Source organism: Zophobas morio, unplaced genomic scaffold, assembly GCF_036711695.1.
Source record: "Zophobas morio isolate AGI-343-1 ecotype UQ-CSIRO unplaced genomic scaffold, CSIRO_AGI_Zmor_V1 ptg000004l, whole genome shotgun sequence".
Classification (NCBI taxonomy): domain Eukaryota; kingdom Metazoa; phylum Arthropoda; class Insecta; order Coleoptera; family Tenebrionidae; genus Zophobas; species Zophobas morio.
Window position 1 is genome coordinate 6,481,822 of NW_026972109.1, and position 126,046 is coordinate 6,607,867.

Sequence of the window (126,046 nt, forward strand, 5' to 3'; positions counted from 1 at the left end):
AGAAAGAACGGACTCGAGGGAGGACCTTTTTTCTTCATGAATATTGAGCGGTGAAGAGACATTCGGAGAACTTAAAGCGATTCGTTGACCCTCGAATTTCGAGCATATGCCACAACGGATGAGCTTCACATCGCGCCAATCACCACAAAATTCAAGCTTTCAGACTATTTTGACACTGAAGGCCGACCGTGTTAACTTGTAACTCACATTTTTTACATAAAGCACGTTTTTCGCGTTGGAACCTGCCTGATCTATGAAATCCTGCTTTCAGCAAAAAACACAAAAGCTGCTTCTCATGCAAATATGACAAGCCACTTCAGCCCGGTTCGTCCGTAATTGGCATCAAACCGTCGCTAGATGCAATCACTTAAATTACAATCCGGCCGAAGCCATCGAAATTATCGATTCCAATCAATATTGTAATTACAAGTTCGCGTGCAGAAATGCGACTTGTGCGTTTTCAGCACCAATTAAACCTCTTAAAAATCCCAAAACCTCCGTCCAATTACGAAAAACGTCGGATATTTTCGGTACGGATTGGTGAAACAAAGAGGACCTAATTAATTCACTCTATTCACGGCGTTAATGACGTTCTGCAGTATTAAGAGGTTCACTGACACCCAAGACCATTTTTTCCACATCATCTGTTTCCCACGTAAAAGTTCGATCGATCAGGTAAGCAGTAAAAAAGTAAAAGGGTTCATAGAAAAACTGTTAGGGTTTGGCTTTTTTGTTGGAAGATAATTGGAGCTAAAGGGTTAGGAAACCCTTCGTTTCACGCAAAAAATAAAATGATTATTTCCGTCCTTTTGGGAGATGATGGGGCTTCGAGCGGACACTGTCGCCTATACAGGATGCGCCAAAAATTATATTCATTAAGGGGCTGCAGATGCACGCAGATGGACAGGTGGGCCGCCAATGCAAGCGCTGAAAGGGATAAATTGCACTTATTTTATGTACACCTGTAGGTCCAATTAAAATTTTAAATCTTATTTATTTCATATTTTTAAGTCCCGGAAACGTAGTCGATTCAGTTTTGCGTCTTCTGACATTTTTTTTTTTTTCATATTAAAAGACCACTGAATTATGAGAAACATCAAATTACCAGATATATTTCCTTTAATAATTTGTTGAGAAGACGTCATCAGTTTTTTAGAGAGGATGATGAAACCAATTTTGATTAATGTTTTGCCTCACTAAGCTTCAAAGAAGTCCGTTACGTAATTTCTGAAATTACTTGTCAAATTTATTTCCACAAACTATTTTTTGTGACGCTCTCTATTAAAAGCGCTAAAAAATAGTAAGAATTACTCAACCGCAAATAAAGGTTATGTATGATGCAACTTTGACCACATTATACGTTTCAGGTGCAATTTATTATTTTGAGACGTCATCAGTGTGTGGGAAGGGATGACTAAACACATTTGGTTATCATTGGCAGTAATTTTAATTTTTATGATCAGAATGACAATAAATAAGTGAAAAAATCTAGTAGTCGCTTAAATAGGGTTTTTTAGGTTATGTATGAATGTTTTATTTTTAAATTGTATTTTTTTCCAAACAAATTATGTACTGATAAAAAAATTAATGTGCACCTCGCCATTGAAGTTTTTTTTTAGACACGTGTCACTTGCTTAGGCGTCACCTAACAAAATCTATAAAAAACTGACCTCCACTGTCTTGATACAACAGATTAACAATTAATTTGTTTATGTTTTCGTTTTTTTAATTTTTTAATGTCAAATTTCAATTTTTTTTATGTATGAAAAAAGTTAGCCCCAAAAAATAATTTAACCGGGACGCTGTTTCTGGTGCATTGATCAGAATTTGCGGACACACCCCGTATACTTCGTAGACATTTCTGCGAGCATAAGATTTGCTGCAAGGTCACTTTGAGCGACAACAAAACCAACCGTTTTTACAATTTACAAAATGCTAAGCAAAAATGGTTCGAATTGGAGCGTTTGCTCAAAGTTGCAGCGTTACATTTTGACATTGAGAATAAATTAAGCCGACTTTGCTTAATGTAAGCAATTTTCTAATTGCTCGAATAGTAAATTGTGATTGTTATCACTCAACTAAATAAATCGTCGACTGCCGGCGTCACTGCCCCTCCATCCAATCTATTCCACTTTACACTAGGTCAGTCCAACAACGCAGCAAACAATCCCCGATAAATTCCCAAGTCAATTTTAACAATCCCCCGCAATAAACCCTGTTTGAGGTCGCCGCCGATTTAATAAAATGCAAATTCCGAGAAAAGCGCCCTCGCTTCGACGTATTTTATGCAAATGTCGGTCCTCTCTCAACAAAAATAACTTTGCGGCAGGCATCACGCCCAATCATGGAATGTCCTGACACAAATGACGCAAGTAATTGTTGCTGTTTGGTTATCCTTGACCATTTAATAACCGAGTGCATTGCAGGAACAGGATTTCGATTTAAATCAAGGGAGCAATGCGGTACTATCCTTGCGGTTGAAATGCAATAGAAGTGTGGCCTTGAATTGATTGCATTAGTTTTTATCGTTTTATATATTTATTTTTTTCTTATTATTTGCAATGGTTGTCACGTATATAAAGTAATCTTATTATCGCCTTGAACTTTATTAAGTGATTCATTTCCTATCGGATTTTAATATTCTCTCCTCTGGAATAATGTGGAAGACTTTTGATTCGATTTTTTTATTGAACTTTTCGCATGTATAATTTATCCTGTGGTTGTTCGTGGAAGAACTTGACATTTTGGTTGTTTTTTTTAACACAATAAGTGTAATTAATATGGGGAATTTGTGAGCACTGATATTTCAAATTTTATTTGCACGTCTGGGTACTGGGTAGGGTCCCGGATGGGCTAATTAGTGTAAAATTTTTATCTTGTGAAACATTCCGGATTTTAATAATAGGGTTATCGAAACAAACTCCATTCTGATAAAGATATGTTAAGTCACTAGAAACCGGACTGCAGTGCGAGTTCGGGTCAATCGATGTGAAGGGGAATAAGAAAAAAAATTCAGGAAGACAAAAGTGGTTTATTTTTATTTTTTCCCCTTCACCTGGCTTATTAAAATCTATTTAAGAAAATTGTTCGTGTTTCTTTTTACACTTTTGTTTGTAATAAACACAGCATTCTCTCACCCTGAAATTGTTTCAGATGGCAAACTTCAAAAAAAATTGGGCGAAAATACCACAATAAACGCCATAGACGTGTTCAATGTCATTTATATTTTCGACTTTATTAATTCGATCGAAACAAGAATTGATTGAGGAATGCATTCCAAAGTTGACATCACTAATTTTGAAACGACATTGTTGTAACCTTTACGTTTTTTACCAGGCGCCAGGATTTAATTGACAGTTAAATGCCAATGTCGCTGCTGGTTCAAACATGAAACGATTAATCGGAGCCAACTTTGAGCCAAAAGGTTTTTGATAACATTTGTTGCTGAGGATTTGTAGAGTTTCTTTTTAATTTAGTTCGTTTATTTTATCACACGATTTTAGTAGTAGTACTGCAGGTAAAATTGTTGTTGGTTCATTAACGCGGGTTTTTGCATACCAGTTTGGACTAGCACGACAAGTGGATTTATAAATTTTAGATGTTATTAATAGATTTAGTCCAATGATAATAATTCATATAGATTTAATTTTAAATAACAAGATAATATTTCTGACTCAGACATAAAATAACTGGTTCGATGAGATATTTCACTGTTAGATCTTGCATTAGATAGAGTCACTTTCAGATAAAAAGATATTACTTTAAAAAGGTGATTAAAGATTATTTTCCACAAGATTGCTTTTCTTCTTGTATCTTGTATCGAGAATCTAAATGGACGCTTGAATCTATGTGTAATGTGTATAAAGTCTATGAGTTTATATAAATACTTGACCCTCCTACGCTGTGTGTTGAAAGAATTGGTCGAAAGTTATTGCGACTGAACTTCCCTCGCCTCTGAAGTACAGCCCAACAAATCCTGCAACTGAAAAATTATAAAATTTGATTTTGAGAAATTTTACTTTTTTGTGATAACCTCTATAGACTAAAGACAATATAAAAAGTACTAGTTACAGTGTCAGAGAAAAAAATAAAGATTTACCTTCTTAAAAACAAAAGACAGTTGGTGCCTCGAGAACGTTTCACATTCTTTAAAAAAAATACAGTTAGGGCATCCGAGAAGGCTTTATATTCTTAAAAAAAGCAGTTGGGACCTCCGAGAAGGTGTCATCTTCTTCAAAAAATAGGGAGTTGGGACCCCTGGGAAGATTTCACATTCTTGCAAAATACAGTTGGTGCACCCGAGAAGGTTTCGTCCTCTTTAAAAAAAAAAGAGAGTTGGGAACCCTGAGAAGGTATCTCAACCTTGCAAAAGAGAGTTGGTGTCTTCGAGAAGATTTCACCTTCTTCAAAAAATAGAGAGTTGGGTCCCCTGAGAAGGTTTGATATTCTTAAAAAAGGCAGTTGGAGGCCCTGAGAAGGTTTCACCTTTAAAGAAAAAATACAGTAGGTGCCCCCGAGAAGGTTTCAATTTCTTAAAAAAAGAGACAGTTGGAGCCCCCGACAAGGTTTCACCTTCTTCAAAGAAAAAAGATTTGGGACCCTTGAGAAGGTTTCACATGAGAAAAAAACAGTTGGAGTCCCCGAGAAGGTTTCATCCTCTTAAAAAAAACAGATTTGGGAACCTTGAGAAGGTTTCACATCCTTGCAGAAGACAGTAGGTGTTTTCGAGAAGATTTCACCTTCTTCGAAAAAAAGAGTTTTGGAACTCCTGAGAAGGTTTCATCTTCTACAAAAAATAGAGAGTTGGGACCCCTGAGAAGGTTTGATATTCTTAAAAAAGGCAGTTGGAGCCCCCGAGAAGGTTTCACCTTCTTCAAAAGGTAGAGAATTGAAACCTCTGAGAAGGTTTCAATTTCTTAAAAAAAGAGACAGTTGGAGCCCCCGACAAGGTTTCACCTTCTTCAAAGAAAAAGATTTGGGACCCCTGAGAAGGTTTCACATTCTTAAAAAAAACAGTTGGTACCCCCGAGAAGGTTTCACCTTTAAAGAAAAAAGACAATAGGGGGCCCAGAGAAGGTTTCACTTCCTTAAAAAAGAAAAAAAGGACTGGAACCCCCGAGAAAGTTTCATCTTCTTCAAAAAGTAGAGAGTTGGGACCCCTGAGAAGATTTCACATTCTTGCAAAATACAGTTGGGGCTCCCGAGGTTTCCTCCTCTTAAAAAAAAGAGATTTGGGAACCCTGAGAAGGTTTCACATTCTTGCAAAAGAAGTTAGTGTCTCCGAGAAAATGTCACCTTCTTAAAAAAAAAAAAGAGATTTGGAACTCCTGAGAAGGTTTCATCTTCTTCAAAAAATAGAGAGTTGGGACCCCTGAGAAGGTTTGAAATTAAAAAAAAGGCAGTTGGGCCCCAGAGAAGGTTTCACCTTTAAAGAAAAAAGACAGTAGGTGCCCCCGAGAAGGTTTCAATCTCTTAAGAAAAGAGACAGTTGGAACCCCCGACAAGGTTTCACCTTCTTCAAAAAAAAAAGATTAGGGACCCCTGAGAAAGTTTCACTTAAAAAGAAGACACTTGGGGCCTCGAAAAGGTTTCACATGAAAAAAAAATAGACAATTGCAGTCCCCGAGAAGGTTTCACCTTCTTCGGAAGAAAGAGATTTGGGACCCCTGAGAAGGTTTCACATTCTTAAAAAAAAACAGTTGGTGCCCCCGAGAAGGTTTCACCTTTAAAAAAAAGACTTTAAGGTCCCCATAGAAGGTTTCACTTCCTGAAAAAAGTAAAAAACAATTGGAACCCCCGAGAAGGTTTCATTTTCTTCAAAAAATAAAGAGTTGGGACCCCTGAGAAGATTTCACGTTCTTGCAAAATGCAGTTGGTGTCTCCGAGAAGATTTCACCTTGTTAAAAAAAGCGATTTGGAACCCCTGAGAAGGTTTCATCTTCTTCAAAAAATAAAGAGTTGTGACCCCTGAGAAGGTTTGATATTCTTAAAAAAGGCAGTTGGAGCCCCCGAGAAGGTTTCACCTTTAAAGAAAAAAGACAGTAGGGGCCCCCGAGAAGGTTTCAATCTCTTAAAAAAAAAGACAGTTGGAGTCCCCGAGAAGGTTTCATCTTCTTCAGAAGAAAGAAATTTGGGGCCCCTGAGAATGTTTCACATTGTTAAAAAAATTGATAAAAAGTTGTTTCGACACAGCTTCCCTCGCTCCTGAAGTACAATGAAACGTATCCAGCATTTTCGAGTTGAGTTTTTTCTTTACACAATTTTGTGATGAAGTCATCAACATTTTTGCAAGGACATGTACGAGTATATCAACATTGGTGCAGTGTAATGCTAAAAATAATGGGAGTAGTATTGTAGTCCAAAAATTTTCTGGAAAAATGGAGTGAGGCGTTCCTGATTTAATCAATAGAATAAATTGACTTATTCATTAATTTTTTTGTATAACCAAATCAAAAAAATATGAATACAATGGAAAATCACAAGTAAAAACTCATCATATTTTGCACGTGTTGGGTAGAATTTATTCGGCAAAATTTTGAGATAACGTCATCAATTTTTGGGGGTTGGTAAACACATACCTTCAAAAATTTACCATGCTTATGATAGCTTTAGAACACATCCAAATTTCAAAGCATTCGGTTTTGTAGTTCCCTATTAAATGAAAAAAATAAATTCACGCATTCATTAATTTTTTTTGAGTCACCCTGTACATGTAAATTCACAAAAATTTTGGAGGGGTAAGTAAATAGATTTTGATTAAAAGTTGATCATGCTAATTTATCATAACTTTAAAACATCTGCAAGATTTCAATGTATTTGCAGATTCAAAATTAAATTGCAAAATGTTGTTTTATAATTTTGATTTTTTTCCAAAAATCTGGACTTGGGGCCTCGCGCCCCGAGAAGGTTTCACCTTTAAAAACAAGTCAGTTGGAACCCCAGAGAAGGTTTCAGCTTCTTAAAAAAAAGACAGTTGGGGCCCCCAGGAAAGTTTCACATTAAAAAAAAAAAGACAGTTTGAACTTTGAAGCCCTCGAAAACATTTCACCTTCTTTAAAAAAAATGGTCGAAGGTTATTTCAACAGAACTTTTCTCATACTGAAATAAAACATATCTAGCTTTTTCGAAAATATAGAAAATTAGATTGTGACAATATAAAATAGATTTGAAGCAGATAACCAACGGGAAAAATGTAAACATTCTCAATTTCTCAGTACATGCTTAACTTCGACTGTTTCCGTTTATACTTCAGAAAAATTCGACTATTACCACATTCAGATTACAAGCATCAGCAGTGTCGGATTGAAGACATGGGCGTTTACCGGGACATTAACAAAGTGAGGCCTTGTGGTATTGTATGCAGATGTTGAAAAAATTATGTTGTTTAAAAAAATTATAAAATTAGATTTTACGATTTTCTTTTTGTGGTAATTCTATAAAATGGCGTAGTTAACATCCTTGCAACTCGTCCGTCTTTAAAAATGAAATATATTTAAAGCAGTTAACTAACGGGAAAAATAAGACATTCTCAATTTCTCAATACATGCTTAACTTCGGCTGTTTATGTTTATACTTCGACCGAATTCGAATTTTAGCACGTTCAGATTACAAGCATCAGCGGTTAAAAGAAAATGAAATTTGGTTGATTTTGTATTCTCAACGCAGAGGAAAGGACACAAAACAATCTTAAAATATCTTCATCACTTCACAGCATTCAGTTTTTGCATTTTCACAGTTAAATTGTAAAATATTGTCATACAATGATTTTTTTTTCCAAAAATTTGGATGCAAAGGTAACAATTCAACACGGATTCATAAGTCACACATCCAGGACTATATTATTTTATAAAATTTAAAGAATATTTGGTCGGTAGAATTCTAAGATGTCATAATTTTTTGGGAAGGTCTTAATCGAACGAATTTTGATTAACGATTTATTATCTTTCCTCTATCCTTAAAACATTTGGAATATTTCAGTACATTTGCTTTTGCAATTTTAATGTTAAATTGTAAAATACAATTTTGAATTTTTTCCAAAAAATCTCGACGTCTAGGGGAAAACTCAACACAACACAAAAATTACACATACATGGAGTTGGTAATTCTATAAAATTTAAGGAACATTTGTTGTGCAAAATTATAAAATGACGTAATAATTTTTTAGAGGACTATAAACGAACAAATTTTAATTAACGATTTACCATACATGATAATCATAAAAAGCTTGCACATTTTCAAAGCATTCGGTTTTACAATTTCAAAGTTAAATTGTAAAATGTTATACAGTTTTGATATTTTTCTCAAAAAGCTGGATATCATGTAGGGTGAAAAGTCGGCACGGATTCATGAATCACATATCCAGGAGTATGAAATCTTATAAAATTAAATAATATATCTAATACTAAAAAATGGGGTTAGTTAGTAGTAAGTAAAATTTTCACCCCACATTTTGTTTTTTAATTTATTACAAGATGCTTTATCTTTTTTTTAAGAAAACAGGCCAATTTTGAAGTTGAAGAGGTTTTTTTTTATTTTTTGTAAAAATCTCAAAGTTAGTGGTTTCTATATGGATCTCCTGGAATCTCATGGTCAAACTGTTAGCAATCCACAACTTATTAAAAAATAACCTTAAAAATGGGGTGAAATGTTAAGAAATGCATTAAAAAAAGCTTCACGGCTAAAAATGATAAACACCAATAAAAAAACTTAAAAATTGGCGTACTTGCTTCAAGAAAATGATACAGTGCATTAAAATAGATGAAAAAACAAGTAAAAAAATTGCTTAAATAGATGAAAAAAAAATGTGGGATGAAACGTACCATTTTACTTTCTACTGATTTCAATTTAGAAATTTCATCTAAAACGTCCAATAATAATCCTTAAACCCGAGTCATTCAGATGAGAGTTGGATTTGAAACAACAAACAATGCTTTTGGAATCACCAAAATTTATATGTGATAAATATAGATTAAAGAAAAAAAAATTAGTACTTACTGAGATAAGACTCATTTCGTAGTTTCAGAGATTATCTGGCTAATAAAAATCCGGACAGACGGTAGACAAACAGACAAACAGACGGAAACGGGAGACCTACTTTTTCGTACTCTAGAGCTCGCTTACAATTAGCTCACGCTCAGGAATAAAAATATGTCATTCTTGCGTCCACGTTACCACTTTGCCCCTCCTTCCCCCACGACAGCGACATTTTCCCAAAAAATCCCATGTTTGCCCATTTCGCTGCCGTCGTTCCCACTCATGGTAAACTTGACCATCCTCCGACCTCTCCGATGTCCCATTAGATTTCGCACACAACGCCATTTGTGTACAGCCGCAAAGTGCGTGATGCATTCAAGAAATGAAAGTGCGGACATGCACTGCAATGTCATTACTTTCCTAGAAACGACATACAGACTGCATATAAACACAATTCGAACTATGGCAGTAACTCAGTAATGCGAAAGGACTATCGAGGAGGATGCACGTATACGTTATTTTTAGAATTTGCCTAGTCGGTACGTTTCCTGGTGATGTTGCCAATTAGACCAGTATCACGCTCACGCATACATTACGCGCCTACGGCACGTAGGACCCCTCCAGGACCGGATTTGGAGACCCGAAATAGCGAGAAAGCTCCAAAAGCTGCACCAACTGAAAAATCGAAAGAAATTTTGTTTACAAAATAATAATAATTGAATATTTTACTAGCAACGTGATTGAATTATTTAATTATTATAAAATATTTGAACAGAGTGTGAGGCCTGGTTCCCACTGACTTTTCTCAGTGGGGTTCAAGCCCCCATCCTTCCCACGGAGCCCAGGCTTTCAAAACTCTAATGTGTTTTAATTCATAATCATTAAGGTGATGGTTTTTTCGAAATATTTGAACGTTAAGTGCTGACAATAGATGAGGAAGGATGCGGTAAAAACCCTTGCCATTTCTTCGAGGATAACGCGCTTCGCTTTAGACATCACCATATAAAGAAGAATTGTTGCGCTTCTTAATTTCAACATTACAAAATTTAATACACAAAAATCCCCTTACAGAAAAAAAATCCGTCCTCTTTATTGCAAAAAAAATCTAAGTGGTTAAGAATATATTTTTCTGTAAACATTAATTTGAAGGTTACGTGTTTACACACGCATTCAATTAACGTTGAATTTTATTACTATTATTTTTTTAATTGCTTCAGTAGTATTCATCAAATTCCGAAATAATTTCGAAAAGTCCATTTTCCTTCTAAATAAACAATGACTAAACTTTTGAAAATTGTTCATAATTATATACTGAAGATGTTATGTAGACTTGACAAGATAGAAATTCCTGGTATAATATGGAACATTTTCAATGCAACGGTAACCTGGGTTTTCAAAAGTTCAAGGCTATAAAATAATAATATAAGTAGTTCCAAGAAATGAAAAACGTATTACCGAATATCACATCTCAAGGTCAATTTTTCAATAAAGACGCACTGAATATTTTTTTGATGATGTCATTAAATTTTTGGTGTTACTAAACACAGTTTATTCGACGTTTTAGAAATAATGGATGAAATTATTGTCACATGTAAGGTTATAAAATAAAAACTATAAGCAGTTCCAAGAAATGAAACAAGGAATATCATAATTCAGGGCCAACTTTTCAATGCAGCTTCATTAAATATTTTTTTAGATGATGTCATCAACTTTTGGTATTGTGATAAATGGGTACACTAATTTTGATACCTACATAAACAACAGTAATCATAATATAACTGTTTTGGAAACTGATTATAGCATCATGTTTACTTATTGGTCTTAGTAGAGGATGTGGGTTTTAACCTCCTGTCCTAATATAACAATTTCCTGTGTAGATTTTGCAAAAATTATCACTGAAGATTGCTTGATACGTCAAAAAGCAGCTGAAAAAACGAACAATGGTTATGAAACAATGTGAGATGCACTTTGTGGGTCAAAAGCGCGCAGTCCAGGCCTGCACTTATGCACTGCACGCATTTAACCTGGCCATTGTGACCAGACAATGCCGCGAAATATCCTCTCGGCATATGAATAGTGCAAATGCGTTTGACAACGTATTCCTCTAACCTACATCGTGTCAATGTTCTATTAACATACAGTTCTTGCAGGAAGTTTACAATGCGATGTACACCCAATAACGCCGACTTTGATCGACCGATCGACCTTTATACGTTCCAGTTTGGCCCCTCTAACAGAAAATTTTTGCCAGAGAAAGTCTCGCTTTTTACGCGTTCGTGAAAGTTCATTTTTCTAATGTTCTTTTTTCGGTGAAATTCGTTCCATATTCAGGCCGTGTATTTTATACCTGCTAAGTTGTAAATTTTTGGCAAAAAATCAACGGAGATTTATTGCAGTAGCTGCTTTTTAGGGCGCCCTTTAGTAGTTTACAGTTATTTCATAGTTGGAAAGCTTCTGGGAATTTGCGGGGCTTGCAAAAATTTGACTGGCGAGTGCGGGAGTCGTAAAAAATGCTGGGTTATTGAGGGTTGTAAATGTTTTAGATTGTAATAAAAAGTGGCTGGGTGCGTACCTGGGGGTGGCGGTGCCGACAAAGGGCTTGCGTAATTGCGTTTTATAATGCTGTAAAAATTTGTTGTTACCCAAATATAAAGTAGAAGATTGGACTAAAAGTGTCTTATATGACGGTATTACCATAAAAATATAGGTAGTTGATTTTTTTGTATAAATGTAGACCAGTCTTTTAGTAAATAGTGTGATGCTGTTGTCAGGTGAGGTGTCGGAAGTTAACACAAATATTTAGATACCTGGACACATTTTTTACACGAAATTTACGACAGAAATGACCCATTTTAAAATACATTTCCGTTATGTTAAACTTTAAGTGTTTTCAGTGAAAACAAAAACCGATTTTCTAGTAATAGTATATATTTTTTTACATTAAAAACCTCAAGATTATTTAAAATTTTTTCAATTCTTTTAAATCCTTAAAAAAAACTGCACTAGTACCACCAAGATTCTTTCGAACTTTTTCAAAAATAATATTAAACGGGGACTCCCAACATTTTTTCCAATTTTCTTTTTTTTTTTTTAATGAAACATAAGGAGCCACCAAGTTTCTTTTAACTTCTTTAAAAAAAAAACTACCCTCCTAACCCATAGGTTTTTCTTTTTTCTTTCAAAAATAAAGCACCACAACCTCCAAGACAGTATTCACGATTCTTTAATTTTTTCCAAAAATGAAGTGTCAGGGGCTCAATTTTTTTTTTAACTTAAACACAGCCTTTTTTCTAGAACAAAATGCCATAAGCCCTCAAGATTCTTTTGAACCTTTTCAAGAACAAAACATTCTGAGCCCCTAAGCTTGTTTAAAAAATAAAACTCCAAATATTCTCAATAATCTTACAAAAATAACACCAGCAGTCCATAAGATTCTTTTAAATTCTTAAAAAAAATTACACCAGTAAAAAAAAAGATTCTACAGACAATTAAAATCCCCCAAAATTCTTTTAAATTTAGCAACTCCTCACATAATTTCGACATTTTCAAGAATAAAACACCATTGGCCCCACGAGGAATCCCAAGATTTTTCCAATTTTTTTCAAAAATAAAACATAGTAGCCCACGAAGGTTTTGTAAACTTAAAAAAAAAAAACGACAGCAGAAACCTCAAGATTCTTTAAAATTAAAAAAGGACACAAAAGCCCCTAAGATTCTTTTAAAAAAGACATGGGAGCTCCCAAAATTTTTTCAAATTTTTGTCAAAAATGAAACACCAGGAGCCCCCAAGATTTTTGTAACTTCTAAAAAAAAACTACACTTGTAACCTTAGAATTATTTCGAATTGTAAAAAAGACCCTAGGATTCCAGGATTCTTCAAAAATTTTCAAAAATAAAATACCAGGAGTTCCCAATTTTTTTTTTAATTTAGTAACCCTCATATTTTTTTCGAACTTTTGAAGAACAAACAAAGCCCCCAAGATTTTTTGAAATTTTTTCAAAAATAAAACAGCAGAAGGCCGAAGATTCTTTTAAATTCTTAAAAACAAATGACACTAGTAACCCCTAGATTATTTCAAATTAAAAATAAAAGATTCTACAGACATAATTAAAATCCCCCTAAAATTCTTTTAAATTTAGTAACTCCTCACATTATTTCGACCTTTTCAAGAATAAAACACCATTGGCCCCACGAGGAATCCCAAGATTTTTCCAATTTTTTTCAAAAATAAAACATAGTAGCCCACGAAGGTTTTGTAAACTTAAAAAAAAAACGACAGCCGAAACCTCAAGATTCTTTAAAATTAAAAAAAAAAGACACAAAAGCCCCTAAGATTCTTTTAAAAAAGACATGGGAGCTCCCAAAATTTTTTCAAATTTTTGTCAAAAATGAAACACCAGGAGCCCCCAAGATTTTTGTAACTTCTAAAAAAAAAACTACACTTGTAACCTTAGAATTATTTCGAATTGTAAAAAAGACCCTAGGATTCCAGGATTCTTCAAAAATTTTCAAAAATAAAATACCAGGAGTTCCCAATTTTTTTTCTAATTTAGTAACCTCATATTTTTTTCGAACTTTTGAAGAACAAACAAAGCCCCCAAGATTTTTTGAATTTTTTTCAAAAATAAAACTGCAGAAGGCCGAAGATTCTTTTAAATTATTAAAAACAAATGATACTAGTAACCCCAAGATTACTTCAAATTAAAAAAAAAAAGATTCTACAGACATAATTAAAATTCCCAAAATTCCTTTAAATTTAGTAACTTCTCACATTATTTCGACCTTTTCAAGAATAAAACACCATTGGTCCCACGAGGGATCCCAAGATTTTTCCAAATTTTTTCAAAAATAAAACACACGAAGATTCTGTAAACTTAAAAAAAAACGACAACAGAAACCTCAAGATACTTTAGAATCCTAAAAAACACAAGAGCCCCTAAGATTCTTTTAGAAAAGACATGGGGGCTCTCAAAATATTTTTTAATTTTTTCAAAAATAAAACACCAGGAACCTCCAAGATTATTGCAACTTCTAAAAAAAAAAAACTACACTAGTAACCTTAAAATTATATAAAAATAAAAGACCAGGAGTTCCCAATTTTTTTTTTTATTTAGTAACCCTCAGAGGCCTCAAGGGTCTTTGAAATCTCTAAAAAAAGCTCTATAACTTTTTTAAAAATGGACACCAGGAACCTCAAGATCCTTTCAAATTCTGAAAAAAAAAACACAAGATTCTTTAAATTTTTCTCAAAAATAAAATACCGGGAATCCCCAAATCTTTTAAATTCTGAGGGTTACAGATTTTTTCGATCTTTTTCAAAAATAAAACAATGACCCACCAACATTCTTCTTCTTCTTCTTCTTAAAAAAAGAACACCAGCAACCTGAAGATCATTACCAATTCTAAAAAAAAACACACAAAATTTTTAATTTTTTTAAATAAAAGAGGAGGAGCCCCCAAAATTATTTCAATTTTAGTAACCTCCAGATTCTTTCAAATTCTTAAAAAAAAACGACATCATTGACCAAGATACATTTGATTTATTAAAAAAATTACGCTAGTAACACCAAGATTTTTTCGAATTTTTTGAAAAACGAAAGATTATAAGCCCTAATTTTTTTTTATTGTTAAAACAAGTCATGGGGACCCCAACATTCTTTCAAATTTTTTAAAAAAAGACATCAGAGATCTGAAGATCCCTTTAACTTTTTTGAAAAGGTGTTAGAGATTCTCCAAAATTTTTTCAAAAATAAAACACCTGGAATAGAGTCCCCAAGATTCTTTTAAGTCTACTAGTACACCAGAAGTCATCAAAATTCATTTAAATTTAGTAACCCAAAAATGTTCAAAGCGATAACAGTTGTTCCTTTTTATAAAGAAAAGAAGTGATGATCGCTCAGACAATTACGTAATGTAAAGTCGCATTTACACACCTGCAATTTGGGCAAGTCAAGCTTGGCGAAAAATATATCGAAAACACCCCGATTCAGTTTGTTATGTGTTGTCAACCATAAATGTAAAAATTTGAATCCCGCCATGTTTTTAGCTCATTTCTCATGCTGAAACGTGTTTGTTTTACAATGCTGATGATGGTGACGCAATTACAGAATTAATCTGACTTATCTAGCTTGCTAATTTGCAGCTTTGTGAACGTTCCGTACAAAATTATAGGCAAATACAGTTTATTACGACGAGGTAGACAATATATTCTCAATTTTTTTCTACGATTGTTCAGAAAAATCCTCATTATATTACGTGTGTTGAAATAGTCGAACTTTTAAACTCTTCAATTTAAAAACATGTATTTATGACCGCGTTTTATTCTACACACTTCCCTATTTTTGTTTACGAACATTTTTTTTTTCCACACGAAACAAATCCTTATCAAGCGGATTGTTTTTCCATTCCGTGATCATAGATCGCAACAATAAAGAAGGTCAATCTCTCAGTCAAAAATAACAACAACACCACACACAAAAAAAAAAACATTAATTAGTCGAGTACCGAAATCCTAAAAATAGATCCGCCAACACCACACCCAAAACACGACTAAAGACCTATTTTAAAAACCGTCATTTATTGAAAGAAATTACAACAAACTCCAGAAAACAGTGTCAATAAATACAAGTTTAACCCAGCAAGTACGCCTTGGCCAAGGCCAGGACCGGAGCTCCGGTGGCCGGTTTAGGGTACTCTCCGGCCGATGCGGCAATATCAAGATGGCTGTATTTCAGCGGCCTGTCATTTCCGGATCCGTGCTTGTCCAATCCCGAGGCGAGGATGAGGAATGCGGCAGGTCCTGCAATTGTTTTTGATTTTTTGTACGCTGTTTACACGCTAAATGGCGGATAATAAGATCAATAACATTGAAAGTTTTTTACTCGGCCTCTTTCTAATTTATTCAATATAATGCACTAGATTATGCAATAATATGTAACAGGTACCTAATGACATAACAATCGAACGATTATAGAGTGGACGAATGGCGCCTGGCTCTCGGAATCTCAAACAACCCGCCAAAATTCGAAAAAAAAACAAAACTATAGTGCACGAGACGCCAGTGTCCGTATTTCTTACCCTGGTGTCCCCTAGGTGTCCTCGACGAGGGCTGATTGTTGCCCTGGCGCACGTCGTCCCCGACGCACTCTCCCCTATGCATCTGGAAGTCCTCTTGGCGCACTCTCGAAATTTCGAAAATGTCGCCGATGGCGTCCCCGGCTCGCTGCACTCGCCCGGAATTTCCGGATTTGTGTGCCGGCCCGTTGTCCATCACTGTGACATCACCGGATTAAATATAGAGACAATAATTATATACACACAAAACTGTTATATGTTTACTATGATGTACTTGCATGCAACATCGCAATTTGACCTTTTCGAAAGAATGAATTGAAACAAAAGTCAAGGTTGGCGCAGTATTTAGAAAGAATTATTGCTGGCATGTTCAGATGCAGCACGTGTTTCTGGCTTGACGTAACATTGAAGTCTTTCGCGAGACATCGACGGATTGATGGTTTTAATGGATGGGGTAATTTGGGGGAAATGCATAGTTGATAAATGTGTGTGTGTGTGTTTAGAGGGGGAATATGGTAGTGATAACGAACGAATTGTTTATAATAATTTTTTGTTGTTACGTTGGCTAAGAATTAATTTTATGTCATCTACGTAATTGTGTTATACATATGCAGGTGCTTGTAAAACTAAAAAAATACAGTTGCTACATTCACGTAATACTGGGCTTCCTTTATGTAACTGAAGGATAATTGTGATTTCCTTCATCACAGATACAGACACCTTTGAATGTTTATCGAGGGTATAGGCAATTGAAAAATAGGTAAATAAATATAATTTTTGAGTTTCTTTTTTGGATTTTGGTCCTCCGGTATAACATTTCACGTTGCTTGTGGTCTGATAATCCAGCTTTATTTTACTTTCGGAGGTTATCCTGAAAAAATTAGCCACATCAAATTTTAGGATTTATATAAGAAACTGTACAGGGATTTTACGGGCCCACAATTTAAAAACGGTTTAAGTATACGACTTGCCGTTTATGCCATTATAAAAAAAAAAAAAACATTCAAGGACCTCAGTAGGTCAATTCTGAACACCATTTCTAAGTACAGTAAATTTCAGGAGTCTTTGTTATCAAATAAGGAAATTAGTACCATCACCTCCGTATGTCAACCGAGGTATTAAAAAAAAACATTTTTCGAGTTTGCTCACGATTTAAAAACCGTTCAAGTTCAAGTACTCTACAACTTTTGGTTTAAATCGTTCAACTCCTTGGCTTTTCATGGTCCCAAAAAATTATTTTCAGAGCGGATAAGTTAGCCGTTCGGATTTGAGAGATCCATAAATCGAATGTCATTCTTCTATAGATAACAAAACATAAAAAAAATTAATAAAATGTGGAAGTTCTGTAAGTTAATTCTGGACTCGGGTTCAGATTCAAGAGGACGAAACTAGTTAGTACGGTAAATTTCAGGACTCTCCTTTACAGAATAAGGAAATTAGTGCCACATTCCCCGTATCTCAAAAAAAAAAACATTTTTCGAGTTTACGGGCTCACCATTTAACAACGGTCCAAGTGTCAAACTTCTGGTTTACATCATTGAATTCCTTAGTATTTTATAGCCCAGCAAACATATTTTTGTAACTTGTAAGTTAATCGTTTACGTTTAAGAAACCGAGAAATCCTACCATGTCATTTTTCTATAGATAACAAAATATCAAAAAATCAAAAAAATTCAGCGAACTCCGTGGGTCAATTCTGAACTCGGATTCGGATCCAAACGATCGAAATTAGTTAGTACAGTAAATTTCAGGAGTCTCCGTTATCGAATAAGGAAATTATTACCACAATCTCCGCATGTCAGCTGAGATATTGAAAAAAGGAAAAACATTTTTAGAATTTATGAGCTCACCATTTAAAAACGGTCCAAGTGTCAAACTTCTGGTTTATATCATTCGACTCCTTGGTGTTTTGTGGCCCAGCGAACTTATTTTTGTAACTGGTAAGTTAGTCGTTCGCGTTTGAGAAACCGAGAAATCCTACCATGTCATTTTTTTATAGATAACAAAATATCAAAAAATCAAAAAAATTCAGCGAACTCCGTGGGACAATTCTGAACTCGGATTCGGATTCAAACGATCGAAATTAGTTAGTACAGTAAATTTCAGGAGTCTCCGTTATCGAATAAAGAAATTATTACCAGAATCTCCGTATGTCAGCTGAGATATTGAAAAAAGGAAAAAATTTTTAGAATTTACGGGGTCACCATTTAAAAACGGACCAAGTGTCAAGCTTCTGGTTTATATCATTCGATTCCTTGGTGTTTTGTGGCCCAGCGAACTTATTTTTGTAGCTGGTAAGTTAGTCGTTCGCGTTTGAGAAACCGAGAATTCCTACCATGTCATTTTTCTATAGATAACAAAATATCAAAAAATCAAAAAAATTCAGCGAACCCCGTGGGTCAATTCTGAACTCGGATTCGGATTCAAACGATCGAAATTAGTTAGTATAGTAAATTTCAGGAGTCTCCGTTATCGAACAAGGAAATTATTACCACAATCTCCGTATGTCAGCTGAGATATTGAAAAAAGGAAAAACATTTTTAGAATTTAGGGGTTCACCATTTAAAAACGGTCCAAGTGTAAAACATCTGGTTCATATCATTCGATTGCTTGGTGTTTTGTGGCCCAGCGAACTTATTTTTGTAACTGGTAAGTTAGTCGTTTACGTTTGAGAAACCGAGAAATCCTACCATGTCATTTTTTTATTGATAACAAAATATCAAAAAATCAAAAAAATTCAGCGAACTCCGTGGGTCAATTCTGAACTCGGATTCGGATTCAAACGATCGAAATTAGTTAGTACACTAAATTTCAGGAGTCTCCGTTATCGAATAAAGAAATTATTACCACAATCTCCGTATGTCAGCTGAGATATTGAAAAAAGGAAAAACATTTTTAGAATTTACGGGCTCACCTTTTAAAAATGGTCCAAGTGTCCAACTTCTGGTTTATATCATTCGATTTCTTGGTGTTTTGTGGCCCAGCGAACTTATTTTTGTAACTGGTAAGTTAGTCGTTCGCGTTTGAGAAACCGAGAAACACTACCATGTCATTTTTCTATATACAACAAAATATCAAAAAATCAAAAAAATTCAGCGAACTCCGTGGGTCAATTCTGAGCTCGGATTCGGATTCAAACGATCAAAAGTAGTTAATACAGTAAATTTCAGGAGTCTCCGTTATCGAATAAAGAAATTATTACCACAATCTCCGTATGTCAGCTGAGACATTGAAAAAAGGAAAAACATTTTTAGAATTTACGGGCTCACCATTGAAAAACGGTCCAAGTGTCAAACTTCTGGTTTATATCATTCGATTCCTTGGTATTTTGTGGCCCAGCGAACTTATTTTTGTAACTGATAAGTTAGTCGTTCGCGTTTGAGAAACCGACAAATCCTACCATGTCATTTTTCTATAGATAAGAAAATATCAGAAAATCAAAAAAAATCAGCGAATTCCGTGGGTCAATTCTGAATTCGGATTCGGATTCAAACGATCGAAATTAGTTAATACAGTAAATTTCAGGAGTCTCCGTTATCGAATAAGGAAATTATTACCACAATCTCCGTATGTCAGCTGACATATTGAAAAAAGGAAAAATATTTTTTGAATTACGGGCTCACCATTTAAAAACGGTCCAAGTGTCAAACTTCTGGTTTATATCATTCGATTCCGTGGTGTTTTGTGGCCCAGCTAACTTATTTTTGTAACTGGTAAGTTAGTCGTTCGCGTTTGAGAAACCGAGAAATCCTACCATGTCATTTTTCTATAGATAACAAAATATCAAAAAATCAAAAAAATTCAGCCAACTCCGTGGGTCAATTCTGAACACGGATTCGGATTCAAACGATCGAAATTAGTTAGTACAGTAAATTTCAGGAGTCTCTGTTATAGAATAAGGAAATTATTACCACAATCTCCGAATGTCAGCTGAGATATTGAAAAAAGGAAAAACATTTTTAGAATTTACGGGCTCATCATTTAAAAACGGCCCAAGTGTCAAACTTCTGGTTTATATCATTCGATTCCTTGGTGTTTTGTGGCCCAGCGAACTTATTTTTGTAACTGGTAAGTTAGTCATTCGCGTTTGAGAAACCGAGAAATCCTACCATGTCATTTTTCTATATATAACAAAATATCAAAAAATCAAAAAAATTCAGCGAACTCCGTGGGTCAATTCTGAACTCGGATTCGGATTCAAACGATCGAAATTAGTTAGTACAGTAAATTTCAGGAGTCTCCGTTATCGAATAAGGAAATTATTACCACAATCTCCGTATGTAAGCTGAGATGTTGAAAAAAGGAAAAACATTTTTAGAATTTACGGGCTCACCATTTAAAAACGGGCCAAGTGCCAAACTTCTGGTTTATATCATTCGATTCCTTGGTATTTTGTAGCCCAGCGAACTTATTTTTCTAACTGGTAAGTTAGTCGTTCGCGTTTGAGAAACCGAGAAATCCTACCATGTCATTTTTCTATAGATAACAAAATATCAAAAAATCAAAAAAATTCAGCGAACCCCGTGGGTCAATTCTGAACTCGGATTCGGATTCAAACGATCGAAATTAGTTAGTATAGTAAATTTCAGGAGTCTCCGTTATCGAACAAGGAAATTATTACCACAATCTCCGTATGTCAGCTGAGATATTGAAAAAAGGAAAAACATTTTTAGAATTTAGGGGTTCACCATTTAAAAACGGTCCAAGTGTAAAACATCTGGTTCATATCATTCGATTGCTTGGTGTTTTGTGGCCCAGCGAACTTATTTTTGTAACTGGTAAGTTAGTCGTTTACGTTTGAGAAACCGAGAAATCCTACCATGTCATTTTTTTATTGATAACAAAATATCAAAAAATCAAAAAAATTCAGCGAACTCCGTGGGTCAATTCTGAACTCGGATTCGGATTCAAACGATCGAAATTAGTTAGTACACTAAATTTCAGGAGTCTCCGTTATCGAATAAAGAAATTATTACCACAATCTCCGTATGTCAGCTGAGATATTGAAAAAAGGAAAAACATTTTTAGAATTTACGGGCTCACCATTTAAAAATGGTCCAAGTGTCCAACTTCTGGTTTATATCATTCGATTTCTTGGTGTTTTGTGGCCCAGCGAACTTATTTTTGTAACTGGTAAGTTAGTCGTTCGCGTTTGAGTAACCGAGAAACACTACCATGTCATTTTTCTATATACAACAAAATATCAAAAAATCAAAAAAATTCAGCGAACTCCGTGGGTCAATTCTGAGCTCGGATTCGGATTCAAACGATCAAAAGTAGTTAATACAGTAAATTTCAGGAGTCTCCGTTATCGAATAAAGAAATTATTACCACAATCTCCGTATGTCAGCTGAGACATTGAAAAAAGGAAAAACATTTTTAGAATTTACGGGCTCACCATTGAAAAACGGTCCAAGTGTCAAAATTCTGGTTCATATCATTCGATTCCTTGGTGTTTTGTGGCCCAGCAAACTTAATTTTGTAACTGGTAAGTTAGTTGTTCGTTTTTGAGAAACCGAGAAATCCTACCATGTCATTTTTCTATAGATTAGAAAATATCAAAAATTCAAAAAAATTCAGGGAGCTCCGTACGTCAATGCTGAGCTCGGATTCGGTTTCAAGCGGATCAATTCACCGGATTTTTTTGGAATTTAGAGGTTATAAAATTAGCCGTTCAGGTTTGAGAGACCGATAAATTGAGCGATGTCTTTTACTATTGGTAGTAACATATAAAAAAATATTAAAAAAAACTCTAAAACATTATACATATTAAAATTTTTTTGAAATGAGAGCTCCTCAAAATATTCGCTGTTTCCTTCGTAACAATAATATAAACACGTATTTTTGGAAATTTTAATTACAATTCAACTGTGTTATGAAAAAGTTGCGTTGACTCTTTGTTTGAAATTTGTCTTTGGGTGGAAATTTACGCAAAAGTACCGTTTGAACTCCGTATTTACATTTTTTAATAATGTCAAATACCAAATTCCGTCACTTTGCATAAAAATAAAAACAAAAACGTGACATTTCGACTAAAAGAAAAAATAAAACAAGTCAAGGAAGTAAAAAATTTGTTGCCAGCCTTTCCAAGCACTGCGTTTTGCGTTACATAACCGCCAACAAAACCTCCTCCCACACGTCTGCTCCTTTTTTAACTTAACCGTTAAAGTCCCCGCAAAAAATTTCCCCCCCTCGACACCGATGACACAAATACTGTTAAAGATCAACCGTATTGTTTTTTTTCCTCCTGATATTTTTACAAATCATGTCTTGACTCGAACGGTCGTTACTAAGCGGTAATTTAAACGCGAAATGGGGACAGATAGCGGATCTTCAACCAATAATTTTGATTGCACAGGTCAGCTGTGCGTTTTTTTACAGTTATGTGGGTACATTTAGCATAATGAGAATGATACAATAAAAATTCGTGCCTGTTATTTTCGGTTCACGAAATTTACGAAGGCGATGTTCCGTTACCGACACGATTTTTTTCGGAGAGGTTAAGATTCCGGTCACGGCGCAGCTTCCGGGGTCCGGGCGAATCCGGGATTCGGCCGGCAACGGCTGGCGGTTGTGCAAAAATGCATTCCGGGAAAGTGATTAACCGGATTTTATAAGGAAGTGGAGGAGTGCGTAGGTGACGCACTTAATCCGGGTCACGGAATCTATAACAAACAATGGAGGAGGGATTGTGCGGAGAATGTGCAAGATGAAATATATTGGAAGTCAGGATTCAAATTTCCTGGTTGTTCTCTGAGAAATTAATGTGGCACGCTCGTACCGGACAGTTTCGCGTTTTTTTTTCGATCTATTTAATTATGTATCAGAGCAATTAAACTTGCTTACAGCTAAGAAAAACAGACTTTGCTCCACATAACGATGGTAATGTTTGTTATTAGCTGGCGACTAGAAAAAAACTGCCCGGGGCGTCGAAGGAACACCAGGAATTTTATTTTATTTGGTGAAAATTCATCTAGAATTGAATAAACGCAACAAAAACACGCTTTCCTTTAAGATGAGTCTGCTTTTAGGTAAAAACGAGTGACATTCTTATCTAACATAAGACGCAGCGTAAGAAAAGCAAACCTGTTGTGGAATGCTTGTTAAACTATGAGAAACTTGCATTACTAAAATGAAATTCAAAATGCACAAAATTGTCTAAGGTTAAAAAATTTTGAAATGATAAGTTGATTACACTCTAACATGAATTTTTGAATTAGGCTTGGTGTTAATTTTATAGTCATATAAGGCGGGAAGCGCTGTTGATGGAAAATTAATATTTATGATGTGCACTTCATTTATATTAAAGAATCATAATATTTTTAGGAACAAGAAACAAGTCTTATGAAATAATTATTATGATTACTATTATTATCTATAGTCGTACACTGCATGTCTTCATCAGAAGATTGACATAATAATTTACTTGTTCCACTATAATATCGCATTTATTTGAAACAATAAAATCTTGGTGCGGAATCAAAAAACCCGGCATATTTTTCGATTCATCTGGTCGCAGTTTGCGAAAAACTCAACTTTTCAAATCTCCAAAACGAAATATGGCAATTTTTGAGATATTTAAAAAAATTTAATTTCAAACCTAATATTTCAAAAACCAGTTGTCCTATCGATTTGGGATTTCTTTCGCTGATAGACCGATCATTACTGGCTAAACATGTTTTTTTTTCAAAATTTTAGGCCTCCTAGTTTTTCCGGAATTGCGCTAAATACGTCCTTAACAAAAGTGCTACGATAATCTTGGAATTTTCGATGATAGCTCTCAATCTTGGACCCGGACCATCAATATGTCACATTTGTGAATTCACCTTGTTCAAATTTGTTTCCTAGAATTTTTTGTGGAATTTTAAGCAATATGGCGACAGGCCCAACTTTTCAATGATCTCAACTTTGAAAATTTTGACTTTTTCTCCATCGCTCTCGAAATTTAGTAAAGTAGATTTTTTTGTTGATTTCGATCCTCTGAAGTTTTAGGCGGTTTCAGTTCTTTCAAAATTCCCATCACTTTTACAAAATCGCCAATATAAAATATTGCAATTTTTGAGACATTTTCAAAATTTGACTTTGAAACTGAATATTTCGAAAACCAGTTGTCCTTTCGATTTGAGATTTTTTTCACTAATAGACCGATCATTATTGCCTAAACATGATTTTTCTCATAATTTTTGGCTTCCTAGTTTTTCCGGAAATGCGCTAAATACGTCCTTAACAGAAGTGCCACGATAATTTCGGAATTTTCCGTGATAGCTCTCAATCTTGGATCCGGACCATCAATAGGCCACATTTGTCAATTCACCTCGTCGAAATCTCTCTCCTAGAATTTTTTGTGGAATTTTAGGCAAAATTGTGACAAGCTCAAATTTTCAAACTTCGAAACTTTTTACTTTTTCATGATCGCTTTCGAAATTTATTAAAGCAGATTTTTTTTGTTGATTTCGATCCCCTGAAGTTTTTTGCGGTTTTAGTTCTTTTAAAATTTCCATCACTTTTCCACAATCGCCAATATAAATTAGAGCAATTTTTGAGACATTTTCAAAATTTGATTTTGAAACCGAATATTTCTAAAACTAGTTTTCGTATTAATTTGGAACTTTTTTCGCTGATAGACCAATCATTTTTGCACAAATACCATTTTTTTCATAATTTTTGGCTTTCTAGTTTTTCTAGAATTGGGCTAAATACGTCCTTGGCACAAATGTTACGATAGTCTCGAAATTTTCGATGATAGTTCTCAATCTTGGACCAAGTCCATCAATATGCCAGATTTGTGAATTCAGCTAGTTAAAATCTATTGCTCAGAATTTTTTGTGAATATTTAAGGAAAATCGACAAACTCAACTTTTTGAACACTGAAAATTTTGATCTTTTCTCTGACACTTTCAAAATTTAGCAAAGATTTGTTTGTTGATTTCGATCTCCTGCAGTTTTTTACGGCTCCAGTTCTTCGAAAATTGCTAGCATTTTTCCAAAATCTCCAAAACTAAATATGGCAATTTTTGAGATATTTTAAAAATTTCATTTTGAAACCGAAAATTTCGAAAATCAGTTTTCGTATTAATTTGGAACTTTTTTTGCTGATAGGCCGATCATTATTGCACAAACATGATTGTTTCTCATTATTTTTGCTCTCGTAATTTTTCTAGAATTGAGCTAAATACATCCTTGTGAAAAATGCCACCATAGTCTCGGAATTTTCGATGATAGTTCTCAATCTTGGACCAGGTCCATCAACATGCCATATTTATGAATTCAGCTCGATAAAATATATTTCTCAGAATTTTTTGTGGGTTTCTAGGTAAAATCACCAAAGCTAACTTTTCGAACACTTTGAAAATTTTGACCTTTTCTCGAGCACTTTCGAAATTTAGTACAGATTGTTTTGTTGATTTCGATCCCCTGAAGTTTTTTACGGTTCCAGTTCTTCGAAAATTCCTACCATTTTTCCAAACTTTCTAAAACTAGATTTGGCATTTTTTGTGATATTTTAAAAATTTGATTTTGAAACCGAATATTTCGAAAACTAGTTTTCGTATTGATTTGTAAATTTTTTCGCTGATAAACCGATCATTATTGCACAAACATGATTTTTCTCATATTAATTTTCGGCGTTCTAGTTTTTCTGGAATTGGGCTAAATACATCCTTGGCAAAAATGCTACGATAGTCTCGGAATTTTCGATTATCGATCTCAATCTTGGACCAGGTCCATCAACATGCCATATTTGTGAATTCAGCTCGATAAAATCTATTTCTCAGAATTTTTTGTGGGTTTTAGGCAAAATCACCAAAGCCAACTTTTCTAACACTTTGAAAATTTTGACCTTTTCTCCAGCACTTTCGAAATTTAGTAAAGATTGTTTTGTTGATTTCGATCCCCTGAAGTTTTTTACGGTTCCAGTCCTTCGAAAATTCCTACCATTTTTCCAAACTCTCTAAAACTAAATTTGGCATTTTTTGTGATATTTTAAAAATTTTATTTTGAAAACGAATATTTCGAAAACTAGTTTTCGTATTGATTTGTAAATTTTTTCGCTGATAAACCGATCATTATTGCACAAACATGATTTTTCTCATATTAATTTTCGGCGTTCTAGTTTTTCTGGAATTGGGCTAAATACATCCTTGGCAAAAATGCTACGATAGTCTCGGAATTTTCGATTATCGATCTCAATCTTGGACCAGGTCCATCAACATGCCATATTTGTGAATTCAGCTCGATAAAATCTATTTCTCAGAATTTTTTGTGGGTTTTAGGCAAAATCACCAAAGCCAACTTTTCTAACACTTTGAAAATTTTGACCTTTTCTCCAGCACTTTCGAAATTTAGTAAAGATTGTTTTGTTGATTTCGATCCCCTGAAGTTTTTTACGGTTCCAGTCCTTCGAAAATTCCTACCATTTTTCCAAACTCTCTAAAACTAAATTTGGCATTTTTTGTGATATTTTAAAAATTTTATTTTGAAAACGAATATTTCGAAAACTAGTTTTCGTATTGATTTGTAAATTTTTTCGCTGATAAACCGATCATTATTGCACAAACATGATTTTTCTCATATTAATTTTCGGCGTTCTAATTTTTCTGGAATTGGGCTAAATACATCCTTGGCAAAAATGCTACGATAGTCTCGGAATTTTCGATTATCGATCTCAATCTTGGACCAGGTCCATCAACATGCCATATTTGTGAATTCAGCTCGATAAAATCTATTTCTCAGAATTTTTTGTGGGTTTTAGGCAAAATCTCCAAAGCCAACTTTTCTAACACTTTGAAAATTTTGACTTATTCTCGAGCACTTTCGAAATTTAGTACAGATTGTTTTGTTGATTTCGATCCCCTGAAGTTTTTTACGGTTCCAGTTCTTCGAAAATTCCTACCATTTTTCCAAACTCTCTAAATCTAAATTTGGCAATTTTTGTGATATTTTAAAAATTTTATTTTGAAACCGAATATTTCGAAAACTAGTTTTCGTATTGCTTTGTAAATTTTTTCGCTGATAAACCGATCATTATTGCACAAACATGATTTTTGTCATAATTTTCGGCGTTCTAGTTTTTCTGAAATTGGGCTAAATACACCCTTTGCACAAATGCTACGATAGTCTCGGAATTTTCGATTATAGATCTCAATCTTAGACCAGGTCCATCAACATGCGATATTTGTGAATTCAGTTGGTTAAAATCTATTGCTCAGAATTTTTTGTGAATTTTTAGGCAAAATCGACACACTCAACTTTTTGAACACTGAAAATTTTGATCTTTTATCTGGCACTTTCAAAATGTAGCAAAGATTTGTTTGTTGATTTCAATCCCATGAAGTTTTTTACGGTTCGAGTTCTTCGAAAATTACTACCATTTTTCCAAAATCTCCAAAACTAAAAATGGCAATTTTTGAGATATTTTAAAAATTTTATTTTGAAACCGAATATATCGAAAACCACTTATTGTATTGATTTGGAACTTTTGTCGCTGATAGACCGATCATTATTGCACAAACATGATTTTTTCTCATAATTTTTGGTCTCGTAGTTTTTCAAGAATTGGGTTAAATACGTCCTTGGCAAAATGCTACAATGCTCTCGGAATTTTCGATAATAGTTCTCAATCTTGGACCAGGCTATATTTGTGAATTCAGATCGATAAAATCAATTACTCAGAATTTTTTGTGCATTTTTGGGCAAAATGGAGAAACTCAACTTTTTGAACACTGAAAATTTTGATCATTTCTCGAGCACTTTCAAAATTTAGCAAAGATTTGTTTGTTGATTCGATGCTCTGAAATTTGATAGGGTTCCAGTTCTTCGAAAGTTCATACCATTTTTCCAAAGTCTCTAAAACGTAACATGACAGTTTTTGAGATATTTTAAAAATTTAACTTTGAAACCGAATATTTCGAAAACCAGTTTCCGTGTTAATTTGCGACTTTTTTCGCTGGTAAATCGATCATTATTGCACAAACATGATTTTTTTCATAATTTTTGGCCTTCTAGTTTTTCTAGAATTGGGCTAAACACGTCCTTGGCAAAAATGCTACAATAGTCGCGGAATTTTCAATGATAGTTCTCAATGTTGGACCAGGCTGTATTTGTGAATTCAGCTCGTTAAAATCTGTTGCTCAAAATTTTGTATGGATTTTTAGGAAAAATCGGCAAACTCAACATTTTGAACTCTTTGAAAATTTTGACTTTTTTTGAGCGCTTTGAAAATTTAGCATACATTTTTTTGCTGATTTCGATCCCCTGAAATTTTTTACGACCCCAGTTCTTCGAAAATTCCTACTATTTTTCCATAATCTCCAAAACGAAATATGGCAATTTTTGAGATATTTTCAAATTTTAACTTTGAAACCGGATATTTCTAAAACCAGTTTTCGTATTAATTTAGGAGTCTTTTCGCTAATAGATCGATCATTATTGTACAACCACGATTTTTTTCATAATTTTTGACCTTCTAGTTTTTCTAGAATTGGGCTAAATACGTCCTTGGCTGAAATACTACAATAGTCTTGGAATTTTCGATGATAATTCTCCATCTTGGACCAGGTCCATCAGCATCCTATATTTGTGAATTCAGCTTGTGAAAATCTATTGCTCTGAATTTTTTATGGGTTTTTAGGCAAAATCGCCAAGCTCAACTTTTTGAGCACTTTGAAAATTTTGACCTATTCTCCAGCACTTTCGAAATTTAGCTAAGATTATTTTGTTGATTTCGATCTCCTGAAGTTGTTTACGGCTCCCGTTCTTCGAAAATTCCTTCCATTTTTCCAAAATCTCGAAAACGAAATATGGCAATTTTTGAGGTATTTTAAAAATTTGAATTTGAAACCGAATATTTCTAAAACCAGTTTTCGTTTTAATTTGGGACTTTTTTCGCTGACAGACCGATCATTATTGCACAAACATGATTTTTTGGCTTCCTAGTTTTTCTAGAATTGGGCTAAACACGTCCTTGCTAAAAATGCTACGATAGTCCCGAAATTTTCGATGATAATTCTCAATCTTGGACAAGGTTCATCAACATGCCATATTTGTGAATTCAGCTCGTTAAAATCTATTGCTCAAAATTTTTTGTGGGTTTTTAGGCAAAATCGGCAAACTTAACATTTCGAACTCTTTGAAAATTTTGACCTTTTTTGAGCACTTTCGAAATTTAGCATAGATTTTTTTGCTCATTTCGATCCCCTGAAATTTTTTACGTCTCCAGTTCTTCGAAAATTCCTACCATTTTTCCATAATCTCCAAAACTAAATATGGCAATTTTTGAGATATTTTAAAAATTTTATTTTGAAACCGAATATTTCGAAAACTAGTTTTCGTATTGCTTTGTAAATTTTTTCGCTGATAAAACGATCATTATTGCAGAAACATGATTTTTCTCATAATTTTCGGCGTTCTAGTTTTTCTGGAATTGGGCTAAATACATCCTTTGCAAAAATGCTACGATAGTCTCGGAATTTTCGATTATAGATCTCAATCTTGGACCAGGTCCATCAACATGCCATATTTGTGAATTCAGCTGGTTAAAATCTATTGCTTAGAATTTTTTGTGAATTTTTAGGCAAAATCGACAAATTGAACATTTTGAGCACTGAAAATTTTGATCATTTCTCGAGCACTTTCAAAATTTAGCAAAGATTTGTTTGTTGATTTCGATCCCCTGGAGTTTTTTACGGTTCCAGTTCTTGGAAAATTCCTACCATTTTTCCAAAATCTCCAAAACTAAATATGGCAATTTTTGAGATATTTTAAAAATTTTATTTTGAAACCGAATATTTCGAAAACTAGTTTTCGTATTGCTTTGTAAATTCTTTCGCTGATAAACCGATAATTATTGCACAAACATGATTTTTCTAATAATTTTCGGCGTTCTAGTTTTTCTGGAATTGGGCTAAATACATCCTTGGCAAAAATGCTAGGATAGTCTCGGAATTTTCGATTATAGATCTCAATCTTGGACCAGGTCCATCAACATGCCATATTTGTGAATTCACCTGGTTAAAATCTATTGCTCAGAACTTTTTGTGAATTTTTGGGCAAAATCAATACACTCAACTTTTTGAACACTGAAAATTTTTATCTTTTCTCTGACACTTTCAAAATGTAGCAAAGATTTGTTTGTTGATTTCGATCCTCTGAAGTTTTTTACGGCTCCAGTTCTTCGAAAATTCCTACCACTTTTCCAAAATCTCCAAAACTAAATATGGCAATTTTTGAGATATTTTAAAATTTTGATTTTGAAACCGAATATTTCGAAAATCAGTTTTCGTATTAATTTGGAACTTTTTTCGCAGATAAACTGATCGTTATTGCACAAACATGATTTTTCTCATAATTTTTCGCCTTCTAGTTTTTCTAAAATTGGGCCAAATACGTCCTTGGGAAAAATGCTACAATAGTCTCGGAATTTTCGATAATAGTTTTCAATATTGGACCAACATGCCATATTTATGAATTCAGCTCGATAAAATCTATTGCTCAGAATTTTTTGTGGATTTTTAGTCAAAATCGACAAACTCAACTTTTTGAGCACTGAAAATTTTAATCATTTCTCGAGCACTTTCAAAATTTAGCAAATATTTGTTTGTCGATTTCGATCCATTGAAATTTTTTACGGCTCCAGTTCTTCGAAAATTCCTACCACTTTTCCAAAATTTCCAAAACTAAATATGGCAATTTTTGAGATATTTTAAAAATTTTATTTTGAAACCGAATATTTCGAAAACTAGTTTTCGTATTGCTTTGTAAATTTTTTCGCTGATAAAACGATCATTATTGCACAAACATGATTGTTCTCATAATTTTCGGCCTTCTAGTTTTTCTGGAATTGGGCTAAATACATCCTTTGCAAAAATGCTACGATAGTCTCGAAATTTTCGATTATAGATCTCAATCTTGGACCAGGTCCCTGAACATGCCATATTTGTGAATTCAGCTGGTTAAAATCTATTGCTTAGAATTTTTTGTGAATTTTTAGGCAAAATCGACAAATTGAACATTTTGAGCACTGAAAATTTTGATCATTTCTCGAGCACTTTCAAAATTTAGCAAAGATTTGTTTGTTGATTTCGATCCCCTGGAGTTTTTTACGGTTCCAGTTCTTGGAAAATTCCTACCATTTTTCCAAAATCTCCAAAACTAAATTTTTGAGATATTTTAAAAATTTTATTTTGAAACCGAATATTTCGAAAACTAGCTTTCGTATTGCTTTGTAAATTTTTTCGCTGATAAACCGATCATTATTGCACAAACATGATTTTTGTCATAATTTTCGGCGTTCTAGTTTTTCTGGAATTGGGCTAAATACATCCTTGGCAAAAATGCTACGATAGTCTCGGAATTTTCGATTATAGATCTCAATCTTGGACCAGGTCCATCAACATGCCATATTTGTGAATTCAGCTGGTTAAAATCTATTGCTCAGAATTTTTTGTGAATTTTTAGACAAAATCGACACACTCAACTTTTTGAACACTGAAAATTTTGATCTTTTCTCATGCACTTTCAAAATATAGCAAAGATTTGTTTGTTGATTTCAATCCCATGAAGTTTTTTACGGTTCCAGTTCTTTGAAAATTCCTACCATTTTTCCAAAACCTCCAAAACTAAATATGGCAATTTTTGAGATATTTCAAAATTTTTATTTTGAAACCGAATATTTCGAAAATCAGTTTTCGTATTAATTTGGAACTTTTTTCGCTGACAGACCGATCATTATTGCACAAACATGATTTTTCTCATTATTTTTGGCCTCCTAGTTTTTCTAGAATTGGGCTAAATACGTCCTTGGCAAAAATGCCACAATAGTCTCAGAATTTTCGATAATAGTTCTCAATATTGGACCAACATGCCATATTTATGAATTCAGCTCGATAAAATGTATTGCTCAGATTTTTTTGTGGATTTTTAGGCAAAATCGACAAACTCAACTTTTTGAGCACTCAAAATTTTGATCATTTCTCGAGCACTTTCAGAATTTAGCAGAGATTTGTGTGTTGGTTCGATCCTTTGAAATTTGTTAGGGTTCCAGTTCTTCGAAAGTTCGTACCATTTTTCCGAAGTCTCTAAAACGAAATATGGCAATTTTTGAGATATTTTAAAAATATAACTTTGAAACCGAATATTTCGAAAACCAGTTTCCTTATTAATTTGGGACTTTTTTCGCAGATCAATCGATCATTATTGCACAAACATGATTTTTTTCATAATTTTTGGCCTTCTAGTTTTTCTAGAATTGGGCTAAATACTTCCTTGGCAAAAATGCTACAATAGTCGCGGAATTTTCGATGATAGTTCTCAGTCTTGGACCAGGCTATATTTGTGAATTCAGCTCGATAAAATCTATTGCTCAGAATTTTTTGTGCATTTTTGGGCAAAATCGACAAACTCAACTTTTTGAACACTGAAAATTTTGATCATTTCTCGAGCACTTTCAGAATTTAGCAGAGATTTGTGTGTTGGTTCGATCCTCTGAAATTTGTTAGAGTTCCAATTCTTCGAAAGTTCGTACCATTTTTCCAAAGTCTCTAAAACGAAATATGGCAATTTTTGAGATGTTTTAAAAATTTAACTTTGAAACCGAATATTTCGAAAACCAGTTTCCGTATTAGTTTGGGAGTTTTTTCGTTGATCAATCGATCATTATTGCACAAACACGATTTTTTTCATAATTTTTGGCCTTCTAGTTTTTCTAGAATTGGGCTAAATACGTCCTTGGCAAAAATGCTACAATAGTCGCGGAATTTTCGATGATAGTTCTCAATCTTGGACCAGGCTGTATTTATGAATTCAGCTCAATAAAATCTATTGCTCAGAATTTTTTTTGCATTTTTGGGCAAAATCGACAAACTCAACTTTTTGAACACTGAAAATTTTGATCATTTCTCGAGCACTTTCAAAATTTACCAAAGATTTGTTTGTTGATTCGATCCTCGGAAATTTGTTAGGGTTCCAGTTCTTCGAAAGTTCGTACCATTTTTCCAAAGTCTCTAAAACGAAATAGGGCAATTTTTGAGATATTTTAAAAATTTAACTTTGAAACCGAATATTTCGAAAACCAGTTTCCGTATTAATTGGGAATTTTTTCGCTAATAGATCGATCATTATTGTACAAACACGATTTTTTTCATAATTTTTGACCTTCTAGTTTTTCTAGAATTGGGCTAAATACGTCCTTGGCAAAAATACTACAATAGTCTCGGAATTTTCCATGATAGTTCTCCATCTTGGACCAGGTCCATCAACATGCCACATTTGTGAATCAGCTTGTGAAAATCTATTGCTCAGAATTTTTTGTGGCTTTTTAGGCAAAATCGCCAAACTCAATTTTTTGAGCACTTTGAAAATTTTGACCTTTTGTGGAGCACTTTCGAAATTTACCAAAGATTTTTTTGTTGATTTCGATCTCCTGAAGTTGTTTACGGCTCCCGTTCTTCGAAAATTCCTTCCATTTTTCCAAAATCTCGAAAACCAAATATGGCAATTTTTGAGGTATTTTAAAAATTTGAATTTGAAACCGAATATTTCTAAAACCAGTTTTCGTTTTAATTTGGGACTTTTTTCGATGACAGACCGATCATTATTGCACAAACATGATTTTTTGGCCTCCTAGTTTTTTTAGAATTGGGCTAAATACGTCCTTGCCAAAAATGTTACGATAGTCCCGAAATTTTCGATGATAATTCTCAATCTTGGACAAGGTTCCTCAACATGCCATATTTGTGAATTCAGCTCGTTAAAATCTATTGCTCAAAATTTTTTGTGGGTTTTTAGGCAAAATCGGCAAACTCAACATTTCGAACTCTTTGAAAACGTTGATTTTTTTTGAGCACTTTCGAAATTTAGCATAGATTTTTTGTTCATTTCGATCCCCTGAAATTTTTTACTACTCCAGTTCTTCGAAAATTCCTACCATTTTTCCATAATCTCCAAAACGAAATATGGCAATTTTTGAGATATTTTCAAATTTTAACTTTGAAACCGGATATTTCTAAAACCAGTTTTCGTATTAATTTGGGACTCTTTTCGCTAATAGATCGATCATTATTGTACAAACACCATTTTTTTTCATAATTTTTGATATTCTAGTTTTTCTAGAATTGGCAAAAATACTACAATAGTCTCGGAATTTTCGATGATAGTTCTCCATCTTGGACCAGGTCCATCAGCATGCCATATTCGTAAATTCAGCTTGTGAAAATCTATTGCTGAGAATTTTTTGTGGATTTTTAGGCAAAATCGCCAAACTCAACTTTTCGAACACAGAAAATTTTGACCTTTTCTCGAACATTAACAATATTATCAAAGTTTACAATAAATTTTTATTAGAGTTTAATTCGAGTTCTTCCATCAATTGTTTTAGGAAAAAAATTAAAAAATGCTTGATTAATACTTAGGTTTAAGTTTATTATTGTGGTTCTCTTGCTTGTTGTTAACTTTTTGTTATTATTATTATTATTTGTATAAATTTAGTTTCTAATTATGGATTATTATTAAATTTAATTTAATTTAATTTAGTTTTAATTAGTTTAAATTGTTTAATTTGATCATTACCTAGCTAACTCCTGTCTAGATATTTAATCCGTTTTTCTGTACAAACTGTTTGGTTAGTTTTATTTTGTTGTAAATCTAAGGTTAAGTGGAATAGCCTATGGCTAGACTTCGCCTATTATTATTTAATAAAGTCCTATTATTATTATTATTATTATTATTATTATTTTCGAAATTTAGCAAAAGAGATGTTTTTGTTGATTTCGGTCCCCTGAAGTTATCTTTGAAAACACCTATCATTTTTCCAAAATCTCCAAAACGAAATATGGCAATTTTTGAGCTATTTTAAAAATTCGATTTTGAAACCGGATATTTCTAAAACCATGATAGACCGATTTTTAATGAAAAAACACAAATATAATTAAAATATTTTCATTAAACCATACAATATACGATTTAAATGATTTTTCTCCTGTATTGCACAATGAATTTTATTTTACTGATTGTCATGCTTACGCATTATTGATGTTTTTCCACATCCGGATATGTATATGGCCTTAGGAAATAAACTTATTATAGGATGAACCTTATATGGTGTTTCCCTTAAGTATCTCTTGATAAGTGAAAGGTAATGAGTAACTTTAGAATTGTTTGTTCACTGAATATGGTTATTTCGAATAGCTTGAAATTAAAAAACACAGAAAAATCTAACAATTTGATTGAAACTAGTAAATAACCGGTAATAAATTTAAAAAACCAATACTTTATTCATGTTAATGTTAATCTTTACCCCAGCGATGTACGCTGGATTCTGCATATAGTCTGCTGTTAGGAACGATGGGACAAGAACCGTGTCGAAAAGCGGCAAAATATTTAATTTAAAGTTTTCAGGCACTTTTCTATCGATTTTTTAATTCAAATAAAGACGTTTCGTCACTTAGATACAACTGATAATGTTAGTCTCTGCGTGTGCGCTTCCGTCGAAGCCTCTCCGACTGCCACCTCCAACTTTATTTTATCTTTTGCCCATTCTTAATCGCTCCTCGCTTATTAATCGCGCCGTCCCATCGCCTCGCCGCCATCACATTTTCATTTTCATTCAAATCCTTCAATCAAAAACCAGTTCGTTATCACTCCCGCCGAAACCGGTCGCTGGCCTCTTTTCATTTTCGTCATAATTGTTTACGTTTCCTTACCGATGGAGTATCCCTCGCCGACCGCCAAAAATGCGTGTCCCGTCAGCGTCGCGACAGTGAAGAGATGCGGGTTGACAGCCTCCAAGGCGGCTTCCTTCATCTGGAAACAAACGCGTGTCTTAACAAATGTCCAATTAAAGCGGAGTTGCCGCTTATTATCCGCCTGAACATGGTTCGATCGCGGATGGCACGCATCATTATTAGCAACGTTGTTGCTGTTGTTGTGGCGACCGAAATCGTGAGGTCATCCACGTTCTCGGCTCACCTCCGCCGTAAGTTTACTCAAATCAAGACAAATCGGCGCGATCCGGACCCGGGGCGCCGCCGAAGACGGCGTCGGTTTTGGGCTCTGGAGTGCCGGGTTGCCAGGAACGGAGTAAGCGGGTATCGGAAATCGATTCAATCGTTTAAGGCGTGGTTAAAATATTACGAAGGTTGGTCGTGGGGTATGTGGATGTATTGAACATTAATTATGCCCTCGAGAAACTATTGCAGTTTTGAATTTGTTACATTGCTTAGGAACTGATGTCTTCCTGGTCTTCAAATGTGGCCGGAGTTGTGGTTTTAACTTACGTTTAGGTTTTTCTGGTTGTTGGATTTAATTGACGATTAAAGATCCATCAAGATTAAATTAAGAACTGAGGTGAAGAAGTTGTCATGGATGTGATGGGCGGCAAAAAGCTAAAGCGTTCAAGTATGTAATGTGGAAACCACTTAGGGAACGATTTTCATAATTTAAAAAGCAGTAGGACGGTTTTGGCGGGATTTAGTTCTTCGCGAGTGATACCTTTATCGCCCACTGGGATAACATTTTTTTTATTTTTAATAATAAATTCTTTGTCCACACTTTTAAAACCTCTTAAAAAATTGGTACAAGGTTATTTAGGTAGGACTTCCCTCGTCCCTAGAGTACACAGGTCTGATAAGTTTGATTTTTTTTTTAATCTGGATACCTATAGTAAAAATCGACACAGATTCATAAACCACAAGTATAGAAGTATCAAATTTAAATAAAATTTACTATACCGGAAGTCTGGAAAAGTCTTGAGTACCGCGGTGTTTTTGTTTTTTTTTAATCCGGGAGACCCTTGTATTATTTTGGAAGCCCATGGTAATTTTTGTTTTGTAAATTATTTAAAACAATTTTGGGGACTGTTTTTGAGTTAATTTTGGGACCCCGTTTTTTTTGGAAAATTTAAAACAATCTTGAAGTTCTGGGTATTCCTGCTTGAGAAGAATTTGAGAGATCTTTGGAGCCTCTAGTGTCTTTTCTTATAAAAATTTAATTAAATATCTTAGAGGATACGTCATTTGCTAAAATCAGTCTTATCTCGGCAGGCACTAGGCCCGCCCACCCACCCTGTCTTTTTTTAGGGGATATGTCATTTGCCAAAATCACTTTTATCTTAGCAGCTATTATCTCCACCCACCCACCCGCCCTTCTCTTAGAGGGTATCTCATTTGCCAAAATTAGTCTTATCCTGACAGCTATCGGCCCCACCCACCCACCTTCTCCTTTCTTAAGTGGTATGTCATCGAAAAATTAAAAATTGAGAAATTTAAAAATCGAAATATTGAACATTAAAGACAACGGGAAAGCAGATAAATGAGAAATTCAAAAATTTGAAAATTTTAACAAATTGGAAAATCTAGGAAGTGAAAAATCAAAACTTCAAAATTTGAAGAACTATAATAATCGAAAAATTATAAAATCGAAAAAACATTGATGAAATAAAGGGAAAGGAAAAACGAACTCGCCCACCCACCCTCTCTTGTCTTAGAGCATCTGTCATTGCCAAAATCAGTTTTATCTTAGCAAATACTGACAACTAACTTTTACAAAAAATGATTAAAACTTAGGAACATTACGAGCTTACTTATATGCACAAGGCAGGAATTAGTGTTTAGTTAGTTATGCTTTAATGGACTTGCTAGTACTTGCCCAAATAAGACTAATTTTGGCAAATGACGTACTCTCTAAGAAAATAATGAGCGGGTTGGCGGGGCCAGTACTTACTACGATAAGACGAATATTGCCAAATGGCATACCCTCGAAGAAAATAAAGGGTGGGTGGGCGGGGCCAATACTTGCCAAAATAAGACTGATTTTGCCAAATGATGTACCTTCTGCCCTTCATTTTCTTAGAGGGTATGGCATTTGGCAAAATTAGTCTCATTTTAGTAAGTACCAGCCCCGTCCACTCACCCTTCATTGTCCTAGAGAGTAGGTCATTTGCCAATATCAGCTACTAGCTCCGCCCACCCACCATCTATTTTCTTAGAGGGTATGTCATTTGCCAAAATCAGTCATATCTTGACAGTTACCAGCCCCACCCACCCACCCTCTCTTGTCTTAGAGCATCTGTCATTGCCAAAATCAGTTTTATTTTAGTAAATACTGATGACTAACTTTTACAAAAAATGATTCTCGAATTCTCGATTTTTCAGTTTCTCTATTCTTAAATTTTTCTTCCATTTTTCAATTTTTCGATTTTTATATAATTATTATTTAAAAAAAATCACTTTTTCATTTTTTCAATTTTTTTGATTTTCCAGTTTTTCGATTCGATTCATTTTTTCTTCTTTCCAATTTTTGAAATCATTAATTATTTTCGAATTTTAAGTTTCTCGTTTTTTAGTTTTTCATTGTTTCAATTTTTCGTTTCTTCAGTTCCTCGATTTGCAATTTTTCGATTTTGCAATTTTTCATTTTTTCAGTTTTTAAATTTTTCTTATTTTTCCGATCTTTTAGTTTTCCATTATTAATTTTTCGAATTTTCAATTTTTTGATTTTCAACTTTTTGAATCATAAAATTAGAAAAATTGCAAAACTAAAACCGAAAATTCAAAAAGGAAAAATCGAAAAAGTATAAAATGAAACCTTCAAAAAATCTAAAAACTGAAAAATCGTAAAATTAAAAACTGAGAAATTTAAAAATCGAAAAAACTAAATATTCAACTAACTAAAAATTCACAATTTGAAGAACTGAATAATCGAAAAATTATAAAATCGAAAAAACACTTATAAAATAAAGGGAAAGGAAAAACGAACCCGCCCACCCACCCTCTCTTCTCTTAGAGCATCTGTCATTGCCAAAATCAGTTTTATTTTAGTAAATACATTTTTAAATTTTTCGATTTTTCAATTTCTAGATTTCCAATTTTTAGGTATTTCAGTGTTGGCATTTTTCGATTTTTTTATTCTTCAGTGTCTCGATTCTTCTTATTTTCGATTTCTGGATTTTTTCATTTTGCGATTTCTCAAGTTTCCGACGTTTTAGTTTTACGATCTTTCAATTTTTCGACTTTTCAATTTTTTTATTTTAAAAATTTTCAATTCTTCAACTTTTGACGTTTCTAAATTTTCAATTTTTCGATTTCTCAAATTCTAAATTAAATGTTTTCTTGATTTTCATATTTGTCGATTTCCTAACTTTTCAATATTTCGATTTCTCAGTTTTTGAATTCTTCAATGTCTTAATTTTTTGATTTTTAAAATTTTTGAGTTTTCGATTTTCAATTTTTGAATCTTGAACTTTTTTCTATTTTTCAATTTTTCGATTTTTTTGTTTTGGGCTATTTCAGGATATTTATTATTCAATTTCTCGATTTTTCAATTTCTCAATTTTACAATTTCTAAATTTTCAATTTTTCGGTATTTCTGTGTTGGGGTTTCCCGATTTTTTGATTCTTCTCTTTCCCGATTCTTCATATTTTACATTTCTCGATTTCTTCATTTTGCGATTTCTCAATTTTCACTTTTTAGATTTTGCAATTTTTCTTTATATTTTTTGATGTTCCGATTTTATATTTTTTGTTTTTCTATTTCCAGTTTTTTTCAATTTTTCTTCCTTAAATTTTCCGATTTGCAATTTTACGATTTTTTTTTTGTTTTTTCAATTTATCGGTTTTCCAATTTGTTTCAATTTTTAGATTTCGTAATTTTCCGAATTGTAATATTCAGTTTTAATTTTTCGATTTTTAGATTTATCAATTTTTCATTTCTTCAAATTTTCGATTTGCAATTTTTCGTTTCGGCTTTTGTTTTCTTAATTGTTACGATTTATCGGTTTTTCAGTGTACTGATTTTATAATGTTTCTTTTTTCAATGTGAAATTTTTTATTGTTTGGATTTTACAATTTCTCGTTTAGCAATTTTTGGGTTTTGAATTTTACGACTTTCCAACTTTCAGATTTTTGAATTTTTCGTTTCTTCAATTTTTGATCTGCATATGTTTCTAGTTTTGATTTGAAATATGTATTATTAGATCTAATAATACTTATTATTTAAAAAAATCACTTTTTCAATTTTACGATTGCCCATTTTTCAATTACCTGACTTTAAAACTTTTTCATTTATTCGATTTTTCAATTTTTGGATTTTTAAATTTATGGATTTTCTAGTTTTTCGATTCGATTCGTTTTTTCTTCTTTCCAATTTTTCGAATCATTAATTATTTTCGAATTTTAACTTTCTCGTTTTTTAGTTTTACATTGTTTCAATTTTTCGTTTCTTCAGTTCTTCAGAACTTTCAATTTTTTCATTTTTCGGTTTTCCAGTTTGTTTCAATTCTTAGATTTTGTAATTTTCCGAATTTAAATATCGTGAGTTTCCAGTTTTTAATTTTTCGATTTTTAGATTTAACAATTTTTCATTTCTTCAAATTTTCGATTTGCAATTTTTCGATTCGGCTTTTGTTTTCTTAATTTTTACGATTTATCGGTTTTTCAGTGTACTGATTTTATAATTTTTCTTTTTTCACTGTGAAATTTTTTATTGTTTGGATTTTACAACTTCTCGTTTAGCAATTTTTAGGTTTTGAATTTTACGACTTTCCAACTTTCAGATTTTTGAATTTTTCGTTTCTTCAATTTTTGGTCTGCATATGTTTCTAGTTTTGATTTGAAATATGTATTATTAGATCCAATAATACTTATTATAAAAAAAAATCACTTTTTCAATTATACGATTTTAGAATTTTCCATTTTTCAATTACCCGACTTTAAAACTTTCTCATTTATTCGATTTTCAATTTTTGGATTTTTAATTTTTTGGATTTTCTAGTTTTTCGATTCGATTCGTTTTTTCTTTTTTCCAATTTTTCGAATCATTAATTATTTTCGAATTTTAACTTTCTCGTTTTTTAGTTTTTCATTGTTTCAATTTTTCGTTTCTTCAGTTCTTCAGAATTTTCAATTTTTTCATTTTTCGGTTTTCCAGTTTGTTTCAATTCTTAGATTTCGTAATTTTCCGAACTGTAATATCGCGAGTTTCCAATTTTTAATTTTTCGATTTTTAGATTTAACAATTTTTCATTTCTTCAAATTTTTGATTTGCAATTTTTCGTTTCGGCTTTTGTTTTCTTAATTTTTTACGATTTATCGGTTTTTCAGTGTACTGATTTTATAATTTCTCTTTTTTCAATGTGAAATTTTTTATTGTTTGGATTTTACAATTTTTCGTTTAGCAATTTTTGGGTTTTGAATTTTACGACTTTCCAACTTTCAGATTTTTGAATTTTCCGTTTCTTCAATTTTTGATGTGCATATGTTTCTAGTTTTGATTTGAAACATGTATTATCAGATCTAATAATACTTATTATTTAAAAAAAAAATCACTTTTTCAATTTTACGATTTCAGAATTGTCCATTTTTCAATTACCCGACTTTAAAACTTTCTCATTTATTCGATTTTTCAATTTTTGGATTTTAAATTTTTTGAATTTTCTAGTTTTTCGATTCGATTCATATTTTCTTCTTTCCAATTTTTCAAATCATTAATTATTTTCGAATTTTAACTTTCTCTTTCATTGTTTCAATTTTTGATTTTTCAACTTTTTCAATCATAAAATTAGAAAAATTGCAAAACTATAAAACCGAAAAATCAAAAATGAAAAATCGAAAAAGTATAAAATGAAACCTTCAAAAAATTAAAAAATTGAAAAATCGAAACCGAAAAATTGAAAATTAAAGAAATCGGGAAAGCAGATAACTGAGAAATTCAAAAACTGTAAAATTAAAAATTTTTAAAATTGGAAAATTTGGGAATTGAAAAATCAAAAATTCAAAATTTGAAGAATTGATTAATCGAAAAATTATAAAATCCAAAAAACATTGATAAAATAAAGGAAAAGGAAAAACGCAACATTGTAAAATAAAATCAAGAAAATGAAAGTTAAAAAGTCGGAAAAATGAAAAATAAAAGTGAGGAACTTGAAGTGGGACACCCTGTAAAATATTTTGCAAAATGCCTCTAAATTTAAAATTATACTAAACGTAAACAAACTCCAACAAACCTGGTATTAAACCCTGACTTGAGAGATGTAAAATACCTAATGCCCCATTTAAAATAAGATGAGAAAACTCACAATTTATAAAATTAATTACACTGTATAAACAGTTGTCTATCTGTCTGTCTGCTTATCGTCTATGGTCTGTAATCTCAGGAACTGATTGTTGTAAGCTTTTACATGTAATTTAGGAATATCATGTAAATGGTCAAAACCAAAATTTGTCTGATCATCCCCACCAAAAATTTGATGACATCATCTCAAAATTTTGCAAAGGTAAATCCTACTTCAATTTCATTACATAAACACCTTTATTTTTTACCTTCGACATGTGGAGTTTTACAAAAAAAAAATCATAAATTTATAACAACGGCAAAGACGAATGGTAAACGACTCACAGAGAGACAGAAACGGGAGACCTATTGTTGTATACTTTAGAACTTTAGGGTTAGATAAGAATTTTTATCTCTTTCAAAAATAAAATACCAGGAACCCTGAGATTTTTCAAATATCTTCAAAAATACGAAAAGGCTCTAAGACTTTTTCACAACCTTTAAAAATATTTGGTCATGTGGTTTTCTAAGGTGACTTATGTTAAGTTAAAATAAAAATACGTGTGATTTATTAAACTTAATTCGCTTACACTCAGAGGTATTGTGATAGTGTCCATCGGGCGACTGATTACTTTAACGTTTTCTCGACGTTTTATGACCCCTAAAGTACGAAAAAATTGGCATTCCGTGTTCATTGGTCTGTCGTCTGTGCTCTGTGTCGATTTTTATTAGACAGTTAATCTTCGAAACTACTGACCCGATTGTTCTCAAATATATATTAGGGATATCATGTACCAACAATTTGATGACGTCATCTAAGAAGTTTCTACACTAAAATTATTAAAATGTTGTACAGTAATATACTCCGAAACTTGTGGTGTATGAATCCGATTTGAGTTTTCCCTTGGGCATACGAATTTTTGCAAAAAAATTCACTGAATGTAATAACCTTCTACAAGCTGTATTATTATTACTTAATTTTTTTGAGATATTTTTAATCAATTCCAAAATATACATATATCGACTCAAAAACCACAACTGAAGACCATATTATACAGTGACCAAGTTGGCAATATACTTAAATTTTTATGGTGGCATACCTGATTCTCAGGTTGACATTGATGACATCAAGTTAGTAGTCATGTTTGAAACAAAATTGACAACTGTGAACTGAGATGTTAACACTGCTGCCAATAATTCAGAATTGCCAACATACAAATTTGCGGTTTTTACTACAACAGCAATTATGAATTATGGTTAACCTACAAAAAGAAATAATTCTTGTTTGTGGAGTTTTAATCAAATGTCAACTTTGATGACAATTAGCCGGCTGACAAGAAAGGTGAAATTACAGGTATTCCGTTAGCAACATATTTTTTTCCTGTTTTTTTCATTGTGCATCGACTTTAGCTGCGTTACCAAGTATATTCCGAGCCGCAGGCGAGACTTACATTACAGCTATAGTGCACCCAGGCTCTGGTATGTACATTACCAGTTAAAAAAACCTAAAAAAAGACAAAGTCGCCCTTCGTTGAATTCAAAAGTGCATTTTTGTACTAAACTGAAACTTATTTTAATTTCAATTAAAGCGTGCCATTTTAAGTCACTTATTTTGCCGCTTTCAGTGCAACAAGTTACAAAATTACCGACCTTATCACCAGGTGCTAAGCACGGCCAACATAAGATATGATTGAAGGTTAAGTTAAGTAGGTGGAGTCTGATGCGAGGAATTTAAAATAAAATTTGATTTAAGGTAATTTTCCATAGGTGCAGCTGTGATTTCTGCCTTAAGATTCGACGAGTCAAGAGGCACTAAATGGGTTTAGTAAATTTTATGACTTTAAGAGGGCTTAATTCTTAATTGTGAGCGATGAGTGTGTCCAAAAAACCAAATAAAAATACATCCAGGTTTAAAAAAATTAGTACTACAGGGGGAAAAAACGAAATTCGGATCAAATGTTTGAAAAAATCTCAAAAATATCCGGAATAACTAATAAATATTTAAAACTAGGTGTACAGTTCTAAGCCAAACTAGTGCCAAAATTTGTAATTTTTAAAATTGTGGGATTAATGTAACGCGTAGAATTCGCTTGACGCCAGTGCGCCGCAAACAACTTAATGTTTAAATTAAAAAAATAAGTAAATAAAACTGCATAAAAATAGCATGTCATCACATTGTGCGTGCACATTCATCCTCGATGACCAAAGGCGACATCATCACCGTTCGATTCAACTGTAATTTTTAACTGTTCACTATTACTATAATCACAACATTTCCAAGTCTGCGGCATAAAAATGTAAATAAACAGTGAATAATGAATTTAAAAATCGATAATGATTATTTATAGTTGTTAAGCATTTCCAACGGTTCGATTTAATTAGTATAAAAAAAAGTAATAACCAATAGAAAAAGCAAAAATGCATAACTTCTCTCTTTAATGCTTATTCGATTATGCATTTATTTGTATTTTTACCGGTTAAATGTCACACGTGTTTGTTCAAATCATCGATACAATATAATTACGTAACGAAAAACGTGAGTGGCACTTGTAGTGTAATGTGTCCAGCACGTGCTTTGGATAATGCACATTTTTCAGTAATTTTATGCTCGGAGCGAACAGTAATTAATAAATAATTTGTCAAGGCGGGGATATAAATAGCTTTCATTGTCTGGTTTGTGGAAAATGGATTTTATTTGTTTGTTTTTCCGGACGCTGACTAGTGCCGCGGCTGCCTCTGATAACAAAAGGTAATTGTTGTGCGCCAAAAACAAAGAATTATGATAATGAGGACTTTCCTACTTTTATTATTTTCCGGACAGCGAAGCTTAATTACGCGATCCGCAGTCATTTAAAGTTCAATGATTTGGGTAAAAGTTTTCGACCATAAAATTTTGCAACTGCACAACTACGAATCTGCCAAATTATGTCTATAAACAATAAAAAAGTATCGATTATTATCTATTTAACTAAAATGTTGTGGTTTCTTAACATAAATATAGGCAACCCATAATGCAGACATGAAACATTCAAAAGTAATAACCGCAACCCAAAATACACTAACAAAATTTACTAAAAAGTACTCTACATAGACAACCCAATATACTCCGACTCACCTTGCATAACACATCCGCCATGATCATCCTGCCTTCCGCATCCGTGTTGACCACTCTAACCCTGACTCCAGCCCTGGACGTCAGCACCTCATCGGCCACATACCCATTAGCCCCTATGCTATTCCTCACCAGCCCTACGCCCACCACCACCTTCACGTCCTCCGGTTGCAACAATTTCACGATCTGCATGAAACCCAGCACCGCCGCCGCCCCACACTTATCCCTCGACATTCCCACCATGGCCCCGTTGATTTTCACATCGGTGCCGCCGGTGTCGTACGTCACCCCCTTGCCCACCAAGTACAAAGTTTCTTTGATTTTGGACGGATCCGGGGGCGCGTACTCCAGGAAAACGATGCGGCCGTGGTGGCGCTTGACCACGGAGGCGGCGCGGTTGACGGCGTCGAAGAGGGGGTATTCTTTGGCGAGCTGCTGGGGGCTGTTGATCACCTGCAAATTGTTGTGTAGGCAACATGTAATACACAAGGTTGAATTATTGTACGTGGATTTTGATGTTGCTGTTGGCGAAGACCTCCTGGATGTACTCTTCGACTCTCGGGGGCGCCATGCGTTCAGGGTCGGCGTCGCCCACGTCGCAGGCGACGCGACGCCCGCTTTCAAGGGTGACAGCGAGGTCGACGATTTTTTTGGTTTTGTCGGGGTTGGAGCTGTAAACGCCGAGGTGTGTGATGAGGGACTTCTTCGAAGGGTCGAATTCTCGGACTTGAATTGGCTGTAAAAAAGTAATAACGCTTTTTTCAACAATTATAAACTACTTAAGTAGTTGTATGACGTGAACTACTTCAGTAACTTGATGGAATCTACTTTAGGTATTTTCGACAATTTTTCAACCATTTTCTAAATATAGATTTCGACATCCAAAAATTCGAAAATTTCTATCGCTTTTCCAAAATCGCCAATTGGAATATAGCAATTTTTACAATTCCATTAGCAAATAGTATAACAAAAAAATTACGATTAGGTTTTTTTTTTACTTTTTTCACATCCTAGATTCTATTAGTTTCCACTTCCACTCCGTAGCAGAACACAATTAGCCCCGCACACCCACCCTCCAAGAAAACAAAGGGCCTAGTACTTGATAAGACCAGACTGTTTTTGGCAAATGACATATTTTCCAAGAAAATAGAGGGCGGGTGGGTGGGGCTAGTACTTGACAAGACAAGACAAGACTGTTTTTAGCAAATGACCTATCTTCCAAGAAAATAGAGGGCGCGTGGGCGGGGCTAGCATTTTATAAGATATGACTAATTTAGACACTTTTGGCATGTTTGACCATTTTTCAACCATTTTCGAAAACTAGCTAGACATTTTCTTGTAGCTTTCGACGACCAGAAGTCATTTTAGGTTTCGTTTTTTCAAAAATTTCTATCTTCCAAAATCGCCAGATGAAATATATCAATTTTTACGGTTCCATTAGCAAATAATATAACAAAAAATTTACGATGAGCCCTTTTTTTAAATTTTTTCACATACTAGATTCTATTAGTTTCCACTTCCACTTCATTGGAGAAGATAATTAGCTTCGCCCACCCACCCGATCTTCATTTCAGTGATTAATTTTATCTGGTCTGAATGAAATGAATGATCTTATATTTAACAAAAATAAAATTAATCTTTAGAATGAGAACACTGAGGGTGGGTGGGGCTAATACTTGCTAAGACAAAACTGTTTTTGGCAAATGACATATCTTCCAAGAAAATAGAGGGCGGGTGGACGGAGCTAGCATTTTGATTTTGACACTCTTCGAAAATTTCTATCGTTTTTCCAAAATCGCCAGTTGAAATACATATACCAATTTTTACAGTTCCATTAGTAAATAGTATTACAAAAAAATTACAGTTACGCTTTTTTTTACTTTTTTCACATCCTAGATTATATTAGTTTCCACATAATAACATAATAACGTAATAACATAATTAGCCCCGCCCACCCACCCGGTTTTCATTTCAGTGATTAATTTTATCCGGTCTGAATGAAATGAATGATCTTATACTTAACAAAAATAAAATTAATCTTTAGAATGAGAAGACTAAGGATGGGTGGGGCTAATACTTGCTACGATAAAACTGATCTTGGCAAATGACATACCCTCTAAGGAAATAGAGGGCGGGTGGGCGGGGCTAGTACTTGATAAGACAAGACTGTTTTTGGCAAATGACATATCTTCCAAGAAAATAGAGGGCGGGTGGGCGGGGCTAGCATTTTGATTTTGACACTTTTGACATTTTTGACCATTTTTCAAGCATTTTCGAAAATTAGCTAGACATTTTTTTGTAGTTTTCGACAACCAGAAGTCATTGTAGGCTTCATTTCTTAGAAAATTTCTATCGTTTTTCCAAAATCGCCAGTTGAAATATATCAATTTTTACAGTTCCATTAGCAAATAGTATAACAAAATATTTACGGTGAGCGCTTTTTTTTACTTTTTTGACATCCTAAATTCTATTAGTTTCCACTTCCACTCCATAGGAGAACATAATTAGCCCCGCCCACCCACCCGACTTTCGTTTCAGTGATTAATTTTATCCGGTCCGAATGAAATGAATGATCTTATACTTAACAAAAATAAAATTAATCTTTAGAATGAGAACACTGAGGGTGGGTGGGGCTAATACTTGCTAAGACAAAACTGTTTGTGGCAAATGACATATCTTCTAAGAAAACAGAGGGCGGGTGGGCGGTGCTAGCACTTGATAAGATAAGACTGTTTTTGGCAAATGACATATCTTCCAAGAAAATAGAGGGCGGGTGGGCGCGGCTAGCATTTTGATTTTGACACTTTTGACATTTTTGACCATTTTTCAACCATTTTAGAAAATTAGCTAGATATTTTATTGCAGCTTTCGACAAGCAGAAGTCATTTTAGGCTTCGTTTCTTCGAAAATTTCTATCGTTTTTCCAAAATCGCCAGTTGAATTACATATATCAATTTTTACAGTTCCATTAGCAAATAGTATAACAAAATATTTACGGTTACGCTTTTTTTTACTTTTTTTCACATCCTAGATTCTATTAGTATCCACATAATATCATAATAACATAATTAGCCCCGCCCACCCACCCGGCCTTCATTTCAGTGATTAATTTTATCCGGTCTGAATGAAATCAGTGATCTAATACTTAACAAAAGTAAAATTAATCTTTAGACTGAGAAGACTGGGGGTGGGCGGGGCTAGTAGTTGCTAAGATAAAACTGATTTTTGCAAATGACATAGCCCCTAAGAAAACACAGGGAGGGTGGGCGGGGCTACTACTTGATAAGATAAGACTCTTTGTGGCAAATGACATATTTTCCAAAAAAATAGAGGGCGGGTGGGCGGGGCTAGCATTTTGATTTTGACACTTTTGACATTTTTGACCATTTTTCAAAGATTTTCGAAAATTAGCTAGACATTTTCTTGTAGTTTTCGACAACCAGAAGTCATTTTAGGCTTCGTTTCTTCGAAAATTTCTATCGTTTTTCCAAAATCGCTAGTTGAAACATATTAATTTTTACAGTTCCATTAGCAAATAGTATAACAAAACATTTACGGTGAGCGCTTTTTTTACTTTTTTGACATCCTAGATTCTATTAGTTTCCACTTCCACTCAATAGACGAACATAATTAGCCCCGCCCACCCACCCGACCTTCATTTCAGTGATTAATTTTATCCGATCTGAATGAAATAAATGATCTTATACTTAACAGAAATAAAATTAATCTTTAGAATGAGAAGACTGGGGGTGGGCGGGGCTAGTACTTGCTAAGATAAAACTGATTTTGGCAAATGACATACTTAAGAAAACAGAGGGCGGGTGGGCGGGGCTAGTACTTGATAAGACGAGATTGTTTTTGGCAAATGTCATATCTTCCAAGAAAACAGAGGGTGGGTGGGCGGGGCTAGCATTTTGATTTTTACACTTTTGACATTTTTGACCATTTTTCAACCATTTTCCAAAATTAGCTAGACATTTTCTTGTAGCTTTCGACAACCAGAAGTCATTTTAAGCTTCGTTTCTTTGAAAATTTCTATCGCTTTTCCAAAATCGCCAGAATAGTCTTACAAACAATTTATGGTGAGCGCTTTTTTTTACTTTTTTCACATCCTATATTCTATTAGTTTCCGATTCCACTCCATAGGACAACATAAGTAGCCCCACCCATCCACCCGGCTTTCATTTCAGTGATTAATTTTATCCGGTCTGAATAAATAAATGATCTTATACTTTACAGAAATAAAATTAATCTTTAGAATGAGAAGACTGGGGGTGGGCGGGGCTAGTACTTGCTAAGATAAAACTGATTTTGGCAAATGACATACACTTTAAGAAAACAGAGGACGGGTGGGCGGGGCTAGTACTTGATAAGACAAAACTGTTTTCGGCAAATGTCATATCTTCCAAGAAAATAGAGGGTGGGTGGGCGGGGCTATTATTTTGATTTTGACACTTTTGACATTTTTGACCATTTTTCAACCATTTTCCAAAATTAGCTAGACATTTTCTTGTAGCTTTCGACAACCAGAAGTCATTTTAAGCTTCGTTTCTTTGAAAATTTCTTTCGTTTTTCCAAAATCGCGATATGAAATATATCAATTTCTACAGTTCCATGAAGAAATAGTGTAACAAAAATTATATTAAAACGTTAACAGGTTCGTTAACCAAAATTTGTTTATCAGTGGAATCTTACTGGACGTGACACCACTAATTAGAAATTGTACATGCCAACATACCCTACTGATAAAACTGATATTTTTTCCGAGATAAGTCGGTGAGTATAATGCTCATGCAACGTTAGTTTTTGTAATTTTGTTTAATGTTATACCGTATGATTTTTTTAAGTTTCTACCCTAGTGGGCCATGACATATCTGTTTGTATGTCTGTCTGTCTGCCGTCTGTCCGAATTTTTATTAGACAGATAATCTCCGAAACTACTGAACCAGTTGTTAAATTTTATATGTGTATTACGAATATCGTATAGATGATCAAAATTTGGCTAATCATCCCTACCAATAATTTGTCACGTCATCTCCAAAATTTACAATAGTAAATAATAGTTAAATTTTACAAAAACACATGTGGTTTATGAATCCCTGTTAAGTTTTTATCCTAGACATGGCCCTTAAAAACAAAAATGACTATTAACCCCTATTTTCATGGACGATATGCCATTTTCCAAAATCAGTCGTATCTTAAGAAGAACTAGCCCCGCCCACCCACCCTCTATTTTCTCAGAGAGTATATCATTTTCCAAAATCAGTCTTATCTTAAGTATGTACTAATTTTTTCGGACGTTTTATTAGATGAAATTTCTAAATTGAAATCAGTAGAAAGTAAAATGCTACGTTTCACCCCACATTGTTTTTTTTTTCATCTATTGAAGCTTTTTTTTCTTCTTTTTTTCATCTATTTTAATGTACTGCATCATTTTTTATAAGCACGCAGGCCAATTTTGACGTTGAAGTTCTTTATTGATTTAAATAAAAGTCAATTTTTGTCGTGAAGTTTTTTTTAAATGCATTTTTTACATTTCACGCGATTTTTATGGTTATTTTTTAAAAGGTTATAGATTTATAGAGACCGCTGCCTTTGAGGTTTTTACAAAAAATAAAATAAACCTCTTCAACGTCAAAAGTGGCCTGTTTTCTTAAAAAAAAAAAATAAAATGATAAAGCACCTTATAATAAATTCAAAAACAAAATGTGGGGTGAAACGTACCTTTTGAGTTACTACTGATTGGCCCTTTTTTAATATTAGATATCTGAACGTGCTCAAAGTCGAATTCGGTCGAAATATAAACATAAACAGTCGAAGTTAAGCATGTCTTACTTTTTCCTGTTAATTATCTGCTTTAAATATAGCCGGAGTTGCAAGGATATTAATTACCACAGAATCCCCGTTTGTAAATTTCCCAGTGGACCCCCATGTTCTTAATCCGACACAGCATACGTCAGCGGCTAACGTAAACACCATGGCCAACTAGATCGGAAATTTAAAAATCACCGATATTATAGACGGCATTAAAACTTTTTGTTAACAATTCTTTATTTCCTAGCATATTTGCATATCATATTGTCAAATTTGCAACCAAAACTGTTTCTAACGGTCAGTTTAATACTTTCAGGGTCATTGAAACAGGAAACTAAAAATAAGTATAAGCATAAATTTAACAGGAAATTCATTAAAAATTTAGATTTTTTTATGAATTGATACCAGTCCTTATTTACATGATTTTATCACAACGGTTTCATTAATCATTTTTCACTCGTTTTCAGTTTGAAATTCTGTGAACGCCAATGTTTTTAACTTGAACAGCAACCACATGTTTAAATGAAGAAACATTTAAGTGAATTTAATCCTACACTCCAGCCACCTAGTTAAGATAACATTTGACCTCTAAAATCTATTTATTCTAAGCTAAATATTTACTATGCTGTTCAGGCTATATTTAACACAGTTTGTAGACTCGGATTACCATTGATAACTAATCCAACATTGAGTTATCAGAAAATGTTGTACCAAGCTCTTTATGACACGTTATATATTTTATCTTTGATAAATATTTTTGGAAATATACCATTGTATATTGCGACGTTCCAGTCCTGCTGGTCGTAACAGCAACATTTTTTTAACGTTATAGTAAAACATTAATTAACAATGATCACTGAAAACATTATTGATTGTTAAAAAAAAATACACACAGATATGAAATAAATTATTAAAAGCTTGGCAGCTGCTAACATTCAAGAAAGGAAACCACAAAGAATGCATTTTTGCATTTACGGTTATAGAAGAATCTTCTGTTAAGTGCGGCAGAGAAAGTTTATTATGAAACAGGCTTTGAAAAGAGGTTAAGGAAAGTGACAAAATTAGCAAGTAATTTTTGAAGAGGAGTTAGTATCCGAGATATATCTTCTCTATGCCCAAAAGTGCTTTTAAAACATCATGATTCTAAAAATGTTTAACTAAATTTCAAAAATACTTGTGAGTTCTTAGGAGTTTATCTATTTAGTTCTACGTTTGAACGTTTAGTTATTATACAGTTTCATATCCGGTCCGATACAAGGTTTGTTGCCCCGAGCAACGAATTAATTTTATTGACAATGGTAAGCGCCTACTACGATTTCTGAATTTTTCGACGTCATTTAAACGTCATCATTACCTCTGCAGGGATTTAAAATACCTGAAAAGACTTGTTTTGAAATATCACTTTAAACTGAAAAAACAGCTGAAATTTAGCTAAAAAATATATACTCTTGTAACAATAAATAGCATACTCGAGGCTCCCACTATTTTAATGTATCGTCAATGCCATGCGTCATCTTGCACCATATCTTTCAGGAAGGATGACGCATTCAACAAAATTGATTTTTAATTAGAATATTGTGAGGAAATTTAGAGCTATACGTTTTGGAAATTGATTGTTTTGTAATGTAGACCCAAAACGAGATATAGAATTTCTTGCAAAAATTAGAAACCACCTCCGGAAAAATAACCACACAGACAACCAACGACAAAAATGCAAATGTCTAAAAAAAAAAACCCAAGAACTCCTCTAAACAATACATCATTAGGAAAACGACCCGCCAAGGTTATACATTAATTATGCATTAAACTAAACTCCATAATGCAATTCCCACTAGCTTTGCTCCCCACAGCCTGCAAAACTGCGATAAAACAAACACTTGAACCTTTGATAAGTGTCATAACCCAGAAACAACTAATAATTTTATCATTAAGTAAATACAAATCCGCCTACTTCACATTTTAACCTTAAAACAAACTCCTCTCCGCCGGAAAACCCTTACCACATAAACCGCCTGGAGCGCTCCGAGCAGCGTGACCAGCTCGGAGTTTTCGAACGCCGGGTCCTCCTCGAGCACCAGAAGCGGCCTTGTGATGCCCGCCTTCAGCGCCCTCTGCATCCCCTTGACGGCGGCGTCCCGGAACACCCTGACGTCGTGGTAGTCCGGGTCGATTTTTCCGGTTGGCGCGTGAACGAGGCGCTTGGCGGGCAGGTCCGGGAGGGGCAGCACGGCGACTTCCGATTCCAGGGCCGGGTCTAGGGCGATCGCCGCTTTCAGCGTTTTGGCCAAGGCGGCGGCTTTTAGCGCCAGGGGTGGCGAAGAGACGAGGAGGAGGCCGTCGTAGTCGGGGGACTGGAGGGAGGTCTCCACTACTACTTTGGTTTGCGGTGGTCTGAAAAAAAATTGTTAGGGGAGCGGTGGGAAAGGCTGAGGGGTTACCCTTTGTCCGACATGGCGCCTGCTGTGCTTAGTACTGGTGTACTGGTTGTTTTTATGCGGCGGATTTCAGCATTTTAAGAAATAGCAGATGCATTGAAGAGTGGGAGGAAATTTTTAGGTGATAATATTAGTTGTGCGGTGCGAGAGAGAGGAGTAGGGGTCTGTAGGGAAAGTGGGACGGTTGGGACGCTGGGCGGTAGATGGCGGCGTATGCTATGAGTGTAGAATTACATTCCTGCGAATAGAATTCCTACAATGTGAAAAAATATTCAAGTTGTCACTACTGGTTAAAGAACTAGTAATTTTTTAATTACTGAATTGGTACTACGTCACCTTAAAAGAGGTTAATGTTCTGTGGAGATATTCAAACACGTCGATAAATTCTTTCAGTTCAATCACTGCGACTACAAAAATTTACACAGATGCTGAATTAACCAAAAAATTACCACTTAGCACTCGAAAATCTAGAATGACACAGCACACCTTTCTAACTCTATTAGTAACTACACGTTAGTGTACAAAAAATCTGGCGGTACAATCGAATTTTATTTTTGAAACTTTGACAGTAAAATTTGGGCAGTTTTTAAGTTTTTAAGTGAGTTTTTCATAATAAAATTTTGTGATCAACTTTTGACAAGGATCGGTATCGTATAAATTTGACTGTATATTCAAAATTTCGACGAAATGAGGTAAGCGCTCTTAATTTAAGCAGTAAGATCATTGGTTCATTCATTAAATTTTTGAGTCACTCTTTATTACAAACATTTCTGAAAAATTGGTCGACGGTTATTTCGACAGAACTTCCCTCGCCCCCGAAGTGCAACTCAACAAATTCCGCTTCTTTGAAAAATTATACTTCTACAATTTTTTTGCGATTTTTGATTTTTGGTACCTCTATTATAAAGTAAAAACCAATAGCGTAAACAACACTCCCGCAATTGTTTTTTTTCGTTTCGTCAGTTTTTCGATTTGCACTTTTTCCAGTTTTAAGCTTAAATTTTTCACTTTTTCAGTTTTCCGAATTTTGAATTTTTCAGTTTTTACAATTTTTGATTTGAGTTTTCGAGTTTTCAGCTTTTAACTTCTCAATTGTTTGATCTGCAATTTTTCTATTTTTCATTTTTTTTTGTTTCTTCAATTTTAAGGTTTTAGCGTTATTCGATATTTTGTAATTTTTCGATTGGCAGTTCCACGAGTTTTCAACTTTTCAGTTTTTCGATTTGAGTGTCTCGAGTTTTCAGTTTTTAATGTTTCAAGTTTTCCATTTGCAATTTTTAAGTTTTTTATTTTTTTTTTGTTTCTTTAATTTTACGGTATTCGAGTTTTCATTTTTAAATTTTTCGGTTTTTCGATTTTCCAAATTTTGGATGTTTTATTTTTTGCCATTTTTAGATTGGCAATTCCACGAGTTTTCAATTTTTCAATTTTCCAAATGTTGAATTTTTCAGTTTTCCGATTTGAGTTTCTCGAGTTTTCAATTTTCAGTTTTACAATTTTCCATTTTTGAATTTTTTGTGTCTTCAATTTTTCGGTTCCTTTTTTTATTTTCTTAATTTTTTCATTTTTTCGTTTTTTAAATGTTCGTATTATGTTCCAATGTAAAATTTTTCAATTTTTCGATTTTCCAATTTTTGAATTTTTCAGTTTTTATATTTCGCAATTTTTCGATTTGATTTTCTCGAATTTTCAGTTGTTAATTTTTCACGTTTTTAATCTGCAATTTTTCAGGTTTACATTTTTTTGTTTCTTTTGTATTCGAGTTTTCATTTTCAAATTCTTCAGTTTTTTGATTTTCCAACTTTTGGATGTTTCACTTTTTTTAAATTTTGCAATTTTTGTATTTGCAGTTTGACGAGTTTTCAATTTTTAATTTTTTTATTTTTTTATTTTTCAATTCTTCGTGACTTCAGATTTTCGATTTGCAATTTTTTGTTCCTGTTATTTGTTTTTTATAATTTCGTTTTTTAAGTGTTTGTTTTTATATATTTTTTTTTCAATGTGAAATTTTTCATATTTTCAATTTTCCAAATTTTGAATTTTTTAGTTTTTCGATTTGAGTTTCTCAGGTCTTCAGTTTTTAATTTTTCAAATTTTGGATTTGCAATTTTTGAGTTTTTAATTTTTTTTCTTTCTTTAATTTTACAGTATTCCAGTTTTCATTTTTAAATGTTTCAGTTTTTCGATTTTCCAACTTTTAAATTATTCAATTTTGGATTTTACAATTTTTCGATATGCAATTTGTTGTTTCCGTTTTTTATTTTTTTTATTTTTTCAATTTTATCGTTTTTTAAACGTTCTGATTTTATACTTTTTCTTATTTTCAATGTGAAATTTTTAAATTTTTTGATTTTCCAACTTTTGAATTTTTCAGTTTTTAGATTTTGCAATTTTTCGATTTTAGTTTCTTGAGTTTTCAGTTCTTAATTTTTCAAGTTTTCGATCTGAAATTTTTCGGTTTTTCATTTTTTTTGTTTCTTCAATTTCCCGTTATTCGGGTTTTCATTTTTGAATATCTCGGTTTTTCGATTTTCGAACTTTTGGATGTTTAATTTTTTAGATTTTAGAATTTTTTGATTTGCAGTTTTTCAGGAGTTTTCAATTTTTAATTTTTTCATTTTTTCCATTTTTCAATTTTTCGTGTCTTTAATTTTTCGATTTGCAATTTTTCGTTTCCGTATTTTGTTTTCTTTATTTTTTTCAAGTTTTCGTTTTTTAGATGTTCTGTTTTTATAATTTTTCTCTTTTTCAATGTGAAATTTTTCAATTTTTTGATTTTCCAACTTTTGGATGTTTAATTTTTTAGATTTTGCAATTTTTCAATTTGCGATTTTTCAATTTTTCGCTTTCCCAATTTTCGTCGTCAATGTTTCGTCGTCAATTTTTCGATTTGCAATTTTTCGTTTCCGTATTTTATTTTCTGTATTTTCTTTATTTTTTCCAGTTTTTCCAGTTTTTCGTTTTTTAAATGTGGTGATTTTATAATTTTTTTTACAAGGTAAAATTTTTCAATTTTTCGATTTTCCAACTTTTGAATATTTCAGTTTTTAGATTTCGCAATTTTTTGAATTGAGTTTTTCGAGTTTTTAATTTTTTATGTTTTCGATATGAAATTTTTCGGTTTTTCATTGTTTTTGGTTCTTCACTTTTACGGTACATATTCGAGTTCTCATTTTTAAATTTTTCAGTTTTTCGATTTTCCAACTTTTGCAGTTTCTTTCTATTTTTCATTTTTCAATTTTTCGTGTCTTCAATTTTTCGATTCCGTTTTTTCTTTTCCTTATTTTTTCAATTTTTCTTTTTTTAAATGTTCGGATTTTGTAATTTCTCTTTTTTCAACATGAAATTTTTCAATTTTTCGATTTTTCACATTTCAGCTTTTTTAATTTTTCGTTTTTTCAATTTCAGATTTTTTCGGTTCTCGATTTTTCAATTTTTCGTTATTTCAATTTATGATTAGCAATTTTTCTCGTTTTAATTTTAAATTTGTATTATGTACATAATTATAATTTTAAAAATTTTTCACTTTTCAATTTTACAATTTTAAAATTTTTCAATTGTTGGATTTTTTTGTCCTTTAATTGGATTTTCTAATCTGTTGGGTAAATAAAGATTATTATTATTATTATTATTATTGATATTATTATTTTAAAACTTTTTCATTTATTCCATATTTCAGTTTTTAGATTTTTGGTTTTTCAATTTCTCGATCTTTCATTTTTACAATTTTTCGATTTTGTAACTTTTCGGTCTTGCAGTTTATCAATTTGGGTTTCCAATTTTTACATTCGATTCGTTTTTTCTTTCTAATTTGTCGATTCCTAAAATTTTTTCGATTTTTCGCTTTTTCGGTTTACTGATGGTTCATTTTTTCCGATTTTTCAACTTTTCGATAAAAAAATGGAGTAATTCCAAAATTGTAAAGTTGAAAAGTCAAAAATGAAATTAAGAAAAAATATAAAATGTAAACTTTGAAAAATTTAAAAATTGGAAAACGAAAAATTGCAAAATTGAAAGAAACATTGAAAAATAAGGGAAATGAAACAACCAAAAATTAAAATCTGAGAAACTGAAAAATCGAAAAATAAAAAATTGTACTATCGAAAAATTGAAGAAACGAAAAATGAAAAATTTTAAAACCGAAAAATTGAAAAACTGGAAAAATTAAAGTTGAAAAACGATAAATTATGAAAGCGAAACACTGAGAAATGATAAAAAGGACAAATGAAAGAAGGAAAAATTATGGTATAAAAAAATTAGTGGATGGTAAATAACTCCAGATTTTTGGAAAAATTATAAGATTTGATTCTGCGACTTTTATTTTTAATGATGACCATTGTAAGTTAAGATATAGATATATGTAATATTAAAGTAACTTAAACAAATATGCGTTTGTTTCAAGTGAGTTTTTCCATTACAAAATTTCGTGATGACGTCATCAACATTTTTGCGAGTATACTTGTATCAATTTGGATAGCTGCGGTATAATACTAATAATAACAGTGCTGTATTCCCAAATTTTCCAGAAAATGAAATGAGTCGTTCCTGATTTAATTAATAAAATAAATTACCTCGTTTGTTAATTTTTTTGAGCCACTCTGTATAAGTACTTTTAAAAACTGTGTATTTTATAAGATTTTGTGATGACGTCATCGAATTTTTGAAGAAGATTAAAGATTTCTGGGCAGTCGATTTCGCAGTTCTTGCGTTAATTTTGATTTTTTTTGTCAAAAATCTGGACGCCAAGGTTATAGGTACGTTATTTTACAAAATTTAACTATATTTTCAACACTATGTACAAAATAATTTATTAACCAACAGTGCAACAATAAATAAATTAATTTCATCAACAATTAAGGACGAGTGGTGGAGGAACTAGACGCTCCAGGAAAATACGCCGAATAAGCCAAGTTCTGGGCGGAATTATCGTTTGACCAGACTCTGGAATAAGGCCCTCCAGTATTGGGTTCCCATCCTGGTTCGTACGAACTGGGTGGAGGAGTAGACGGAGGCCCATACATGGGTGCTGGAGGCTCAGCAGGCGTCATCTGTAGAGGCATCGGCATACCACTTTTACCAATAAACTGGTAAACAATAAAACCAAGAACGATCAGAATGGCCAGTTTGCTCAAAATTAAAGCTTTCAGAGCTTTCACACCGATAATAGCAACCAAGATAGGCATGAGAGCTTTCATTTTCAGTTTCAAGAGGAGAAGGAATGGAAGGAGGAGCTTCTTCTTGAGGAGACCTCGAGCTGAAACACAATTTCAAATTTTAAAAAAAGCGTGAAAAACAAAAAAAAATGAACTTACATTCTGAGTCAGTTGAAGCTACATCCAGTCCAGTCCTCGGGTTGTACACTAGCTCGGTTTTATCGAAAAGCATCTCGGGAAGCTTCAGCCTAAACTCCTGCGATCTCAGCACTTTGGCGGCTCTTTTGAAAATCGCAGCGTCGATATTCTGAAAACTAATTTTCAAACAGCGTCAACAATTTTCATTGTGTCACCTTGGCCTTTCTGGCATCACTTTCTATCTTCAGGAGGTTGTCCAAGTACGCCAGGACGCTGCTTTTCACACAGTCCATTTCACTGCAGTTTTCCAAAACTGTGGACACTAATTCGTCGCCCGTTTTTGGGCTAGCTTTTTGGGCACTAGCACCCAAGGCCAAGACAACTAGTACCAACCGCCACATTTCGCTAATGAATGCTGATGATGGTTGTGGGCGCGGTTATATAGCGGACAATGGCGGTCAGGGGATCGCTTGTGTTTTGATTTTTAATTCGTACCTAAATAGTAAGAGCTTTTATGGCTCGGTTCCGCTAGTGAATCCGTGTCTCGATAGGGAAGGCAGTCTAGAGGAAGTTGTTGAAATTTTTTCAGGATGTGGAGCGGAGTTTCATTTCATTGGAATGCTTTCAGTTTTGAGATCTGAGGGGTTATCTATTGGGAATATCGGGATTTTTGTATGCGGAATGGGCTGGTGTTTAAGTAAATTGGAAACATGTTTGGAGAGTAAAGAGTTGGTTTATTCAAATCGCGTGGTTTTGTGAACGGAGGAATTTTTAGGTGATTGAAAGCGTGTTGTGTTTGTTTTGAGTTGGTTTCACTGGGATTTAAAGTCCGCAAGAATGCCATTGAACTTGAAGTTTATTTTTACTTAAAAAACTAAAAAAAGCATTGTAATCGAGTCCATTGGACGACTGTCTACTTTTATGTTTTCTCCGTCTGTCTGTCTGTCTGCCGTCTGTGCGAATTTTTGTTAGACAGATAATTTCGAAACTACTGGACCGATTGTTGTCAAATTTTATACGTCTATTAATGAATATCGCGTTGATTGTAAAACTTTCACCAAAATTTGAATAAAATAAAAAAGAATAAATAATAGCATGACGTCATCTCCAAACTTTACTTTAGTGAATACTATTTCAATTTTATAAAATAAGATAATCCTTCATATGTAGTGCATGAATCGGTGTTCAGTTTTTACCTTAGGAATCCAGATTTTTTGAAAAAAATCAAAATTGTACAACAACATTTTGCAATTTAACTTTGAAACTGCAACACTGAATTCTCTGAAATCTTGCAAACCTTTTGAGGTTATCGTAATCATGATAAGTCAATGCGCTTATAGATTTTAGAATTACTTATACAGTGACTCAAAGAATTTAAATAAACGATTCAGTTTCTTACATTGATTGAAATCAAGAACGACTCCTTTGATTGACTTTAATGTTACATACTGGATTTACATTTTTTCAAATTTTCTTCCAAATTTATAAATTTTTCGTTTCTCCAATTTTTCGATTTTCAGTTTTTCATTTTTCGATATCACAATTTTTCAAGTTCTTGATTTTAATTTTTTGTTTTCGCGATTTTTTAATTTCCATTTTTTCGATTTTATATCGCATTTTTCGTTTCTTCATTCTCTTTACTTTTTCAATGTTTCTTTCGATTTTATAATTCTTCGTTCAGTCAATTTTTCAAGTTTTCAGTCTATGATTTTCCAGTTTCTCTACTTTCCAATATTAAAATTTTTCTATTTTGCACTTTTTTAGTTTCTAAGTTTCTCAATTTTTCGTTTTTCCTATTTTTCAAGGTCTTGATTTCCAGTTTTTAGATTTTTAAAAAGTCTTCGTTTCATAGTTTTTCGTAATTTAATTTTTGATTTTACGGTTTTATAATTTAGCAATTTTTCATCATTCTTTTTTTATTCGAAAAGTTGAAAAAACGAATAACTGAAAAAAAGTGGAAAATCGAAAAATTGGAAATCAAAGAACTAAAGAAATGAAAAACTTAAACATTGAAAAACTCAAAACTGAGAAACTTAAATATCGAAAAAAAAAAATGAATAAAAAAACTGGAAAGAAGAAAAAACGATTTGAGTGGAAAAAGTGGAAAATCCAAAAACTGTAAGATCGAAAAATTGAAAAATCGAATAAATGAAAAAATTTTGAAATACAACAATAATTCCAAAATCGTAAAATTCGACAAGTGAAAATTTTTAAAAATTATAGTTACATATTATTGGTATTACATATTTAAAATAAAAATTTGCAAATCCTAAATTGAAGAAACGAAAAAACGAAAAATCGAAAAATTGGAAAATATAAAATTGAAAAAAAAGAAAAACTAAGAACTCTAAAAATCTTAAAAATTCACATTGAAAAAAGGAAAAATTATAAAATCAGAACATTTAAAAAACGAAAAATTGAAAAATTAAGAAAATAAAAAACGGAGCCGAAAAATTGCAAATCGAAAAATTGAAGATACAAAAAAATGAAAAATTAAAAATTGAAAACTCGTGGAACTGCAAATCGAAAAAATGCAAAATTTAAAAAGTGAAACATCCAAAAGTTGGAATGTTGGACCAAAAGGACGAAGGACGAAACGGACGAAAGACGAAAAGGACGAAGGACGAAAAGAACGAAGGACGAAAGACGAAATGGACGAAAAACGAAAATGACGAAAAACGAAAAGGACGAAAAGGACGAAAAAGACGAAAGACGAAAAGGACGAAGGACGAAAGACGAAAGGAACGAAAGAGGAAAAGGACGAAGGACGAAAAGGACGAAGGACGAAAAGGACAAAGGACGAAAAGGACGAAGAACGAAGGACGGAAAAGACGAAGGACGATAAGGACGAAGGACGAAAAGGATGAAGGAAGCAAAAGGACGAAAAGGACGAAAGACGAAAGGAACGAAAGATGAAAGTGACGAAGGGTGATATGGATGAAGGACGACATGGACGAAGGACGATATGGACGGAGGACGATATGGACGAAGGACGATATGGGCGAAAGGCGAAAAGGACGAAGTACGGAAAAACGAAGGACGAATAGGACGAAAAGTACGAAGGACGCAAAAAGACGAAGGACGAAAAGGACGAAAGACGAAAGACGAAATGGACGAAAGACAAAAAGGACGAAAGACGAAAAGGACGAAGTACAATATGGACGAAAAACGATATGGACGAAAGACGAAAAGGACGAAAAGCACGAAAAGGACGAATCGGACGAAAAGGACGAAAAGGACGAACAGGACGAAGGACAAAAAGGACCAAGGATAATATGGATGAAAGACGAAAAGGATGAAGTACGAAAAGGACGAAAGACGAAAAAGACGAAGGATGAAAAGGACGAAAAGGACGAATAGGACTAAAAGGACGAAGAACGGAAAGGACGAAGGACGAAAGACGAAATGGACGAAAGACGAAAAGGACGAAGTACGATATGGACTAAGGACGATATCGACGAAAGACGAAAAGGACGAAGGACGAAGGACGAGAGGGACGAAGGACGGAAAAGACGAAAAGGACGAATAAGACGAAATAGACAAAGGACGAAAAGGACGAAGGACGATATGGACGAAGGAAATTCACATTGAAAAAAGGAAAAATTATAAAATCAGAACATTTAAAAAACGAAAAATTGAAAAATTAAGAAAATAAAAAACGGAGACGAAAATTGCAAATCGAAAAATTGAAGACACAAAATATTGAAAAATTAAAAATTGAAAACTCGTGGAACTGCAAAAGTTGGAATGCTGGACCAAAAGTTCGAAGGACGAAAAGGACGAAAGACGAAAAGGACGAAAAACGAAAAGGACGAAAGGCGAAATGGACGAAAGACGAAAAGGACGAAAGACGAAAAGCACGAAAGACGAAAAGGACGAAGTACGATATAGACGAAGGACGATATGGACAAAAGACGAAAAGGACGAAGGACGATATGGACGAAGGACGATATGGGCGAAAGACGAAAAGGACGAAGGACGAAAAAACGAAGGACGAATAGGACGAAAACGACGAAGGACGCAAAAAGACGAACGACGAAAAGGACGAATTACGAAAAGGACGAAGGACAAAAAGGACGAAGGACGAAAGACGAAAAGGACGAATCGGACGAAAAGGACGAAGGACAAAAAGGACGAAGGACGATATAGACGAAAGACGAAAAGGACGAAGGACGAAGGACGAAAAGGACGAAGGACGAAAAGGACGAAAGACGAAAAAGACGAAAAACGAAAAGGAAGAAGGACGAAAGACGAAAAGGACGATATGGACGAAGGACGATATGGATGAAAGACGAAAAGGACGAAGGCCGAAAACGACGAAGGATGAAAAGAACGAAAGACAAAAGGACGAAGGACGAAAGATACGAAAAGGACGAAAAGGACGAGGGACGAAGGATGAAGGACGAAAAGGACGAACGACGAAAAGGACGAAGAACGATATGGACAAAGGAAATTCACATTGAAAAAAGGAAACATTATAAAATGAGAACATCTAAAAAAAACGAAAAATTGAAAAATTAAGAAAATATAAAACGGGAACGAAAAATTGCAAATCGAAAAATTGAAGACACAAAAAATTGAAAAATTAAAAATTGAAAACTCGTGGAACTGCAAATCGAAAAAATGCAAAATCTAAAAAGTGAAACATCCAAAAGTTGGAAAATCGAAAAACTGAAAAATTTAAAAATGAAAACTCGAATACCGTAAAATAGAAGAAACAAAAAAAAAAAAAACTATCAAATTTTCAATCTTTAATTTTTCAATTCCTCGATTTTTCAATTTTGAAATTTTTGAATTTCTCGATTATTCTATTTTCCGATTTCTTTAGTTTTCAATATTTCGCTTTTACAATACATATTTCTTTTTTTGAATTTTGCACCTTTTCGACTTCCAAATTTCTCAATTTTTAACCTTTCGATTTTTCGATTTTCCGATGCTTGGATTTTTCAAGCTTTTGATTTTCATTTTTAGTTTTCAGAATTTTCATTTTATACTTTTTAATTTTTTCAATTTCACAATTTTGCAATTTATCAATCTTTTTTATTCAAAAAGTTGAAAAATCCAATAACTGAAGAAATGAGAAATTGCAAAATCGAAAAATTGCAATTCGAAAAACTGAAGAAGTGAAAAATTGAAACAGAAAACTAAGAATCGAAAAATTGAAAAGAAGAATAAACGAATCAAATCGAAAAATTGGGAAATAGTAAAATCGAAAAATTACAGAAACGTCAAAATTTTAAAGTCGAGGAAATGTAACATTGATGGGTCGAAAATTTTCAATTTTTCAATTAGGTATTCCTTGATTTCCTAATTTTTATTTTTTTTAACTTTGCAATTTTTGGATTTCTCCATAATTCGATTTTCCGATTTCTTTAATTTTCACTATTTCGCTTGTGCAATGTTTTGTTTTCTCGATTTTGAACTTTTCCAATCTTTCATCTTTCGATTTTCCAATTTTTCGTTTCTTCAATTTGGCAACTTCTTGAATTCCATTTTTTAGACTCTTCCAAGTTTTCGTTTTATACTTTTTCGTAATTTCATTTTTGAATTTCAAGATTTCGCAATTTTTTTGTTTCGAAAAGTTGAAAAATCCAAAAACTGAAGACACAAGAAATTGCAAAATCGAAAAAGTGGTAATTCGAAAAATTGTAAATCGAAAAATTGGAAAACCAAAAAATTGGAATACAAAAAATTGCAAAATCTAAAAATTATAAAAGCGTCAAAATTTTAAAGCCGAAGAAAAATTTTAGAAATTTTAAATCGAAAAATTGCTAAATTCAAAAGTTGGAAAATGGAAAAATTGGGAAATTTAAACTTGTTTTACAATTTTTATATTAAAAAAAAAGGATTTGGATTGGTTCGGCTGTACTTCAGGGGAGGAATGTTCTGAAATAACCTTCGACTATTTTTTTATAAAATAACAATATTTTCTTGAATACAGAATACACTTTTCTCTAAAAATTTTCAAATTAGTTGTCTGCTATTATATTCTTTTTCTTTGTCGAAGAATTCGTATTATTTATTTTTTATGTGCATTGTTTCCATTTTTTTCTTTTTATTGACTATTTCTTAGTAATAAATTTAATGTAAAATTTGTTGCCAAAGTTAAAAATAGACAGTAAACATTTTTTTTTTTAATTTGATTTGTTTTTATATGAAAAGATTTTATCGTCATCTGCTGTTTGTTGCACATTTTATTGGCCAGATAATTTTTGATTATGTATATTTTAGATTCTTGTAAATACATCTTCTGCTTTTTTTGTTGTCAAACAAAATTCCTCCAAAACCTTTTTGAATTCATGACAAGTACTTATTTCTTTAAGTGTTATTTCGAACGGAAGTCGAAATTTATAACTTTCTATTTTCCCCTTAGAAGCCTTTTAGAATTGTTTCTGGGTCACGTTGGTTACTACTACCTCAATTTTGCACTGAAAATAAATTTGTCCATTCCACGTGTCCTACCCTTGATAATAAATTAAATTTGTCATTTATTTAATTAAAGCTATAGATAAAATTTTGTAGGTTAATTGTTGGCTAATGCCGTATTATCACACCCTATTTTTTTTTTTTAATTATTACATGTTTTTGACTTTTTTCTATCTGTAGCTAAACACTATCAATAAAAAAATACTGTTTGTTAAAAAATATTATCTTATTAAAATACTGTATTTTTTAGTTTTGCAAATAGGAGGAAGAAATCACCAAGCAATTTTTTTTTTCCGAAACTTTTTTATTTTCCAATCTTTTTGAGCAACTTCAACAATAAATAAATACATTCAACAAAAATATCACACGTTGGGCGCATACGCCGAATACGCCATCCTCTGCACTTCGTCTCCCGAAGACCTGGCCACCACATGGTGCGGATCCTCCCAGGGGGCATGGGCAGCCACAATGTGTGGGTGAATATGGTCACCAGCCACCTTCTTACACAACTGCCACACCGCCAACGCCAAAGCCACCACAAACGAGCCGAACGACAATTGCAATGCGTTCCACGTCTTGATGGCAAGAATACCAAGAGCTAACGGAATCATAACCATGGCCTTGATTAAAATGAAAACGAAGATCGGAACGAAGATTTTCTTCAGTTTGGATTTCTTCTTGCGAGCTAGGGGTTAAAACAGTTAGATAAAGATAAGACAAAAAAGCGGTAGGTGTGAGTACCGTCGACTTGACCGTCTTCGAAGCGCAGCTTCACATCGACTTCATCTTGGTCCAGATTTCGCCCAGCGAAAGTCAGGGTGGAACCGATGTATGGTAGTTTGAAGGTGAAATCGTGGGTTTTCATGTAGTCCTCGACTGTGTCTTCCAGCGAGTTGCTTCTGGCTTCTCGACTAACCGCATCGTTGCGTTTGATCTCTACAAAGTCTGAAATCTGAAGAAATTGGGTTTTTGAAATGGTACTAAAGTGGTTGGTTACTTGAAAGTCGTTTGGTGTTTCGGCGCTTCCAAAAGCTGCGACACTGGCAACTACTACACAAACTACTAACAACCTCATGGTTATAGCACCTAACGCAAGTGTTGAATGGCAAATTAATGATACACCCTAAGTATTTATACTGCTTAGTTCGCACTAGCGGTACCGATAGAAAGTAAGTGTGCTGGTTTCTTGATGCCAAAATTGTATATGCCGACGAAGCCTTATTTAAATTATTATTAGCAGGGCCTACCAGAGTGACATGATTTCGATTGAAGAATTCCGATCGGTTTCTGTTGGACTCGAATCCGGAGGTTTCGAGGGTCGCATTTTAAAAATGTTGGAAACGTGGGCTTTGTTTTGGTGGAAAAATGTAGGTGACGGAAATGCTGGATTGAATGTAATGAGAAAATGTGTACGGGTTGTGCATAGATTTAGTAGAAGCGTGAAATAAAAGATCACAAACTTTGTTGTCAAAATTTAGGACATGTTGTTTCTAGCTGGATCAACGAAAGTTAGGGTCTTTACATATTTATTAATTCTCAGAAAGTGTCGTCATTGACAGTGACGCCAGATTAATTCATTTTTAATGTCACATTGACACGTATATAAAGATCAATAACTTCATCTTAGTCCAACACACTATCGGTTTCAATACCTATCCGAACACTCAAAGCATCTTTTTTCTTGTATTGTTTAATTATTTATCAACTTTTACTCATTTAACTAACCTTCGATCGAAGGTAATCAACTTCACATACATCAGACCATCCTCCCTTGTACAATCAATCATCGATTTTCAAACTCATCAAAAATTCATCCCCATTGACGTGACACTATTTTAGACTCAGTTGTCCTCATCTTATAGCAGTATAGTTAAAACTATGACCAACTCCACCACCATGGCTCACGCCCCTCGCGAAGTTCTGTCCCTAAAAAACCCATCCTTTTGCGCCTACATGGTATGTTCCTGTATTCTGGTGATAAAAATGATCGCAGTTGCTCTACTAACCGCCTACAAACGCAAAGTCCACAAAGTAAGTACTTCAAAAAATTGAAAAAATATGACGCCATTTTGCTAGGTATATCTTTCGCCGGAGGACGTCAAAACCAACAAGGGGCAAATCGACACCCACGACGACGTCGAAAGAGTTAGAAGGTGAGTGACGATTTTTCGTTTTAAGAAACTAATCGTGGAATTTATAGAGCGCATTTGAATGATTTGGAGAACATTCCGCTGTTCTGGACCACTGCGTTTGTTTTTCTTTTTGCTAAACCGCCGGTGTGGTTGGCCTGTCTTATGTTCTTTACTTTTGTGATTGCCAGGATTGGCCATACTATTGTGTATGCGGTATATGTTGTTCGCCAGCCTGCTAGAGCTGTTTGTTTTCTTACTGGGTTAGTGATTACCCTGTATATGGCGTTGCATGCAATGATTGTGGGGTTTGCACATATATAGGTATCCTACTATGAAATCAGTATATAGATATCAGTGAATAAATAGTTTACATCTAAATTTCAGTTCTAGTTTTTCAGATTTTTTTTTTCGTACAACACGACGTAATTTTTTACATTTTGCTTTTGTTGACTTCTCAGGCGCCAAGATTCTCCTTTCTGGTTGGAATTAGTTTCATTACATTGTTATAAAAATGTAAAAACGGTAATACTTAATAAACATTGAACATGTATCTGAATTTTTTCTTGTAAGGTTATCTTAAATTTATTTTGACTTTGGTATTCATTTAATCAATTAGGTATACACAATCCCGATATCTGAAATTTGAAAAATAATGCAAATTGCAGTTTTTTGCATTTGTAGATTTGGGGGTATGCGACGTGACGTCAGAGGAATAATCTGCCGATTCGGGATGATAGTTTCCACACAACGATTTACTTCAAAGTGGTCCATTTCATTCTAAATCTCTACTCAAGTCGTGAAACAAAATCCTCAGGACACCATAATCCTCAAATGCTCAGCACACCATAATCCTTAAATCCTCAGAACAACATACTCCTCAGAACACCATAATCCTCAAATTCTCAGAACACCACAAACCTTAGGTTCTCAGAACACCACCATCCTCAAATCCCCAAAACACCATACCTCTCAAATTATCAGAACAGTGTGACACTCAGATCCTCAGAATACCATAATACTCAAATCCTCAGAACACCAAAATCCTCAAATCTTCAAAAGACCAAAACCCTCAAATCCTCAGAACACCATAATACTCCAATCCTCAAAACACCATAATCCTCAAATCCTTAGAACTCCACAATACTCAAATCCTCAGAATACCATAATCCTCAAATCCACAAATTTCAAAATCCTCAAATTTTCAATAGACCAAAATCCTCAAATACTCAGAACACCAAAAACCTCAGATCCTCAGAACACACAATCCCCAAATCCTCCAAACAGCATAATGCTCAAATCCCCAGAACAGTACAATCCTCAAATGCTCAGAACAGCATAATACTCAAATCCTCAGAACACCACTATCTTTAAATCCTCAGAAAATCATAATCCTCAAATCTTTAGAACACCATAATCCAATATCCTTAGGCCCTCAAAATACCAAAATCCTCAAATCCCCAAAATTCTGAAATCCTCATATCCTGAAGACACCAAAATTCTCAAATTCTCAAACCATCAAAATCCTCGGGTTCTCAAAATACCGAAATCCTCAAATCCTCAGAACACCATAACCTTCAAATCCTCAAAACACAAAAATACTCAAATCCTCAAATCCTCAAAGCTCTAAAATCCTCAAATCCTCAAAACACCAAAATTCTCAAATCCTCAAAACACAAAAATCTCCAAGTTCTCAAATACCACAATCCTCAAATCCTCAGAACACTATAATCCTCAAATCCCCAGAACAACATAACCTTCAAATCCTCAGAACACCATAATCCTCAAAACTTCAGAACATCATAATCCTCAGTTCCTCAGAACACTATATTCCTCAAATCCTCTGAACACCATAATCCTCAAATCCTTAGAATTCCACAATACTCAAATCCTCAGAACACCATAATCCTCAAATCCTCAGAACACCATAACCTTCAACTCCTCAGAACACGATAATACTCAAATCCTCAGTACACTATAATACTCAAATCCCCAGAACACCATAATACTCAAAGCCTCAGAACACCAAAATCCTCAAAACATCAAAATTCGCAAATCCTCAAAATAACAAAATCCTCAAATCCTCAAAACGCCAGAATCCTCAAATAGTCAAATCTTCAAAATCCTCAAATTCTAAATCGACTAAAATCCTCAAATTCTCAATAGATTAAAACCATCAAATCCTCAGAACACCACAATCCCGTATCCTCAGAACACCACAATCCTCAAATCCTCAGAACACAATAATTCTCGAATCCTCAGAGCAGCAAAATCCTCAAATCTTCAAAACACCAAAATCCTCAATTCCTCAGAACACAATAATGCTCATATCCTCAGAACCCCATAATCCTCAAAATTTTAAAATTCTCAAAATATCAAAATCTTCAAATCCTCAGAACACCATAATTCTTAAATCCTCAGAACACCATAATCCTCAAATCCGCAGAACACCAAAATCCTCAAATCCTCAGAACACCATAATCTTCAAATCTTCAGAATACCATAATCCTCAAATCTTCAAATCTCCAAAAGCCTAAATTCTGAAAACAGCAAAATCCTCAAATCCTCAAAACAGCAAAATTCTCAAAACATCAAAATTCTCAAATCCCCAAAACACCACTATCCTCAGGTTCTCAAAATACCAAAATATTCAAATCCTCAAATGTCTAAAATCCTCAAATCTTCAAATTTTCAATACACCAAAATCTTCAAATCCGCAGAATACCAAAATCCTCAAATCCTCAGAACACCATAATCTTCAAATCCCCAGGATACCATAATACTCAAATTCTCAAATTATTAAAATGCTCAATTCCTCAGAACATCAAAATCCTAAAATTCTCAAAACACCAAAATTCTCAAATCCTCAAAACATCAAAATTCTAAAATCCTCATATCCTCAAAACATTAAAATTCTCAAAATATCAAAATCCTCAAATCGTCGAAACATCAAAACCCTCAGTTTCTCTAAATACCGAAATCCTCAAATCCTCAGAACACCATAACCTTCAAATCCTCAAAACACAAAAATGCTCAAATCCCCAAATCCCCAAATCAAATTTTTAAAATGCTCAACTCCTCAGAACCGCAAAATCCTCAAATCCTCAAAACACCAAAATTCTCAAATCCTCAAAACATCAAAATTTTAAAATCCTCAAGGTATCAATATCCTTAGGCCCTCAAAATAACAAAATCCTCAAATCCTCAAAACATCAAAATCCTCAGATTCTCAAAATCCCGAAATCCTCAAAACACAAAGGTACTCAAATCCTCAAAGCTCTAAAATTCTCAAATCCTCAAAACACAAAAATTCCCAGGTTCTCAAAATACCATAATCCTCAAATCCTCAAATGACTAAAATCCTCAAATTCTCAATAAAACAAAATCTTCAAATCCGCAGAACACCAAAATCCTCAAATCCTCAGAACACCATAATCTTCAAATCCCCAGGATACCATAATACTCAAATCCTCAGAACATCAAAATCCTAAAATTCTCAAAACACCAAAATTCTCAAATCCTCAAAACATCAAAATTCTAAAATCCTCATATCCTCAAAACATTAAAATTCTCAAAATATCAAAATCCCCAAATCCTCAAAACATCAAAACCCTCAGTTTCTCAAAATACCGAAATCCTCAAATCCTTAGAACACCGTAACCTTCAAATCCTCAGAACACAAAAATACCCAAATCCTCAAATCAAATTTTTAAAATGCTCAAATCCTCAGAACCGCAAAATCCTGAAATCCTCAATACACCAAAATTCTCAAATCCTCAAAACATCAAAATTTTAAAATCCTCAAGGTATCAGTATCCTTAGGCCCTCAAAATACCAAAATCCTCAAATCCCCGAAATTCGAAAATCCTCATATCCTCAAAACCAAAATTCTCAAATCTTCAAAACATCAAAATCCTCAGGTTCTCAAAATCCCGAAATCCTCAAATCCTCAGAACACCATAAGCTTCAAATCCTCAAAACACAAAGGTACTCAAATCCTCAAAGCTCTAAAATTCTCAAATCCTCAAAATACCAAAATTCTCAAATTCTCAAAACACAAAAATTCCCAGGTTCATAAAATACCAAAATCCTCAAATCCTCAGAACACCATAATCCTCGTAACCCCAGAACACCAAAATTCTCAAATCCTCAAAACACCACAATCCTCAAAAGCCCAGAACACCAAATCCTCAGAACGCTATCATCCTCAAATCCTTTGAACACCACAATACTCAAATCCTCAGGATACTATAATACCCAAATCTTCAAATTTTCAAAATGCCCAAATCCTCAGAACACCAAAATCCTAAAATCCTCAAAACACCAAAATTCTCAGATCCTCAAAACATCAAAATTCTAACATCCACATATTCTCAAAACATTAAAATTCTCAAAATATCGAAATCCTCAAATCCTCAAAATACTAAAATCCTCAGTTTCTCAAAATACCGAAATCCTCAAATCCTCAGAACACCATAACCTTCAAATCCTCAAAACATCAAAATTCCAAAATCCTCAAGGCATCAATATCCTTAGGCCCTCAAAATACCAAACTCCTCAAATCCCCAGATTTATTTTCTAAACTGTGTAAAAGAAGTGATTCCCATAGTAGAGAGCTTAGATTTGTTGAAAAACAATTGACTATACCCACTCATATGACTGCTCGTTTTGAATCATCTTTCTCATATCTAGCTCCCTATATTGTGAATCACTTAGATCAATTTCTTGATATGTCGAGCCAAGTCATTAAAAAGCAGCTAATTTTTGATATTTTACGAGGCACCGACTTAGACATTTCTTTTAATAAATTTTAAATTTGTGTTCTTTTTTATTGTGTTTGATGTATGATTTTATTTGTTTTATTCTTAGGTTAGTTAAGTTAATTATCAGTAGGTATACACTGTTAACTAACCGTTTGTACTGTTGTGCAATAAACTTATCTATCTATCTATCTATCTATCTATCCCAGAATTCTAAAATCCTCATATCCTCAAAACACCAAAATTCTCAAATCCTCAAAACATCAAAATCCTCAGGTTCTCAAAATCCCGAAATCCTCAAATCCTCAGAACACCAGAACCTTCAAATCCTCAAAACACAAAAGTACTCAAATCCTCAAATCCTCAAATTCTCAAAGCTCTAAAATCCTCAAATCCTCAAAACAGGAAAATTCTCAAATCCTCAAAACACAAAAATCCCCAGGTTCTCAAATTCTCAAAACACCACAATGCTCAAATGCCCAGAACACCAAAATCCTCAAATCCTCAGAACGCCATAATCCTCAAATCCTTTGAACACCACGATATTCAAATCCTCAAATCTTCAAAAAGCTCAGATCCTCTAAATACCAAAATTCTCAAATTCTCAAAATATCAAAATCCTCAAAACAACAGATTCCTCATATCGTCAAATCTTCAAACTCCAATTCTCAACACACCAAAATCCTCAATTACTCGAGACACCAAGATCTTGCCCGCAACTGTCCGGTGGTATTAGGACTACTTGCAGATTTTCTGACCGTGGCGCGCAACTGACCGATGTCCCCATCCAGCGAATGGACACTTTCATGTTTTTTCTTTAAGACATGACCCGAAAGGATTACGATTCAGACCTTATTTTTGCAGTATCTCTATTTTATGTCGAATTTTAGACAGATAATCTCCGAAACTACCGGACAGTTTGTTGTCAAATTTTAGGAACATCGTGAAGATAGTAAAACGCTAACTAAAAAGTTGTCTAATCGTCCCTACCGATAATTTGATGCTGGTACCTCAAATTTTTTTATAATAAATAACATTTAAATTGTGTAAAATATCATACTCCTGTATTTGTGGGCTATCAATTCGCCTTAAATTTTTCCCTTAGGCAAGCAAATTTTCACAAAAACAACCGGTGTTTATCAGTTATGGGGGATTTTTTTTTACACTTCAGAAAATTTTAGAATTTTTCCAAGAATCGGGATTTGTTGTATATTTTGTTCGCGAATCTGGTCTTTAAACGTTTGAATTTGTATGAATTATCTAAGCTGCCAGCTATTTTTTTTTACAATTTCCTGTTTGTTTTTAGTTCTTTAGCGACCAGTAGAGTATCATAAGAGATATTTTGACGTATTTTTGATTTTATATTTACTTGTTTTTTTTTATAGTTAGAAGAACATAAAAATACAGGTTTTCCATTTCCATTTCTGTTGCCTGTCAATCAAAATTTTACTACGATTTTTTTAAATTATTGTAAAGATAGTAATACGTTAAACGAAATTTGGAATGCGAGTCAAAAAAAATTAAAAATTTTAATTTTTTTTCCATAGCATTGTATCATTGTTGAACAAGTTGACTTTGGAGATTTTATTGCCGAAACACACGTTATTTTTGAGTCAAAATTTCCGGGACTACTTTGGATACATTGACGATTTAATAAGCGATATGTAAAATTTGATGTGAACCCAAAATTCCGCTTTGGTTGTACAAAAAACCCATACAAACTTACTCTGTTAAAAATAAAAAAGAAATTGCTACCACTTTAACCAACGATCTACGGGAAATAAATAAACCTGTAATCAAATCAACTTTATTTCCAAATAAATAAAAAATAAATTAACTCATTCTTGCACATGCGCCTTATACGCCAACTTTTGCGCTTCATCTCCCAACGACCTCGCTGCGTAATGATTATACGCCGCCTCCCATGGAGGATGTGCCGAAATTTGTGGAGGAGCGTGTTCAGACGCTATCTTCTTACAAAGCTGGAAAATAGCCAACCCCACGGACACAATGAACGACAAGAACGACAACTGAAGGGCATTCCAAGCCTTCAAGCCCAAAATACCTAACGCTAGTGGTACCAAAGTGATGGCCTTCAGCAACACGAAGACCAAAATTGGAACGATGACTTTCTTCAGTTTGGATTTGCGTGCTACAAAAACTCGTTTCAAAATCGTCTTCCAAAACTTGAACACTCACCTTCAACTTCACCCCCGAAGTTGACTTTAAAGTCAAGTTCTTCGCTGTCTAAGTTGCGAGCACCAACCGTGACCTTGGTTCCTGGTAAGTTGAAAGTGACGTCGTGACTCTTCATGTACTCCTCCACCGTGTCTTCGATGGAGTTCTCGCTCCTGCTCGTGATTTCGTTGGGTTGGTAGGAGTTCCTTGACACTTCAACATCGTCACCAATCTAAAACAAAATCGTCACTTTTTGGTAGACTTTTTTTTGAAACCACAGTACTAGGAAGTTGTCTTTCTGCAAGATCGAATTTAAGAACGAGATGGCCTTAAATTTGAGACACGCAATTGGGTCGTCTTCAGCGCATAGCGCCCTCATTTGCTCGACGCTCGAGTCGAACGCGGTACCCTTCCAGAAGGCGGGTTTGGCGGGTGAAGCACTAGCCAAAGTCACTACTGCCAAAAGCACGCACACTCTTGGGGACGTCATTTTGCGGCTGAAGACTACCGAGCAATGGCGACATCGAACACACCCTGGCTATTTATAAGAGTGTGTGTTTGGGTTTGGAAAAGTAGTCGATCGGAACTGAACCGGACGTTTTTTGTTCTTGGAGGACGGTGCTGTGCATAGTAATTGTGTTTGTGTTGGATGGTCGGATTCTTCACGTATTTTGGTTCAGGAGGCAACAAGGACGGGATTGATATTCAGGACGAGGAGGTCGAGGAATTCGGGGCGATGTTGCTTTTGTTGGTGTTTTGATTTCTATGAACTTGCTAATTAGGAGAGCGGCGATTTGGAGGTTTTGGGGTAAGGTGCAGATGAGGTTTTGAATTTGAGTTTTGGGTTACTGGTTTATGATTTATATTGAATTGTTTGATTTAAACTTGGTGTTAAGAAAATACGGTTATTTAAATGAAAATCGAGCACTTGAAAAATTTGAAACTAGACCAAATTCTTCTGGTTTTTGGTCATTTAATGGAACTAAAGCTGCTGAAACGCGCCTCCATTTTATGAAACATGAAAGATATACGTCATATATCATCTTACTGTATATTGTATATATTTAAGAATAAAAATATTCCAGTATTATTGTACCGAGAGAGCAATTAAAGACACGATCAAAAACATCCATGGATTTTTGAAGATTTATCTTTTCGTCTAGTCCGATTACCGTTAATTTGAAGTTTGAGCTGAAAATACAACGATCAAACACAAACTTTCAAAAATCCTTGGCAGTATTTGATCGTGTTTTTATTGCTGTTTCAGTAGTTTTAGGAAAAGTACATAAGACGTTCTTATGTTAATAATCTTTTTCCTACGCAGGGATTTGTTTATTTTAGGGCTTTTTTTTGAGGTGACATCATCAATTTTTCGGAGGGGTGAGTAATTAGATTTTAATTTAAACTTGATAACTTTTGAGTATCTTCAAGTAGCTAGCCGAAAATTATGTTATCTAAAATCGGAGATAAATCGGAAAGAAATTTACTTTACTATATCTTCGGATGACGTCATAACTTTTTAAAAGGAATTAAAAGACAAATTTCGATTTGATTTCTCGAGCGTAAGCTAAGAACGGAAGAATATTCTGTATATTTTATGAATATTATATACACGATAAAACGCTAACTAAAATTTGTCTGATTATCCCCCCCAATAATTTGATTAGGTCACCTAAAATTTTTACATGGCAAATGCTGTTTAAATTTTATAAAATAACGTAATCCTGTACTTATGGTTTATTATTATTCGTCCTTTCCATCCTTTTTCGTCCTATTTCATCCTTTTCGTCCTTTTCGTCCTTTTCGTCCTTTTCGTCCTTTTTCGTCCTTATTATCCTTTTTCGTCCTTTTCGTCCTTTTTCGTTCTATTTCGTCCTTTTCGCCCTTTTTCGTCCTTTTCGTCCTTTTCCTCCTTTTTCGTCCTTTCTCGTCCTTTCTCGTCCTTTCTCGACCTTTTTCGTCCTTTCCGTCTTGTTTCTTCCTTAGTACTCTTTTTCGTCCTTTTTCGTCCTTTTCGTCCTTTATCGTGCTTTTTCGTCCTTTTCGTCCTTTTTTGTCCTTATTATCCCTTTTCGTCCCTATTATCCTTTTTCGTCCTGATTATCCTTTTTCGTCCTTTTCGCCCTTTTTCGTCTTATTTCGTCCTTTTTCGCCCTTTCTCGTCCTTTCTCGACCTTTTTCGTTCTTTTCGTCCTTTTTCGTTCTTATCACCCTTTTTCGTCGTTTTTCGTCATTTTCGTCCTTTTTCGTTTAGTTTCGTCATTTTCGTAATTTTTCGTTCTTGTCGTTCTTTTCGTCCTTTCTGTCCTTTTTCGTCCTTTTTCATCATTTTCGTCCTTTTTCCTCCTTTTCGTGCTTCTCGTCCTTATTCGTCCTTTTTCGTCATTTCAGACACAATCTCCAAAACTACTGGATCGATTGTTGTTAAAATTTATATGTACAGGAAATATCATGTAGATGGTAAAACACTAAACGAAATTTGTTAAACATTCCCACTAACAAAAGGATGCGCCATCTCGAAATTTACATTAGTACATATTATTTCAATTTTCCAAAATAAGATACTTCTTCACATGTGATTTGTGAATCTGTGTTTATGGTAAAAAAATCAAAATAGTATTGAAAAATTTTGCAATTTAACTTAGAAACTGGGAAAACGAATGTTCTGAAATCTTGAAAACCGTCACGTTACAATTTTGCTGAAAAATTTTCAAAAATAATTTTGGAAACAATTGAGTTTGGTTAATTAACTCTCTTCTGCGTTGAAGAGCCAAAATCAAATTTAATTTCTTTTTACTCGCTGATGCTTGTAGTCTACACGAGGATTTGCGGGCTATGGCGTTCTGAGGATTTGAGGATTGTGATGTTCTGAAGATTTGAGGATTTTGGTGTTCTGAGGATTTCAGGATTTTGGTGTTCTGAGGACTTAAGGATTATGCCGTTTCGAGGATTTGAAGATTATAGTGTTTTGACGAATTGAAGATTATGATGTTCTGAGGATTTGAGGATTAAGGTGTTTTGAAGATTGAAGGGTTATGGTGTCCTTAGGTTTTGAGGATTGCGGTAAACTGAGAATTATTTGATGATTTTGGTGTTCTGAGAATTTGAGGATTGTGTTTTGATGATTTGAGAATTTTGATGTTTCGAGGATTATGGTGTTTTTAGCATTTGAGGATTTGAGGATTTTGGTGTTTTGAGGATTTGAGGATTATAGTGTTTTGACGATTTGAAGATTATAGTGTTCTGAGGATTTGAAGATTTTGATGTTTTGAGAATTTGAGGATTGTGGTGTTATGACGATTTAAGATAATGGTGTCCTGAGGAGTTGAGGATTATGGCGTTGTGAGGATTTGAGGATTATGGTGTTCCGAAGATTTGAGGATTGTGTTTTGATGATTTGAAAATTTTGATGTTTCGAGGATTATGGTGTTTTGAGCATTTGAGGATTTGAGGAATTTAGTGATTTGAGGATTTGAGGATTGTAGTGTTCTGGGGATTTGAAGATTTTGATATTTTGAGAATTTGAGGATAGGATTGTGGTGTTTTGACGATTTAAGATTATGGTGTTCTGAGGATTTGACGATTACGGTCATCTGGGGATTTGAGGATTATGGTGTTTTGAAAGTTTGAGGATTATGGTGTTTTGAAGATATGAGGATTATGGTGTTCTGAAGATTTGAGAATTGCTGTATTCTGAGAATTTGGGGATTTTGGTGTTCTGAGGATTTGTGGATTATAGTGTTTTAAAGATTTGAGGATTTTGATGTGTTGAGGATTTGAGGATTATGGTATTTTGAGGATTTTGATGTTTTGAGGATTTGAGGATTTTGGTTTTGAGGATTTGAGGATTGTGATGTTTTGACAATTTGAGGATTATGGTGTTTTAAGGATTTGGGGATTATAATGTTTGGAGGAAGTATAAACCGTCAAAGTTAAACATGTACTGAGAAATTGAGATTATCTATACACTTTTTCGTGTTGGTTATCTGCTTTAAATTAAATATATTTCATGTTGTCCCCACCTGCACTACTAGTTTTTTCTTTATAGAAAAAAAAAATTAATATCTTAAAGACGAAGGATTTATCGGATACACTCAAGGGCGAAGAAATTTCTGTTGAAATAGTTTTCGATTTTTTTTTTAATGTGAAACCTTCTTAGCGGCCCCAAATGCTTTTTTTTAAAGAATGTGAGAACCATCTGGGGACCCTCAACTACCTTTTTCTTTTTTTTAAGCAGGTGAAACCTTCTCCGGGGCCCCAACTGTCTTTTTTTATAGATGGTGAAATCTTGGCGGGACACTAACTGTGTTTTTTTTTTAAAGGGTGAAAGTTTCTAGAGGGGGCCAAATGTATTTTATTTTTTTTTAAAAGTTGAAAACTTTTTAAGAAGATGAAACCTTCTCTAGGGGACCCCAACTGAAGTGTTTCATAGAAAATGAAAACTTCTTGGGGCACCAACTGTCTATTTTTAAAGAGTGAAACCTTCTCGGAGGTCCCAACTCGTTTTTCTTTTTTTTAAGAAGGTGAAAGCTTCTGGGGCACCAATAGTACTTTTTTTAAAGAAGGCGAAACCTTCTCGGGTGTCCCAGCTGTCTTTTTTTACAGGAAGTGAAACCGTCTCGGGGGCCCCAACAGTATTTTGTTTTTAAGATGAAACCTTTCTTTTTTCTCTTACACTGCGACTAATACTTTCTATACCATTTTTAGAGGTTATCACAAAAAAGTAAAATTTTCCAAAATCAATAACTTTCTAATTTTTCGAAAAGCAAGCAATAACTTTCGACGAATTTTTTAATTTTGGTAAAAAATTCAAAGTAAGAAATAAAAAATAGGAAAGAATATTGCGTAGAAAATACAAAATTTATTATCACATATCCACAAATTATTTGTATCGATTCGTTTTTTTTTTTTTTAATGAATTGAGACTAATTTGCAACAAATAATTTATTAAATAATCAATAAATAACAACAGACTCCCTTAAACTTACAAGTAGGCATTGTACGCCATCTCCTGCGCAGTCAACTCCCTCCCATACCCTGGATGATGATCCCATCCACTGGTCGGAGGATGCTCAACATGGTGCTCCACGTGTTGAGGGAAATGCACAACCTCATAATTCACCTGAAACAACCCATTAACAAAAACCTTCAACCACCCTTAAACTCACCTGAGGCTTCGACAACTTAAAAATAAGCAGCGCCCCCGTGAGCACCAACGACAACAACCCCAAAGTCAACGCTTTCCACGTCTTCAGCGCAATCAGTGCCAGAGCCAAAGGCACAAGAACTGCAGCCTTGAACTTAAGCCCCAAAAGGAACGGCACAATCACCCTCTTGACAATTTTAGAGCGACCTACAACACCACAAATCCGCAAAAAGTCAAACAAAACACTCATCCCTACCGGTCACCGCTAGAGGCACCCTTACATTTTCGGGCTGCATGCTTCTAGGCACCAACCCCCCGAGGATCCCCCCTGGCTGCAATACCTGCGGCACTTTAGCCACCAAGTCGTGACTTTGCAGGAAATCTTCGAACTTGTCGAACACATCCGCAGACACTCCACGCTCCTCCGCGTCGCGCTTCTTCACCAGGACGAGGTCCTCGGTGATGTGGATCTGGGGTTTGTCGGAGACGTAGCTCATCCATGAGAGGGCTTTGGGCTTGACGCAGGACACGGAGAAGTCCTTGAGGCAGGAGTGGTAGATGTCCCGCAGGACGTCGCTGGCGGAGGGGTCAGCGCGGGCGAGGGCGGCGAGGGTTAGCACCAGCACTAGCTTTGCACTCATGGTGTAATTAGCGGGAATGATAGTAAAGTTTGTTTGGGAGTGGTTTTATACGAGACGCAACGGAAATAGAAACCAAATGCGTTTGAATGGGGTTGGACGTGAGCGGAATGGCCCGGATTTGGCGCGAAGCATTTGGGGAATTGAGGTGAGAGCTTTCGGTTTGATAGGATCGAATTTTGGGTAGTGAGGAGAATGCGATTAAGGGAGGAAGGAAAACTGATTGTTAATTAGTTTTCACTGAAAAATGAAATTGTTGATGAGTGATGGGTTTGGGTGTTGTTCGGCACGGTTGGAAGAGTTGGTGGATTGAAAACTAAAGTGTTGGTGATTGGCAGGATTTTTATTTCTGTAATACACACTCCTGTTTTACCAAATTATGGATCTTGGATTTTTTCGTTATAGTATCACAAAGTGTCCTAAATTAGTTTTATTTCAAACCATTTTGTCCCACTACGATATTTTGAAAAATTTTGCTAATATGAATCCCGAATTTTCAAACACCTGCAAGTACATTTACTGTAAATCTTTCTTCTCTGAGGAGCAAAACAAAGTGCACATCTTAAAAAAAAAAATAAGTATTAAATAACTTATAAATGAAGTTTTTTTTTAATAAATATATGTATCACATAACACAAACCATAACGTAAAAGTACTCCTGATTTGTGTGAAACAGAAGAGGTCATTTCTTTGACGGTTGGGTTGGTAAAATAAATTAGGTCAAAAACAAGAAATATTACAGAAGCATAAGCAAGAGCCTAGGTAAGATATTTTTTCAGTACCGATTTATTTAACAGTTATGACTATCGGGCATACTATCTAAGAAAATATAGGGTGGGTGGGCGGGGCTACTACTTGCTAAAATAAGTCTGAGTTTGGCGAATGACATATTCTCTTAGGATGTGTGTTGTTGGTTGCGGGCTAGCCGGGGTTCTTTCAAATAACTTCAAAAACAAGACAAAGGATCTCCGAGATTTCCTCAAACTACTTCCAAAACAAAATACAAATAGTTCCGGTGAACCTAAACAAGCTATATTTTTGGAATCACCACGTCAAGATTATAACCTTGAATTTTTTGAGAATTTTTAGATGAAGTTTTCAAAAATGAAATTTTCCACTAAGTATTATAGGCCTCCCATTTTCGACGATTTTTGAAATGTAACTAAATACATTTTCTCGTAGATTTCGGGCCGCAGAAGACACTTCCAGGATCATATATTCTATAACTTCCACTGTTTTTATATCGCAATTTTTAAAAATTCGAATTTCACACCAAAAATTTCGAAAGTAGTGCTCCATGACCCTAAATACGCTGCATTTTTGCAACTACAATCAGCATCTATCTAGTTATTTTTGATCACTTGATTCATTCGAGGAAAAATGGTTAGTGTATTGAACAGTGGAATCTAGACAAAAAAGGTAAAACTACACCCATCCACATCCGCCTTTGTGTTTCATTGGCTTATTTTATTTACTGCGAGATGAAGATTGAATTTTATTTTGTCAAGTGGTCACATTTTCAATTTAAAAAAACTTCAAAATTCCCCGCCCACCCACCCATTCTTTTTGATCACTTATTTCAATGAAGGAAAAGTGGATAGTACATAAATCCAAAACGGTTTTAGACTCGGACTTGCGGTTTGCATCACTCGATTCCTTCAAGTTTTCTAATGCTGTAGAATAATTTTCAGGCTCGATACCCGATTCGTTTAATTTCTAGAGACAGATATATCAGTTGGTGTCATTTTTCGAAAGTGTCGATACTCAAGAATTAAGAAAAAATTCAAAAATCCGCGGAGACATTGTCTGAGCCCGGAATTTTTGTTAGGGAGGTTGAAATTAGTAAAATGACAAATTTTCATTGAATTGAGACAAGGCCCATTAAAGTGAGATAATTTGATATAATCGAAATGCCCAAATTTTCCATTTCTATTCAATTAATGGGACATACCTCCAAAACGGTTTTAGACTCAGACTTGCGGTTTACATCACTCGATTCCTTGAAGCTTTTTAATCCCGTAGAATAATTTTCAGGCTCTACACCCGATTTGTTTAATTTCTAGATGCAGATATATCAGTTGGTGTCATTTTTCGAAAGTGTCGATACTCAAGAATTAAGAAAAAAATCAAGAATCAGTAGAGACATTGTTTGAGCCCGGATTTTTGTTACGGAGGTTGAAATTAGTAAAATGACCAATTTTCATTGAATTCAGAAAAGGCCCAATAAAGTGAGATAATTTGATATAATCGAAATGCCCAAATTTTCCGTTTCTATTCCATTACGGGACATAACTCCAAAACGGTTTTAGACTCGGACTTGCGGTTTACATCACTCGATTCCTTGAAGCTTTTTAATTCCGTAGAATAATTTTCAGGCTCGACACCCGATTTGTTTAATTTCTAGAGACAGATATATCAGTTGGTGTCATTTTTCGAAAGTGTCGATACTCAAGAATTAAGAAAAAATTCAAGAATCAGTGGAGACATTGTTTGAGCCCGGATTTTTGTTACGGAGGTTGAAATTAGTAAAATCACCAATTTTCATTGAATTCAGAAAAGGCCCAATAAAGTGAGATAATTTGATATAATCGAAATGCTCAAATTTTCCATTTCTATTCAATTAATGGGACATAACTCCAAAACGAATTTAGACTCGGACTTGCAGTTTACATCACTCGATTCCTTGAAGCTTTTTAATCCCGTAGAATAATTTTCAGGCTCGACACCCGACTTGTTTAATTTCTAGAAACAGATATATCAGTTGGTGTCATTTTTCGAAAGTGTCGATACTCAAGAATTGAGAAAAAATTCAAGAATCAGTGGAGACATTGTTTGGGCCCGGATTTTTGTTACGGAGATAGAAATTAGTAAAATGACCAATTTTCATTGAATTGTGAAAAGGCCCATTAAAGTGACATAATTTGATATAATCGAAATGCTCAAATTTTCCCTTTTTATTCAATTAATGGGACATAACTCCAAAACGGTTTTAGACTCGGACTTGCGGTTTACATCACTCGATTCCCTGAAGCTTTTTAATCTCGTAGAATAATTTTCAGGCTCCACACCCGATTTGTTTAATTTCTAGAGACAGATATATCAGTTGGTGTCATTTTTCGAAAGTGTCGACATTCAAAAATTAAGAAAAAATTCAAGAGTCAGAGGAGACATTGTTTGAGCCCGGATTTTTGTTACGGAGGTTGAAATTAGTAAAATGACCAATTTTCATTGAATTGTGAAAAGGCCCATTAAAGTGAGATAATTTGATATTTTCGAAATGCTCAAATTTTCCATTTCTTTTCCATTAACGGGACCTAACTCCGGAACGGTTTTATACCCGGACTTGCGGTTTACATCACACGATTCCTTAAAGTTTTTTAATCCCGTAGAATAATTTTCAGGCTCGACACCCGATTTTTTTAATTTCTAGAGACAGATATATCAGTTGGTGTCATTTTTCGAAAGTGTCGACACTCAAAAATTAAGAAAAAATTCAAGAGTCAGTGAAAACATTGTTAGAGCCCGGATTTTTGTTATGGAGGTTGAAATTACTTAGTAAAACGACCAATTTTTATTGAATAGAGAAAAGGCCCATTCAAGTGAGATAGTTTGATATAATCGAAATGCTCAAATTTTCTCTTCGAAGTGGCAAATTTCGACCCATTTTCGACGATTTTCGAAATTAAACTAAATACATTTTCTTACAAATTTCTGACAGCAGAAGTCACTTCCGGCTCATTTCTTTGATAACTCCAACCGTTTTTCCAGAATTACCCATTGAAATATCGCAATTTTTCAAAAAATTCGAATTTCGCTCCAAATATTTCGAAAATATTGCCTCGTGACCCTAAATATTATTATATTTTTGGAATCAGCACGTCAAGATCAATAACCCTGAATTTCCTGACAATTTTTAGACAAATTTTTCAAAAATGAATTTTCTACTAGACAACATAACCAGTAATAAAAAATTGTCTTACAACAATAACAGCAAGATTTTACTGCGTAACAAAAAAAAATATCTAAAGTTATTTAGGCAGAACTTCCTTCGCCTCTGAAATACAGCCAACAAATCCCGCTTCCCTAAAAATTATAAAGTGACTTTATTATACTATTTGAATTTTTTGTGTAAATTTGAAGGTATAAACTCAGGCCGATTCATAAACAACAAGTACAAGAGTATAAATTTTATAAAATTTAAATAGTTCAGTTAAAAATATATATAAGAAAAACTGAGAAAGATATTTTTTTAGGAACACTAACATTAACTAAAGATTCTATCACATTTTATTACAAATAATTTAAATATACAAATATACAAATAAATAAATATGTAAATAAATAGTAAAATAAATAAGGTCGACAGTCTCTACATTAAAAATATATACTACAAAAGAGTCAGCTTTGAAATAAAATATAGTCACAAATATATAATATATATGCAAAGGAAAGAAATAAATAGGTTAATAAATACATAATCAATGCTACTTCACCTAACACCAACTTTTCTACTTAAAGTAGAAACCCTGACTTCTCTAAAATTTAAATATAGACACACGGTATACATTTATGACTAACAAAATTTACTTAGTACAGAATACTAGAACTATTGTTATCCTGGTCTATTCATAAACTAGATTTACTCATGCTTCTATTGCCATAAGCAGAAGCGTTTCCTTTGAGCAATACGTTACATCTAAAAGCTTCTAAATCTATATTCTATTTACAAATTAATGACTCAGCGCATTATAATGACTACAAATACGTATTACTATATACATCACTGCTAAACATTATTTCACTCCTGAAAAAAGTTAGCACTTCACGCTACTGTTCAGTATTTAAAGCACATGAAGGATAAAGTCTTAAACATTCACGCTTGTCTTGGCCATCTCTTGCTGCTTGCACATACCGGTAAAACCGGATGACTGCGGCGTTGGTGGAAGTTGGTTTCTGAAGCTCGGAAGAGTCCCTGAAAAAAAAATTAACACTCAAATAGGAATAAAGCGAGCTTATAATCAACATCTATTAAGTAAATTATCCGGTTTTATCGTAGACTTAGTCATCAGAGTCGAAAAATTCAATCTTCATTTACCCAATTCTCACCAACTTTCTAAAACCCATGCACACTATCCAAACTGCAGCAATCCGTGATCTTTGAAAATCGTGCCAGCCATTTCAGAATAGTTATAATTTATTATTTTTTACACGTTTGGGAAGCCAACAGTTACACCCAATGTGCCAAATTCCCCTCGAATTAATCATTAGTATCGTACCAAAATTAAACCTTTCTCCGACTCGTCATCAACACTACCAAAAACTCCACCTTCAAGAATGATCTTTTAACCTACACAGGGCCGAATCTGGTAAAAATTTCACTCAATACCTAAACAACAAAAAATCGGGTCATGGTCCGGATTCAAACCTGCTACGGTTCCGGACATGGACATAAACAAGTCAGAGAGAGAGTGAAAGAGTGAGAAACACGCGAAATTTCGCTGGATGGACAATGACGCATCTGTTTCTGAAAAATACCATCGGTACTACCAGCGACACAATTACGTGGTTTACTGACCGGCTGGAACTCAGATATGGCTTATCTAGACACGTACTACATGCACTAGTGATAAAAATACCTTTCTTATATTCGTGGATGTAACGGTACTGCGGTACTATGAATTTATGAATGAGAACTCGTATTTGTTTGGGTATAGTAACTTTCCTTGAGTGTTTGGGTGGTTAGACTGATTAGTATTCGCACAGTGTGTAGCAGTAGGTGACCGGGATTATCACTTGGTCAAGGTTAGCGCGGAATTTTTGCGAATATATTGGAATTTAAGGTTTGTTTGGGGAAGATGCGGCGACGTGAACTTAAGATGCATGTGGTCAACCTGCTTTTAAGTGGGACGCGGAAGAATTTTTAATTTCACTTGGAATAATACATACAGGTTTTATCTGATCAGTACATCTAAGTGGCTTCCAGAATCATGAATTTCGGTGGTTATTGGAACGGTGGATAGACAGAAAGTACTAGTATACTTTTTTGCCGAAATAATAGCTCGTAATTATTGTATGAGTACTACTTGAAGGTGCACTTTAATACAGTGTAAAAAGATAAAATAGTACCAAAGTGAAGTGGTACTGGAAATCTCTATTTGAAACGTTGTTTGCTTTAATGGACATTAAAACAATCGGAGTAAATCAATATTTGCACCATTATTCCAACAAAGTACTACACTATTGAAATTGCAATGAGGATAGTAGCTTTTTTCGCAAAAACAACAGCAGTGATCTACGTTCGATATTTAAACATATACATATTGACTTAAGTACCAACATTTTTAAATCGTACTACTAAAGCCAAAAATCAACGAGTAAGTACTTTTCGTGCGAGTTTAAAACAACTAAAATAAAAACACAAAGAAACCGACTCTCGAATCTCCCAAAATATTCGCAGCTCTTTGCGAAAAGAAAGTTGCATTCGGATGCAGCACCATTTTTTGTCGAATGGTATGGAGATCAAGCCGGAAACTATCAATAAATTTCCGATGTTTTCGTGTGAAACGCTTAAAGCTACTGTAATTAAGTCAACAGAAACGTAATAGTTTTCTAATAGAAAATGGATCACGCAACCGCGTTTGCATCAGCCTTTGATAACCTAGTACCATACCACCGACAAAACTTCCGCTTAAAAAACCCCGAGGAAGAGAAGGTGTTCTAGTTTTTGTAAACGTCTTCAAAGAAGATCACCAATTCAATCGACAAACGGAAAATCCCCAAAATCCCAGAGTAGTACTCCAATTCCACTCACCTACTCAATTCCGCCGACAGCAAATTACTATGCGGACTAAACCTCGTCGGGTTCTTGTACATGCTGCAAATCAACCTCTCCCGGCACCCTTCATCACGCACCCCCAACCCGACCAAAATCTTGTCGATTTTTTCCAATATAGGGCTGTAGAACGGGTCGTACGTGATCGCAGCCGCTTGGTGCAGCGCCTTTTCGAACGCATTTTCCTGCGGTTTCGGTTCCTCCTGCTTGACCTTCGCCGAGTAGACGTGCTTCTGCTCAACATCCGGCGTTTGCAGGATGGGGATCGGCGCTACCGGCACTCTGGCCTTGACCGCGACTGCCTGCTGCTTGAGTTTATCCTGCAGTTTCATGGCTTGGCGCAGCTGCTCCTGCAACCGGGCGTTTTCCTCTTGGATGCGGTGGCGCTCCTGCTGCAGACGTGCCTTCAACTAGACAAAAATTAGTGGAGGGGGGAGGGTCGAGGTGTGAACGTACCATCGCTTCCCTTTCTGCTTTCAGTACCATGGCTTCGATTTCTTTCGGGGCTAATGGACGGTTGGGTTGTTTCTTGTGTTGACCTTGACCCCACGGCTGCACCTCGTTGGTGTCTTCGCTGGAGTCTTGGCGGTGGTTGATGAAGCTGCAAATGAAAGGTACTTGAGTACTGATTGGTGCGAATGGTTGCAAATTGTGGGTAATTTGATTAGGTGGAGCAAGATTAAGTGGAAAACGAAAATTTTGACCTGACCTGAATTACAAACGTGAGAGTAGTACCTCGATAAATTAGATGGTTTTAGCTTGACAACAATAAGAAGTTGTTCTGTGGGGAACGATTTGAATAAATTAATTAGCGGGAATGGAATTATAAATAGATAGAAGAAATGACGTTGGTTGAATTAAAAGCCGAAGTACCGTTCTTGGGATGATTGTGGGAATTTTAAAAATTGATGTTGGGACTAATTTGGCTTCGTACCATTTTGGACAAAGAAATTTTATTTTGTCTGGGTCAAACATTTGTCTCGAACACTATTTTGGTAGTACCATAGGTGGCTTATGGGGGCGGTAAATAGCACGTCTACCTACATATTGGCAAATTTATTTATTTGGAATTATAAAACGGTACTAATCCAAACGAGCAAGACCATGGTGTGAGTCGAACACGTACGCCACTATAATTCAATTGTTGAAATTTTGCCATTTTTCACACATGGTTACGTCAAGCTCACACAGTAGTACTATCTTGAGAACTATCAAATTTGATAAAGCTACTTTGAATTGTTGTAACTTGTTACAATCTATTTTCGCACAACTGAATTAATTAACGACTACAATATCCATAATTCCAAAACTGAGGCTATTGTGGTTCTCTCGTTTCAGTAATAAGTACTAACTGGGACAAAGAAACGTGGCATTGATTTCGTGCAGAAAATCGAAGCTGTGAATTTAGATACGTCATTATCCTAATTTGGTACTTTTCAACTATCTCCGGTACTATAAAACATTGGTGTAAGGTAGGTCATGCATCACCATTTTTTTATAGTAATTTACTAACAATTTATGAATTATTACTATGTAGAATAGTGCATCTGTTCACGGTACTACCAATTTAGGAAGTGTCTAATCCAGATTTTTTAAACCCATAATTAAAATCCAATTCGAACGTCGTTATATTAACGCGCTAGTAATCGGCTACCTGGTACTACCTTCCGATACCATGTGGTAGGTCATGCATCGGCGCTACTACCAATTATCATAATTTTTCCCATTACATACACATTGCTGTGTGAAATCTGTAAAATCCGATTACTTCATGTAATTTAATTCGCAAGACCTACTAAACTACATAATTTTAAGTACCCATTATCCACATCTCTAATAAAGATACGACCGCTCGTAATACACATCGGTACTTTCGATATCACTAGCCGAGTCACCAAATCTAGCCCACATTAACCTACTTCTGGATGCAAATTAGTACCTTCGACATGAACCATAACCTACCGAAATCGCTGTCCCAACACAATAGCGTCTTAATTAAATAAGAACCAATTCGTTCCGCTACGTAATAGTGGTACTTACTGGTGCGACAAACTGGGACCACCTGAGAAGTACTCTAGTTCTTGCTCGTGGGGTTTGTACAACGGTTTGTGGGGTTCCTCCAACTCGAGAGTATGGTGTCCGTGTCCATGCCATTGACCACCAGCCAGAACAGGAGGACCATCAGCGTGAGGGTGGATGACTTCTATAGAGTCGTGGGGGCCATGATCATGGTGATGATCACCACCATGGTGGTGATGGTGATGGGGTTTAGAATGACTAAGGTGATGGAAGTGCTGGATGTGGTGCTTGTGGTGGTGGAATTTAGTACCGTGAGGTACGTAAGCGCAGAGTTTAAACAGGTGGTGAAGAGCAGGGAAGAGGAAGAGGAGGACTTTGATAAGGAGCTTCTTGGCCGTGACGGCGCCTACCATCATGGGCATGAGGAACATGAACTTGGCGGCGAGTAGTTTGATGATTAGGAGGATGGCCATGAGGGCATAGATGAGTTTCTCGCTGATGAATTTTTCTAGAAGAAAGATAACATTTAGGTGGTACTAAATATAGCTATAAAAGTTAAGTGGTACCAGATTGCAATTATTTTGCATCGAGCATATGACGATCATTTCGGGAAAACCAATTATTCGTCAGATGTTTTTGGGCGAGCACTTTCTTGCAAGGTACTACAAGAACACAACAAATTTCTCTTTTTGCGGGCATTGTCTGCCGAAGATAGACACGTTTTTACCGACTACCGTTACAGAAAAGCGTGCCTAATTGTGAGTGAAGGTTATTAAAGTTCTAAAAACATCTTCTCTTATCTCTAACTCATGCAATTCTCCTCATTAGAATGTCTTGACTGACCATGGATATTTCTGGTCGCTCGAACGGAAATTAGAGGTGTGATCCGCTTATTTGAGTCGCAAAAAATGGCAGGTTATGAATGAGTGAATAGGCTTTTCTTTGACACTTCCTTTGAGTTGTTAGTGACGCATTTAGTGTAATTGGTTTATTTGTGCCCTAATGCGATTGTCTTCAAATTGGTAAAAGCAGGAAGTGGGTAGGCTGATGGGCTTTTTCAGAAGAGGTGGTTCGGATAGATTGTTTCCTTCAATTATTTTGGTGGACTAGTTTTCGTGGGTTTGGTGTTGGTAATGGGACGGAGAGGAAATGGGCGATGTGAGACGAGGATGTTCTTAAAAATGATTCATTAGTTGGAAATTTTGGGACGATTCAGGAGGAAATAGTAATTTCCGGATTAAGAGTGGCATGTTGGTGGTTTCTGACAGGAATTAACAACGGTCTGATTAATTATAACAGTATAAACAACATTTAAAATTATGAGACCAAAGAAGACGTAAGAAAACTTTCATTTATTGTGTGTTTCAATTTTCGATATTAAAAGCTAATGTAAAATTAAGTATCACGCTTTGAATTCAAAAATGTCGCTTGTTAAAAAACAGTTTTCAAATTTTGTCTTTTTTTTCGTTTTAGAACATTATGTGATAAATTCGTTTACGTCAGGGGCCAAAATCATCTCACACCAGCATGGTATAATTCCCATATTATTACTGTTATTAAAAACTGATGAAAGCAGTGTGGTTACCAAATTACGGTAATTTAAAAAACTTTATTATTGTTTACAAGATGTTCGGAAGCTCTCATTGTGGGAGATTACTGTTTTTGGTTACCCAATAAAATATATTCTGATACATTCAACAGATAAACCGCTAAATTGTATTTTTAGAATGTGCGTTTTCAGTTTATAATTTATACCGTGTGATCCGAAAAAAAGTCCTCTAGTAGGACATGAAATTTACTAATTTTTTAAACCATATGGTACTAAATGTATTTAATTGGAATAGCTTTATGCTTTTGTATATGCAAATTTAACGTACAAAAGAAAAAAATTGATTAAATAATTTAATTTAAAAAAATAGTTATGTTTAAAATTTTGGTTTTCCGCCATTTTTAAGATGGATGCATAGAACTTACCGCTCATATTGGCTTTAGAAATATACAAAAAAAATAACGCCCCATTAATTTTTAGGATGTTATTTTGCTAAAATTATAACAGTTTTAAATTCCATATACAGGGTGTTCCAGAGCTCTGATAGAAGGAAATTATTCGGCTATAGTTACTCAATAACAAAATCATTTGATCTATTAGAACAGAATTATTTAGCTAGACAATCCATAAATATTGCTCACAAGATGTGTTCGATTTATAAATTAAACAATCGTACACTCTGTATATTTTTATATTTTTGTTTCTAATATAGTAAAAGAAAATAACAAAGGATATAATCAATAAAAAATGTTAAAACATTAGACTTTTACTGAAAATGTTCTATCCCTCCTTTTTTTTTTTTAAGAGACACTGACATTTGTAAAGTGTAAAAAATTAACAAAATAAAATATAAATAAAAGTTCTTTGAGGACTATACTCTAGCATTATTTTTAACTATACATGGTGTTCTGTTTTTAAGGCGTAACACACAACTTAGTTTCGTTTAATGAAACATCCTATATATGAAAAACCGCAGTAGGGTTATTTTTAAAATCTATGTTACAAAGTGTTTATAAAAAAATACTTTTTACAATTTTCAAATATGGATATTTCAGTTTTCCCAATACAACATCCTGTAATTTCGACATTTTTTTATAAACACTCTGTGCATCAAAATTTGATTTAATTTATACCACAATAAAGCGCCTACCTTTATTTATCCTCCCACAAAATATTTTAACACATATTTTAAAAAATAACACTATTGTGATTTTTTGTGAACCCTTCTATTGTCAAAAAATTTTAGGAAAATTGAAATAAAGTGGCAACGTCGCATCACAGTTTCAAAAATTAACTGTAGTTATTAAGGAGGCTGATGAGAATATTTAAAAATATATAGGGTGTTTCATTTAAAAAATAAATCCTGTAATGCCTTAAAAGCAGAACACTTTGTATAGTTAAAAATAATTTTAGGGTATAGTCTCTGTATAAAGTATAGATATATCACAGTTATCAGATTTGCTATATTTTTGAAGCCAAGATATATTAAAAAATTCTATTCAGTTATACGGACTTTTCAAAATATTGAAAAAATAAAATTGTAAATATGGGTGTTCTAAAAATACCGGAACTATTAGCCAGAACATCCAGGTTTTCAGTAGACAAATTATTATCAATGAAATATTAATTAAATTTGATCGTATTCAACAATTTTCTCATTTTCTCTTAATTATTGTTTTCTTTATTTAGAAGTGTTTATACAGGGTGGTCAAAAAATGACGGATAAGCTCGCTTATTAACAAGGCTCTCGAAAAAAATGGTTAAAAAAGACCCTGCACCAAACTCTTGAAAATATTATACTTCGTAATTTTGAATTGTTTTAATGAACTGATGTTTAATAGACTATTAGTTATTAATAATTTAATAATAATTTGCGAACATGGTCCACAACATCATGTTTACTCTTGACAGGTCCACTTAGTACTTGCTAAGTTAAGACTAATTTTGGCAGATGACATACCTTCTAAGGAAATAGAGGGTGGGTGGGCGGGCCTAGTAGTTGCTAAGATAAGACTGAACAATATTAAGAGTAGTCATTTAAATGAAGAGGGGGTTGGTGGGGGCGGCTACTGCTTGCTTATAAGACTCTTGAGAAAAACTAAACTTAGTTCCGCCCATCTTTTTTCTCTATTTCATTGACTTATTTTATTTACTATAAAATGGGAATTGAATTTTATTTTGATAAGCGGAAGAATCTAAGATTTTCAACAAAGTAAAAAAAGGCCCCGCCCACCCACTTCTATACCTTTTTGATTATTCATTCTTACTTGTTCTGAGGAAGGTAAGTTGGATTTTATGTTAACAAATAACAGAATCTATGATTACATTTTTTTAATAAAATTTAATTTTTACCAAATTTTGATTTTTTTTCGAAAAAACATTTCAATTTTAATTTTTTTGTTTTTCTGATTTTTTCTAATTTTCTTTTTAAATATTCGCTTGTATAATTTTATTATTTTTCCATTTTTCAAATATTTATTATTGGACTTTTAAACTTTTTCGTTTACACGAATTTTCAGTTTTTTGAGGCCATAGAATAGCTAAGGACCTGAGTAGCGTAGCAGACTTTCATTTTTGCCAAAATTGTATCCAAATATACGGAGTTGTCATTTTTCAAAATATTGAAAGGATAAAATTGTAAATATGGGTGTTCTAAAAATACCGGAACTGTTAGTCACAAGATCCAGATTTCCTGCATGACAAATCATCAATGAATTACCAAATTGGAAACTCTTGTGTGTAACATTTAACTCGATGTGATTTTTTTGACAACATGAAATATTAAATAATATGATGATATTCAACAATTTTCTTATTTTCTCTTAATTATTGTTTTCTTTACTTAGAAGTGCTTATACAGGATGGTCAAAAAATGACGGATAAGTCCGATTGTTAAGAAAGCTCTAGAAAAAAATGGTTAAAAAAATCCCTGCACCAAATTTTTGAAAATATGAAACTCCGTAATATTGATTTGATAGACAGTTAAATAATTAGTTATTAATAATTTAATAATAATTTGCCAATATGGTCCACAAGATCATGTTTACTGTTAACAGATGCACTTAGTACTTGCTAAGTTAAGACTAATTTTGGCAAATAACATACCTTCTAAGAAAATAGAGGGTGGGTGGGCGGGCCTAGTACTTGCTGAGATAAGGCTGAACAGTATTAAGGGTAGTCATAGAAATGAAGAGGGGGTAAATGGGCGGCGCTACTGCTTGCTTATAAGACTCTTTAGATAAAAAGTAAACTCAGCTCCGCCCATCTTTTTTCTCAATTTCATTGACTTATTTTATTTACTGTAAAATGGGAATTGAATTCTATTTTGACAAGCGGTAGAATCTAAGTTTTCAAACAAAGTAAAAAGTTGTCCCGCCCACCCACCCACCCCTATCCTTTTTGATCATTTATACTTATTGGTTCTGTGGAACGGTAGTTGGATTTTATATTGACAAATATTTAATAGAATCTAGAGTTACATTTTTTTTATAAAATTTAATTTTTACCAAATTTTAATTTTTTTTTTTCGAAAAAATATTTCAGTTTCTGATTTTTTCTAATTTTCATTTCAAATATGTAATAATATTCAGTTTTTCGAGGCCATAGAATAGCTAAGGACCTGAATAGCGTAACAGAGTTTCATTGTTGGTATTTTATTAATATTTTCAAAAATTTGGTTCAGAGATTTTTTTTACAATTTTGCAAATACTCATTCATAAACTTTAAAACCAGTTATACTGAATTAGTATAGAATTGTAATATAAATTAACATATAACATTTGATTATTGTTATTCCTACTAAATCAAACACACACAAAATATGTAAACATTTGGTTCGATAATATTCTTACAGACATGATTAAAACGTCTAAAACATAATTTGGTATAATTTCCAATTGTAATAATTGTTCAGACGTTTAGTGAGTGTAAGTGCAATATTTGCGTGCACGTACATTGTTTTCTTAATAAATATAGCACATCACGTGTCTCGAATAGAACACGAACATTAACATTGCAAGTCCCAGTTCTGGTTTAATGAATTTAAATTCAACAAGAACCAAAGCAACCTGACAAGATTCTTGTCATAATAACAAGTTCTTGTAGTTGCCTATATATTTTGCAAGCTTCAATGTATACCATCACCATTTTTTTAAATTAAATTGAATTAAGTATTTAGTAAACCGACCATCAATTCTTTAATCTAGGTAACATTAGCATAACATAGGTTTCTGTTTCAGAACTCTCCAAAATAAAAATTTACATTATTTACTACTTTGTAACTGTACCCTATTGTTTATTTTCCATTTCTATATTTACACTGAATTTACATTTTACAATCGTAAAGAATTTAACCGAAACTAAGTACTACCAGTACTCAAAGTCATCGAACCTGCCCCACAAAGTTATTACCGCCTGTCAAAACCGCATTTCGACTAATTGAAGCTCCATCCACTTAATAACATACCACCCATTGTTGCGCAACTCTTCAGTCTGCAAACCCATCATAACCAGCAAACGCCCATCGTACCATACTCATTCAATTTTCCACGTGGTTACACATCACCAAAACTTACTAATTTTCTTGAAGATCCTTCCTTCCGCAACCTCCACCTGTCTCGGAACCAGCTCGATCTTCACCAAAGCTCCGCTCCCCTCAAAACCCCTCGGCGAAACCTTCAAAGTACTACCGTCAAACATACTTTCCGGCAACTTCACCTCCATATCGTGGTTCATCAAAAAGTTCACACTCCGCCCATGCAGAGACCTCGACATCGCCTCAAAAGCACTCGCGGGCTCCTCCTCTGCCTCGTCGTCGTCCTGCTCAACGTGGTCGTACTTGACGTCGTTCCGCGCGAACTTGAGGAACGACGTCACGGATAGGTCATCGGGGTGGCTGAAAGTGTCTCTGAGGTAATCGTACATGTTTTTTTCAACGCAGGCCATGGTGGGCTGGGGGCAGTTCTTGAGGAGGGAGGTCCACAGAGAGTTCCCGGAGGCTAGGTTGAGGTACGACTCGGGGATTTCCTCGACTGTGGTGTTCGTGGAGATGACTCCCCGGAGGAGAAACGCGAAGAGAAAGAATGCAAACATGTTGTTCTTGCACTTGGAACACTTGAACACACCGAAACTGGACCACCATGACAATCAGGGCATAGTGACGACGTTCTCCGCGGGCCGGTACTGAGCGAATACAAGAAGTGGAGAGTCAGCGGACGACTTATCAGTTCTTGACATACTTTCGCCCCACTCGATGAAGATGGATGGATGGATGGATGGTGGTTTAGGGGTTAGGTTGGTTTTTGGCAAGAGGTTTATTTTTTAATTTTGTTTGTTGTTTGAGCTTTCCTTTTTCATTTCTCTGGATGTTGTTGATTTATGTGTGACTGAAATGAAAGGAGACGGGGTACAAAAGTAATCTGTGGATCGTCGTGTAAGTAAGGAAAAGTATAGGAATGTTGGTAAAATTACGACATGTTGTCTAGTCTGTGAGCACGATGTGGTAATTGAGCTTTGTGATCTTCACTTGATTAAGTAATCAATCTTTGTAAAAGGGTTTCTCGACTTGTACTATTACAACATAAGTTTAGAAATTCTAGTTTTCTTTTTTTGGTTGAGTCAAAATTGTGTTTAGCTGGAAATTACAAAACCAAAGTACTTTCACGAATGCGTTGTCAAACAAGTATGAATAATCAATTTTTTTAGTTTGTATTTAAAAAATATTGATAAAAATGCCACTGAAATTTCTGTTTCTTGAAGATTCCACTTTTCAGAGAAACAACGCCATATTAACATTATTTACATTACAAATGGGTTAAAAGCAATTGTTCACAACTCGAATGTGATAATAAACCGTTAACGAACGCGTAACACAAAATTTTTTCTACAATTTCAGAAAGAATTTAAATAAAATCAAACAATGGTTGTAGTGGGTAAAAAAATATCAAATTACGTAATTAAAAAAAAAGTGAATTTATCTCATTATCGCAGTTACATATTTTTTAACATAATAACAATGTGTAACTTTATTATAAACAATTTACTAGAAGTTACAATTATAATATAAATTTTGAATTTGGAAAAGAAATTGTACACAAAAACAAGAAAATCAATATTTTTTAAATATAATGTGCCAATCTGGCGTAGTTTGATTATTTTGAACAATTTTTTTTAATAATTTTCAAAAGTTATCGATTTTTATTAGACAGGTAATCTTCGAAACTACTGGACGATTGTTGTCAAATTGTTGTCTCTTCAAAATATCGTGTAGATCGCTAACCAAAATTTTCTTAATCGTTCCCACCAGCAATTCATGTTGTCCTCTAGAAATTTTCTACACTAAATATTATTCAAATTTCATTGAATAAAATACTCGAGCTTCATGAATCCGCCTTGAGATTTAATAATTATTATTAATTTAATTTTAATTAATTTAATCATTCGAAAAAATAAAAGGGGACAGTTAAATGTGCATTTTTCTACGTAATTTGAAGATTTACTAAAAAAATAATGGCGGAATTCTAATCCTGAGAAAATTTTACATGGGATAGATACCTCGCTCGGTAATTTGGACGAATTTTTTAATTTAATAATAATTCGAGAATATGCTCCACAACATCATTTTTTACTTTTGACAGATGCACTTAGTACTTGCTAAGTTAAGACTAATTTTGGCATATGACATTCCTTCTAAGAAAATGGGGGGTGGGTGGGCGGGCCTAATACTTGCCAAATTAACACTAATTTCGGCAAATGATATACTCTGTAAGAAAAGAGAGGGCGGGTGGGCGGGGCTAATACTTCTTAAGACTAATTTTTTTCAAATAATATACTCTCTAAGAAAATAGAGGGCGAGTGGGCGGGGCTAGTACTTGCTAAGATAAGACTGATCATATATTAAGAGTAGTCAATGAATGTTTTTATTCGACAAAATGTAGGTGGTTATATAAATGTATATTTTTCTGCGTAATTTCAAGAGATCCTGGAAAAATAATGACGGAATTGTAATCATGAGAAAATTCTATGTGAGATAGGTCCCTCGCTCGATGAATTGGACGATTTTTTGTAATTCGAAAAAATATAGGGGTCGGGTTAATGTTAATATGTATTTTTCTTCCTAATTTGAAGAGATACTGGAAAAATAATGACGGAATTATAATCCTGAGAAAATTGTATGTAAAAAGGTACCTCGCTCGGTCGATTTGAACGAATTTTTTTATTTAATAATAATTTGCGGATATGCTTGCTCCACAACATCATTTTTTACTTTTGACAGATGCACTTAGTATTTGCTAAGTTAAAACTAATTTTGGCAGATGACATTCCTTCTAAGCAAATGGAGGGTGGGTGGGCGGGCCCATTACTTGCCAAATTAAGACTAATTTTGGCGAATGATGTACCCTCTAAGAACATAGAGAGCGACTGGGCGGTTCTAATACTTGTTAAGACTAATTTCTTCAAATGACATACTCTCCAAGATAATAAAGGGCGGGTGGCCGGGGCTAGTACTTGCGAAGATAAGACTGAGCAATATTAAGTGTAGGCAATGAATTTTTTAATTCGAAAAAATGTAGGGGGTTATATAAATGTACATTTTTCTCCCTAATTTCAAGAGATCCTGGAAAAATAATGACGGAATTGTAAACATGAGAAAATTCTAAATACATGAGAGAGGCACCTCGCTCGATGGATCGGACGAATTTTTTTAATTCTAGAAAATATAGGGGTCTGGTTAATATGTATTTTTCTTCCTAATTTGAAGAGATACTGGAAAAATAATGACGGAATTGTAATTCTAAGAAAATTCTATGTGAGATAGGTACCTCGCTCGGTAGATTTGGACGAATTTTTAAATTTAATAATAATATTTTGCGAATATGTTCAGTCCACATCATCATTTTTTACTTTTGACAGATGTACTTAGTATTTGCTAAGTTAAGACTAATTTTGGCAGATGGCATTCCTTCTAAGAAAATGGAGGGTGGGTGGGCGGGCCTAGTACTTGCCAAATTAAAACTTATTTTGGGAAATGATGTACCCTCTAAGAACATACAGAGCGACTGGGCGGGGCTAATACTTGCTAAGACTAATTTTTTCAAATACTATATTCTCCAAGAAAATAGAGGACGGGTGGGCGGGGCTAGTACTTGCTGAGATAAAACTGAGCAATATTAAGAGTAGTCAATGAATTTTTTAATTCGAAAAAATGTAGGGGGTCATAAAAATGTAAATTTTTCTCCGTAATTTCAAGAAATACTGGAAAAATAATGACGCAATTGTAATCCTGAGAAAATTCTATATGAGATAGGTACCTTGCTCGGTCGATTTGGACAAATTTTTTAATTTAATAATAATTTGCGAATATGCTCGCTCCACAACATCATTTTTTACTTTTGACAGATGCACTTAGTATTGCTAAGTTAAGACAAATTTTGGCAGTTGACATTCCTTCTAAGAAAATGGAGGGTGGGTGGGCGGTCCTAGTACTTGCCAAATTAAAAGTTATTTTGGCAAATGATGTACCACCTAAGAACATAGAGACGACTGGGCGGGGCTAATACTTGTTAAGACTAATTTTTTCAAGTGATATACTCTCCAAGAAAATAGAGGGCGGGTGGGCGGGGCCAGTATTTGCTAAGATAAGACTGAACAAAATTAAGAGACGTCATTGAAATGAATTTTTTAATTCAAAAATATGTAGGGGGTCATACAAATGTATACTTTTCTCCGTAATTTCAAGAGATCCTGGAATAATAATGATGAAATTGTAATCCTGGGAAAATTCTATATGAGATAGGTACTTAGGTCGATGTATTTGGACGAATTTTTTTAATTAGAAGAAATATTGGAGGTTAGGTAAATGTGTATTTTTCTCCGTAATTTGAAGAGATACTGGAAAAATAATGAAAAATTTGTAATCCTGAGAAAAGTCCACATGAGATAGGCACCTCGCTCAATCGATTTGGACATTTTTTTAATTCGAAAAAATGTAGGGGGTCCGATAATTGTGTATTTTTCTCCATAATTTGAAGAGATACTGGAAAAATAATGACCGAATTGTAATTCTATATGAGATAGGTACCTCGCGCGATAGATTTGGACAATTTTTTTTAATTCGAAAAAATATAGACTGTCAGGTAAATGTGTATTTTTCTTTTTCATTTGAAGAAATTCTGGGAAAATAATAACGGAGTTGTAATCCTGAGAAAATTTTACATGAGATAGACTGTACACACTTCGCTCGGCCGATTTGCATGAATTTTTTTAATTCGAAAAAATTTATGGGGACAGGTAAATGTGTATTTTTCTCCGTAATTTGAAGAGATAATGGAAAAATAATGACAAATTTCTAATCCTGAAAAAATTCTACATGATATAGGCACCTCGCTCAATCGATTTGGACAATTTTTTTAATTCGAAAAAATAAAGGTAGTCCGGTAAATGTGTATTTTTCTCCATAATTTGAAGAGATACTGGAAAAATAATGACGGAATTGTGATCCTGAGAAAACTTTATGTGAGATAGGTACCTCGCGCGATCGATTTGCACGATTTTTTTTAATTCGAAAAAATATTGGGTGTTAGGTAAATGTTTATTTTTCTTTTTCATTTGAAGACATTCTGGAAAAGTAATAACGGAGTTGTAATCCTGAGAAAGTTTTACATGTGATAGACTGTAACACACTTCGCTTGATCGATTTGTATGAATTTTTTTAATTCGAAAAAATTTGGGGGGTCAGGTAAATGTGTATTTTTCTCCGTAACTTGAAGAGATAATGGAAAAATAATGACAAATTTGTAATCCTGAGAAAATTCTACATGAGATAGGCACCTCTCTTAATCGATTTGGACAATTTTTTTAATTCGAAAAAATATAGGGGGTCCGGTAAATGTGTATTTTTCTCCACAATTTGAAGAGATACTGGAAAAATAATGACGGAATTGGAATCCTGAGAAAAGTCTACATGAGATAAATACCTCGCTCGATCGATTTGGACGAATTTTTTTAATTCGAAAAAATATAGAGTGTTAGGTAAATGTGTATTTTTCTTTTTCATTTGAAGAAATTCTGGAAAAATAATAACGGAGTTGTAATCCTGAGAAAGTCTTACATGTGATAGACTGTACACACTTCGCTCGATTGATTTGTATGAATTTTTTTAATTCGAAAAATTTGGGGAGTCAGATAAATTTGTATTTTTCTCCGTAATTTGAAGAGATAATGGAAAAATAATGACAAATTTGTAATCCTGAGAAAATTCTACATGAGATAGGCACCTCGCTCAATCGATTTGGACAATTTTTTTAATTCGAAAAAATATAGGGGGTCCGGTAAATGTGTATTTTTCTCCATAATTTGAAGAGATATTGGAAAAATAATGACGGAATTGTAATCCTGAGAAAATTCGATGTGAGATAGGTACGTCGCACGATCGATTTGGACGTTTTTTTTTAATTCGAAAAAATATAGAGTGTCAGGTAAATGTGTATTTTTCTTTTTCATTTGAAGAAATTCTGGAAAAATAATAACGGAGTTGTAATCCTGCTAAAGTTTTACCTGATATAGACTGTACACACTTCGCTCGATCGATTTGTATGAATTTTTTTAATTCGAAAAAATTTGGGGGGTCAGGTAAATGTGTATTTTTCTCCGTAATTTGAAGAGATAATGGAAAAATAATGACAAATTTACAATCCTGAGAAAATTCTACATGAGATAGGCACCTCGCTCAATCGATTTGGACAACTTTTTTAATTCGAAAAAATATAGGGGGTCCGGTAAATGTGTATTTTTCTCCATAATTTGAAGAGATATTGGGAAAGTAATGACGGAATTGTAATCCTGAGAAAATTCGATGTGAGATAGGTACCTCGCACGATCGATTTGGACGATTTTTTTTAATTCGAAAAAATATAGTGTCAGGTAAATATGTATTTTTCTTTTTCATTTGAAGAAATTCTGGAAAAATAATAACGGAGTTGTAATCCTGAGAAAGTTTTACCTGATATATACTGTACACACTTCGCTCGATCGATTTGTATGAATTTTTTTAATTCGAAAAAATTTGGGGGTTCAGGTAAATGTGTATTTTTCTCCGTAATTTGAAGAGATAATGGAAAAATAATGACAAATTTGTAATCCTGAGAAAATTCTACATGAGATAGGCACCTCGCTCAATCGATTTGAACAATTTTTTTAATTCGAAAAAATATAATGGGTCCGGTAAATGTGTATTATTCTCCATAATTTCAAGATATACTGGAAAAATAATGACGGAATTGTAATCATGAGAAAATTCTAAATACATGAGATAGGCACCTCGTTCGATGGATTGGACGATTTTTTTTAATCGGAAAAAATATAAGGGTCGGGCTAATATGGGTTTTTCTTTCTAATTTGAAGAGATACTGGGAAAATAATGATGGAATTGTAATCCTGAGAAAATTCTATGTGAGATAGGTACCTCGCTCGGTCGATTTGGACGATTTTTTTAATTTAATAATAATTCGAGAATATGCTCCACAACATCATTTTTTACTTTTGACAGATGCACTTAGTATTTGCTAAGTTAAGACTAATTTTGGCAGATGACATTCCTTCTAAGAAAATGGAGGGTGGGTGGGCGGGCCTAGTACTTGCCAAATTAAAACTAACTTTGGCAAATGATGTACCCTCTTAGAACTTAGAGAGCGACTGGGCGGGGCTAATAATTGCTAACACTAATTTTTTCAAATAATATACTCTCCAAGAAAATAGAGGGCGGGTGGGCAGGGCTAGTACTTGCTAAGATAAGACTGAGCAATATTAAGTGTAGTCAATGAATTTTTTAATTCGAGAAAATGTTGGGGGTCATATGAATGTATATTTTTCTCCGTAATTTCAAGAGATCCTGGAAAAATAATGAAAGAATTGTACTTATGAGAAAATTCTAAATACATGAGATAAGCACCTCGCTCGATGGATTAGACGAATTTTTTTAATTCGGAAAAATATAGGGGTCGGGTTAATATGTATTTTTCTTCCTAATTTGAAGAGATACTGGAAAAATAATGACGGAATTGTAATACTGAGAAAATTCTATGTGAGAAAGTTACCTCGCTCGGTCGATTTGGACGACCTTTTTAATTTATTAATAATAATAATTTGCGAATATGCTCGTTCCACAACATCATTTTTTACTTTTGACAGATGCACTTGGTATTTGCTAAGTTAAGACTAATTTTGGCAGATGACATTCCTTCTAAGAAAATGGAGGGTGGGTGGGCGGGCCTAGCACTTGCCAAATTAAGACTAATTTTGGCAAATGATATACTTTCTAAGAACATAGAGAGCGACTGGGCGGGGCTAATACTTGCTAAGACTAATTTTTGCAAATGATATACTCTCCAAGAAACTAGAGGGCGGTGGGTGAGGCTAGTATTTGCTAAAATAAGACTGAGCAATAGTAAGAGTAGTCAATGAATTTTTTAATTCGAAAAAATGTACTGGGTCATATAAATGTATATTTTTCTCCGTAATTTCACGAGATAATGGAAAAATAATAACGGAATTGTAATCCTGAGAAAATTCTACATGGGATAGGTACCTCGTAATGTAGGGGGTTATATAAATGTGTCTTTTTCTCCGTAATTTGAAGAGATACTGGAAAGCTAATGGCGGAATTGTATTTCTGTGAAAATTCTACATGAGATAGGTACCTCGCTCGATCGATTTGGACGATTTTTTTAATTCGAAAAAATATAGCGGTTCGGGTAAATGTCTATTTTTCTCCATAAGTTAAAAAGATACTAAAAAAATAATGGCGGAATTGTAATCCTGAGTAAATTCTGTATGGGATAGGTACCTCGCTTGGTCGATTTGGACGAATTTTTTAATTTAAGAATAATTCGCGGATATGCTCCACAACATCATTTTTTACTTTTGGCAGATGCACTTAGTATCTGCTAAGTTAAGACTAATTTTGGCAAATGACATTCATTCTAAGCAAATGGAGGGTGGGTGGGCGGACCTAATATTTGCCAAATTAAGACTAATTTTGGCAAATGACCTAATAACATAGAGGGCGACTGGGCGGGACTAATACTTGTTGAGACTAATTTTTTCAAATGATATACTCTCCAAGAAAATAGAGGGCGGGTGGGCGGGGCTAGTATTTGTTAAGATAAGACTGAGCAATATTAAGAGTGGTCATTAAAATGAATTTTTTAATTCGAAAAAATGTAGGGGGTCATATAAATGTGTCTCTTTTTCCGTAATTTGAAGAGATATTGGAAATCTAATGGCGGAATTGTATTTCTGAGAAAATTCTACATGAGATAGATACCTCGCTCGATCGATTTGGACGATTTTTTTAATTCGAAAAAATATAGGGGTTCGGGTAAATGTCTATTTTTCTCCGTAAGTTAAAAAGATACTAAAAAAATAATGGCGGAATTGTAATCCTGAGTAAATTCTACATGGGATAGGTACCTCGCTTGGTCGATTTGGACGAATTTTCTAATTAAAGAATAATTCGCGAATATGCTCCATAACATCATTTTTTACTTTTGGCAGATGCACTTAGTATCTGCTAAGTTAAGACTAATTTTGGCAAATGACATTCATTCTAAGAAAATGGAGGGTGGGTGGGCGGGCCTAGTACTTGCCAAATTAAGACTAATTTTGGCAAATGACCTAAGAACATAAAGGGCGACTGGGCGGGACTAATACTTGTTGAGACGAATTTTTTCAAATGATATACTCTCCAAGAAAATAGAGGGCGGGTGGGCGGGGCTAGTATTTGCTAAGATAAAACTGAACACTATTAAGAGTAGTCATTGAAATGAATATTTTAATTCGAAAAAATGTAGGGGGCCATATAAATGTGTATTTTTCTTCGTAATTTCAAGAGATACTGGAAAAATAATGACGGAATTGTAATCCTGAGAAAATTATACATGGGATAGGTACCTCGCTGGATCGATTTGGACGATTTTTTTAATTCGAAAAAACATAGGGTGTCTGGTAAATGTCTATTTTTCTCCGTGATTTAAAGAGATACTAAAAAAATAATGGCGGAATTGTAATCCTGAGTAAATTCTACATGGGATAGGTACCTCGCTTGGTCGATTTGGACGAATTTTTAATTTAATAATAATTCGCAAATATGCTCTACAATATCATTTTTTACTTTTGGCAGATGCGCTTAGTATTTGCTAAGTTAAGACTAATTTTGGCAAATTACATTCCTTCTAAGAAAATGGAGGGTGGGTGGGCGAACCTAATATTTGCCAAATTAAGACTAATTTTGGCAAATGACGTAATAACATTGAGCGCGACTGGACGGGACTGATACTTGTTGAGACTAATTTTTTCAAATGATATACTCTCCAAGAAAATAGAGGGCGGGTGGGCGGGGCTAGTATTTCCTAAGATAAGACTGAACACTATTAAGAGTAGTCATTGAAATGAATATTTTAATTCGAAAAAATGTAGGGGGCCATATAAATGTGTATTTTGCTTCGTAATTTCAAGAGATACTGGAAAAATAATGACGGAATTCTAATCCTGAGAAAATTCTACATGAGATAGATACCTCGCTCGATTGATTTGGACGATTTTTTTAATTCGAAAAAATATAGGGGGTCGGGTAAATGTCTATTTTTCTCCACAATTTCAAGAGATACTGGAAAAATAATGACGGAATTGTAATCCTGAGAAAATTATACATGCGATAGGTACCTCGATTGATCGATTTGGAGGAATTTTTTCAATTCGAAAAAATATAGGGGGTTAGATAAATGTGTATTTTTCTCCTGAGAAAATTCTAGATGAGATTATATACCTCGCTCGGTAGATCTGATCGAATTTTATTAATTCGAAAGACTAGAAAATGTGGATTTTTCTCTGTCATTTGAAGAGATGGTGGCAAAATAATGAATTTTCGCGAAAAATCCAAACTATGTACCTAAGACCATTTATAAACGAGGATTTGGTAGCCCAACCGTAAAAGTTACCGAGCTCGGATTTGCAGTACGAAAAGGATCGTGTGTTCGATTCCCCATTTGGCCTTTCTTTTTTAATACACTGTTACTGTTACTATTTATATTTTTATATCTAGAGATTGTGACAAATAAATGTCGCAAAATCAAATTTCAACATTTTTCAAGGAATATATTTCGTAGACCTGGTAAAAAATACAAAACAGTCTTTTTTTCTACTTTAAATGTTTTTAATTTTGCTTTTATCAAAAATACGATATAAAATACACCCTGTATATGTCTTTTGAGTTTAGTGTTTTCTGAAATAAAAGGAACGACGCAGTTGTGTCTACCAAAGTAAAAAATAGTTGATTTATAAGTTTGAAATTTAGGTTTTTTTTTTATTTTTACTTCCTCGTCGTGAGGTAAGGCCAATTTCGATATTTCATGACTCCTGAAGTATGAAAAATCGGTTTCCCGTTTCCGTCTGTCTGTCATCTATTATGGTCTGTTGGCGACGTTATTGGACAAATAATGTCCGAAAAAAAAATGCATACTATATGTTATTTACATTTCATAAAATAACAATCCTGTATATTTGTGATGTATGAATCCGCCTTAATTTTTCAGGTTGGATGACCGGATTTTTTTTATTTTCTGACACACTGGATTTATTTGATTGTACTTTGGGAAAGAATTTGTGTCATCAGTGAGTATCTACAAACACATATTTTCCCATAATATTTTAAACAGCGTACTGATTAGTAGTAATCAAATGCAGTGAAAATAAAAAGCAAATTCCGCTCATAAAACCATAAAAAACAAGACATAAATTTATTTCTACAACCAGTCACAATAAATGCTGCATGCTTGTCAACGAAAATTTATGAAACGATCCGTCCGTACAATTTTTGGAATTTTTTTTTTTTTTGAAAATACATAGCACTATTAGTTTTAAAGCTTAAACATTTATTTAACAGTTAACTGTACCTGTGTCTACCTGTTCCACCTCTAGTTGAACATAATTATCACATTATTTGTTTTTTAAATGCCTAGATGCATCTCAATTACCATAAACACCGGACCAGTCTGCAGTCGGTTTTTAATCAAATCGATCAGACATTCTAATTATGATAGTGAAGTCGTATGACCCAGTGGCCTCAACACAAACACCTTAAAGTTTTTAATAAGACACTATCGGTGACCTCAAAGCCTGAAGTTCCCTGTTATGTGGTATTTCAATGATTTATAGCTCAATAAAACCTTACTGTCTGTTGCGTGTGCTACAATGTCGTCGGTACGCCTATGTCTTTAGTACGCCTATGTCGTCGGTGTGTCAAAGAAATGTTGCAGCTGCAGGTCTGCAGCCACCCCTTTGACCCGGTTGACCCGTAAAAAATCATTGGGTTTCGATTCGGGGGCGACTTCTTATGTTACACCGACACAGTTAGTTTTTAAGTCAGTCGCTATTAAGTTTTGTCCGGAACATCTAGCACACGGGTGCTCTGATGTAATAATCAATTTTCAATAAACCTGTGTGCCTTACACAATTGTTTATAATCTCCCCTCACCGCTACACACCATTTTGGTCCTTCGAGCCGGATTTTTATAAATTCCGGTAAAAAACAGTGGAGAGTAGTGACCAGTGAGCAGCAGGAGAAGAAACACAAAAAAAAGAGAACAAACAGTTCTCGCAGCAGCACGGCAGCAGTGGTTCGTCAATTAAGTCACCACCCCGTGTCAACAATCTAAAAATCTCCGGAAGCGACGCATACAACTCCGGTGAAATCATCCAGAGGATCCACAGCAGATCCCACTTCCCACATCGCCGTCGCCGAGGGCCAGAGACCTGCAGCACGGAGTAAGACGCCTGCGAGGAGTTCGGCCGCCAGCAGCACGGGAGTTAAAGGTCAGATCCCATTTTCCTTCATTCGTACCATTTCCGCCTCTGTTCAAGTACTTATTGTGTGTGTTTTCCACATAAATTAAAATTAAAATGGGCAAAAGGGTTAACAAATCGTCCAAAAGCAGAGATGCCGAATCCGATTCGGAAGGTGAAACAGCTAATTTATTAAGATCGTGGATAAATAAGCGCAACCAAATTGTTTCAGAGTTGGATCGAATTTTAGAATTTGTCAGGAATTTTCCATCTGGCAGCAATATCGGTTTAATAATCGCGCGAAGACCAATCGCTCTTAACGCAATTAACGATTTCAAAGAAGTGCAATTTAAAATCGAGGAAAATGTTCCACCTGCATTGCTTGACGATGAGGTAGACCACCGGATTAATTTCGAGGCAAAATATTACGAAACTATAGCCGAAATTGATACAATTATTAAAAACGAAGGCAATTCGAAACATACTAGTATAAACAATCGTGAAAATCCAACTCCAAAAATAACGCTTCCGGCATTAAAACTTCCGGAATTTAGCGGATCTTATTCTGACTGGACTTCTTTCCGGGACACTTTCAAGTCTGTTATTCATGAAAATTCTTCGTTATCAAATATTGAAAAATTCCATTATTTGAGGTCCACCTTGAAGGGAGAAGCTTTTCGAGCCATCGAGTCATTGTCCCCGGTAAATGTAAATTACGAAATTGCGTGGGATTTGTTAAATAAACGTTTTCAAAATAAGAGACTAATAATTGTACATGAGCACATAAAAAACATTTTAGATGCGCCAGCCGTCACAAGGGCTAATCAAGAAAATTTAAGACAATTAAGCGATTTATTATGCGCCAACATTGCAGCATTAAAAGCGTTTGAAATTCCAGTAGATCAATGGGATTCAATCTTAACCACCATAATTGTCGATAAGCTTGATTACCAAACAAAGCGTGAATGGCAGTCAAAATTAACAGATGATATACCCAAATTAGCGGAATTATTTAAGTTGATAGATGCGCGGTGTCAAATTTTGGAAAGTACTGCCCATATTAATGCAAGTCCACGACCGAAACATTACAATATTAAGGGAACAGTCAGTCACTTCACAGCAAAAAGGACATGCTTAGTTTGTAAACGGCCTAACCACAATTTGTACTCATGCAATGAATTTTTAAAAATGTCATTAGAAGAACGCATCAAAAAGGTAACGTCTCTAAAACTTTGCAATAATTGTTTAAAACCAAACCACATTTGTATCGAATGCAGATCAAATAGTTCATGTAAGTATTGTAAACAAAAACATAATAGCTTATTACATAGAATGGAGATCCAACAAGTATTGCCTGAACCTCACGTTGGGACAAGCACTTCAAATCATACTAGCAATTACAATTTGTCAGAGACATTACTTAGCACCGCAATTATCTACATTTGGGATAATTTCGGAAAGATGCATAAATGCAGAGCGTTACTTGATGGAGGCTCGCAATCTAATTTCATTACCAGAGATTTATGTCAAAAATTGCGCCTCAAAACACAGAGTACAAATCACATTACAACTGGCGTAAATTTATCGTCCAACAGAGTAAACGAAACCGTTCAGGTGCATCTTTCTTCATTATTTAAAGAGAGTTTGCATTATAACATAGATTGCTTGGTACTGAACAAAATTACACAAAACCTACCTCTAAACTCATTTTCTACGAAAGGTATGGTAATCCCAGATTTTGTAAATTTAGCTGACGCCAATTTTAACATTTGTGGAGAAATAGATATCTTATTAGGGGCAAGAATGTTTTTCCAAGTATTAAGAGATGGGAAAATCCAAATAGGCAACTCTCTTTATTTGCATAATACAGATTTTGGTTGGATTATTGGAGGATCCATAAACACTACTAATTTTATGAGCTTAAGTACGTGCAATACAAATACGCTGCAAGCTTTAAATGACCAAGTCTTAGATTTTTTTCAATTAGAGGGTCTTGCTGGAAGTCCTACTAACAAAATACTCTCTCCCGAAGAGAAATCTTGCGAAAAACAGTTTGTTGACAAACATAAACGTACCGATCTTGGAAATTTTGTCGTAGACCTCCCCTTCAAAAATAAGTCCATAATGTTGGGACATTCAGAAACAATGGCGCGAAATCGATTTTTCACATTAGAACGAAAGCTCTTAAAAAACATGGAACTGAGACATCAGTACATCCAGTTCATGAGAGAGTATGAACAATTAGGCCATATGCAACTAGTGTCTGACATTAGCTCAGAAAATTCCTATTTTATTCCTCATCATGCAGTCATAAAAAATACGACACAAGGGAATAAACTTCGGGTAGTATTCGATGCATCCATGACAAGTTCTAACGGTCACAGTCTAAATGATAATCTATTAATCGGACCTAACTTGCAACAGGAATTATTTTTAATATTATTAAAGTTCAGAACGTACAAGTATGTCATTAGTGCGGACATTGAAAAGATGTATCGTCAAATTTTCTTAACTGAAAATCATCAACAATTTCAAAGAATATTTTGGCGTGAAAATGTAAGTGACCCTCTCCAAATTTATCAATTAAAAACAGTGACGTACGGGACAGCGTCAGCGCCATATCTTGCGATGCGGTGCTTAAAACAATTAGCACTAGAAAATATGAATGTATTACCTGTAGCCGCGTCAAATATTTTAAATAACTTTTATATGGATGACTTAATTTGTGGTTCAAGTACATTGGAAGAAGCGCTTGCACTTCGCGACGACATCATTCAGATCTTAAATCAAGGTAATTTCAAATTACACAAATGGGCTTCAAATGAACCAACATTATTACCAGAAAGTGACATAAAGGCTTCTGTTAATTTTTCTAGCGACACTGAAACAAAAACTTTAGGTTTAATTTGGAATTGCCACAAAGATCAACTGAAGTATAACTTAGCGTTAAACAGGCTACCCAGCAAAACTACAAAACGCACTATTTTGGCCACAGTGGCTACAATTTTCGATCCAGTAGGTCTTATCACTCCAGTAATTTTAAAGGCTAAATTACTTCTGCAATCTTTATGGGCCGCGCAAATTGGTTGGGATGACCCAATTCCTAGTGATCTAGAATATCATTGGAACCAATTTCTAATTAATTTACCTGATGTCAAGAATATTGAAATCTCACGTCATATTTTTAGAAATGACACACCGAATATCGTTGAATTGCATGGCTTCGCAGATGCGAGTACTAAGGGTTTTGGAGCCGCCATTTATATTAAAACAATTTTATCAAGTGCTGAAACACATACTCAATTATTATGTGCAAAAAGTAGAGTAGCCCCACTTAAAACTATATCGCTACCTAGATTGGAGCTTTCAGCAGCTTTATTATTAGCGCGATTAATAAGTAAAATACTGCCTGAACTAAATTTAAAAATTAATAAGTGTTTTTTGTGGACCGATTCAACAATCGTGTTAAACTGGATTGCGGCTTCACCACATAATTGGCAAACTTTCGTGGCGAATAGGGTGTCAGAAATTCAAACTTTAACATCCGGTCATAATTGGCGCCACATAAATGGTACCGATAACCCTGCAGATCTGATTACTAGAGGTTTGTTTCCTAAACAACTCATTAATTGCAAATTGTGGTGGTTTGGTCCCGAATGGCTCTCAAAACCACCTACGGATTGGCCACAGACAATCATAGACTTAGGAACTGAAGTTCCAGAAAGACAAAAAACATTAATTACTTCCACATGTACTACCTTTAAATCGGATTTATTAATGAGATTTTCGGATTTTACCAAGCTGAAAAGAACTGTTGCATGGATCAAGCGTTTTGTAAGTAACTGTAGAAACAAAAGACTTAACAAAGAATTAAAGTCGGGTTTACTAACCATAGAAGAATTGGACGATGCCAACCGCATAATTATAACGTTAGTTCAACGTGAATCTTTTCAAAAAGAAATTGTTATTTTAAAATCGGGTAAAGAATTGCCAACAAACAACTCGTTACTCTGCTTAAGTCCTTTTTTAGACTCTAATAACATTTTAAGAGTCGGTGGTAGATTACGTAATGCCGTTCTTGCTTATGACAGAAAGCATCAGATTATTTTGCCAAAGAAACATTACGTCACGGAGCTATTAATTCGTCAATATCATATCGCTCACTTACATGCGGGGGCCCAGGCCACACTAACCGCGTTGAGACAAATTTATTGGCCCATCGCTGGACGGGATGCAGTCAGATCCATCCTCAGAAAATGTATTAATTGTTTTAAAGTAAAACCCATAATTAATTCTGAAAAAATGGGCGATCTACCGGCGGTGCGTCTGCAACAGTACCGGCCTTTTTTAAAATGCGGTGTCGACCTTTGTGGTCCGATCATCATAAAGGATGGCCGTGGTAGAAAACCGAAACACGTTAAAGTGTACATAGCGTTATTTGTTTGCCTCAGCACCAAAGCCGTGCACCTGGAACTTATTTCTGATCTTTCAACCGAAGGTTTTTTAAATGCGCTAAGACGATTTATTTCGCGACGTGGTACTGTTAGTGAAATTTATTCAGATAATGCTACCAATTTCGTAGGCAGCGACCGAAAACTAAAGCAAATCTTTAGAAATGTTTTAAACAAAGAAGCTTTAAAGTCAAATTTGGCAAACATGAAAGTAAAATGGTGTTTTATCCCCCCCAAAACGCCCAACTTTGGAGGAATTTGGGAAGCCAATATCAAATCGGCAAAATTACATTTAAAAAAGACAATTGGTGATACAATTTTGAATTATGAGGAAATGCACACACTACTTGTCAGAATTGAGGCTTGTCTTAATTCGCGCCCACTGCTCCCCTTGACCAATGATCCAAACGATCTTTATCCTCTAACACCTGGCCACTTTTTGATTGGGGCTCCGTTAACTGCCCCCGTAGAAGAAGATCTCGAGTCTACAAAGCTGAACCGGCTAACACGGTGGCAGCATGTCGAAAAAATGCGGCAACATTTTTGGCGAAGGTGGCAGAGAGAATACGTGTCGCAACTACAACAGAGGTCCAAGTGGCGAGTTAAGGGGCCCTCTTCCGTGAAACCGGGCATCTTAGTCCTCCTTGTGGAAGATGACGCACCACCTCTTCACTGGCCGCTTGGCCGGGTCCAGGATGTCCACCCAGGAAAGGACGGCGTCGTCCGCGTAGTGACGGTAAAAACTTCAAAGGGTGTCTACAAACGCGGTGTGTCCAAAGTGTGTGCGCTGCCAATAGATGGCCAATAAAAATACTGTACCCGCGAAATGTCAAAGTGCTATTGTGTAGTGAAGTGCGTATGATAACGACCTTTGTGGCTCTTGTGCTGTGCGTACTCACTCAGACTTGCATTTTTATGTGTTTAAATTTACGTTTCTGGATTTTGTACACTTCATGTTATGTTCAAGTTTATGTTTGCCTCTTAATTTGTACATATGTTGTTGGATTCAAATGGATGCTTATTCTTACGTATATTATTTGACGTGTTGTTAGTACTCAAATTCAATTTCTTTAGCGCATTCCAATCAATGTCATTTCTTGTGTATTTAAAATATGGTACTGTCTGATATGCACTACAGGTTTTGTATGGTTTATCATCAATCTGTGTGTGTTCTTATTTTTATATTGCTAGTCTAAAATGTACAATTGTAGTGTGAATTGTATGCCTAGAGGCATTCAAGGGCGGCGGCATGTTGCGTGTGCTACAATGTCGTCGGTACGCCTATGTCTTTAGTACGCCTATGTCGTCGGTGTGTCAAAGAAATGTTGCAGCTGCAGGTCTGCAGCCACCCCTTTGACCCGGTTGACCCGTAAAAAATCATTGGGTTTCGATTCGGGGGCGACTTCTTATGTTACACCGACACAGTTAGTTTTTAAGTCAGTCGCTATTAAGTTTTGTCCGGAACATCTAGCACACGGGTGCTCTGATGTAATAATCAATTTTCAATAAACCTGTGTGCCTTACACAATTGTTTATAATCTCCCCTCACCGCTACACACCACTGTCCATAAATATCGTAAATGCAGACAATCAGCACCACAATTACCACCTTTGAGAAAATCGTTTCTCAGGGAACCACAGAGTACCACCAGTACTGTTCCTCATCGTCAAGATTCCAGTTTCGAAATTTGTAATCAGTTAGTTAACAAACACATTAATAAATATTTCGTAACTGAAAGCGGCTGATCTTGAAAAACATCCGTTTATTACTAACTAATGGTACTTCGGCGATCTGAATTTCTAATGGTTCGGAAAAGTGGACCAGCAGATGTCACAAGTTATACATACAAATTGGCGTAATATGACGTCAATTTCGGACGTCCATTTGGGACGTCCAGGTCCTGTCAGCAGCGACGTAGAAATTACAACGTAGTTGAAAAAATTGGAAGTACTAACACACATTCCGTACTTTTGTGTCAATAATGGACCATATTTACCATAAGAAAACTATTAGGGTTTATAGGTTGGCACACAGGAGATTAATGGGTGACAAACACAATCGCTTTTTGTGCCTTTTTGTTAAATAATTAAAATGTTAATACGCAGCTATTGTCTGGGACGCTAGGTTAAACATATGCGTGTCATGCGACATCGAACTAGGCGAACGAAAAAAAGGATGACAGAATTAAAGAATGTTTGCTTTCGTAATGACCATTTTTCTAACTGGGTTATACTTGTCGGATGATGTCTTTATTTTTGTTATTCCGTTTCCTTTCACGTGCTAGGGCTTTTAATACAATGTATAAATAATTACAGGTTTGTAAATTACAGTGTTCAAATTTTACAGCTAGCAATAAAAAAAAATCGGTTTGAATTATGCTATGCTCTACACGTGCATTTTCTTCACCAGATGCATCGCTGCACTATAACAAAACTGCTGTCACTATCATCAAAACAAGTCGGACGTACATAATTGTCTGATTACGGCTCATTTCGCTACTGATACGCACTATAAACTTGTCTCCTCTCGTTGAATCTCCTTCAGAGTGCAATTTTTTACTTCGGTTGCCAATTGCAGGAGATTCGTGTGCCGCCGGAGAAAGTAAAGGGTAATTAGAATGCATCTTATCTCGGATTATTAACTCATTTGAGGGAAATTTGTGATACTTGTAATAATTATCGCGACACGTTTTGGGTCAACGAGGCGTCGCTTATATGTAAGGATGTGGTCTAAATGGTTGTAATTATTTTGGGTTGAGGCTAATTATTTGTGTAATTATCTTATTAAAGTGGTGGAAATTTGATGCGTGGAGAGATAGATGGGTGTTATTTTGAAAAATGTTAAATGTAGGAAGTGCGTCATGTGAAGACAAGGGTCAGTTTTGCGTGGTTTACGCAGGAATTACGTGGACATTCTTGAGGTGCTGGTACCATCCAGACGGAGCCAATTTGTGCTATTCATCTACTGTTATATATTTTTTGTAATTCGAAATGAGGCATTTTTGTCTGAATTCCAACAAAATAATTTTCACCACAATTCCTTAATCTTAAGTTTTAACAAGTCCGGACCTGTAACTTGCATCAATTTTGCATTGTGAATTAACGAATAACATGTATTTTTAGCGGTGTTAGTGACAAACCCAAGAGTGAGAAACAGAAGTTTAAACAATAATTTGAACTTAAAACAATAATCATTCCAATAATGAGAAAATATTTTTCTTCACACTTTGATTTTATGTTGTTTCTATTTTTAACGAATAGGTACGTGAGGTGCTAGTTGCTACGTTAGTTGCTGATTAGTTACTTTTTTAAATAACAAGGACGAGAACGTTGTAGGTATCCAGCAAGATAAAATTTTGACAAGGCATAAACATTTCGGCTATTTTTTGACTTCGAAACTTAACTGAAGATATTTTTTGTAGATTTCGACATCCAAAAGTTAATTTCGGCTTCATTTTTTCGATAACTTCAACCATTTGTTTCGGATCGCCCATTGAAATATGGCAATTTTTGGGATAAAAAGAAAATTTCAGACCGAATTTTTCGAAAATCTTGCCCCGGGATTATAAACACGCTATATTTTTGGAACCAGCATGTCGAAATCTATAACTCAATATTGTTTGTAGCTTCTAAGGTCACTTTGTCAAAAACAACATTTTTCAATACTTTCCACTTGGAAAATTTCGGCTATTTTTCCACCATTTTTGAAACTTAACTAAAGATATTTTCTTGTAGTTTTCGATCTCCAGAAGTAACTTGGGGTTTCATTTCTTCGATAACTCCTACGATTTTTCTAAAATCGTCCACTTAAATTTGACAATTTTTAGAATTAAAAAAAAATGAAATTCAAAACAAATTTTTTCGAAAATCGTGACCCGGGACCATAAACACACTATATATTTCTGGAATCAGCACGTCGAAATATATTTTCCAGCAATTTTTGTAGTTTTTGAACCAATTTTCTCAAAAATTGAATTTCTTAAAAATGAAAATTTCGACCACTTTTGAAACTTAACTAAAAACATTTCATTATAAATTTCCAGCTCCAGAATTGACTTTCGGCCTCATTTCTTCGATAACTCCTACCATTTTTTTCAGAATCTTCAATTGAAAGACAGCAATTTTGAGAATTTAAAAAAATTCAATTTCAAATAGAATTTTTCGAAAATCATGCCCCAGAACCATAAATACACTATATATTTCTAGAATCAGCACGTCGAAATATATTTTCCAGCAATTCTTGTAGTTTTTGAACCAACTTTCTCAAAAATAGATTTTCTTAAAAATGAAAACTTCGACCACTTTTGACACTTAAATAAAAACATTTTATTATAAATTTCCAGCTCCAGAATTGACTTTCGGCTTAATTTCTTAGATAACTCCTACCATTTTTTTTTTCAGAATCTTCCATTGAAGTATGGCAATTTTTGGAATTTAAAAAAATCGAATTTCAAACCGAATTTTTCGAAAATCATGACCCGGGACAATAAACACACCTTATATTTTTGGAATCAGCACGTCGAAATCTATATTCCAGCAATTTTCGTACTTTTTGATTCAACTTTTTCAAAAATAATTTTTTTCAAAAATGAAAATTTCCACCACTTTCGAAACTTAACTACTTAATGACATTTTGTTGTAAATTTACACCTACAGAATTAACTTTGGGCTTCATTTCTTTGATAACTCCTGCCATTTTTTCAGAATCTTCCATTGAAATATGGCAATTTCTGGAATTTAAAAAATCGAATTTCCAACTGGATTTTTCGAAAATCAAGACCCGGGACAATAAACACACTTTATATTTTTGGAATCAGCACGTTAAAATCTATATTCCAGCAATTTATGTAGTTTTTGAATCAACTTTTTCAAAAATGAAACTTTTGACCACTTTCGAAAATTAACTAAAGACATTTTATTGTAAATTTCCACCTCCAGAATTCATTTTGGGCTTCGATAACTCCTACCATTTTTTTCAGAATCTCCCATTGAAATATGGCAATTTTTGGAATTTAAAAAATCGACTTTCAAACCGAATTTTTCGAAAATTATGACCCGGGACCATAAACGCACTATATAATGTGGTGACTAAATTTGAATCATAAGTTCACGCTGAAAATAATTAACAACGGCGCGAAATCACATTTGAATAATTTGAATTTGAAAAAAAATTCAATCAAAAAAATCGTTAAACATAGGCAACCATGTGCACGTTAGCGCTTTTGGGTAGTGTGTAGTTCTGCTTGAAATTTTAGTTAGAGGGTTGTTAGACGAGGGCGGCTTGGTAGAAGATAGCGACTTTGTAGAGGGAGGTGAAAGGTGTCAGTGTGTGTTGTTTGATGTGAGCGAAAACCACGTGCTGAGTTAGAGTTAGAAGGGTTAAATTAGTTGGTTTGGTAGTTAATAAAAGGGAGGAAGCCTTTGTTTAACTACAATTAATCGTAACGACGACGACGCCACAGTTCCCCCAACCCGCGGAGCTAATTCTTGCGGCTTTCTAATCATGTTAGGATTTTAATCGTTAACTGGTGCTAACACAATTTATCAGACATCAGATTTATTTAAATAAATACTTGATAGGAGTTTTCATGAAAATCACTTAGTCAGAACTCGTTTGATTTTGTTTGTCCAATTACGAATAACTTTTCTGGATGCTTATACTTAAGTGTTACATTATAACACTTCTTAATTTTTATTGCAACGTTAAAAATTACATCACCGAGGAGGAGCTTTCCTCGCAACGCCTGATATATTTTGTGTTGTTTATTTATCATGTGTTTTGTTTGGGACAACCATTTCACGATATAAACTCTCAGAGCTAATTGTTTTAAGTAAGCAAGCACTTGGATCAAGACCGCAATTAACTTAATGTAAATTCTTTGTTTGAATCGTTGATAAAATGTGGCATAATTTAACATAGTGTAAATTCTTTGTTTGAACCGTTGATAATGTGTGGCAAATATTAACCTCATGTAATTTTGTTAGCTTTGCAAATTTTCACCTCACACAATTTTTTCTATCTCACAATTTTCACTTCAGTAATTTTCTTTGTTGTATAATTTAAATTGAACGTAAATTTTCATGCTCTGCAGTTTCTAACCTCACATAATTTTTTGTATGCACAGGTTTTGCATCACACCAGATCTTTTGTTTGATAAATCTTTGCTAGTTATTCTTTCATGTAAATTGTTTGTTAATGAATGTTTCCACCATATAAATTATCTGATGTCCAATTTTAATCTTATATAAGAATTATTTATTGTTTAAAATTTCACAAGATTATATGGCGAATTTAAATGTTGTTTATTGCTCTATTTGAAACTTTAACACTTGTTCAGTTGTCGTTAATATCAGAGCCATAGAGATTGAACATTTAAATAGAATTGAGGTTAAATAACACAGAAACACGTAGCGAAACTTAACCAAAGGCATTTTATTGTAAATTTCTTCCACTAGAATTGACATTCGGCTTCATTTCTTCAATAACTCGTACCATGTTTTTTCCAAATCTCCCATTGAAATAGGGCAATTTTTGGGATTTAAAAAAATTGAATTTCAGACCATAAACACTATATATTTTTGGAATCAGCATGTCGAAATCTATATTCCAATAACAGGATTTTTGGTTCTTTGCCCAATGTTGTCCTGAATTATGGGTGTTTTTCTTGTTTATGGGTCTTGGAACTGCGTCCTGATCCTGGTCTTGGTCTTGGCCCTGATGGCTGCATTGAAAGCTGAAAAAGAATAATAAACAACAATATTATCACAATAGTAATAATAAATTACAATAACGGCAATAATAATAATTAACTTAATTAACATCGTATCACAATCTTGTGAAAAATTGGTTGTTTAAGAATATTTGGTAATTGCGGTTTTTTTTTGTTTCGTTTATAGTTACCGAATTTTTATTAACGTACTAAAATTTTATGAGTGAAGATCGTTACCATATTAGATCAACATGACCCACAAATATCGTCTTTTAATAAATTGGGGGTCGGAACACTATAACACAACTCGAATATAAAAAGATATTTTTTTACATGAAAACCGATATTATGTAAGAGATAATACTTTTTGTTTGTCGTAATACTACAAAATTCTCGTGCTCGTGTTTTATTTATCATTTTGAAAAACAAATTACGATTATAACTAATTCTATTATTTGTTTCATGTGTGGCAATATAACCAAATCAATATAGTCATATGATTTGATAAACCCTTGTTATCACTATGTTACAATATCCATTTCGACAGTTGACTTCGTTTAAAAACTAATAATAAAATAATTTATGTATCCGTGTTGAATCCTCGCTCCCCGATCCTCATTTAATGTCACGCCACTGGCGTTCGGGGAGCTCAAAGTCAATTTGAAGATCAATATCTGAGTAAAAGTCACCCGTCCATCTTTCACAATCAGATTGACTATTAATCAGCGTAACGTTTGTTAACTACCGTAAAAAATTGAAACGATTATGAAAGTCCACAAATTGACCCTTGCCCCCACGCCAATGGTAAACAACTGCCTGCAAACGTCACCATTCTGTCAACTGTCATACCGGCATGGCATTGAAATAAAATTAAGGATATTTTATAACAGTACAGCAAGTCATTTCACAGTAATAAGACGTGTTATATCGGGAATTAAACACGATTTCGAGTCAAAACCACTTTTCGTTTCAATCAGTCCAAATTACAAGTAGGTGCAACACCGCGAAAGGTATCAACATTACTTTTTTTTTATAACAACGAATTAATTTTTTGTGTTGTAGCATCCAAAATGGGTAAAATCAGTGCCGGACCCGTCGTCGACATCCTGGGGGACGAAATGACCCGAATTATTTGGGACTCAATCAAGGAAAAACTGATTCTCCCATTCCTTGACATTGAACTACATACATACGACTTGGGTATTGAAAACAGGGACAAAACCAACGACCAAGTCACCATAGATTGTGCCGAAGCCATTAAAAAGTACAACGTCGGAATTAAATGTGCCACTATCACTCCAGACGAAAAACGCGTTGAAGAATTCAACTTGAAGCAAATGTGGAAATCGCCCAATGGTACCATCCGTAACATCCTAGGTGGTACCGTGTTCAGAGAAGCCATCATTTGCAAGAACATCCCGCGGTTGGTAACGTGCTGGAACAAACCCATCATCATTGGGCGTCACGCGCACGCTGACCAGTACAAAGCGACTGACTTTGTAGTCCCTGGAGCTGGTAAACTGGAGATGGTTTTTACTCCAGCATCCGGTGACACAATCCGGTACACCGTCAACGAATACAAAGGTCCGGGAGTGGCTTTGGGGATGTTCAACACCGACCAGTCCATCAAGGACTTTGCACACTCATCCTTCAAATATGCCCTCAACGCCGAATACCCTCTGTACTTAAGCACCAAAAACACGATCTTGAAGCGCTATGACGGTCGCTTTAAGGATATCTTCCAAGAGATCTATGACAAAGAGTACAAGAGTCAGTTTGAGGCGAAAAATATCTGGTATGAGCACCGCCTGATTGATGACATGGTTGCCTATGCTATGAAGTCTGAAGGAGGCTTTGTTTGGGCTTGCAAGAATTATGACGGCGATGTCCAATCAGATTCAGTCGCGCAAGGGTATGGTTCTTTGGGTTTGATGACCTCAGTGCTGATATGCCCTGATGGTAAGACTGTGGAGTCAGAGGCGGCGCATGGGACTGTGACGCGTCACTATAGGTTGTACCAGAAGGGGCAGGAGACGTCCACTAACCCTATAGCGTCTATTTTTGCGTGGACAAGAGGGTTGTTGCATAGGGCGAAGCTGGATAATAATAACGAGTTGAAGAAGTTTGCTGAAACTTTGGAGAAAGTGTGCATTGAAACTATTGAGTCTGGATTCATGACTAAGGATTTGGCGATTTGTATTAAAGGGATGAATCATGTGAAGAGGGAGGATTATTTGGAAACTTTCGAGTTTATGCAGAAGTTGGCTGATAATTTGAAGGCGAAAGTGTCAGCATGACTAGCTACTAGTCATTTATAATTATTATTTTTTTATTTTCCGTACTGTTTGTTTAAGGCTTTTTTTGCATGCTTGTACTCTCGGTGAGGGATGTATTTCTATGGATGTTTTAATAAAAACTATAAAGGTGATTTCTGCGTGTTTTATTCTATGAAAAAAGTACTAACAGAATTTAAATTTGAACCTTGAGACGAAGTAAGCATTGAAAGTATGCAGCACGTGTAGTTGATGTGTATTGTGGGTTGCACATATAACGCGTTTTTGAATTTTTGTTCATACTGTGAAGATATACTACAAAAATACTGCGGAATTTTTGTTTTACAATATACATGGTGTTAAATAAACAAAAAGGGCTTAAGTACGTGTTTCTAATTTATTTCGTTTTCAATTTTAAAATGCCTTAAAACCCTCCTATTCAAAGCAAGACCTCTTCGTGTTAAAATATCCATTGTCTAATTACTAACCTATAAATTTGTTTTAATGTTTGTAAATTCACAATTCATGTTAGGATTTTCATCGTTAACTGGTTCTAACACCATTTAACAGTCAGGAGTTTGTTTAGATCATGCATTTGCTAGGAGCTTTCATGAAATTGACTTAGTCAGAACTCATCTTTGTTTATCAAATTGTGAATAAGGTTTCTCCATGCTTATACTTAAGTGTTACGTTATAACACTTCTTAATTCCTCACACAAGATTGTTAATAGTTCATTTACGCTAGTTAAAATTAACCTAACGTTGTCCCACTCTGGGAAAAGGACCGTGAAAGTGCGATAGAATTCATAATATTGTACACTGAGGTACGGGAGGATTAAAAATTTTTCATTATCACATCATAAAGACAATTTTCTCGCAACGTTGAAAATTACATCACCGAGACGCATATTTCCTCGCAACGCTGGATTCATTTTGTGTTTATTTATCATGTCTTTTGTTTAGCATAAGCTGGGTACAGTCCACGATATAAACTCTCAAAGCTAATTGTTTTAAATAACCAACCACGTAAACATTTTGCTGATTAATGTTTCCATCATATAAATTGTCTGATGTCCAATCTTAATCTCAGATAAGAATTCTTTGCTGTTTAAAATTTCAAAGTGTATGGCGAATTTAAATGTTGTTTATTATTCTTTTTGTAACTTTAACACTTGTTCGGTTGTAGTTTAATATCAGAGTCATTGAAACTAAACATTTAAATAGAATTGAGGTAAATAACACAGAAACATGTGGCAGAAGCAGAGGGCGCGGTTCCTAGTCGAGGTTTTGTTAATTTTTCGCGGATTTTTCTTTTTTTTTGTCACATGTCACTTTAAGGCGGGATGTTTGGGTTATCACACTACGTTTAAAATTTCTTTCGTTTTGAATTTTTAAGTGCCTTAACACCACCTGCTCAAAGCAAGATATTACTTTCCTATTTAATATCCGTTATCCAATTACTAATTTTTCATATAATTTTCAAGAAAATATCACCTAGAAAAAGAATAAAGTTTTCCAGTTCACAGTACTGAAAAACTGGTTTAAACTTATTTAGAATGAGCTTCCGTCGTCAATCAAACAAATCCATTGCTTAGATATATTAAAAACAAATTATTTTGCATATTTTTTATACTTATTAATATTATGATAATTCTGAAAAAATACATCCAATATACCTAATTCAAAGAAATTTTTGTGGCTATTTTCACATTTTCTGGACGTTTCATAACCCCTAGAGCATGAAACAATAAGTCTTCCATCTGACTGTCGTCTGTTTCGATTGGCGCCTTTTACGGGGGCGGTTTCTCGGACGCCAATTTCCTCCAGCAGGTCTCATGCGCAGCCACGACAGAAATAATACTCCGGTTAAATGAAGCTCACTCAACGTAGTCCCGTAGCCTCCCTGGGGGCGACGCCTCGCTGTAAGGGGTTGCTGCGTACTCTGGGGAGGCGGCGACGCTAAAAGGGGAAGGGTACGCCCAAAGTAAAAGGAAACAGGGGCGGCTGTATAATTATCTGCACACTCTTCTGGTTTTACTTCTTTACAACATGTGATATAAAGTTGATAAAATGACATACCTTTGTATTTGTGGTTTATGAATCCGTGGTGACTTTTTATCCTTGGCATCCCATCCCAAAGAAAATAAAAATTGTATAATAACAATATAGTATACAAGCAAACACTCACTAGTTCAGTTCATAAAGAAAGAGTGTTAATAACGGGAAGGTCAAGGGTTCGATACCCTCATGGCTCACTTGTTTAACTTATAGGGGTTTTAAAAAATAAATAAAATTACTAATTTTAAATCTAATTTTTCGAAACAGTTGTTACTATCTAATAATTCGCCTTCAGAACAATACATAAAAATTACACAAATTTGTACTGAATTTCGTAGTGATCAGCCCCTCGAGGTTCTATCTGGTGAACGGCCACTTTCATGTTTTCTCCAGATTTCTTAACCCCAAGAGTACGGAAAAATAGGCCTCTCGTTTCCGCCTGTCTGTTGTCTGTCGACTGTGTCGATTTTTATTAGATTTATTATTGTTGGTAATAAACGCTATTTAAATCTTGTAAAATAATATACTCTTGTAATTGTGGTTTATGAATCCTCTTTGAGTTGTTACCATAGGCATCCTAGATTTTGCAAAAAAAAATCAAATTGTATAACAACCTTTTATACTGTGTAAGTAACACGAGAATTATGTCTTAATAGCACAGAGATCTTGCCACAATTTAGTGACGTCACATCAAAATTTTTAATAATAATTCTCTGTATTTGCCTTTTTTTTTAATATACATGGTATTCTTAATGTTTAGATTTTTTTCTTCTTCTTAATACACATAGTCTTCTCTTCACAACAAGAAACTGAAAATATGTATAAGATGGTAAATTTTATCCCCCCTACTTCCCTAAAAATTTACCATTTTTAAGCATATTTTTAGTTTCTTGCCATGAAAAGAAAACTACGTACATAAACTAAGAAAAAAAGGCAAAATAGAGATAACGCCCACCCGCCCTCATCTCAATTACGCTGACTTTTTATTTTTCCACAATGTGAAACATATTTTTAAGTATCATGTTGTTGGCAGAAAACTATCTATGCCAAGAAAAAAAAAATCAATAAATAAGTCCCACCCGCAAATGTGATGAATTTTTCATTCGTTGTCAGAGCGAGGGGCGGAGCTTCATTGTAAAATCAATATTTTCCCACAAAAATTTAACATTTTCAATATATCTTCAATATGTTGTGAAAAGAAGATTACGTACCTACAAAAAAATGTTAAACTTAAGCCCCGCCCGTCCCGACTTACAACGAATAAGGAAAAATCGTCACAATTGACATAGAGCGGGCGGGTGGGGCTTATGTTTTACATTTGTTTTCTTCTTAACACACATAGTCTTCTTTTCATAACAAGAAACTGAAAACATGTTTAAATTGGTAAATTATATCCTCCACACTTCTCCACAAATTTACCATTTTTAAGCATATATTTAGTTTCTGGTCGTGAAAACAAAACTACGCACGTATTTTAGAAGAAACTGCAAAGAGAAAGCCCCGCCCATCCACCCTTTTCTCTATTGTGATGACTTTTTTTATTCGTCGTAAACCGAGGGGCGGAGCTTAAATGCAAAATACTCATTTCTCTAAAAGAATCTACCATGTGAAACATATTTTTATGTATCATGTTGTTGAAAGAAGACTATGTCAAGAAAAAAAAAATCGAAAAATAAATCTCACACTCAAATATGATGAATTTTTCATTCGTTGTCAGAGCGAGGGGCGGAGCTTCATTGTAAAATCAATATTTTCCCACAAAAATTTAACGTTGTCAAAATATCTTAAATATGTTGTGAACAAGATAATTACGTACCTACAGAAAAAGGTTAAACTTAAGCCCCACCCGTCCCGACTCACAACGAATAAGGAAAAATCGTCACAATTGACATAGAGCGGGCGGGTGGGGCTTATGTTTTGCATTTCTTTTCTTCTTAATACACATAGTCTTCTTTTCATAACAAGAAACTGAAAACATGTTTAAAATGGTAAATTATATCCTCCACACTTCTCTACAAATTTACCATTTTTAAGCATATTTTTAGTTTCTGGTCGTGAAAACAAAACTACGCACGTATTTTAGAAGAAAAAGCATAGAGCAAACCCCGCCCACCCACCCTTTTTTCTATTGTGAGCACTTTTTTATTCGTCGTAAGCCGAGGGGGGGAGCTTAATTGCAAAATACTCATTTCTCTACAAAAATCTACCATTTGAAACATATTTTTATGTATCATGTTGTTGAAAGAAGACTATCTATGTCAAGAAAAAAAAAAGTCGAAAAATAAATCCCACGCTCAAATGTTATGAATTTTTCATTCGTTATCAGAGCGAGGGGCGAAGCTTCATTGTAAAATCAATATTTTCCCACAAAAATTTAACATTTTCAATATACCTTAAATATGTTGTGAAAAGAAGATTACGTATCTACAGGAAAAGGTTAAAGTTAAACCTCACCCGTCCTGACTTACAACGAATAAGGAAAAATCGTCAAAATTGACATAGGGCGGGCGGGTGGGGTTTATGTTTTGCATTTCGTTTCTTCCTAATACACATAGTCTTCTTTTCATAACAAGAAACTGAAAACATGTTTAAAATGGTAAATTATATCCTCCACACTTATCCACAAATTTCCATTCTTAAGCATATTTTTAGTTTCTGGTCGTGAAAACAAAACTATGCACGTATTTTAGAAGAAAAAGCATAGAGCAAACCCCGCCCACCCACCCTTTTTTCTATTGTGAGCACTTTTTTATTCGTCGTAAGCCGAGGGGGGGAGCTTAATTGCAAAATATTCATTTCTCTACAAATATCTACCATTTGAAACATATTTTTATATATCATGTTGTTGAAAGAAGACTATCTATGTCAAGAAAAAAAAGTCGAAAAATAAATCCCACGCTCAAATGTGATGAATTTTTCATTCGTTGTCAGAGCGAGGAGCGGAGCTTCATTGTAAAATCAATATTTTCCCAAAAAATTTAACATTTTCAATATACCTTAAATATGTTATTATTTATTATTTTTCATAAAATCAATATTTTGCCACAAAAATTTAACATTTCCAATATGTCTTAAATATGTTGTAAAAAGAAGATTACGTACCTACAGAAAAAGGTTAAACTTAAGCCCCGCCCGTCCTGACTTACAACGAATAAGGAAAAATCGCCACAATTGACATAGGGCGGGCGGGTGGGGCTTACGTTTTGCATTTCTTTTCTTCCTAATACACATAGTCTTCTTTTCATAACAAGACACTGAAAACATGTTTAAAATGGTAAATTATATCCTCCACACTTCTCCACAA

At 34.2% G+C, this 126,046-nt stretch overlaps 10 protein-coding genes across 10 annotated transcripts; 4 read left to right on the plus strand and 6 right to left on the minus strand.

Annotated features, from left to right (window-relative positions):
* Positions 1-15,532: 15,532 nt before the first annotated feature.
* Positions 15,533-53,656, minus strand: LOC135139230 (putative aminopeptidase W07G4.4). The gene is made up of 7 exons (XM_064069386.1): positions 53,450-53,656; positions 53,012-53,402; positions 45,703-45,933; positions 45,201-45,650; positions 35,743-35,842; positions 16,052-16,246; positions 15,533-15,773 (listed from the first exon to the last, which is right to left on the minus strand). The coding sequence occupies exons 1-7, from the start codon at positions 53,461-53,463 to the stop codon at positions 15,604-15,606; spliced, it is 1,551 nt and encodes a 516-aa protein (XP_063925456.1). The 5' UTR covers positions 53,464-53,656; the 3' UTR covers positions 15,533-15,603.
* Positions 53,657-58,270: 4,614 nt separating this feature from the next.
* Positions 58,271-59,138, minus strand: LOC135135609 (uncharacterized). The gene is made up of 3 exons (XM_064064703.1): positions 58,953-59,138; positions 58,759-58,906; positions 58,271-58,700 (listed from the first exon to the last, which is right to left on the minus strand). The coding sequence occupies exons 1-3, from the start codon at positions 59,136-59,138 to the stop codon at positions 58,300-58,302; spliced, it is 735 nt and encodes a 244-aa protein (XP_063920773.1). The 3' UTR covers positions 58,271-58,299.
* Positions 59,139-61,674: 2,536 nt separating this feature from the next.
* On the plus strand, positions 61,675-62,738 carry LOC135135617 (putative uncharacterized protein DDB_G0292636). Its single transcript, XM_064064711.1, has 2 exons — positions 61,675-62,037; positions 62,430-62,738. Exons 1-2 carry the CDS (start codon positions 61,675-61,677, stop codon positions 62,736-62,738), a joined length of 672 nt encoding a protein of 223 aa, XP_063920781.1.
* Positions 62,739-65,476: 2,738 nt separating this feature from the next.
* LOC135134414 (uncharacterized) lies at positions 65,477-66,240 on the minus strand. The gene is made up of 3 exons (XM_064063098.1): positions 66,161-66,240; positions 65,905-66,115; positions 65,477-65,848 (listed from the first exon to the last, which is right to left on the minus strand). Exons 1-3 carry the CDS (start codon positions 66,236-66,238, stop codon positions 65,526-65,528), a joined length of 612 nt encoding a protein of 203 aa, XP_063919168.1. The 5' UTR covers positions 66,239-66,240; the 3' UTR covers positions 65,477-65,525.
* A 599-nt stretch (positions 66,241-66,839) lies between these two features.
* Positions 66,840-67,775, plus strand: LOC135134424 (prostaglandin E synthase-like). The gene is made up of 4 exons (XM_064063107.1): positions 66,840-67,194; positions 67,240-67,316; positions 67,364-67,616; positions 67,694-67,775. Exons 1-3 carry the CDS (start codon positions 67,042-67,044, stop codon positions 67,614-67,616), a joined length of 483 nt encoding a protein of 160 aa, XP_063919177.1. The 5' UTR covers positions 66,840-67,041; the 3' UTR covers positions 67,694-67,775.
* Positions 67,776-73,885: 6,110 nt separating this feature from the next.
* LOC135134436 (uncharacterized) lies at positions 73,886-74,727 on the minus strand. Its single transcript, XM_064063117.1, has 3 exons — positions 74,514-74,727; positions 74,252-74,462; positions 73,886-74,204 (listed from the first exon to the last, which is right to left on the minus strand). Exons 1-3 carry the CDS (start codon positions 74,718-74,720, stop codon positions 73,891-73,893), a joined length of 732 nt encoding a protein of 243 aa, XP_063919187.1. The 5' UTR covers positions 74,721-74,727; the 3' UTR covers positions 73,886-73,890.
* A 4,449-nt stretch (positions 74,728-79,176) lies between these two features.
* On the minus strand, positions 79,177-80,017 carry LOC135135624 (uncharacterized). The gene is made up of 3 exons (XM_064064718.1): positions 79,633-80,017; positions 79,399-79,583; positions 79,177-79,352 (listed from the first exon to the last, which is right to left on the minus strand). The coding sequence occupies exons 1-3, from the start codon at positions 80,015-80,017 to the stop codon at positions 79,215-79,217; spliced, it is 708 nt and encodes a 235-aa protein (XP_063920788.1). The 3' UTR covers positions 79,177-79,214.
* Positions 80,018-84,378: 4,361 nt separating this feature from the next.
* LOC135134447 (uncharacterized) lies at positions 84,379-95,590 on the minus strand. The gene is made up of 5 exons (XM_064063127.1): positions 94,989-95,590; positions 88,887-89,373; positions 87,303-87,447; positions 86,826-87,256; positions 84,379-84,986 (listed from the first exon to the last, which is right to left on the minus strand). The coding sequence occupies exons 1-5, from the start codon at positions 95,503-95,505 to the stop codon at positions 84,842-84,844; spliced, it is 1,725 nt and encodes a 574-aa protein (XP_063919197.1). The 5' UTR covers positions 95,506-95,590; the 3' UTR covers positions 84,379-84,841.
* An 81-nt stretch (positions 95,591-95,671) lies between these two features.
* LOC135135633 (uncharacterized) lies at positions 95,672-113,074 on the plus strand. Its single transcript, XM_064064730.1, has 6 exons — positions 95,672-95,706; positions 106,725-106,881; positions 107,001-107,058; positions 107,137-107,338; positions 107,403-112,437; positions 112,931-113,074. Exons 1-6 carry the CDS (start codon positions 95,672-95,674, stop codon positions 113,072-113,074), a joined length of 5,631 nt encoding a protein of 1,876 aa, XP_063920800.1.
* Positions 113,075-119,232: 6,158 nt separating this feature from the next.
* Positions 119,233-120,839, plus strand: LOC135139237 (isocitrate dehydrogenase [NADP] cytoplasmic). The gene is made up of 2 exons (XM_064069398.1): positions 119,233-119,421; positions 119,474-120,839. The coding sequence occupies exon 2, from the start codon at positions 119,482-119,484 to the stop codon at positions 120,706-120,708; it is 1,227 nt and encodes a 408-aa protein (XP_063925468.1). The 5' UTR covers positions 119,233-119,421; positions 119,474-119,481; the 3' UTR covers positions 120,709-120,839.
* The last annotated feature ends 5,207 nt before the right edge of the window (positions 120,840-126,046 follow it).

Excerpts from the sequence above, each read along its gene's own strand:
- LOC135139230 (XM_064069386.1), bottom strand. Across the intron at positions 35,843-45,200 it reads TGGCGGATGTGTTATGCAAG|ATGAAGGAAGCCGCCTTGGA; the intron begins GTGAGTCGGAGT and ends GTTTGTTTCCAG. Across the intron at positions 15,774-16,051 it reads GACACCTAGGGGACACCAGG|GACCTGCCGCATTCCTCATC; the intron begins GTAAGAAATACG and ends AAACAATTGCAG.
- LOC135135609 (XM_064064703.1), bottom strand. The coding sequence starts at position 59,138 with ATGTGGCGGTTGGTACTAGTTGTCTTGGCCTTGGGTGCTAGTGCCCAA. Across the intron at positions 58,907-58,952 it reads GTGATGCCAGAAAGGCCAAG|AATATCGACGCTGCGATTTT; the intron begins GTGACACAATGA and ends ATTAGTTTTCAG. Across the intron at positions 58,701-58,758 it reads AGCTTCAACTGACTCAGAAT|CTCGAGGTCTCCTCAAGAAG; the intron begins GTAAGTTCATTT and ends ATTGTGTTTCAG.
- LOC135135617 (XM_064064711.1), top strand. The coding sequence starts at position 61,675 with ATGAAGGACGACATGGACGAAGGACGATATGGACGGAGGACGATATGG. Across the intron at positions 62,038-62,429 it reads TGAAAGACGAAAAGGATGAA|ACACAAAATATTGAAAAATT; the intron begins GTACGAAAAGGA and ends GAAAAATTGAAG.
- LOC135134414 (XM_064063098.1), bottom strand. The coding sequence starts at position 66,238 with ATGAGGTTGTTAGTAGTTTGTGTAGTAGTTGCCAGTGTCGCAGCTTTT. Across the intron at positions 66,116-66,160 it reads AAACACCAAACGACTTTCAA|ATTTCAGACTTTGTAGAGAT; the intron begins GTAACCAACCAC and ends CAATTTCTTCAG. Across the intron at positions 65,849-65,904 it reads CGAAGACGGTCAAGTCGACG|CTCGCAAGAAGAAATCCAAA; the intron begins GTACTCACACCT and ends TTTAACCCCTAG.
- LOC135134424 (XM_064063107.1), top strand. The coding sequence starts at position 67,042 with ATGACCAACTCCACCACCATGGCTCACGCCCCTCGCGAAGTTCTGTCC. Across the intron at positions 67,195-67,239 it reads ACAAACGCAAAGTCCACAAA|GTATATCTTTCGCCGGAGGA; the intron begins GTAAGTACTTCA and ends CCATTTTGCTAG. Across the intron at positions 67,317-67,363 it reads GACGTCGAAAGAGTTAGAAG|AGCGCATTTGAATGATTTGG; the intron begins GTGAGTGACGAT and ends TGGAATTTATAG.
- LOC135134436 (XM_064063117.1), bottom strand. The coding sequence starts at position 74,720 with ATGACGTCCCCAAGAGTGTGCGTGCTTTTGGCAGTAGTGACTTTGGCT. Across the intron at positions 74,463-74,513 it reads TGCAGAAAGACAACTTCCTA|ATTGGTGACGATGTTGAAGT; the intron begins GTACTGTGGTTT and ends ATTTTGTTTTAG. Across the intron at positions 74,205-74,251 it reads CTTCGGGGGTGAAGTTGAAG|CACGCAAATCCAAACTGAAG; the intron begins GTGAGTGTTCAA and ends GAGTTTTTGTAG.
- LOC135135624 (XM_064064718.1), bottom strand. The coding sequence starts at position 80,017 with ATGAGTGCAAAGCTAGTGCTGGTGCTAACCCTCGCCGCCCTCGCCCGC. Across the intron at positions 79,584-79,632 it reads GGTGCCTCTAGCGGTGACCG|GTCGCTCTAAAATTGTCAAG; the intron begins GTAGGGATGAGT and ends GTGGTGTTGTAG. Across the intron at positions 79,353-79,398 it reads TTAAGTTGTCGAAGCCTCAG|GTGAATTATGAGGTTGTGCA; the intron begins GTGAGTTTAAGG and ends GGGTTGTTTCAG.
- LOC135134447 (XM_064063127.1), bottom strand. The coding sequence starts at position 95,505 with ATGTTTGCATTCTTTCTCTTCGCGTTTCTCCTCCGGGGAGTCATCTCC. Across the intron at positions 87,257-87,302 it reads AAGCAGAAAGGGAAGCGATG|TTGAAGGCACGTCTGCAGCA; the intron begins GTACGTTCACAC and ends ATTTTTGTCTAG. Across the intron at positions 84,987-86,825 it reads CTGTCGGCGGAATTGAGTAG|GGACTCTTCCGAGCTTCAGA; the intron begins GTGAGTGGAATT and ends TTTTTTTTTCAG.
- LOC135135633 (XM_064064730.1), top strand. The coding sequence starts at position 95,672 with ATGGATGGATGGATGGATGGTGGTTTAGGGGTTAG. Across the intron at positions 106,882-107,000 it reads TAGCACACGGGTGCTCTGAT|TGGAGAGTAGTGACCAGTGA; the intron begins GTAATAATCAAT and ends GGTAAAAAACAG. Across the intron at positions 107,339-107,402 it reads TCTGTTCAAGTACTTATTGT|AGATGCCGAATCCGATTCGG; the intron begins GTGTGTTTTCCA and ends GTCCAAAAGCAG.
- LOC135139237 (XM_064069398.1), top strand. The coding sequence starts at position 119,482 with ATGGGTAAAATCAGTGCCGGACCCGTCGTCGACATCCTGGGGGACGAA.